This window comes from Rhinolophus sinicus, chromosome 18 (assembly GCF_057876585.1).
Source record: "Rhinolophus sinicus isolate RSI-liver-muscle chromosome 18, RSI-T2T, whole genome shotgun sequence".
Classification (NCBI taxonomy): domain Eukaryota; kingdom Metazoa; phylum Chordata; class Mammalia; order Chiroptera; family Rhinolophidae; genus Rhinolophus; species Rhinolophus sinicus.
In genome coordinates this window covers 109,236,611-109,377,558 of record NC_142518.1, presented here as the reverse complement: position 1 = coordinate 109,377,558, position 140,948 = coordinate 109,236,611, and the positions used below count along the sequence as shown (strand labels likewise).

Genomic DNA, 140,948 nt, shown 5'->3' with positions numbered 1-140,948 from the left:
AGGGCTGGCAGAAAGCAGCCTTGGCCAGGGCTGCGCTTCTCCTCTTCCTCCCCTTCCCCCACTCCCAGCGGTGCTTTCCCTTCCATCTCTGCCGCCAGTTCTCAGAGTCCTCTCCTGGCTGGCTTGCTCTTCCATGGCTGCAGGAGTATCTCTCCTTGTCCAGGACGGACCCTCTGCACGCCCCCCCCCCCATTAAAGGCAGCAGGGCCATGGCCTGTGGGGCAGGCTTCCACAGAAAGAAATGAAGATCACGTGATGATGAGCATGGTGCTCCTTGGGGTGCAAAGGACTGTATGTGTTTTAGAGGCACCTTCCGTTTAGGGGGAAGGAGCCTGGGTCATGGTTGATGGGAGCAACTGTTTGGGGCTCTTCAGGAATTTGTTTCTCGGGTCTTCTAGTCTGCCACCATGACCCCACCCTGATCTTAACAACCACCATGTTCACAGGGGACTTCACACAGCTTTCATTGTGTGAAGCAAGGGTCTACTGCTTTCACCCTCCTCCTGGCATCCCACCTAAGCTTCTGACTCCAGCACCACCAGGCTGCTAGTTCCCTGTTGGCCCAGAATGCCTTTCCTCCCACTGTCAGCCTCTGTGCACTGTATTCCTTCTTCCCCCATAGCTCAGGGGTCTTAAGGGATTCTCCACCCCCACCTGTGTTGACTGTTCCATTCTCAGCATTTCTCTGCAGAGACTATAAACGGGGCTTCTATGAATGCCAAGGGCAGGGAGGATTCAGAGCGGCACCTTTGCAGCGTGCTGCCCACTTAGAGGTACCACTGCTGAGTTCTGTGATCCTCAGCAAGTGATTTAACCTGTCTGCAGCTCCGTTTCCTCATCTGTCAAATGGGAATGATGATAATAGTACCTGCCTCAAAAGGTGGTGAGGAGGGCAAAAGGGATGGATAATCAGGTCAGATGTGCCTGGTGCTTAGTATGAGCCTAATACAGGTCGACTTTGGCCATGTCCAGCTTCGTTGTGTTGTGTTCATTTGGTTGCTCACGTGGGTTGCACACTCAACCTTCTCTATCTTGGGATCAGAGACCTTATCTCTTCGTGTAGCCCTAGCATCCAACGCAGAGCTTCAGCTCACTAGATGCTTACAGAGCTGAGGTGGGAGAGGCTGGATGAAGGTGTGGGGCTGGAGTGGGGCTCAGCCTTCAACTTACCACCAAGATGTTGCCCCCAATACTTCCAGCAGCTCTGGCCCCATGGGGAGCCCGAGTCTTTGCTTCTTCCAGATCTTGGCTTCCTCAGAAAGCTTTCTGCTTTCCTCAGCATGGCTTCAGGCACTCCCAGGGGCTATCTGGGGAGGACTTCGGCTGTTCCCCCTGGCCCCACACCTTCTGTTAGAGCTTGATCTGAACTATCCCCCCTGTGCCCTAGGACAGGAAGGGCTTGGCCACTGGCTGCTCTGCCTTGGTCAGGCACTGGGCAGTTTGGTGCACTTGATGGGCTTTATTTTTTTCAACCAAATCATAATTACGGGTACAGTTCAGATCCTCATTATCTAAATCCCGGAGAGCTGTTCTGGTGTTCCTGTGAGCCTTCACTCCCTCTTCCCCATCCCCATCATATCCATCATACACCTTTCTCTTGCTGCATTGACGATCTCAAGAAACGCACCTTGGCACACATCAAAATTACAGTGTAGGGCACCAAGGATCATGGGAGGACCCAGCTCCAAAAGAGTGTACAGTACAGTTGCTAATAATTTAAAAAGATGGCAAAATGCAGGTCACATTTCAATAAAAATTTCCAATACGGTGTGATAGGACAGACCTTCCACCCCAACCTTATTCAAACTTCTAATCTGTCTCCATTTCTGATCCAGATCCCATCTGGCAGGACCAGCTTCACAGGTGTTGGACCTATGGAGTCGGACAGTGTCCAGCACTTAGAAGGGTTCCCTATGCTTGGTTTAAGGCTCTGCTGTTGCCATCTTGGAATTCTTAATACTTTTTGAACAAAAGACCTATATTTTCATTTTGCACTGGGCTCTGCAAAGTATGTAGGCAATCTTGTGACTATCAGTGATATTCCCAATATCCTTCATCCTATCCCAGGGTCTCAACCACCCTACCACTCTTCTTACTCTTCTCAAGCTTTGCCAGTCCCGATTTCCTCACTCCTCAATGCACCAATTACTCCATCTTCCTCCACATGGCCTCTCCCTAACCCCATTCCTATGCCTCATCGTTTGTCTGAGACAAGTACCATCTTCCAGCCTCATTCGCTCCTGGTACCTCACTCTCTGCCTAACCCTCATTCACCCCAGAGTTGAACCCTTCTATGGCTGTGTTGTTCTCCAAGCCTCACCCCATCCCTGAGCCTAAACAGTAATCTTACCCCATAAGAGCCTCATTTCATCTCTGCATGCTAATTGACCAATTGATAAACTATTATGGCCTGGATGATGCCCCCCGCCCCATTCATGTGTCCACATTTGTAGATAGGGTCTTTACAGCAGTAATTAAGGTAAAATAAGGTCATTAGTATGGGCCCTATTCCAATCTGACCGGTGTCCTTATAACAAGAGGAGATTAGGACACAGACACACAGAGCGCAGACCATATGAGGACACAGGGAAAAGACAGCCATCTATAGGTCAAGGAGTGAGGCTTCTTAATAAACCAACCTGGATGACACCTTGATCTCAGACTTCTGGCCTCAAAAACTGGGAGAAAATAAATGTCTGTTGTTTAAGTCCCCCAATTTGTGGTGCTTTGTTATGGCAGCCCAAACACAGTAAGACATCAAGTATTTACTCAGTTCTACTATGTGCCAGGCACTTTTCTAGGACCCAGGATTGCAGAAGCCAACAAAATAAACAAAAACTCTTATCCTCGTGGAGATTACACAAAGAAACAAAGAAGTTGTAGATACAGGATGTTGGGTGATGATTGGTGCTATGGAGAAAAATGAAGCAGAAAAGGTCTCGGGGCATGGAGTGTTAGCATACAGTGGTCATGGAAGACCCTACTGAGAAGATGGTATTTGAGCCAAGATGCAAAGGAGATGAGGGGCCATACTGTTCCAGGTGGAGGGATCCACACGTGCAAAAGCCCTGGAATGAGGGGCATGCCTAGCATATCCTTGAGTCAGTCAGGAGGCTGGTGTGCCGACATGGAGAGCGTTAGAGAGGAAGGTAATGGAGGATGAGGCCAGAGAAGCCATAATAGGAGTGGCGTGAGATCATGCAGGGTTTCTCAGGCCATTCTAAGGACTTTGACTATTAGAGTGATGTGGAAAGACACTGAAGGGTCTGAGTTATGGCGTAACATGATCTGATTTCTATTTTCATATATATGAGCAATCTGACTGCTTTATGAGAACGCATTGAAGAGCGGCAAGGGTGGAAGCAGGGAGATTATTTAGGAATTATTGAAATAATTATCCAGGTGAGAGACAATGGTGGCTTACACTAGACGATGCAGTGGAGGTGGTGAGAGGTAGGCAGATTCTGAGTCAACTTTGATGGTGGAGTCATTAAAGTTTGATGACAGATAGGTATTGGGCTATGATAGAAAGACAGGGGTCAAGAACAGCTCTCAGGATTTTAGTCAGAGGATCGGAAAGGATGGAGGTACATTAGCTGAATTGAGGAAGATAGCAATGGAGGATGGAGTAGGTTGGATGAGGAATCTGGAATTCAGGGCAATATCAGGGCTGGAGAACAAGTAGCACCTAATCAGTATTAAAAGTCATGAGACTGGATGGGATCAACTAGGGAGAGAGTATAGAAAAAGAAAAGCAACCCAAGAACCAAGCCCTGGGAAGTCCAACATATAAAGGTTGGGTAAATGAGAAGGAACTAGCAAATGAAACTAGGAAACAGTGATCAGTGGGGATGGGGGTGGGGCAGAAGAATGTGGAGCCAACTGAAGAAAGTGTATCAAGAAGGAGGAAGTGGGGCGGCTGGTTAGCTCAGTTGGTCAGAGCACGGTGCTCTTAACAACAAGGTTGCCGGTTCGATCCCCACATGGGCCACTGTGAGCTGTGCCCTCCACAACTAGACTGAAACAACTACTTGACTTGGAGCTGATGGGTCCTGGAAAAACACACTTAAAATAAATAAAAGTTAAAGAAAAAAAGAAGGAGGGAGTGATCAATTCTTCAAATCCTATTGACTGGTCAAATAAGAGGAGGACAAATAACTGACCATTGTTTTTACCAACGGGGAGGTCACTGGTGACTTTCAAGAGCGATTTCCGGGGAGACTTGGGAGCACAAAGGCAAATCAGAGTGTTTTCAATCAAGAGTGGAAAAAAAGAAATTTGAAACAGTGAGTACTAACTGAAAATGTCTTTGAAGAGTTCTGCTGCTGTAAAAGAGAGCAGAGAAAGGGGAGAGTGGTGGTTGTGAGGCTACAAAGGGACAAAATGAAAGGTTTTTTTTGTTTTTTTTTTAATGGGAGAAATGAAAGCATGGTGACTTGTTTGTGTGCCAATGAGCCAGTAAAGAGGGAAAAACTCCTGATGCAAGAGAGAGGTGCACAGATGCAGGTAGTTGGGAGATGTGATGGTACAGCTTGGACAAGTTCTCTTCTGATAGCTTTTATTTTGTCAGAGAAATAGGAAGCAAGGTCGCCAGCTGGGAGTGAGGATGGAACAGAGGTGTTGGCAGTTTGAGGAGAGAAGGGCTTGAAATAGTCTTCTGGGAAATGGTGAGGCTGAATGCTCCACGGAAATGTAGCATGATTGTTGGTCTGCACTAAGGGCCCACTTTAGATTTAATGGCCATTAATTTAAAGTGAAATTACTCAGCATGTCTGCATGGTTTTCTCCAGCCACGATCAATCTTATGGGTGTAGACCCAGAGTAAGTGAAAAGTTGGATTTTTATCAGGTTAAGCTTTACTAGATGAAGACAAAGAAATGACAGAGAAACACAGGAGTTTCTTGTGGATTTAAGGGAGAAATTATGGTGATTGATTATAAATTTTAGGCTGGGTAAATAGGGAAGGATAGAGTCCGGGTTTGGTGAAGGATAGTGAAATAAACAGTGGGATTGTTGGTTGAAGGGTCCCAGTGGTGGCCAAAGGATGGTTGGAGTTATAGTACTGAAAGGAAAAAGCTGGCTTTCACAGGGAGGGATATAATGGAGATCATGGAGGGGGTGGTGATAATAGGTCACAGCAAGGTCATAGGATGTGACCGCAAGAGTAAGCAGCTACAGTAGGGAGGAGTGAGAGAGTGCATTGGTGGAGAGTAGGTCAAAGGATTGAAAGACCAGGGAGTTGAATTATCTATGTGGATATTTGAATCACCAAGAATGTACATGTTTAACCAACTCTTATACAAGACCCCTTGAAGCCTTATCTTCTCCCCAACCCCTCACTCCATTCCTTGGATTCATCATGAACCTGAAGGGCACCCCATTCCTGAGCTTCACATCTTCCCATAGCCTCATACCTTCCTCAGCCTCACTTGTTCTGTAGGCCACCCCACCACTGAGCCTGTGTCCTAGCAAGAGTGACACCCCATGTCCCAATCTGCCAGGGATTTCCTAAGTCTTGCCCCTCAGCATGTAATTAAGTACCTACAATGTGCTAAGCACTGTGCCTGATGTTGGTGACATAAAGGTGAATCAAACAGACCAAGTCTCTGCCCTGCTTCTCTTCTGGTTAGAGAGAGACAATAAACTAGCAAACACAGAGAATATCTAAGAAAGCAGTTGGCAGAGGTGCGATGGAGGAAACCAAAGCTGGGAAGGGGGGCAGGGAGTGCCAGGTCAGTGACTCTTACCTCATCCTGACTCTAACCCCAGCCTAGTGCCTCCCAGTCCGTGGGACTGTCACCCCAGAGCAGCTCATGGTGACAATATGGAGCTTTAATCACTCCCCCAGAGTGTTCCCACTGCAACCACAGCGCTGATCTTCACCTCCTTCGTGGGCTTCACCCCATACCAGCCCCCAGTGACATTGCTGATTCTCATCTATTTCTCTGCCCTCAACGGAGCTTCATCTTCTCACTCAGTTTTACACTGTCTAGAGGCTTACTTCCTTGAAGAAGCTCCCCCACCCTGACCCTTACTTCCAGAAAGCATGCCTCCTGACTTGGTCCCTGAGCCTCACCCCCTCCTTCACCCGGACCCCACCTGGTCCTAGGTGTGTCCCTGAGCCCCACCACAATCCCCCCCGTAATGCTGCTCAGCCTCCTCCCTCACTCCGTCCTAGCTCCTACTCTTGCTCCTGTTCTCCACCACTTCAGTCGCCCTCAGCACCTCTGCCCCTCACTTCAGCTTGCATCTTCTCACCACCCCATCCCTGATGACACACCACCTCCCTACGTTTCCTCCATCTCCTTCTGTAACACCATTCCTGGCTAGGGGCACAAGCTCTGGAATCAGACTGCCCAGGTTCAAAGTCACCCTTTCTACTTGCTCACTGTGCGCCTTGGGCAAGTGACTCTACCTCTCTAGGCCTCAGTTTTCTCATATGTAGAATGGGAATAATAAGAGATCTCACTTTCAAAAGTCATTGTGAGGACTTTATTGAGATAATGCAAGTGAAGTGTTTAGCGAAGCACCTAGTTCCGTGGGGTCTCAATCAATGCTAGCTACAAAAATATACTAGTCTTGAGCAAATGGTCTGGCACAGCAGGTGCTTCTGGGTTGATTTCTTTCATCCCAAAGGTGAAACTCAGCCTGAAAATCTGCATATCATCACGAGAGAGTTTCTACCCTCACCCTCCACCCCCACCTGGTGCCGTGGGACGCTCTCAGAAAGCTCTGATGTTCTTTAGACAAACTCCGGTAGGGGAGGTTGGACAAATAGTGAGGTAACAGAACGAGGGGTAGCAGAGCAGCTTCTACCTCCCCAGCGGGTGTTGGACTACCTCTCAGCAATCAGCTCCAGGGCTGAGAATCCTTCCCATGTAGCCCAGGGTTTCCCTTGGGGAGTCAAGGTCTGAGGGGCCAGAATCTTGGGAACTTGAAGACAGCTGAGGAACTGCCCAAGATTGGAGGCTGAGCCTTCCCTAAAGAGGAATTCAAAGTCCCCTCAGTGGTTGCAATGTCCCTGGCACCTCTGCCGTGGCAGTGGAATTTCCTCCCTTTCCCTGGGCAATCATAGTCCCTTTGGCCATCTGCCCTGACTAGGAGTAAAGGAACTTCCAGAGTAGTGTTTCTCAAAGACTGTGCTGCACAGGAATCAATTGAGTTGCCTTTTAACCATGGCAGTTCTCATGTCTTGGACGGCATCTCATACAGAAACAGTCGGTCTGAGGGGGAGCTGACCCAATATCCAGCATGCCCATCACTTGATGATGTGGATGCAGCGCCCCAGGTGGGCCAAATATTCAGAAAACACTGCTCTAATCTTGACTTTCTGCACAGGAAGTCTCTCTCTCTCTCTCTCTCTCTCTCTCTCTCTCTCTCTCTCTCTCTCTCTCTCTCTCTCTCCAGCAGAGAGCTCCCAGAAGATGGACTATAAGAGGAAGTAGCCTGACCTCACATTTAAGAGTTCAAGTGAACAAGCACACGAGGTCTTTAGAAACGCCAGGAGTCAGCAAAAGCAACTCAGGGCCCGGGACAGGGCTCCTGAGAGGTCTGAGTAGGGTTACCTGGGCCAGGCTCAGTCTGGGGCTGGGTGGCCATTATATAGCCCATCACAACCACGCATTCCTTTCGTTCCAGCATACACACACACACACACACACACACACACACACACACACACACACACACACACACACGACTTCAGGAAAAGATGCTTAAGCAACCAGCTCCCAACGACCTCAGGCCCTGTACATTTCATTCCTTACTGCCACCTCCTGGACACTGTGGGCACTGTAGCTACCACCAGGACCACTACAATCCCACTCCCTGCCCCCCAACCCCTACCAGCAACAGTGAGGACATTCCTTTCCTATGCCAGGCCCCTCTGAATGCCATTAGCACATAAGTTGCACCAACCATGCTTGAGGGCTCCGGACTTACATTCAAATACATTCCTGGCTCCTGACTCTTCTGATTACGGGTGGGGCTCCAGAATCACACCGGCTTTCAGAAGGCATTGAGCCTCAGGGAGCCAATGCTTTGACTGGAATGTTCACCAAGCATTAGAGGTAACACCACCAGCCACTGTGGCCTCCTTGCTATTCCGGGAGCACCTGAAGCATGTTCCCACGTCAGGATGCGTTGTACTTGCTGTTCACTTTGCCTGGAATTCCCTGTTCAAAGCGTGTAACAAATGTTTATTAAGCAGCCACTGTGCCCAGGTATGTTTTAGAGGCTGAGGGCACAACAGTGAACCAAGTCACCTCAAGGCCTGGCCTTCATGGACATGACAGTGAGGGAAGACAGACAACACAGTAATAAATAAGCACAATATGGATCATAGTCCATCAAATCGAAGATGACATCAATTGCATGACCCAGCAACTAAGCCGTGCTTCCAATTAAGCCATGAAACAATGCTTGCTTAGCACATGCAATTTTTATTTTTTACTTATTGAAAGAGCTCTTTTAGACTTCATAAGACATTGTTTTTTTTATCACAGTTCTCTCCGGTGCTTGCATAAAAAGGAAAATATAAACCAAATAAATTTGTTGAAGTAAACTTGCCTACATTCCGAGGCCAACTCACCTGAATCACTTTTTGACTCAGACTTGTTGCTGGCCTGTTTTTCAACCCAGCATCATCCTCTGTGCCGTCAGGACTGTTGGGGAGGCTGCCTGCAGGCCCTAAAGCAGGCTTTGCGATTCCCAGATGCTGACCCACTTTGCACTCCTGCTTGGGGAATGTACCTAATTTAGCAGATCACATTTTATTCACCACCTGGGCACCACCTCCCCACCCTGTGCCCATAGCCATTGGTTCCTAGAGTAGAGTTTAAAGGAGGGATTTCCTATTGTCTCAAGATTTATTCTCCAACACCGACACTCACCCTGCAGGTTTTGATATTGGTCCTTTTGATGTTTGTATGTTTGTATGTGTGTTGTGATTGGTGTCCAGCTGGCAGTGTTGTAAAATGAGAGTCATCCTTATTTCAGAGACTGAAATATGAATCAAATGCGAAAGTAAAAATGTATTATACTTCTTAGCATGTCAGATGGCGATAAGGCCTCCGAAAAAAAAGAAAAACAGAAAGGGGGGATGGTAAGTTCTGGGGGGGGGGTAAGGGATTGGGAACCACTCATTGAGGGGTAGTATTTGAGCAGCATTTAAAGCAGGTAATGGAGATAGCTGTGCAGACAAATGGGAGAAGAGTATTTTAGAAAACAGGAACACGTGCAAAGGCCCTGAGGCAAGAGTGTGTTTTGCATATTTGAGGTACAAGGAGTGCAAGGGAAGGTCTCTGCCATGGCACTCTAGCGACTTTGCATGTCTTCAAATAGGCCACGTACACAAGGCTCAACCGCAGGTTGACTCGTCTTGATGGAATGGCCCATGATCCTCCCGGGAGCACCGGAAGATGGGCAATCTTGTGAGGAGCTGTCGTAAGAGCCTTTCTCATGTGCCTTTCCATCTCATGCAAGACTGCCACGCGGTAGCTTCTCATCTACTTCCCTGGTTCCAGTGTGGGATGGAGCTCTCCACCATGCCCTCTCCCCACCTAAGGGTGCAGCTGCATGCTATACAACTGTTTTGCTGCTGTCTGTCACCTGACCCTTGTGGAATGAGGGACATGAGGAGGTGACAGGAGCTCAGTGTGGAAGAGTGGTAAAAGAGGAGCTCAGATGAGGCCACTTCTCCCTGTCAGTGTTACTTCCCAGATGCTGCTGCCTTTCCTTTACAGTATCTACCACTCCGCTGTTTTTCTGGTTCATTTCCGGTTTCCTCGCCAGATTGTCAGCTCCTCTCTGTAGCCTCAGCTCCTTCCTGCCTTTCCAATCTCTTTTCCCACCACATAGCCCAGGAATTGTATCTATTTGTTTGAGTTCTAATCCTAAAAATAACATCCTATCATTGTGGCAATTTTAGAAATAACCACGCACAATCCCACCAGTCAGACAAAGCCATGATTAAAATTTGAATATATAGTCTTCCTGTGTTTCACTACACAAATCCAATTTTCTATCATTTAGTTCATAAACGTAAAGGTTTTTGATTTCCTTTGTTTCTATCTGATTATAAAAACCATAACATTCACATTATAAAAATATTAAGGCAAAATATGCATACATAAAATAGAAAGTTAAAAATCACCCATAATCTCACCACCTGGTGAGAATCACTTTGGTATTTGAGATTGATCCCACCATATGTTTTCTTCCGTGTACATATTTTTCTCACAAACAGGAACTGTGAACTGTTTTTTTTCTCCTAACAAGATCTGGCAATGTCATGGGTGTCTCTGCTTGTCAAGGCAATAAAGGGTGTATCTGAACCAACTCTCTCATATTTCCTACTCTTGTTCTCATTTCTTTCTTTCCCTTTATAAGCAACGCTGTTATGACCCTGCTTTGACACATATCTTTGGTACTTGACTATGTTTTCCCTTTGCTTTCATGTTTGCAAAGGCCTTCTCCACCTCTGACATTTTTAAAAAATGTACTATTTCTACCATGCATTTTTATGTTTTCATTAGTTAACATGTACATATTTTTTAAGTTACGTGAGGGACGTTAGTTAGTTTCAGGTGTACAAAACAACATAGTGATTAGACATTCACATCCCTCACAAAGTGATAACTCCTATAAGTCTATTACCCACCTGACACTGTACATGGGTATTACAATATTATTGACTACATTCCCTTTGCTGTACTTTACATCCCCATGACTATTTTTAAATTGTAATTGACAGTCAATATTATTTTATATTAATTTCAGGTGTACAGCATAGTGGTTAGACATTTATATAGTTTATGAAATGATCCCCCCGATAAGTCTAGCACCATTATTTCTCCACCAGTGTTGGAGAGAAGGGGTGGCTTAGGTGACTTGATCCTGTCACGTGGGGTGTCATGCAGGGTCTCTGGTCCCGCTCCCCACATAAGAACACAGGATATGGTGAGGCCAAAAAGGAACACCCACAGAGACATAGATAAGGGAGTCATACCACTATATTCTCACTGGTGGCTGGGTTGGACACACAGGAAGCAGGAGCCACACGATCTGCAACCTGCTGTCCACTTCTCTGCCAACCAACCTCACTTGCCAACTGTAATCCGCCATGCTAACTACAATCCCTGCTTGCCGGCCACCATCCGCTGCTAGCGTAGCCATGGCAGTTATATTAGTGGCCAGTGGCTCACTGGTTACAGCTGATGGCCAACTAGCCACAGCTGATGGCCATCCAATCCCAGTTGATGGCCATTTACTACCTGAGCATGAGGCCGAGAGCCTGGAAACTGCATTCCTGGCTCTGTCCCCACAATCCCCTGTAATATCCATTACCGACCCATCCCCCGGCATTTCTTTGATGTGAACAATTAATACTTCCTCAGCCTTCAAGAATCCCCTCCCCTCCGTGCTGACCAGAGAACCACCCTGAAGATTCATCTTGAAAGGAACTCTGGAGCCCCAGCTATGCCACATTGATGGAAGCGCCAGTCCTACCACGTCTTTCTTACATAGCGGTTGCTCTGTTTCCAGTCTAGTCCATCTCTTCCTATGCCAGTCATACCATTAGGACCAGTGCAGGTTTAACACACCTATTAATATATAGTGGATCCAGCACCCTCAAACCCCTTGCCCCAAAATATTTCTACTTCTTTCCCTCCAAAATTTTATCATTGCTTATTTATGCTTCTATTTAAACTCTAAAATAGTTTCATAAAGCTACAAAAGAAAAGGAACACTATCGCCTTCTTGTTTGTAATTGCATTACATTTATGGAATAAATCTGGGGAAATTGGTATCTTTACAATATAAATTGTTTCAATCAACCTTTTGAAATTCCTGTTTATTTTCCTAAATCTTGTGTGATGTTTCTCAGTAAGGTTTTCTAGTTTTCTTCTTATATGTTCTGCATATTCGAATGTGCTATGTATAGTTTATATATATATAATATATAACATATTATATATGTTAGCATATATAATATTATGCAGTATAAACTATTATACGTTATGTAGTATATAACGTTATATTATACATAACATATATTACATGATTTTATATATATATATATACATACATATATATAGTGCCAAAAAATGTATACACATTCTAAGAAAAAAAAACTATTAAATTTTTAATACTCAATATATACCAAAAACAAAAGATGAATACAAGTCACGTTTGACTTCTGCAATTATAAGAGGTGCTCAAAGTGGTTACCATCAGCGTCCAGACACTTCTGATTACAGCGAACTACTGCTTGAGCAACGCTGACCAAAGTGTCCTCTTGTATACATTTTTTGGCACCCCTGGTGTGTGTGTGTGTGTGTGTATGTTTGTTGCAATTAACCAAAGTTTCGGTGAACTTCACAGTGCGTAGGAGGTAGCTAACACAGACAGAGTAGTCTCATTATGTTGTTTTAGAATTCTATTCAGTTTTTAGCCTAATTCAGCTCAATAAATAACCACTGACTGCTTCTTCTTCTTTTTTTAAAAATGCTTCTTGTAAATCAGGGATAATGTGGATTAAAGACAGAGTCTACCCAGCCTCTGCCTTTGAGGATCTTTTGGTCAGCACGTCCTCATGTGAGAATATGCATGTACTTCTTCAAAGCAGAATTATGGGTCCCTAGCAGTAAAATTCCTGGTTAAAGAACATGTACCTTTAAAGCAGGGGTGTCCAAACTGTGGCCTGTGGGCCAACTGCGGCCCGCAATCCATTGTTAATTGGCCTGCAGCAAATTCCAAAACTATATTTAGTTTGCTTAAATAAACCAGGTGAGGCAATACGCACTTCACCTCGAGTGAGTGGCCCGGCTGTTTGTGTATTTTACCGCATATGGCCCTTGGTGAAAAACGTTGAAAAAAGTTTTCCTGCTTTAAAGGGTCTGACCCTGAAGAGCTGAGTGGTTATACAACAAAGTTGTAACAAATTCCAGTGTGCAGTCAGTATTTTTTTCACCTCACGCTTGTAAGCAAGCAATATTGTAATTCAATTTTCTTTGTAAAATTTATAAAGTATTTCATTGTTTTAGTTTATGCTTTTCTCATGCTTAATTGTTCACATGTTTACTCACCATTTTCCTTTTCTGTGAATTAGCTGTGTGTTTTCATTTTTTTTTATTTTTATTTTTTTGCTGCAATCTTAGTGCTTTTCTTATTGATTCACATATGCTCTTTGCACATTAGGTACACTGATAAATAGCACATACTTACTTTCTTGTTTGTCTTTTATTGTTGCTTGTCTTCTTGGCATACAGAAGTTTATTGTTTTAATGTAGATCAATCTATTATTTTTTTCTTCCTTTGTGATTTTTTCCATTTCTTTTAAACATAGAAAGCCCCATCCATCCAGGATCGGAAAGATATTTCATAGATCCTCTTGTTAGTTTTCTTATAGCTTTATAGTTGGAGCAAAAAATAAATCCAGAGGCCCAGAAAGGGTGGAAGCTCACAGAGTGAGATGAGGTTTACAACACTTTCGTAGCTCCCAGGCCTTTCCTGTGGCTGTTTCCTCACCCCCGCCCCTTCTCTGACTGGCGAAATCCATTTGGAGCTGAGATCCAGTAGAAGCCTGCGCTGACACACCCCCTCTAGCGAGAAATGGTCTCTCTGTCATTTTTACCTTCACTCAACAAGCCACTACATGCTTCCATTAGAACATCTCCATTTCTTTCATTTTTCTTTCAATATACATCTAATGATTGTCCACCCTGTTTCCTGGACTCTGGAGAGAGTGGGGAATCAGAGGTGGGAGCAGAAGCCAAATAGTTATTTATTCAATATATTTAAGTCCATTTATACTCATGTATTCAACAAAAAGTACAAAATGAGATGATTTGTGTTGTTATGAGGGTATATGACAAGGGAGGGGATTTTAGTTAAAATTATGTAGTAAAACTAGACCAAGAAACAAGAGGCATATCTATTGGAAATGATATGTTGCAAAAATGTATCAGTGTTTGCAAATTCTGTGATTGCCTGCTTAGAAAGGTAAAGATCATTAACTAAAAAACGTTTTTAGCAAGGCAGATAACTATAAGACAATTTACAAAAACATCAACACCTTTCTTATAAATCAGCAATAACTTGCTGGAAAATATAATGGGAAAAATATCCCACTCACAACTGCACTATGCCACTAGGGAAGTGGCATTTAAACTGAGACCTAAAGGCACACAGTCATGCAAAGCTGGTGTGAGGGGGTAGGGATAAGCATTTCAGGCAGAAGGAATAGTAAGTGCAAAACCCCAAGACATAAAAGTGATTGATGTGCTAGGGCCATAAAGGAGGCCAGTGTGGCTGGGGCATGACTAACAAGAGGAGATGAGCTCAGAGAAAGGGCAGGGGCCAATCACTGCAGGGCCTTAGAGCACTTTGAAAAGGGTTCACAGTCTTTCTAAGTGCAATGACGTGCATTTGAGGATTTTAAGCAAGCAAGTGATGTGCTCAGTTTTATATTCTCTAAAGATCACCCTGAATGCTGCATAGGGAATGAACTGTAAGGAGCAAGAATGGAAGTAAGGGGACTAGTTAAAAAGTTATAGCAGTAAGACATGTGAGAGGTGATGGCTTTGGGGATGAAAAGCCGCAGATGGCTTCTAGATAGATTTTGGAGTTAGAGCCAATAAGATGTGGATATGGAGAGTTCAGGGAAAGGAAGTAATTAAGGATGATAGCAAGTGCATTCGTTTGCAAGAGTAACACAAACTGGGTGACTGTCTTAGCTTGAGCTGCCATGACAGACTGGGCAGCTTAACCAGACATTTATGTTCTCACAGTTCTGGAGGCTAAAAGTCCAAGACCAAGATGCTGCCAAATTCAGTTATTGGTGAGGGCTCTCTTCCTGGCTTGCAGACGGCTGCCTTTTCGCTGTGTCCTCACATGGCCTTTCCTCTGTGTGCTCACAATGAGAGAAGAATCTCTGGTGTTTCTTCCTCTTCTTATAAGGACACCAGTCCTATTGGATTAGGTCCCCACCCTTCTGACTTCACTGAACTTTAATTACTTCCCTAAAGGCCCTATCTCCAAATGCAGTCACATTGGGGGTTAGGGTTTCAATATATAAATAGGGGGGCACAATTAAGTCCGCAACGGTGGCTTATATAAAAGAAGTTTATTTTCTCACAGTTCTAGAAGTTAGATGTCCAAGATCAAGATGTTAGCAGGGTTGTTCCTTCTGAGGGCTCTGACAGAGAATCTTTGTTCGGCCTCTCCCCCAGCTTCTGGTGGTTCACTGAAAATCTTAGGCATTCCTTAAAATATAGAAGCATTCCTGCCCATCAATTTCTGCTCCATGTTCACATGGCATTATCTCCGGGTGTGTGCCTGTGTCCAAATTTTACCTTTCATAAGGATACCAGTCTTATTCAACTGGGGCCCCACTCCGATATGAACTCATTTTAACTAATCACATGTACAATGACCTTATTTTCAAATAAGGTCACATTCTGAAGTACTTAGGGGTTAAGGCTTCACAATATTAACGTTTGGGGGACACAACTCAACCCGTAACACCAGATTCTGGCTTAGAGAACTAGGTGAATGACGGTTTCATCTATTGAAGAGGGGAGACTATGGGACAAGCAAGCTTGTGGGGGTATCAGGTTTATGTTGGGCATATTAGGCTTGAAATACCAATTAAGTATCTGAGTTGGGGGTATAAAGTGAGCAGTTGCATATATGAGTCTGGTTCAGTAAAGAAATGTGTGTGTGTGTGTGTGTGTGTGTGTGTGTGTGTGTGTGTGAAAGAGAGAGAGAGAGAGAGAGAGAGAGAGAGAGAGAGAGAGAGAGAGAGAGAGATTTAAAGCTATGGGACTGGATGTATGTGATCACAGAGGGTGTGAAAGGAGGTAGAAAGCAATCCAAGATCCAAGTTCTGGGCCCTGCAATGTTTAGAAGTCAAGGGGAAGAACCAGCAAAGGAGAATGAGAAGGAGCATCCAGTGAAGTGGGAGATGGCAGAAATAGAAGTGAGGTGTCATAGAATCTCTACAGAGAGAAAGGGTTGTCCAGTGAATCAACACTGCTGAAAGCCAGAGTAACACTAGAGCAGAGAAGTCAAGAGTGAACTTGACAACATGGAGTTCATAGGCGACCCTGAAAAGAGGTATTTTAGTAGAGTGGTAGGAGCTGAGACTGGATTCGAGTGTGTTGATGACTGCCCTTGGAAGAGAGAGGGAGTAAAGACAGTACCTGCCGACAACTGCTTTGAAAAGGAGCAGAAAAATGTGGCAATTGCTGGGGGAAGATGTGGGAGTCAAGGGCTGATTGTTTTTAAAGATGGGAAATATTACAGCATGTTTGCATGGTGATGGAACTAGTCAAATAGAGAAGGGAAATTCAGTGATGCTGAAGAGAGGGGTATGTGGGAAGGGATGGGATCCAAGATGCAGAGAAAGTATGAGTCTTAATAGTTTAGTGGTTACCAGAGGGTAAGGGAGTGGGGGGTGGGAGATGAGGGTAAAGGGGATCAAGTATATGGTGATGGAAGGAGAACTGACTCTGGGTGATGAACACACAATGGGATTTATAGATGATGTAATACAGAATTGTACACCTGAAATCTATGTAACTTTACTAACCATTCTCACCCCAATAAAAAAAAAGAAAGTATGAGTCTTAGGAGAAGAGATCATTCCACAATTTTAGCTTGAGCAAAGAAAGAAAGGTTGAGTACAGAGGAAGGCAGATTAATAGGCTTCGTAATAAGATGATGAGGGAATTTCCATTCAATATCTTCTAATTTCTAAATTGAATATGGACAAGGCAAGCAGGAGCAAAGTGGGAAGGCATGGGCACTTTGAAGAGAGAGCAAATCACTGTTCTAAGAATCTGACTGGAAAAACACAAAACATGAAGTCCTTCTGAGCAGTGAGGTGTGCCTGGGTGGGGTTGGAGACGCTAATTCTATAGGGGTGCAAAGTCTGTCAGCTTGTGTGATTCCTTCTAGCAACACAGAGACACTTAAGTGCAGACACAAAAAGCACAAATAGTTGGGTTCATCCAAAGCTGGGGATTCGCCGGTCGATTGTGACAGAGGGAAAGAGGGGACAGAGAGTGATTGTATGATGGATCATGACTCTGAGGGCACTTGGACAGTAGAGAAGGGACATATACCAGGGAGCTGACTAAGGACTGGACTGAGATCTTGAGAATAGAATTCTGTCTGGCATAGGGTCTGGCCCAGATTAGGTGCTCAGGAAATATTAACTAGATTGGTCACAAGGGAGGCCACTGGAGAGCTGCAGTACTGCAACCACACGCCAGGGGGCAAGAGATGACAAGAAATGAGTCCGACCAAGCCCCACCTGAAGTTTGGGGGTCATGTACCCAGAGCACCGGTAGCCCTTCTGCCGGACCTAAGCTGCCCTATGGCCTGGAGGTGAATGATGCTGTCTACTCAAGCTGGAGCCTACTGTGGGTACCACCACGTGGCTGGTGGTGGGGTAGGTGGGGCAGGAACAAAAGAAACCATGAGCCCTGAGACAGGTTAGGGAACCTCCTTCATTCTACTGGTCCTGTGTTCCTGGCCCATGTCTGAGCTCTGGGCAACGCCCCAGCCCTGAGCAACCACAGGAACAGATTCTGAGTGTTCTTGGGCAACCTTAAGTATGGGAAGCTGGTACCAAGAGCCCAACTTATGGGCTGGCCCTGAGGACTGAACCATCAACCTTGGCTGGTACCATGGTAACCTCACAGGCTGTCCCAACCTAGAGCTAAGTGCCAGAGCCTGGAAAGGCATTTGGCTTAAGTAGATGCCTAGAAAGTCTCTGGTGGAGAGGAGAGAGCCCATTGTTCAACAGATCTTCCCTGATGCCTCCTGTATGCCCAGCCCATGCTGGGAACACAAGACAATGAAGACTATACAGTTATCTGTTCACTCATTTATTCCCTCAGTTATTCGCACTTCCCCTCCCCCCTACTATGTGTCCATGGAAGAAACAGACAATTATGCCCAAGAGGTTAGACTGGGGAAAGGGGGGAGTCAAGGCCAATCCAACGTCTATTAGCTTGGGTTACTGAAATGATGAAAGTACCTGTCCCTGAGAGGGGAGCTGCTTTCAGGAGATACTGAAGAGCCTGGTTTGGGCTGTGTTGATGTTGATATGTCTGGAGGACACCCCTGGGAAGTGTCCGGTATGCAATGGGATCTAAGGGTCGGGAAGCCAGTGGAGAGTGCAGGGATGGGGTACTGAGGTTTGGAAGTCATGGATCACTTACCAGGTGGGGGCTGGGAGCTGAAGAGGGAGAAAGTGAAGCAGTCAGAGGAGGTGAGTCTGAAGGGTGGCTTCCGGGGGACTACTATGCTGAGCATGCACGTCAGAGCAGAAAGGACCAGGGCAGGAGAGGAATGAGAGGTGAATGCAACAAGGAGGTGGGTGGTCTCTGTAGTATGTCGAGCTTCTCAGGGACCAGGCACCCCCTCTGTGTCTCCATTAAAGCTGTGGGGGCAGGGGTGGGGCAGGCAAAGGGGCCAGACTGGCAGGGTACAGACTGACATTTATTCGCTCATTTCTTCATTTGTTCCTTCATCTAGAGCAGACCTCTTATCTTTGCCTCTCTGTTCCAGAGAATCAGAAGAGACACGGAGAGGTCAAGTGATTTGCCCAAGGTTTCAGCCCAAGTAGGTAGCGGGTAGAAATCGAGAATAGAAGTTCAATGTCTTGCCCTCCTTGGCACCACATCCCGTATGGTAACCAGTGGGCATTGTCTGCAAGCCGGTGAGGGGAAAAGGATAAAGGAGCAGCACTAAACTGGGTGGCCTCACCTCCTGCCCAGGTCCCCTGCTGTCCACAGAAACCCCTCTTGGCAAGCAGCCAACTTTCCTAGCAGGACACGTGCTCCAAGATTCTGGGCGGAAATCTGTCCGTGAGCCGAGCTCTTACCCAGAGACCCGAGCCCAGTTCTCGGCTGAAGTCACGCCCATTGCACTGAACTTTCAGCCCCTCTCTCCCCTACCTTCTCCACCGGCTGAGGGTAGAGCTCTAAACAAATTACATAAACACTTGTGTGTGTGATTCTAAGGACTGCAATTTGTCTGTCCTGTCTGTTGACCTTTGCCTCCATGCCTTTGACATGTTTTGATTCTGCAGGGTTGTGGGTTTTGTTTCATCAACAATGTGACCATGTGGTTAATTACCCTTTGACCTTCAGGGTCAGGGCCTGCATCTGGGCAGGAAACATCCATGGTTCCCAGAGTTTGAGGACTCTTGGCATTTAGTTGTCATTGCCAATTCCCTGCCCTCGTTCCCAGTCTCCCTGCAGTGTTCCCACCTTTGGGATTTGCAGATGTTCAGTGGAGCTACCACCAGGGCCCCTGCCCGCTCACACGGGGTGCTTTGAGCTCCCTGACTTATACCCTCCTGCTCTCTTATCCACCAAGCGCCCTCCTACCCACAGTCCCATAGGAAAGTGGCAGTGCGGGGTCCAGGCCTGTACCCCCACTGCAGGGCACTTCAGCAGGCTGTGCACACCCTCATCTCTGAGTCCCTTCCTGAGGAAGAAGCCTGAAGAGGGGCCAAGTTACTGGCTAATGTCGAGAAGCTTAAGAACACATATACCTGAGCTAAATAGAGGGTGAGTGGAGGAGCAAGGCTTTCCTGGGGTCCAGGGCTGGGGGTATGGGCTACCTTTTGGCCCCAGGGCCTGCCTGGCCCATCCAAGCTGCTGGGAAGTTACCCAGTAAGACTCGAGGGCCTTGACTTCCCTCAGGATGATCCTGTCTGAAGCAGCTATTTTTCTTTTTTAATTTATTGGGGTGACAATTGTTAGTAAAGTTACATAGATTTCAGGTGTATAATTCCGTATTACGTCATCTATAAATCCCATTGTGTGTTCACCACCCAGAGTCAGTTCTCCTTCCATCACCATATGTTTGACCCCGTTTACCCTCATCTCCCACCCCCTCCCCCCTTACCCTCTGGTAACCACTAAACTATTGTCTGTGTCTATGAGTTTTTGTTTCTCATTTGTTTGTCTTGTTCTTTTGTTGTTTTTGGTTTATATACCACATATCAGTGAAATCATATGGTTCTCTGCTTTTTCTGTCTGACTTATTTCACTTAGCATCATACTCTCAAGATCCATCCATGTTGTCACAAATGATCCTATATCATCTTTTCTTACCGCTGAATAGTATTCCATTGTGTACATATACCACAACTTCTTTATCCATTCATCTATCGAAGGACATTTTGGTTCTTTCCATGTCTTGGCCACCGTAAACAAAGCTGCAATGAACATTGGAGCACATGTGTCTTTATGGATAAATGTCTTCAGATTTTTTGGGTAGATACCCAGGAGAGGGATTGCTGGGTCATATGTTAATTCTCTTCGTAATTTTTTGAGGAACCTCCAGACCGCCTTCCATAATGGCTGCACCAGTCTGCATTCCCACCAACAGTGTATGAGGGTTCCTTTTTCTCCACAGCCTCTCCAACACTTGTTACTATTTGTCTTGTTGATGATAGCCGTTCTGACTGGGGTGAGGTGATATCTCATTGTGGTTTTGATTTGCATTTCTCTGATGATTAGTGATGTTGAGCATTTTTTCATATGTCTATTTGCCATTTGTATGTCCTCTTTGGAGAAGTGTCTCTTCAGGTCCTCTGCCCATTTTTCAATTGGGTTGTTTGTTTTTTCGTTGTTGAGTTGCATGAGTTCCTTGTATATTTTGGATATTAGCCCCTTATTGGAGGCACTGTGCAAAAATCTTCTCCCATTCAGTTGGTGGCCTCTTTATTTTGTCGATGGTTTCTTTTGCTGTGCAGAAGCTTTTAAGTTTCATATAGTCCCATTTGTTTATTTCAGCTTTTACTTCCATTGCCTTTGGAGTCAAATTCATAAAATGCTCTTTGAACCCAAGGTCCATAAGTTTAGTACCTATGTTTTTTTCTATGCAGTTTATTTTGTCAGGTCCTATGCTTAAGTCTTTGATCCATTTTGAATTAATTTTGGTATATGGTGACAAATAGCAGTCCAGTTTCATTCTTTTGCACGTGGTTATCCAATTCTCCCAGCACCATTTATTGAAGAGGCTGTCTTTCCTCCATTGTATGTTTTTTGCTTCTTTGTCAAAAATTATCTGTCCATATTTATGTGGTTTTATTTCTGGGTTCTCAATTCTATTCTATTGGTCTATGTGTCTGTTTTTCTGCCAATACCATGCTGTTTTGATTATTGTAGAAGCAGTTATTTTTCTTTGTGAAAACTTTTCCAGGTGACTTCTAAGGACTTCAGTCACAAAAATGTTCACAGAACATCTGTAGAGGGAAAGCTCTGTCTACAAGGCATTGTGGTATGGGGGCCTCCAAGACCTTCCCCAGGCTTTGCCCTCGAAAATGGTGATGCCACAAGTACGGTAGGAGCTGAACAGACACATGGGTGCTCTGAGTGGGGCACGGAGAGGCGGTGTGGTGGAGAGAGGCATGGAGAAGGGGGAGCCTCCCCACGAGGCTTTGCATCATAGGCAAGGGTTGGAACTGCAGATAGAAGGACATTCCGGGTATACAGAAGTGACAAATCCAAGAGGGCAGAAAGGCCAGGGCTTGTGTCAAACCCAAAAGTCCAGTGAGGGAGAGGGCAGAGTGGATGAAAGGAAGAGGGACATGCAGCCGTGGAGGAAGGGGGAGGTCAGAGCAAGCCAGGCTAAGAACTTGGATTTTATCTGATAACCAATGGAGAACCATTCAACATCATGTTGCTTGCCCGTGAAAACAGAAACGCATCCCAATTATTTAATATCCCCTGTGGAACATTTCATTGGGTCTTAGCTATAAACCAGAGAGTTTCTTTTTTTTTTTTTAAATTTTATTTTATTAAATTTATTGGGGTGACCAGAGAGTTTCCATTGAGGTTGCTGAAGTCCATTTTGAGAGGTGGTGATGGCATCTGCTGTGGTCTCTCCTGAGGCTTGGGGACCGAATCCATCCTCTCACCTTAGTTAGAGAAGCTGCAGTCTTGAGCTCCCGAGCCCACCTTATCCCCTTCACCTTTTCTCCCTCAACCTCTCCTTCCCAGTGATTACGGCAGGGGTGAACAACATTCACACCCCAGAACATTGCAGGTCTACCTTCACTTTCAGCGTCTCCAAAATCTTTGGAACAGTTAAGATACCGCAGAGGGCATTAGCTGTGCTGTCTGCTGCGAATGGAATCGAGGAGGGACATGGGCGGGGGCTGGCAATTTTAACAACACTCCTCTTTCTTTATTATCACAGGCATCTGGGAAGAGTAACATTTATAAAATGTTGATGCCATAGAAAACACATGAATATTCAGCTGTTAAGCCTATGCATGGAATATTCTATTACATCCAAACTGAGAATTGCTCAGTGAGGAGACTGTGCTGCCTATGGGGGAATAAGCTGATGGGAGGTCACGGTGGCTGTGTCTGGAAGCTCTGCCAGCTGGCAGCCAGGACACCTCTGTTGTGTTCTTCCAACTTCCTCCGCCCACCAACCCAAAGAGAAATGCAACTCCATGCTTTTCCAGACATGCTAGAGGGGTAAACAAATCCACACCAAGCCACCATCGTCTTGCGGGGTAATGGTAAGGGGATGATGGTCTGGGCAAGGGGCACATTGCTGACAGCATTGCTGGGGGCTGCCCGCTTTGAATCTTGGGGCTGCTGGTGGCTGTGCCAAGGAAAAAAGGCCCGGACCTGCGGCTTCTGGATCTACTGTGTCTGGGCCCGTTCTTGCTGCAGGAACCCTCTGTCTACAAGACCTCCAGCCCCTGTGCCTATACCTCCCGCTCAAGGGGGAAGCTGCTGTGGGCCAGGCAGCTGGGTGAGGGGGAAGGCCACAGCTATCCCAGCAGAGGCACACAGCAAGGTCCAGAAACTCTGGCAACAGGCAGCCCTTGTGTCCCAAGCCACATGCCCCACCACTGAGTAGTGTGTGGGCCACTATGCCCAAGGACTGGGGTGGAACATGGCTACCTCTCAGGGGCTGCCCAGGAAGGAGAGCCAGGTGCCAAGGCTGGGGCACTGGGCGTGGTGTCCCGGGAGCAAGGCCAGCTCTGCCTTTGGATTCTCCCTCCCAACCTCTTCCCTGAGATCAGCTCATCTCCCTCTGTTGTATTTCCCACCCCTGAGAAGAGCCCCAAAGTAAAGAAGAGATGGCTTGCGTGTGGGGCCAGGAGGAGGGTGATGGACAGAAAACACTTATCCTGAGTAGTTCCAGGTGTGGGGTGCATTTGAAGAGCTCCCTGGTGAAACGTGCTATGGGCTGCAGTGTCCCCAGAGCCTCCTGGCAATTTTGCACAGACCACAGGGCCAGCCATAGCTATTTCCAGGTTGACCTGTGGACTTCAAATTTTGTCTTGTGCCCAGTCTTCTCAGAGCAGGGACTGGGGCCGGAACTGCCTGAGAGGCTGCAGAGAACGCGCTCACCGTGGTTTGACTTCAGTAATATACAAAGCAAACTCATAACTGGATGATCCTGTGTGTGAGCACTGCTTCTGGCCTTTGGCCCCCGTATTCCCAAATGCCCCCCATGCTAAGATGGGGTGTCCTTGCAGTTACCCCTGAGGGGATCCCTGGGAAGAAGCAGGCCTGGACAGCTGGCCCCCCTGACCCTGTGGCAACCTGGCTCTAGGGCTGAGCTGGCTGCTGAGCGGCGCATTGAGGCAGCGCCTGAGGTGACCACAGACTTCCCAGTGCAGGATCCTTGTTTGAAACCCAGGCGGTGCTGAAGCCAGCATCACTTGGACCAGATCAGACAAATTTCGGCCCAGGCTCACCCTGAATTCAAACAATAATCACAATGGAATGGCTCCAGCCTAGTCCGCTTTTATAGCACCTTTGCCAAAAGCTTTTTCGGTGCTACCAATCCAGTTAGCCTTATCTCTGAGAGCTAAGTAGAAAAGGCATTGTGTCCTCCTCCCTCCTTTATTTCCAATGGAGAAAAAGAAGCCCAGAGACCTTAAATGACCTGCCCAAAACAGAACGGGGCCTCCCTGACCATCTCTCCCTTGCCATGTAAAGAGAGAAACAGGGCAGGCTCAAATCCTTTTCCTGCTCCAACATCAGGTCCAGCTATAGGAACTACTGATGCCATCCAGTAAGCCTCTGAGCTGAGCTGCCCCCACGGTCGGAATAGCCAGAAGGAGTCTGCATGCCTTAATGCCCTGTCTCCAAGCAGCCTTTGACCCCTGAGCCTGGGCCAGGGGTCATGCCAATGGAGCAGTGCCTCTCACTCCTCTGCAATCTCTCACCACTTTCACACATATGCAGTCCTTCCTATACTGTCTGGCAGGAGGGGGTACAGTGGCCCCATGACCTCCCAAGAGGAGGTGGCAAACGCCTTCCAGCTTGGTCTCTCAAGAGAGGCTGCTGCTAGTGCAGGAGGCAACAAATTCCCTGCCCACACCCCAGAAGCCAGTCACTTCTAACTCTGCCTATCGAAAATCAGAGGGTATCAGGAATGCCCCTGATCTCTGCTCCCATCTCTGCTGGGCAGCCCCAGAGACCGGGTTGTTGGCCACATCCTACATCTGCTGAACTCAATGGGAGATGCACCTTTGAGTGCCAAGTAGTGACTCAGAAAAGTGGAGGGGCCTTCGGCTGCTCCTTCAATGGCTATGAAGAGACATGCCCGAAAGCAAACAGCCCTGTGTCTTGGTCAGCTCCAGCTGCCATAAAAAAATACCATAGATGGGGGGGCTTCAGCAACAGACCTCTATTTCTCACAGCTCTGCAGGCTGGAAGTTGGAGATCAAGGTGCCAGCAAGGTAGGTTTAATTCTGAGACCTCTTCTTTCGGCTTGTAGGTGGCCACCATCTTGCAGTGTGCTACCATGACCTCTTCTTCGTGCACACAAGGTGAGAGAGGGAGCAAGTTCTGTGTGTCTCTTCTAATAAGGGCACGAATCCCATCATGAGAATCCCATCCTCACGACCTCATCTAAACCTAGCACCTCCCAAAGGCCCCACCTCCAGATTCCATCACACTGTGGGTAGTGCTTCGACGGACATATCAATTTGGGGGGAACACATTCAGTCCATGGCACCCTGCTAGAGAGCAGGCTGGCTGAGGAATGTCAAGCTCCTCTGGTGGGTGTGAGAACTCATGTAACCCCTTTCTTTTCACTTGCTACTGGAGACTGGAAGTTTCCTTTGCCTTCTCCCAGCAATGGTTCATTACCTAAAGACTGACATTAAAAGTACACAATGACTTCTGGTAAAGTTATCCTAGCGCTCCCCACCCCCCGTGTGGAGAGCTGGGAAGATGCTCTCCTTGGTGCTTGACCAGAGAGCACATCGTTTAATCACTTTCCCTTCAGGGAGTACACCTGCCCCCCAGAAGGCCATGGCAGGAGAGAAGGAACCTGCGTGCAAAGTGGATGGGCACCTCGTTCTTTAGCATCCATGCTCACCTCTGAGGGGAGGTACGAGGCATGAGCACCGTCTACAGATTGGCTAGCGCCTAGGCCCACTGTTGTGGGCCTGGTGGGTCTGTAGCTGCCCTCTCTGCCGATGACTGAGCTTCAGCTACACCAAGGGCCTGGGCACACAGCCACCTGGGAAGGCAGGAGCCCATGGCCTCTGTAAGTGTGGCAGGGAGCTGAGGTGGGAATGAGAGGCTGAGGGGAGCAGATCACGCGCAAGGGGCACAACACCAGGAAACGAAGCCTTCACTCAGGACCCTGGCACCAGTCAGCTGGGTCAGTGCCATTTCTAGATTGCAAAAGTCAGTCATAAGTTTACAATTTTTATTTAACAGTAAAACTGGTACCTTGTAGTACCTCTATTGACCTTATTTAAGTTTCTCAGAGTTGGAATGTTGTTTCTTATGGGTTTCCCCTACAAGACTATGGGGGGGAACGCAGGGCCTAATGGTCAAGGCCAAGACCTAGGAATTCTTAAGACAGGCAGCTTCTCACTAGATTACAAACCATGCTGGAAATATTTCTTGGCAGAAAAAGGGTATCTGAACTCGAGCAGACTCTGCAGCCTGCCTGCCCATGGTAGAACAGGTGTGTATGACACTAGGCAGTGGATATGGTGACAGTGGTCTTCTGCCGTGGCTTGGCTGCTGTCACATGTTAGCACACTAGGGATCACAGGCTGCCTGTGCAGCACAATTTCTGAGAAACAGGTTGCACTCAAGTAACAATTACAAACAAGAACTTCACAAGAAAGAAAAATAAGTAAGGGCCCCTAACCCTTATACCAGGGGACGCTCTGAACCTTGGTCCCCTGGCCATACAGGCTTCATTGGCCTGTTTCCACCTCTTCTCTCAAGGCTTGGTGTGAATGAACTGCTCGTGCAGGTCAGGCTGCTCGCCAGACAAGGAATAGCTGACATTTTCTGATGAATATTCAGCGGGGTCCTGGACAGCTTGTGCACCTGACGGTTCCTCGGCTCCTGGCTCCGGAACTAGCACCTGCTAGGAAAAGGGGGAACAAGGTGGAGTCCTTCGCTAGAGTTCCTGGGCCTGTTTTACAACAGTGGGAGGACCCCTTAGTTCAAGTCAGCAAGGTATTGAAAAGCTCCTGTTTGGAACCCAAGTCTGCAAGGTGCTTGTAGAAGGTGGAGCTGGGGGAAGTGGGTTCCTCCCCACTTCTCTCTCCCAACAGCATCTTGGCTTAAAGACCAGCAGAAGCAGGCCTGGGCTCCCCCAAACTTGTCTGAATACTTAAAGCTACTAGTTTCCATGTCAGGTCCTCTCCAGCCCAGCTTGTCTGCCAGGCATGGCTAGCCAAGGCCCTGGAAGGTCCATCCCCACCCCTACCCTTGGACCTTGCCATTACTCTGCTGGGATTAAGGGACTTGAATGCTGTACCTGATTGGCGGCTACCTGGCCTACTTGAACCATGTGACAGGAGAGGTAACAACTCACTCTGTGCTGTGGAGGGGGAGGAGGGGCAAACATAAAGGCGGGGTTACAAAGAAAGTGCTGTGGGAGTCTTTTCTGTTGGAGAAAGGGGGACCCCTTTGGGTTGGATTTTGAAGGTGATGCAAGATTTCAACAAGTGGAACTCAAAAGGGTAGAGAAGGAGACAGAGGAAACAGAAGGAGCAGGGCTGGGCTATGGGCAGAGAGATGGAGGTGTCTGGGGACCTGGGGAGAGGCAGGGCCAAGAGAGCAGTGGAGATGAGCGAGGGCAGGATGTTGGGAGCTCCTGAAGCCTAGTAGATAGGGAAGCTCTCACACCATCCTGCCCATGGCTGATCCACTGTGTCCTCCCATCTGCACACCCTTCCAGCGTTCTCCCTTCTCCACTTCCCTGGCATATGTGCTCAGCTTTGTCTCAGCTCTGCCTCTCTGAGCCCATCCAGAGGGTAAGTGCCTTGAGAGCAAGCATGAGGAAGGGTCTCACCAGAGTCTGGTGTGGAAACCCAACCACAGGGTCCACTGACCATCTGATCTCTTTGAGTGGGCAGTCCGTTTAACGGATCAACTTTCTAGAGGGCTGGTGGCCCGGTTGGTCAAGATGTGCATGTGAAATAAATCACATCCTTAGCCATTTCAAATATCCAAACTCCTTCATTTTGCCTTAGCTTAGTGTTTTTTCCTTGCTGTTGTTTTTTTATTTTTATTTTTTAAAGAGGTTAGGCTCTATTAAGATTTCTAAAGCTAGAAGCAAAACACCCTTTGTAACTGCTGTTTGTCAAATTGAGAATCTGTGGTCCCCAAGGGGCTTCTGGGGCTGTACCTGGGAGCAAAGCCTGCTATGTAACTGCCATCTGGACCAGCTCCCACCACTTCCCTGGAAATATGGCCACTGCAGATGGTCCCCGAGGTGGGGTATGTCTTGCCAAATACAGGGCACCCCATGGATGTATACCAAGCATACTCAACAGAAGGACCCTTGGCTTGTTTTCAGTACGAGGGAACATACCCACACTAGGCCCTGGATTATCTAGCAGAACTAAAGATCCACAAGTTCATAAGGGGTCTGGGCTGGAGCAACGGGCTCAGCATATAGCATGACTCACTTTTCCCAAGTGATATATTTTTTAGAAGTTTCTAAGTCAGGTTGCATTTAATAGCCATGAGGATTGCTCACTCTTTCATGGAAGGCTAAAGAGAATCTTTTTACTCAGCAGTGAGTGCTACCACCATGTGAGTAACTGCCGTCAATTTTTTTGAGCTTTGAAGTCTGGATTTCATACACAGAGCATATACTTATGGTGTGCACCTTACGGGGAAGGGTCCCAGCCTCTGTGAATAACCCCTGAGCTGGGCTGGAGGGCAGAGGAGAAGGGGCTGCTATACCTGTGGCCAGGTGGCTTCGTCCTGCTCACTGCATGTGCGATTACTCACTTTAAGATAGAGGCAATTCGGTGAAGTCGATGACTGTTCCCAGATTTGGATATAATCCCGCGGGGTCTCCAGCTTGACTCCATTTGACTCAGAAGCAATAGGAGGGGGAGACAAGCTGGCAGAAGTTGTCTCCGCGTTTGGGTCATTTGCTAGTGGCAGTGGATTCATGGAGAACCCCTGCTGGTCCTCAGGACAAAAACTGGAAGAGAAGATACATGTTACAGTGCCATGGATCTAGAAACAACGGCCCAGGAAACATTGTCTGGCTCATCAGTAGGTGCTTAAGGCACATTTGTTTTTGGTGGTTAAGTCAGGATTTACTTTTTTAAACTCTCACTTTGGCCTGAATAAGACTTGATTTGCCAAAGTAAAGCGGATATAAAAATTGAGGTAAATTACAGTCATTTGTTTCAAGTGGTTTTATTCATGTTACTTGGACTGTCCTGGTTGTGCCACGATGGTGATCTGTATGGTCTGTGCAAGTCACTTCACCTACCCCAGCCAGTAACTTGCCATTTGTCACTAAAGAAGTTAGCAGCTAACAGGGGCTGCAAGGTCGATTTTCTTACTCCAAGTCCAGTGTTCTCTCTACAACCCTAAGCCTGGGGGTTGGTCATGCGATAAATTGAGACTTCTGAGCCGCATTGCAGACTCTGTACCTTCGCTTTCAACAATGTCCTCAGGTTGTTGATTAGGCCACAGGGAAACATGGCACTGACACACCTCTGATCTTACAGGAAGGCCCAGATGGAAATTCAGGGAGCTTTGTCAGGCCTGCTCAGAGAGCTGGCCTTCATTCAAAAATATTTATCAGGAAAAAAAATATATATATATTTATCAGGCACCAACTATGTGCTACGCAGCCCCTTCATTGCTGAGCAGAACCTTCTCTTTCTGGCATTTGGGACCAAAGACTTTATCACTGAGCCAAAACTGTGTTCATGTCCTGGGCTATGGGCAGAAAGCTGCCTCACAGGACTTAGCCCTTCTGTGTTCTTGGCTCTTTAGGCATCCAGTGGCAACCTAGCAACTGTTTCACGCCCACTTCCTTCATATAGATCAGTAAAGCCAGGCAGACCGTTTACCTGGTCTACTGTGATCATCAGATCCCAGCGAAGTGGCAGAAGGAAACTGAGAGGCCGGGAGTTACTTGGCTGTGGGCACTTAAGACTTCTCGTAGATACCCTGTGCCATGAGACTGAGCTTGGATGGATGAAGCCAAGCGGATTTGAGATGTGCATGTGAATTCCCTAGACGGGAGGCTTCCTTATCTAGTCCTCCTGTGTCATGGAGACTCCTCGGTCCCATCAATGTATGCTTGGCCATGCACTGTGCATGCAGAGGCGGGGGGGCCTGTGACCATAGAGCAAGATGCATGGTAGCATGCTGCTTTTGATGAGGGCACTTTGAGTGCCCTGTGGGCAAGTCGCCCATCGTTCTCAGGCATGGTGTCCAGCCACAAGGGGATAGCAGTGACCTTAGCCCTTATCACCATTCCATGCACTTCTTACCTTTCATCTTTCTGGTCATCAAGGTTTTCATCTTTACAGCAGACAGAGGGCTTGTTCTCAACGAGTAATTCGAGAGGAACGAGAGGCTGGGTCTGCGTGAAAGTAACAGAGTCATTATAGAGGGGCCCAGAGAAGCCAGCTTGGTTTGGCAAGTGTATTTGCAGTGCCTGGTTTTCCCCCAATGATGCTACACTGCAGATGCTGCTGCATCAAAAGGAAAGAGATCCAAGTACATCAGTGTTGACAAGAGCCTGCCGGAAATTGATTGAACACTCCCCATTCTCGCAAAGCAGAAGGCAGCAGTAGTCCTGCCTCTCTGGGCACAGGTGTCTGGGTGACTGTCTCCTTGTTTGGCGGAGGACTAACTACAGTCATGCTCCTGCCTGTGAGAAGCTGCAATCCAGCACGTGTGTACATGTATGTGTGCATATGTGACCACGTCTAGTTAGCCAAGATGTTTTTTATCTCCTCAGGCAAATGAATTGCATCCAACTGAGTAGTCATTCCCCCCTCAGCAGAACCAGACAAGCCCAGATTTTCATGAACATGAAATCTCCTTTCAATGACACAGTGAAAACAGACTTTCCATACCTGGGTGGAGACACTGCAAGCCTTCCCAAGCTCCTCAGGAAATTTCAAAGGTGTACATGAACATGAACTATGGAAATATCTGGTCACAGTAAGATCCGGGAGGAGCGCCTTCATTGTCATCTCCTCAGTGCGTTGTTTCTTGAACAGTGGCTCCGAAGGCCGGGACTCAAGATTGTCAGGATGGCTGACTGGGGCTACCAGCATCTGTAAAGACAAAGTATCGCAAAGGTCTTATTCCAGGGCCACACCTTTTCTTAGGGCACAAGACATGCTGCATGGAGGGAGACTGCCTACAGGCAAGCCCACAGGAAGCTCTGGCTATATATATATAAGCCTCACCTGCCACTGCCAGAGCCCTGCTGGGCCCTTCTCAGCTCCTGCAGCCTAGGGAAAAGGGGCAAAGCCTTCAGTCCCTGCTGAAGATTTCTCCAGAGGTCCTTGCTGCCCTGGGGCAGCAGTTGTCACTACTATCAGGCTCAATTGACTTAACTCCTTGAAGAGTGTCCCTTTCTCCCACTTACATGGAACTGGTCTCTAACCTGTAACTTGGAATCCTGCAGCTTCTTAAGCTGCTCCTTCATCATGTTCATGTTCTCTTGCTGGATTCTGAGACCAGCCTGCAGCATTTGAGTCTTCTTTTCCAGTTGCTTCTTAAACTTCTTTGTAAGTTGTAGCTCACGTTCCTTGATGTATGATCTAAATGGCAATGGTAGCTGTGGGGAGGAATCACTTATAGTTCATATATAGGGTTACCAGGTTCCCCAAACCCTACCATATTGTTTTATTTCTAAGTTTTGAAAGACTGAGAATGAGAACAATGCCACGCCAATCCTGATTCTACTCATTACTAGAAAGTTTAAAGAAATGGTTCGAGAATCCAGGAACTCTAGATCAGAAGTGAATCATGGGGATCATTCAGTCTGATTTTTTCCCCTCAACACAAAGCTGTAGAATTGGCCCAGAGACATGAAGCAATCTGCCCAAAGTCCTTAGTGGAAGAGTCAGAGTGTAGTGGGTCAGGTCACAAAGGAGGCATGTGGGAAACACCCATCAGATGCCCCTTAGCAACGCAGTAAGAAAAAGAATGCTCAACTGGCACTTCCTTGTTCCAGGTACTGTTTTAAGCACTGTACAGAAATTCACAGATCTGACCTTCACAACCCCCTACAAAATAGCTACTTTATAGGCATACAGTTACAGTACTCGGAGCAATACTCTCCTCTTGGCCCTGGGAATCTAATTTTAACTTGAGTTAACAGCCTCAGATCTGGGAATAAACAAATGGACAGGTTTATAAAAGTAGAGAGGGTGTTCGGTGACAAAGCAATGCTTCAGGTTGGCTGGCATAGAGGGAATGAGGCAAATCTCGTGTAGAAGGGAAAGTGGAAAAATATTTGTGCACACCATACAAGTGTAGGAGGCCAAGGAACTTGGATTTTATTCATCAGCCATCTTGTGCTGCTTCCAAAAGGAGCGTTTTAAAACACAGATCTGACTAGAGAAGTGGCATGCTCAGATCTATGTTGTAGAACAAGCCTTCTGAACTGACCAGAGAGAGCAAGCTCGGAGTTAGAGAGAAGCCAATTAGAGGGCTGTGTGGGTCATTTCTAGAGAGACATAAGAGGGGCCTGAAACAGACCAGAGGCAGGACACATAGAAAGGAAGGGACACATTTAAGAGAAATTAACAAAGTGGATAGCACTTCTCAACTGATTGGCTGAGGGGAGAGAAAAGAGGTGGGATTCTTGGAAAACAACTGTCAGAGCTATAAGTAGGACCTGGAAACAACTGTTGTTTGCTGTGATCGATGCTAGACACTGGTGTACGAACAAGATTAGCGAGCCACAGTCCCAATCCACAATCTCAATATTAATGATGAGAAAAAAGTACCATATAAATGCAACTGCTGGAGAACAAATATAAGGCAGTCTATTATATCACACAGGGGTCCTTCAAACCTTATGACTAATGGAAGCACATTGCTGAGTAATCAAAGAGAGAGAGAAAAACCATACAAGCTGCTTTTTCTCATGTGGAGTAAAATAAAATTATATATGTATTTATAATTAATCATTAATCCATTGACAATTGTCCTCTTTCACTATAGTGTGTGTGTGTGTGTGTGTGTGTGTGTGTGTGTCTTCATATAAGAAAGCAGGCATTCATTCGACTAAACAAAATCTCTACATTCAGGACTGGAATAGACAAACCTTATAGGTCATCACATCTACCCGCTCTTTTCCAGGCAGGAATTTTTTTTCTCTGCTGTCCCTGGTAGATGAGCGACCAAGCTTTTGCTCAAACCATTCCATTAAAGGGGAGGGGCGCATCCCCTGGGGAGGCAACCTAACTCATCCCAGAAGGGTTTCCTTGAAGGGAGCAGAAAGCAGCCTGCCCTGAGCTGTTCTCTCTCTGCCCTAGTTTGATCCACTGGAAACACATCTTCCACTTCAGGAGCAGGACGGCCCTACGGCTATTTGGATCAAGCTGTCCTGTCCCTCTCCAGTCTCCTTTCTCCAGTGCCTTCCATTACTGACCATATGACTTTTTCTAGTGCCTCTCCATCCTGGTCTCCATCTTTTAGATGCACTCTAGTCTATCAATCCATGGCACACTCAAATAAGCCTAATAGGCTACCACACGCAGAGACACACCACACACACTCATTGCTGGTTATTATGACTATTTTAAACAAAAATTATATTTAAACTTCAGTTATAAATTAGTTCAAAAGAGAAACCTGTTAGCAGTAAAAGGGGAACCACAACTAGACTGAAAACAACTTGACTTAGAGCTGAACTGTGCCCTCCACAACTAGATTGAAAACGACTCCACAACTAGATTGGAAAAAAAAAAAAAATGATGACTTGACTTGGTGTTGATGAGTCCTGGAAAAACACACTGTTCCACAATATTCCCCAATAAAAAAAATTAAAGAGAAAAGTCACCTTCCCTTGAGATAGTCAGGATCCTGTTACATGTGATAGGGAACATGGCTCTTAAAATCCTGCCTTTTCTTAGTGTTAAGCTCCCTATTCAGCTCAAACTTTCTCTCAAACACAGTGTCTTTGCATATTTCACATTAAGAGGAGAATGGGGATTTGGTCTTAGAGAACCTCCAACCTCCCTGTTTGCTAGGACCCCTTATAATCTCAGCTGCATCTAAAAATCCAGTACAACAGTGATGCACTTAAAAAAAAAAGCATGCTTTCTTCAAAGTGAGACTCGGCATAAGAGTGGAAACTTGGAGCTTTGCAGGGTTAGTGGTCCAGACAAATATGTGGGGTAAGACTCCAGAGGTACCTCAGCACTGCTGTCAGCAGGCATAGTGGAGGATGAGGGGGTCTCCTGCAGCGCCTCTTCCACCTGGTCCTCCTCTTCCTCTTCATCGTTTTCTTCCACTTCGTCCTCTTCCACCTCATCCACCTCTTCCATCTGGTCCTCCTCGTCCTCCTCTTCCTCTTCATATTCTATCACTTGGATCACCTCTTCCACCTCGACCTCCTCTTTCACTTTAACCACCCCATCTGCATCATCCATCTCAAAACGAAATTCAAAACTCTGAGAAGATGATGAGCCTAAGGAGAGAAGCACACTGAAATTCATGACCGAAAAAGCAAAAGTACCAATGCTATCAAAGAGATTCTATAGGTTTCTATTTGTTTATTTCCTTTTATAAGCCATAAAAACAAGAGAGTCCAGTTTTATTCCATGTTAAGGACTAGACATGCCAGGTACCAAGAGTAATTCAGAAATTACTTAAAAATCTGTTCATATCTGAAAATGAAGAAAGAGGAGGCAGTGTCTGACTTTACCTCTTATGCTCACTCAAGCATAAGCGGTGCCCAAACACATTAGTGTTAAGTGTCTTTTCATTATACAATTCTTTTGGTACCTTCCAACTGATACAAAAAAACATTCAACCTAGTCATAAATCACTTCTGAAAAACTAAGTTCCCCAGGATGTGGGATCTCAGGAATTCGTGAAGTGCTCTTGGAGGTGTTGCAACAGGATGCTCTTTCAACAGCCCCAAAAAGCAAAGTGGAGAACGTTATTTAAATAATGCCAAATGGTAGAGTCATTTTTTGAAAATAGTTTGGCAGGTTTTTTTTTTTCATACACGCTTCCCATATGACCCAGTAGTCCCACTCTCAGTAATTTCTCCAAGTGCTTTAAAAATTTATATTCACACACAAAAATCTCCATGCTGATGTTTATAGTAGCTCTATTTATAATCACTGAAAACTTGGAAACAACCCAGGTGTCCTTCTACAGACAAACGAATTTTTAAAAACTACTGTGGTACACTCATATGATCCATTACTACTCAGCAAAGAAAAAGAAATGAAACATTGATTCATGCAACATAAATGAATCTTATATGCATTTTGTTAACAAAGTCAGACCAAAAAGGCTAGATGTTGTATGATTCTATTTACATGACGTTCTGGAAAAAGATAAACAGAGATGGAATACAGATCAATGGTTGCCAGAGAATGGGGGACAGAGTTTGAGTTCAAAGAGGCAGCACAAAGGAATCTGGGGGTAATAGAAACTTTCTGCTTGGCACTGTGGTGGTAGATACATGACTCTTTGCCTTTGTCAAACCCAGAGAACTATACACTTCTCAAAGAGTGAATTCTACTGTGTGCAAATTTAAAACTAAATTGCTCTTATACATTTTAGAAATGACAATTGTGGGTCCATGGACTTTGCCTTCTCCCCTCCAAAATCAATTATTTTGAAAAGACTTTTTTAAACAAAGTTTTGAGATTGACAGCAATAATGGAAAGGTTGTTAACTAGAGTATTTAAAAAATTGAGGTATCACGTCTATATACAGAGATTCCACAATATAAGTTATCTATAATAAGCTCAGCTAATTAGAGGACATACTCTCCATTATGCATCTACCACTGCTTTAAGTTTTGTATTTTAGTACAATTATGTTTATGAAATATCTTTAATATTAAAACTTACATAATAGATATCACTTGTTTTGAGACTATCCTTTTTGCTCTGTACTAGCCATTCTTCTTATAGTACAATTTTACAAACAAGAGATTTCTTTGGAATGCAACTACTATGCCATAGCAGAAAAGGCTACATGAGTATGAAAAGATAAGATGCTATTCTTTCAAGAACTACGATCTAGCACCAATCTTTAGAAGATTAAAATTAAATGGGAGGGACTAATACCATTCCCCAAGCACTTCAACCATTGATGCGATATTCATTTTCATTGCTCTCAAATAATCATTCTCAAAAAATTTAAAGATGAAGCCGTCTGAGTTTATTTTACTGCACCCATATAAGCAGTTTGAGTACATGCAACTTAGCAACGAAAGTATGTATTAACATAACAAATGTAAATTCTTTAACTTTCACATAGTCCGCGATCGCCATCATCAAAAAAAAAAAAATTTAAAGATGAAGAAAGTTAGAATTCACTCCTTTGATTTCACACCATTATAAATGGAACATTATCTTCATTTGAAAAACTGTAACTACTATGTAAGGCCACTACTTTTCTTTCTCAATAGACCCTATCCAAATGTCCAAATGTACCTACTTGATGATCCAAGCATCTTTAGCAGGGTAGGTGTGCTGGTTTCAGAAGATGTACCAGAATGCACGTCCATTACAGGAGTAAATTCTTGTGATCCATACTGCTCAAGCTTTATAAGGGCAACTTCATCCTAGGAATTTCCAAAAGAGAAAAAGATGCCATGTTAATTTGGAGTCAAAGAGGTATATAAATAAGAGGAAACACAGGCAGAACAAACTTTGGTGCATTTCACATAACAATTTCTGACATTGCTTCAATAATTGAATACATTGACACCAAACCATCACAAAACATGTCCATGAAAAATATTGCCAGAACAACAAGCAGTGATTATGGGTGCCCCATTCTATACATTATAAAAACTGAGAAGAGAAACATAGTATAGATGTGCTAAAAGCACAAGTATAATAAAAATATGTGCCAATCAAAGACCATGGAACGAAAGAAAATACACCTTCCAGAGTGTTAGTAGGATGCTGACTGGCTGGTTCAGAGCAGTGGGAAGGCTGTGGGAGAACAGTACCACCAACAGGGCCATTTTTCCAGAGGTCCTGCACATGCAGCCTAGGTTTAGAGCAAGGAAGGGCCAATTGGGGAGCTGTTGCTCCATGTTTTTAGCAACTACTCCATGTTTTTGTTTTTTTTATTCCATGTTTTTAAAACACAGATTAAAGTTGAAAGTGTTATTAGCAGAAGTACCTTTACTATAGTAGCAAAGAGACAGAAATAGCCCTGGAGAGCTTCTAGTGCCACCTCCCCCATTTCACAGTGTCAAAGAGAAGGTTACAGCAAGTTAGGAGCAGAGCAAGGGATAGAATCCAGTGACTTCAAACCCAGTGCTCATTCCCTTAACCCTGGCTACCTCAATTTAAGCCATGTACTGCTTTAAACCATATACATTGTATTCCTATTTAGTGATCCACTTCCACATCCTTAACAACTGGATCTTTTCTGAATAGTCTGGGGCTCACTGCTTATATAAAATTGAAGTACAACACCTGATTTATCAATGAAATCTTTTACATCTCTGCCAAAAGACTGTTAGTTTGCTTGCTTGTATGTTTTGGACTAAATTAAGACATAGACCCAAGCTTATTTTTCTACAAGGAACCTGTTTTTTGGAGCACACTCATTCAGATCAAATCCCAACATTTGAACTTCAAGAAATTGTGCAACCTCACTGTTCAAATACACTGTGTTTTGTACTTCTTAAAATAAGCAGAATGTGGCAATGTTTTCATTATTTAAAAAGATATTCTGGTGGGGTGGTATTCATTGAGGTGGGATATGACCTCTCTCTGCCCTCATTCTTCTGCTCTTTATCATAGCCTCATATCGATTTATATCACTAGCTCCTTACTTCCTGGATGATTTTCAATAGAAATGTATATACTCAGACGTTGATTAAGATATCCATTTTGTGCTTTCATATGTTTTAGCCTATCAATATAAATGCAGTGAGCTTAAATAAACTTAAATGACAGAATCATGTGTAGTAATGGTAATTGGTCTGAGAAAAAACAAAGAGAAAAAAAATGACTTTGGAAGCAAAAAGATACTAGTCTAAAACACAATTAGGACTAAGGCCTGAAGACAGTCTTTCAAGAGAGGCAGCTTGACTCTGGGTGATGAACACACAATGGGATTTATAGATGATGTAATACAGAATTGTATACCTGAAATCTATGTAATGTTACTAACAATTGTCACCCCAATAAATTTAATAAAATTTAAAAAAAAAAAAGAAAGATGAAATGAAAATGCATACATGGGGACAGAAAGGCAATCAGTATGCTTTCACAAGTTGAAGAGGAGTTTTGGGTTTACTTTTATTCCACAATCATCCCCATGAACAGGATGCTAAAGGATTTGGAAAGAGAAGCATTGCCTTTGAGGTTACACAGAGTAGGCTTCAAATGCAGGCTCCAATACCTGATGATTATGTGATCTAGAAGTGGGTATACGTTGTGGGGGTGGCAATCTAGAAGTATGTCTTCCAATCTTCACAGTTTCTCTATTGTTAGCTTAATGTCAAAAGTGCTCTGCCTAATTTTAAGAGATCCTAGCATTTTCCTTTTTGAAAAAAAAAAAGTGCTATAAGTTGTCCAGTGAAGATGACACATTAAATAGACATGGGGAAAATGCTAGATAAAATAGAGTAGAATATAGTAAATAATATTGTAATGACTATGTATAGTGCTAGGTGGGTACTAGACTTATCAAGGGGATCATTTCATAAATTACATAAATGTGTAACCAATACGCTGTATATATGAAACTAATATAAAATATTGAATGCCAACTATAATTGAAAAATTTAATAACTGAAAAAAAATTGAGTAGAATTTAAAATATATACATACCCCATTAAAAGTCCTCTCTGGATCCCTCCTCTCCTCCACCTACAATCTGGTTTATGTGATTCCCTTGAGAGCAAAACTTCTCAAAAGGGAAAGTACTCAAATGTCTCCAATTCCACCAGCCTCTCTTAAATCTACTCAATCAGATGTTATCTGCCCGCCCCTGTCCATACTCCACCAAAACTTTTCTCAAGTTCAGCAGTGGCTTCCAGGTCCTAAATCTAATGGTCACTTCTGAGTTGTGAACCTACCTAATCCATCAGCAGTGTTTGACACTGTTCATCATTCCCTCCTCCCGAAAATACTTTCTTCTCTCAACTGAAAAATAATATTGACTTGGTGTTTTGTCACTAAAAAGGATTTATTTGGGGAAAAAAGAAAAAGATTGCAAACCAGTGCATGTAGATACGGTGATCCACGTGAAAACACTGCACTGTGTGCCAAGATGGAGAAGTGTAAAGAGAAGGGGAAAGGAAGTTAAGGGGAGGGACAGTTACAACCATAGAGCTTTATTGTAAGCATAGAGTTCTTCCTGTAGGGTTCTTGTGATTATGCAGAGTGTGAGAACTCCTCCCATAAGCCCTAGCTCCTCCCACAGACCCATGTTTGCTTAAAGTCTCAAGTCATAATCATTATCACTTCACTTGGCTTACCTCTTACCTAACTGGTCACTTCCTCTCAGTCTCCATTGCTGATTCCTTCTCTTCTCCCTAATCTCTTAACTCTGGGGGTACTCTAGGATTAGTCCTTGGTCTTTGCCTCTATCTGTTCTTACTCCCTTGGTGACCTCATCCAAGCTTATAGCTTTAAAACCATCCATGTTGATGATTTCCATATTCTCATCTCCAATCTTGCTCTACATTTCCAACTGGCTGCCTAATAGGCATGTCAAATGCAAACATCTTCAAAACTGAGACTCTGTTATTACAACCCCCAACAAACACCCCTAAGCTTGCAAGTTCTTCCCACAGTTTTGTCCATCTCAGTTAATGTAATACTACCCTTCCAGTTGCTCAGGTCAAGTAGCTTAAAGTCATGCCTAACTCCCCTGTTTTTCTCACACATCTCATCTAATGTCAGCAAATCCATGGGCTCTTCCTTCAAAATATATCTAGAACCCAACCACTTCTCACAATTTCCACTGTTAAGACCTTGGTCCAAGCCATCATCATCTCTCAGTTGGATTGCTGATAACCTCCTAACTGGGCTCCTAGCTTCCACTCTTGCACCTCCTCCCCACAGTCTATTAACTCCCATTGCATCTCTGACTTCATACCTACTCTCCCCTTTGTTCACTCTGCTCAAGCCCGTCTGGCCTCCCTGCTATTCTCTGTGGACAAAAAAAGGGGGTTCTATGGAAAGTAACCTCACAGGGTGATCTGATCATAAATTCCTAAGTAGGCAGGTCATGGTGGGTAGTCATGCCCGAGGGCTATAACTTCTTTACTAAAAGGCTCATCTTTGCCTTAAGCAAGGCCTGTCCATTGGTTCTGTGCATCTAGGTTAACACTCCTTTGAAATGCCCCCTTTCAGACCTCTCCTTCTTTTTTTTAAATTAAATTTATTGGGGTGACAATTGTTAGTAAAATTACATAGATTTCAGGTGTACAATTCTGTATTACATCATCTATAAATCCCATTGTGTGTTCATCACCCAGAGTCAGTTCTCCTTCCATCACCATATATTTGATCCCCTTTACCTTCATCTCCCACCCCCCACCCCCCTTACCCTCTGGTAACCACTAAACTATTGTCTGTGTCTATGAGTTTCTGTTTCTCATTTGTTTGTCTTGTTCTTTTGTTGTTTTTGGTCAGACCTCTCCTTCTAATACCTGATCACCCTTTCAGACCCCTTCTTCTGAAGTGTCAGAGCACATAATCTTAACTAGTTTGTAATCCAATCCTGGCCTTCCTTTCTCCTACCTCCATGTAATCTTCCTTATGTTTCCTTCCTTAATTTCAAATGCATAAAAAAAGCTGCAAAAACTTTTATTCTCTGGAGCATTTGAGATCTTGCTCCCCGGCATACGTCATCAGTTTGGCTCAAATAAACTCTTTTAAAAATTCTCTACAGCTTTGGACAGTTCTTATATCAACATTTACTGGGCATAGTCAGCAGAATTCCAAAGAAGCCCACAAAGGACCACCCTGCAGGCCGAGACCTGGTGCCAGCTACAAGCAAGGGTCCATTGTGTCCCACCGGCTCCCTGCTTCGCATCGGGTAAACTTGGGTGAGACTTCTCTCAGAAGCGCAGGCCTCCTTGCTTTAAAGCAGCAGGCCATGACTTTATCTGAGCTGTTCTTAAAAAATCCTCGAAGTGGATAGGGTTGAGATAACCCAGGGAAAGGAAGGGAAAAAATGGGGTGCTGCTTTTAATTTTGTCTTTTTAATTGGATTGCTTACTGAGAGTCTGAACAAAATCTTTGCTGGTTAAATGAGAGGCTGAACTCTCTTTAGCTTGGAAAAATGACACTTGCTTCTCCAACCCAAATAGCCAAAGGGGTGAGGATAGTTGTTTAAATCCCTGAAGCCAGAGTGGCAGAGATGGGAACCAAGAGTTCTTCAGTGTAGTAGCACAGCCAATCCTGGAGAAGCCAGCAGGAGACCTAGGGAGAAGGGCAGGGCAGGGTGCCATGGAATGGGTTCACCCCCAGAGAGGGGCCCATGCCTTGGTAAGCATCATGTTTCCAGTGGTGTCCTGTAAGCTCTCGCTGGCCCTTGCGTGGGTATTCTTAAGAATCTTTGTGGGGTTGCCTGAGGAAAATTTCCTTTATGGTGTAAAGCAGTCCTGTAGGGATATTTACCACATTTGGCTTGTCTGGAGACATGCGCAAAAAGGCTGGATTGCCCCAGAAGTTTGTTCAGACTCTACAGATCTCAAAATTAAGATGGAAAATCATGCCTCTGAAGCAACAACCCCACAACAGTCAGCCACCCATTAATAGTAAGATGGCTGAGATGAGGATCTTTTGATACTTCTAAATGAATTTTTGCACACGCAATTAGAAAAAGCTGGCTATAAAATTAGGTAAAGTGAATGGAAAGAAAACTATTAGAGAATGTCTCAAAACTAAAAAGGCCTTGTCCTCTCAGCTAAAAGGAAGCTACGTAAAAGGATTTAGATAAATATTTCATTTAGGTGTCAACCCAATTCTTTGAGGTATTAAAATTGGCTGTCCTGCCTCTTCAATAAATGGTGCTGGGAGAATTGGATAACCACATGCAAAAGAATGAAACTGGACTGCTGTCTGTCACCACGTACCAAAGTTAATTCAAAATGGATCAAAGACTTAAGCATAAGACCTGACACAATAAACTGCATAGAAGAAAACATAGGTACTAAACTTATGGACCTTGGGTTCAAAGAGCATTTTATGAATTTGACTCCAAAGGCAATGGAAGCAAAAGCTAAAATAAACGAATGGGACTATATGAAACTTAAAAGCTTCTGCACAGCAAAAGAAAACATCGACAAAATAAAGAGGCCACCAACTGAATGGGAGAAGATTTTTGCAAACAGTGCATCCGATAAGGGGCTAATATCCAGAATATACAAGGAACTCATGCAACTCAACAACAACAAAACAAACAACCCAATTGAAAAATGGGCAGAGGACTTGAAGAGACATTTCTCCAAAGAGGACATACAAATGGCAAATAGACATATGAAAAAATGCTCAACATCACTAATCATCAGAGAAATGCAAATCAAAACCACAATGAGATATCACCTCACCCCAGTCAGAATGGCGATCATCAACAAGACAAATAGTAACAAATGTTGGAGAGGCAGTGGAGAAAAAGGAACCCTCATACACTGTTGGTGGGAATGCAGACTGGTGCAGCCGTTATGGAAGGCAGTGTGGAGGTTCCTCAAAAAATTACGAATAGAATTGCCATATGACCCAGCAATCCCTCTCCTGGGTATCTACCCAAAAAATCTGAAAACATTTAGAGATAAAGACACGTGTGCTCCAATGTTCATTGCAGCTTTGTTTACGGTGGCCAAGACATGGAAACAACCAAAATGTCCTTCGATAGATGAATGGATAAAGAAGTTGTGGTATATATACACAATGGAATACTATTCGGCAGTAAGAAAAGATGATATAGGAACATTTGTGACAACATGGATGGATCTTGAGAGTGTAATGCTGAGCGAAATAAGTCAGACAGAAAAAGCAGAGAACCATGTGATTTCACTGATATGTGGTATATAAACCAAAAAGAACTAAAGAACAAGACAAACAAATGAGAAACAGAAACTCATAGACACAGACAATAGTTTAGTGGTTACCAGAGGGTAAGGGGGGTAGAGGGTGGGGGGTGGGAGATGAGGGTAAGGGGGATCAAATATATGGTGATGAAAGGAGAACTGACTCTGGGTGATGAACACACAATGGGATTTATAGATGATGTAATACAGAATTGTACACCTGAAATCTATGTAATTTTACTAACAATTGTCACCCCAATAAATTTAATAAAATAACAGTAAAAAAAATTGGCTGTCCTTATTTTATAAAGGAGAAGGTCATTTGGAACTTGAGTGGTCAAGGACAGATATAAGTTGAAAATACCTGCAAAACACAATTTAGATCCAACCATTCTTTTATAAACTGGTGAGTTGTTCTCCTGGCTAAAAGGTCTCTGTGTCTGTGTGTGTCTATAGACGTATGTTGTAAATGTGAGATAATTTTCTCCCTTTGGATAGTATTATTAAAATTAATTTAAAGGCAAGCACTTGTATAGATTGGGCATTCTAAGTTTTCAGAAATACAGAAACTAACATGCTTTTCAAGTTCATGTGACCTAAGCTTAATCCTTAGTAAACAAAAGCTAGCTTAAGTTTGTTGCTTTAAGTAAAACAGACATGTCTTTATTTTACCTGGGTTTTATAAAAATAAGTCCATGTCTATGAAATATGTTTCTAGAGGTTATAAATATCTTGATGATTCTGCCAAGCTAAAGAATGCTAATTGCTTATTTCTTGGTTTTCATTAGAAATTAAAGTTTTAAGGGTCAAAAATCTCAATAGATGTAGGAATAACTTGGTGGTGTTCCAGAATAACATCTCAAAATATTTGTCTTTCATGATAAACTGCATGGTAAACATTTTAAAAATAAGCGACTGAAAAAAACTTCCAAGATATATTGTATGGGTAAACAATGGTTGTAAATTAAATGAGTAAGTCAGAGCTATGGGAAACCCAAGATGGCTACTTGGTTCTTCCCTGCTCCATAGCATACCCAATTTTTCAGTTTTTACATTCCTTCATGCATCATAGAGCATTTAAGCTGTGCTTAAATTGGATGAAGAAATTTATGAGCTGACATTATTGAAAGGAGACACCTTACACTATTGCTGTGGTTTGATAAAGTCACTTCAAGAAAATGCCAAATAGGTAACCACTTCCTTTCATGATGAACTCCCAGGAGACAAAGACTTTAGATTTTGTTTATTGGAAAGAACATCAAATAAAAGACTCTCCAGCCTCACTGGTAGAGAACTTGTCAGGCACCTATTCACAAATGGACATCTACCCTTGTCTCTGACACTCGCCTCCACCTACAACAGGACATCAAAGACTAATTGAGATTGAGAAGCTGCTGACATCAGAGGTAGACAGCTATTCCAAGACATCGAAAATGCTTGTATAGCTATGAATTGATGCTGAACTCAGAATCCATTCTGCTTGATTGTCTTTACCTGTCAATGATATTAGTCATAATGATACTTATACTTGTTCTTTGGGTTTTTCTATATAGCCCAACTGTTTACAGTTATAACTGTTAATAATCTTTTCATGGCTCATGTAAACATTACACTAGATGCCAAATACAAAAACAATGAGACAGAAGGCAAAACTCAGATCATGAGAGTTCATAGGATAGAAATCCAGAGTATTTTTTGTGCAATGAAAGCACGACGACCTGGTTGCTTTCCATTTACCTCCCTTCCCTTTTGGGAAAAACAGCCTCAGCTCACATTCCATAGTTAACGGTATTGCCCCATCCCCAATGGTCGACAAGACGACGTCAATACTGAGATTTCCCACGAATGAGCCATGCTAGTGCTGTGAGACCACACTATCTGACCAAAAGGTTGTTCATCAATGCATCATTCAGATTGATTTGTGACCAAAACAGGGAACTATGGATGAAAAAATAAGGGGTCCTATGGAAAGTAACCTCACCGGGTGATCTGATCACAAATTCCTAACTGGGCAGGTCATGATTGGTAGTCCGGCCCCAGGCCTATAAATTCTTTTCAGAAAGGCTTATCTTTGCCTGAAGTAGTCCTGTCCATTGGTTCTGTGCATCTAAGTTAGGACACCTTTGAAATGCCCCCTTTTAGACCCCTCCTTTTAAAAGATAAGAACACATCATCTTAACTAGCCTGTAATCTAATCCTGCCCTTGCTTTCTCCCACTCTCATGTAATCTTCCCTATTCCCTTCCTTAATTTCAAATGCATAAAAGAAGCTGCAAAACTATTATTCTTTGGAGCGTTTGAGATCTTGCTCCCCAGCGTATGTCAGTTTGGCTCAAATGAACGCTTATAAAAATTCTCTACAGGTCTGCTCATTTCTTGGGTCAACATCTTGTTAAAAAAAAAAGAAATAACAGGCCCAACATGGAGTCATTTGCCCCCCATGTAATTGCGACTTCAACCTCTCCCAGCAATGTGACCTTTAAACAGTCAATCTGAAAATTCCTGATTAGCACTAGTGAGGTCATCTGCATGATGAAACCCCTGCCATTCCCTTCCCCCAGAAAGATGATGACCTGGCCTGAAACAATCCTTTCTTCTCTTTGGCTAATGACTTCCTTGCTCCACCCTCCTTCTGCCTATAAAACCCTTGCATTTTGTACAACTCTTCAGGAGCATCTCTCTACATGCCAGATGGGATACCGCCTGATTCACGAATCGCTCAATAAAACCAATTAGATCATCAAATTTCCCCAATTGAATTTCTGCTAACACTCTCAACACTAGGCACACTTTCACTTCTTGAATCTTCCCCCAGATGGCTTCATGGCTACCTTTCTCACTTCCTTCAATCTTTTCTCATATTTAATACTGTACTCCCTCTACCTGCTGTATTCCCAATCCTTCTCATCCTTCTCTACTTCTTTTCAATAGCTCTTCTCACCTTCTACTGTGTGATTTATTTGTTTAATGTACTTATCTGGTTTATCATCTATCTTCTCCTGCTAGAATGTAAGCTCCTCTAGAGCAGGAAATTTTCAGTGTTTTTTTTGTTTTGTTTTTTTTTTAACTGATGTATCCACTTCCTACACCTAAAACGGTATCTGGTATAAAGTAGGTGTTAAGTAAATATTTGTTCAATGAATCAATAAATTAATGAATCTGAAATGGCCTTTAAAATAAATACATTCAAAATGTTCAAAAATATAAAGAAACAGAAGTCATAACAGAATAGGACAATGTGAAAAAATAGAGCTTTGAAAGTAGATGCCTCCTTGTGTGGTAAGAGACAGCTATTGCGACCAGACAGGCCTGGGTTTGAATCCTGACTCTGCCGCTCTGTGTGACTTTGGACAAGTTATTAAATAGCAAGAACCCAAGATTTACTATCTGTAAAACTAGAATGATAATGCCTCATAGACTTGTTGTGAAGGTCAAGCACTTAGCCCAATCCTTGATACATAAGTCCTCAATAAATTTTAGTTATTAGTATTATTATCACTTTATCATGAGTACCATCTCACTCCCCACCCCTAGTCTGTGTTAGGGCTGACCTTCTTAGACCACTTTTTAGATACTTCCTAAGTACCTGTTGATTAAGTGCCTACCACATAGTAGTTGTAAAACCAACAGTAGATATCTTTGTGATCATTCCCTAAGTTAGATTTGTCCTGTCCTCCCTATTAACACATCATCAGCTTGGGCAGAGTGCTTCTGAGTCTGAGGGGTACTATGGCTCTGCTACCCCACCCAGCTCCCTGGTACATGCTCAAAGTCAACTACTTCTGAAGACTTGCCTGTGACCTCCAGACACCATGGATTTTGGTGAAAAAGCAACCTGAAAATATGCAAGTTCCAGTTCTACCAAAATGCCTGTTCAGTGCAACACGGTTCAGGAGAAACAGATCTCTAGGCTTGGATGGCAGAATGTCAGTAACTGGTAACACGAGTCACCTACATTCATCATGAAAGTATTCGGGACAGTCAATTCGGAAAAAATTGGTTTGGATTGGCATTGATGTCCAAATGGCGAGGTGGTGGTTTTGTGGAAGGAACTTTGTCCTGAATACATCACCTTATTTTCAATTCCTTGCTAATTAACAGTTGTTTTGAATAGAACATGCTTCTTTGACTACAGGCTTGTCTGTAGTAACAGATGACAGATCAAAATATGATGACCCCTGGCAGGGGGCCAGTGTGTGCATTGTGTGGTTTTCATCATGTTTCTTTTGCTTAGGTTTAGTTGAGATCCTTGGATCTTGGTATTACAGCATTCACCAAATGCGGAAAACTTCTGGCCATTATTCAGGTAATTATTTTGTGTACACCTGTCTACCCTTTGGAGATTTCATTTATACGTATACTGGGAGTGCCAAAAATGTGTACACATTTTAAGTGATGTTATCTATGCTAAAACAGTAGTTCACCGTAATCAGAAGTGTCTGGACACTGAGCACCTCAGTGTCTTTGAGCACCTCTTGTAACTGCAGAAGTCAAACATGAATTGTATTCATCTTTTGTTATAGGTACATATTGAGTATTACAATTAATACAGTTTTTTTCCTTTCTTAAAATGTGTATACATTTTTTGACACCCTCGGTATTTGGCTGCTTAAAGTTTCTAACAGCTAATTGATGTTCTTTTCATTTTTCTTTTTTTTTTTCTTTTTTTTTTCTTTTTTCTCATTCCTTTTAAAGTTTTTTCTCCTTGTGTTTAATTTCGGAGAATTTCTATTGCTTTGTGTTTAAATCTACTAATCTACTAAGTCTACAGTGTTTAATCTGCCATTGATCCCAGCCATTGTTGTCTTCATTACTCAAATTCTGACTTGAGAGTTTTTTCCCCATCTTCCATGTTTCTATTTAAGTTTTTTTAACATATGTAATACATTTGTTTTTAATATCCTTGTCCACTAATTCTAAAATCTGTGTTTGTTCTGAGTGGGTTTCTACTGATTGGTTTTTCTCTTAAATAAGGATCATATATCACTGCTTGGAATGCCTGGTAATCTTTGGCTGAATGCCAAATATTGTTCATTTTTACCTTGTAGGGTAGTGGATATTTTTGCATTCCTGTAAACATGCTTCATCTTTGTTCTAGAATGTAGTGAAACGGCTTGGAAACGTTTGATCCTTTTTGGTTTTGCCTTAATGATTTGATAGAACCAGAGCACTGGTTCCCCTAGGGCTAACTTTTCTCCACAACTAAGGCAAGACCTTTCTGTGTACCCTTACACTTCATGTCCTGTGTATTATGAGTATTTTCAGTGTGACTGATAGAAACAGGAACTATTGCCAGCCTTGGATGAATGCTGGCACTGTAGCCTCTAATCCTTCTGGATGGTTCTTTCCTCTCACTGATCCTTGGCATTCTCTCTCCATCCAGCCTTCTCTTCTCTGATGCTCTGCTAACAACCTTAGACCCCCTATACTCTCACCTCAATCTCAACTCAGAGAGTCCACTGGGATCCCTGTGTGTTGTCTCTCTTGGCCATGTGGCCTGGAAACTCATTAGGGAGCAAGCTGTGGCAATTGTAGGGCTCACCTCATTCATTTCCCATCTATTAAGAGTCCCTGTCCTTTGTTGCCTGCTGCCCATTATTTTGAAAACTATTATTTCACTTATTTTGTGTTTTATTTTTGGCTACTTTGGGCAGGAAAGTTAATATTCATTTGCACATCTAAATTTATGAGCACCTATTGCGTGTAGCAAGCCTAGTTCAAGATATTTGGGGATATGCTGATGAGCAAGACAGTCCCTGCTCTCACAAAAGCTTCATTTTATTGCAGGAATATAGACAATGTACTAATAAATAAGGTTTCTTTTGAGCATTATTACATCCATATGAGGTAGCCTAGCAGAGATTATTATTACTTCCATTTTACAGATTAAGAAACGGAGTCTCTCTGTGGTAAAATAACTATCTCCAGATCACAAAATTGGCAGAATCAGGAATCAAACCCTTATCTTCTTATGTCTAGTCCATCTTTTCCCTCTGCAGTACTGTCACCACTGCAGTGATCCAGCCTAGCCGCTGCCTTACATGCCGCTGTCTTACATACCCATGGAGTGGCGGGTAAGGTGAAAGACCATCCACCCATTGGGAAGGCTTTCTGGGACGTTTTTTCTGTTCTTCCATATCTTTTTTCTTGCAGTTTGATCTCATCTCTCAGACTAGATTCAGATCATTGAGGAGAAACCCGGGGTTCATTTTTCTATTAATGTGTATCCCTATAGCATTCTCTCTAGTAATGTCTGGTGAATGGATAAATGAATTATACATTCAATGGCTTAGGAAGAGGAAGGGGGACAATCTAGGTTAATTAGGGACTGGGCTCTGCTCATGATGGCATAATGCAGTCTCATGAGTCTATTCACAAAGCCTAATACAGCAGGAAGGTCAGTAAACTTTATCTTGAAATGCACTCACAAGTCAAAAAGATCTTGAACAATGTCTGGCATAGAATTTAGCTTAATTGTCTTTAAAGCTAGTATAGGGACCATTCCAAGCATGGCTGTTACTGGCTCCCAATAAGAAATGGCTACAAAATGGCAATTGTGTAACAATTGTGCCATGCCCATATGGGATATTTTTTGAAATTACAACCTTTCTATGTTGGTGAAGAGAAGCAGAATTTGTCAACCCAAAATATGTTTCTTTGGCATATTGATTATTTCAAGTTGGTTATTTTTAAGCAACAGTAGACACAGGTGAAACTCTGAAAACTGAGTAGAAGTTACCATTTGGTAAGAAACGTTTATATTTATAAGGGAAACCTCTATTGGTAAGGGCGTCTCCTGCTCTGTACCAGGAAGAGGAGGATGACCACATCTCTAGAGACTTATCAATGCCGAAGGCAAGGAATGAAATATTTGTAACCACCTTACCCTTGTTCACTGTATTTTCCCTGGTAACCTCCCATAGCTGGCCTCCTCCCAGTCCCCCTCCGCTCAACATCTTTTGTCTTTAGCTGAAGATGATATTTAATGTGGTGGCTTGGGCCATTTCAAGGAATTTCTCAGATTTCCTGGGTCTCTCCCATGTATACAGGAGGCATCCATGTTATTAAACTCTTGTGCATTTTTAAGCCTGTGAATCTTTTTAGTATAGGGGCACCTCAGCCAAGAACCTAGAAGTGTAGAGGAAAAATTATTTTCCTCCCCCACATTGGCAACACACATTAACTAAAGAATCAACATTATGGGGATAAAAGCTTTTAGTTTTTGGTTGTCAATGTACATACGTTTGCGACAGCAGCAGGACATTCAACAAACAGGGGTTGAGTCCTAGAATTCCTTTGGCCTTGAGCACTTCTGTAAATTGGTAAAAAGAGAGATGGTAAGCACATTTCACTTGCCATTTAAATCAAAATTTTCTATAATTACAGTAAAATAAGGTTCAAATTAGAAAAATATTTTATTTTTCTTAATACATAACATCATCAATTTTGGGGTGTTGTGTTTCCTACAGAGAAAGTTGTTCTGTACCATATCTATAAAATAAACCATCTGGACCTTCATTTGAATGAAGTTTGCTGCGGTCTCAATGTCTCTTTTGACAGTGATGAGCAAAGCAAACTTTAAAAAAAACACAAGGTGTATCAGTGAACGTTCTTAAGTTTTAAACCAACTGCAATTACAAAAAAAATGCCTTCAGGCCAAATTTAATTTTGTTTCCTGTAATTAGAGAAACTCTCCATTCTCTGGCTCATTAACAATTTATTTCTATCAAAATTAGAATTTTGATGCCCAAGGTGAGAATGCAGCTTCATGACATAAATACTAGCTTACTTTTCACCAAATAGAGAGAAAGCAAAAGAGAGAGAATATGAATGAGAACCTTGTTTTTAATACTGAAATTACTTTTCAAACCTTAAAATTTCATAACTGAGAATTATGACAATGTATTTTGTGTTCAGTTTTTTCTTTTGCAGGCCAAAGAGTGAAAAACCCCTAAAGGGGAGCAGAGTCTGCCACCTAAAACTATGCCTCTTTGGGATATTATTTTAAGCTGGCTGTTTTTTAGGAAAGAAAAGATTCAGGAAGAACCTTTGACCTTCCCTCTAATTGCCCAAAAGAATTTAGATAGAAGACCTGCTCCAGGAAGGGAGCTATTATCATAGATAACTATAGTTTTATATGGACTAGGTGTGACAGACAGAGAGGAACCTAGCAAGCCTATTTGATCAAAGTCCTCTCTGTGCCCCATTGTTAAAGACAGCCCAGTAAACATTTGTTTACCAAACATTTGCCTTTTCATCTCCGTGTGAATTGCCTTCCTCCCCTTTGAAATCCCAAACCACTACCCCCTTTCTCCTTAGCTCAAGAAGGCTTGTAAGCCTCAACTGCATGATATGTCCTCAGGCCCCGTTCTTATGAAACACCCCCATACATTTTCTCCTGTTAACTTGTCTTATGTCTTTTAAATTACTTGACTAGCCAGAATAACTAAGATGGAAAAGGGGAAATTTTCTCCTCTCCCACATCTCTATCACTCCACAAAGTGAGAAACTGGAGTCTCATAACAGATATGATAAAAAGTAAGGCATCACTGTAGCAACAGTGACAAAGTGATATTTGTGAAACCCAATTCATTCAGAAGATACAAAAATAACAATAACTGGATTCTTCTGCATGGTTTCCAAAAAGGAATACAGATCCAATGAAGAGAAATTTTCCATTCTGTATTTCACAGGACCCACTGAAAAAAATCCATTTTACTTATATCATCTTTATAATGGTAGAAAATTAAGAAGAGTTTCAAAAACTATATTTTGAATACCGAAATATACATTTAGGAAGTATTAATTTAAATAGCGTAAAACAACTAAGTAATGAGTTAATTTAGTCATTTGTGTGTGTAATGGTGCTATAAAATGGCTAATATATATTTCTTACTGGTTTGACTTTCAACACCAAGTAACTTAGACATAAGCAGTTACTTATAAATTTGCCCCATCATCATTTAAAAATAAAATTCCTAAAAGATTATCATCTATATTTTATTTTTTTCAGTCTTTGACTAAATTTATAAGCCAGTTTAGTCTAAGAGAATATTTTCTTACTTAGTGTTGATACTTCTTCAAGGTTGTTCTTCACTTTTTGTTCTTTCTTTACATTATGTCTCTTGTAGACCATTGTGAACGAAAAGGGGGTGCTGCAATAAGTCTGACAGGAACCTCACAGGGTGATCTGATCATAAATTCCTAACTGGGCAGGTCATGGTGGACAGTCACATCCCAGGCCTACAACTTCTTTACTAAAAGACTTATCTTTGCCTTAAGCAAGTCCTGTCTATTGTTTTTGTGAATCTAAGTTAACACACCTTTGAAATGCATCTTTTTCAGACCCCCTCAGAAGCCATAACCACCCTTGAGAGAGCACATAATCTTGTTAACTATCCTATAACCCAATCCCCACCTTTCTCCCACCTTCATACATCTCTAGCTCCAAATCTCTCCCTGAGCCAGACTCATATACCCAACTGCCTATAGGACATGTTGTCTGGATGTCTAACAGATACCTCAATTCAACATGGTCCAATTAACTCCTCCTCCTCTTGTTCTTCCTCTTCCTCCTCCAGTGTCTCATATATTGATGGATAGTGCCACCTTCCTCTCAGTCACTCAGGACTGAAACCTGCATGTCATCTCTGACTCTTCCCTCATTCAAGTCTCTTCTGTTCTGTATGCAAGTCTGTTACTACATTTTGTCCACCTTTTCTACCTGGTGAATTTCTTGAAGGCAGTGCACATGCTTTGAACCTCTTGGATCCCCAGCACCTCACACAATGAACACTTACTAGGTGCTTCATGAATATCTGCTGAGTGACTAAAGGAATAAACAAACTTACCAGTCAATTCAATTAAACTATTTGCACACCCCTTACCTCAGTTCTTGACTTGATACAACTGTTTTCAACGATAAGCTGAGGCTTCTATCTGTTCTTTAAAAGCCATTAAATGACCTCATGTGGGCTTCTAAATAGTAAATATCTATACCTGTGCAGCACGTGAATGAATGTCCAGTACAGTAGCCACTAACCACATGTAGCTAAATTAAAATTTAAAATTTAGTTCTTCAATTACAGCAGTCACATTTCAAGTGTTCAGTAGTTACATGTGGCTAGTGACTACTGTATTAGAGTAAATTAAAGGGCATTTATCATGTCATAGAAGTTTCTATTTGGCAGTGCTGTATCAAGAGACACAGTGAGTTGTACTGGACAAGACACAGACTGACAACAGAACACTGTGAAACAACTATGTTATGCTTTAAGTCCACTGGCTTGGTTATCAAGAATGTAAAATAAAAAGAGAAAAAAGTTTTCCAAAATCTTCTGTAAATTTGTATTTGATGCTCCTCTATATAAGTCAATATAGATGGGAGATATTTGACTTATAATCAGAATGTACAAGTAACAAATAAGTACATACATTGTTAATCAAAAGCTTAAGGAGTATTTCATACGTAACTCGTCTATGCATGTAAATAATAAATTCAGGCTCAAGATATGACGCGTAACAAAGGGTTTACAGTCGCATTCATTGCTGGCCTTTTGTCAAGAACAGATACAAACAGAACTTTCTTTTTCCAAATAGCTTCAGTTAATTTTCAAGAAAGAACATGATCAAAGAACTTTTTGCTAGTTATATTTACATGAAAAGAACACCTTCTAATTTTACAAAGAAAAGTACTTCAGTCTCTTTATGTAAAATTTCAAAGTGTTACTCTTTAATTAGGCCCTTCATGTTTCGTACTCTCTCTCCATTTTAAATCCTTCCCCAAGATTTGATATTCATTGGTAAAATACTCAACACAGCTGAATTAATTTAATGGAAGGTTGTTCTTGGATGAAAAAAACCCATGTACTTCTACTTGCTGTATAAATGAAACTGTAACTATGAAAAAGATATCCGACTAATGCTGTCCTTTCATATGCCAATGCAGTACAAATTAAGTTGTTTTCTGAAGTTGTGGCAGAGGGTCAGGAAACTGATGACAGTACAAATATAATCTTAAATGTCTCTCCTTGTTTAATTTACAGCTGGGATGATCTAATCTAAAGTGATGGAAGAAAGGAAAACCAGATTTCCCTTCTTGGTTGCAGGTTGTGACCAAAGTTTAAGGAGCTAATTTTTACGATTACACTAGCCAAAGCCAGTCTGCAGGTTCACAGAGGAAACCCACTACCACCCTGTCTGAAACATAAAATCTTGGGTCAAGTTGCAGGCATCCTCTTTTCCTGCAGGACCAACTGCATCTCAGCCATCCCTGACAACTGGATTAGTACTAGCGTCTCCAGAACCTACCTCCCCCCAAGACTCACTATGTTCTTAAGTGGTCCCCTAGGGATCACGCTTAAAACAGCCTATTCTGCCCAGCCTCCACCACTGTGTCCAGCGTTACAGAGCTGCCATGAAAGGTGGACAGAATTTGGGGCCATGCAGCTTTGGGCTCAAACCTCAACTCTGACACTTCCTAGAGCAAGTCTCTTAGCTTCCCTGAGTCCCAATTTCCCAGTGTTTAAAGTGAGACTCATAATACATACCTTGTAGGTTCTTGTCAAGAGAAAATAATGTTTGGAAAAAGTGCTTTGTAATCTGTACAGTCCAGTGTGATCATCTCAAGTGCCTTCATTAACCATTCTCCCTTTGATGGCTCCATTCCTCTAAGTATCTGCTCCACTTAAATGTATGATACTGTGATTTGCTTTTAAACGGTTCTTTTGTGATTTTAATTCCCTCTCCTATAAAATGTGTTCCTCCAAGATGAGTTCTGCATGCACTATCATTTCTCTGTTCCTTCAGAGCCAAGCAGCAGACTCTCCACTGTTAAAATAGGCAGTGTTAAAATGTGGGAGGGGTGTTGTATGGCTACAGGGTTCAGTATACAGTGCACACTTGTAAATACCTCCTGAATCTACAAACTGATCCTTCTGGTTAAAGAAAAAACACAGGCCCAAAATGGTGTCACTCATGCTAAAAGCCCATGATACAAAACCTAGATTTAATACCTGATGTAATTGCAGTTTCAACCTCTCCCAGAAACATAATCTTCATCAACCAGTATGGAAGTTTCTGTTCAAATCCCAGTAGGGTAATCTGTCACAGGCTCCTCTCCATCTCCCATAGAAAAAAGAGGCAACCTGCATAATAAAAACACTACCCATTCTCTTCCCTCAAAGAAAAGGTGTCCAGGGCCCAAAAATATTCCTTTTCTTTTGTTAATAGTTCCCTTGCTCCACCCTTTTCCTATAAAAATCCTTCCATTTTGTACAACCTCTCCCAGTACCCCTCTAGTTGCTAAATGAGATGCCGCCTGATTCATGAATTACTTAATTAAAGCCAATTAGATCTTCAAATTTACTGGGTTGAAGTTTGTTTTCTAACATGTTAAAATCAGTTTCACTCCTTTATAGTCATACCACAAGCTAACCTATGAACAGCCTACACAGAATGAACTGCAAATGAGTATGACCTATTGCCAACTCTATCAAATAGTTCGTACATATTACTATGCTCTCCATTACTGACAGAGAGAATGGAAACTTGTCCCTTTACTGACTCCTTCTTAGCTTCATTTTTGGAAAGATTCTGCTTTTTAGGATGGAAGCAGGCCAATTCACCAATTCAATTTATTAACATCAAACTTACCAAAAGCCAACTTGCCAGTAGATTATTTGACTGAATGGCCAATGAATGGACTGTAGATGAAAAACTGGTTCTATGCAAAGTAACCTCACAGTGTGATCTGATCAATAAATAAATAATGAATAAGGAAAAGCGGAGGAGAGAAGGAGGGGAGAGGAGAGGAGAAAAGAAGTGGGATGGAGGAGAGAATAATGATAAAGCAAATGGGGGGAACTGTAAACAGTTGTGAGTTTGAGAAATGAAGGCTACATGTTTTAGTTCCTGCCAATATTCAAATAAAAAGTTAAACAGTTAAAAAAAAATAATGGAGCTGTAGCAAAAGAATATCCTGGGATAAAAATGGGTAAAGCAAAAGCATTAAGTCAAAAGAGCGCTGGATCCTGTCCTACTTCTTTGGATGCCTAATACAAAGCCCGGCATTTTCATTACAGGATGACAAATGAAAACCATGAGGAAAAAAAATATTTCACTGTTAATTGTCTGAGTAGAACAAGCAGCTGCCAGCATATTTATCCAAAACTACTTTTCATAAATAGACTAATCTTCAGCTAATTCGTCCCAGATGTTTCCAAACTTTGATATTTATTAGACTTCTTTTCATTAGCGTCTAAACCCTCAGTGATTTCAGGGTTGCTTCAATGAGTTTTGAGTACAAACTCTTACTTAGAATTTTTCAAAAAATATGAACAATGAAATTGCTCTTATCAATTGTAAATCTAATAAGACAGTCTAATGATTTTATGCTTTTAGATGATCAAAATAATTTGTAATGTAACTGAAGATGGAATATGGGTTGGCTAGAGGTCATATAAACACAATGAAATATAAAACCCAAAGCGCTGAGAGTGCTATCCCTTCTTCTGTCTTCGTTTTCCTACGTCTGTCCTTTTAAAGGACCAGGCCCTGTACATACCAACAGGACCAGATAATGGAAACCAAGAGGCTGGATCCAAATCTAACAAGCACAGCTGCATGGGAATTGGCTCATGGGCTTGTTTTCTTTGATGCCAGGCTGCTGAAAAGTCCCAATTCCTTTCCTTATCTGTTAGTGCCAGGTGTTAGCATGTAAGTCTCTCTCAGATGGGTGTGAGAGCACTGAATCATCCACTAGATTTGGCTTCCAAGATGGGAATTCCTTTTTATTCAGATTTGACCACACCTCCTCTGCTCAGCAAGGAGACACAGACATTTCCTGGAACAATCTGGGTATTAATGGATATAGAACCATCTCACAAGGATGGAGGTTTAAAATGTGCTGGTTTTAAACAAAAAAAGAGAAATACTAAGAAATAATAAAAGGGGGTGGCCGGTTAGCTCAGTCGGTTAGAGCGTGGTGCTAATAACACCAAGGTTGCCGGTCGGATCCCCACATGGGCCACTGTGAGCTGTGCCCTCCTTAAAGAAAAAGAAAAAAAGAATAAGAGTACTGAAGAACTCACCAGACATCACCAGACACAGACTTCAGATCATGTGCATAAGCCACATTCACACGTAGCCCTTTGTACTCAGTATGTCTTTATAACTCAGTAAGGATTTAGTGTAGTGCTAAATTGTAATTGCTCTATATTTGGAAGTATTTCCTAATGGATAATAACTTGACTTTGTACAGTATTTTACAAAGCACATAGATCTCATTTATTTATCAAAGCAGATAGATTTCATTCCCTTATTTGATTGTCATACACATTCTGCAGTAATTATTCTCACTAGAGATAAAAAAACATGAGACTTAATGAGGATTCTCCAAGATCACACAACCTGTCAATGGCCAAGCTGAGAAATAAAACCCAAATATTGTATTATAGTTTAAAATATCCCAATCTTATGTGGGTTTTTTGCTTTGTGGATTTTTTGTTTTTTGTTGTTTTGCCATAACTATACCACAAGACCTCCACAGTATCTGCAAAAGTGACAGGAGGCAATGTGGAGTGAAAATCAGCCCAGTTATCTGCAGAAGGAGAGCAGAGAGCCTTGTCTGGGGCTTCATGTGGCAGTGGGAAGCAGGAAGAAATAATGGTGAGTGCTTCTAGCATGGCTATGTCCTGCCTATTCCACAGGGGCAGGGGCGGGCTGACATGGTCCCACAGCTGCTCACATCTTCTTGGTTGTAGTCCTCTCCAAGTTCTGTGTGTTCTGCTCCTCGGTTCCTTTCTGCCCTCCTTTCCTACTAGGTGTTCCCTGCTGACTCTGCTCCAACCATACTGGCTTCTCAAGCACACCTAATGTGTTCCTACCTCAGGGACTTTGCATCTGCTCTTCCTTTTGTCTGGAATCCTTCCTCCCAAATCCACATGGCTTGCTCCTCCACTCCTCCACTTCCTTAACTAAAAAGTCACCTTCTTTTTGAGGCCTCAGCTGGCCACTCTATCTATTACCATAAACCAATGGGAATTGCCCATATTGCACCATCTTCTAACCTATAAAAATGTCAACTGTATATGGCAAAACCTAATAAAATGTAACCTGCCCCACAACACCCCCTTGCCCTCTCCATTGCTCAATGTTTGCCCTTGGCCCTCTTCACCATCTAACCTACTCTGGTCTATTGATTTATTATCTTTCTCCTCCATTAGAAGATAAACTCCAGGAAGATAAAGAGTTTTGTTCATTGCTGTCTCCTCAGAGCCTAGAACAGAACCTCCCACAGAGTAGGTGCTAAATATCTGCTGTAGGAATAAGTTTCACTGGGATGTGGGTGGGGGTGGGGGGGTTGGTGATGAGGCTGGGAAAGTTAGATACCTAGCGGTAGAGAAACCCAACCACGTGGCATGTGATCCAATGATGTATAAGGGTCCTTCGCCTGCTCAAGATGGGGTGGACATAAGGAATTAAGTCATTGCAGTATAGGACAAAGCCTCCATACAACAAAACCTCACTAATTAGGACCATTGCACATCTTTGCAAAATTCTCCTTACACCTTTGCACAAGGTCACTCTTCACTGAAATGCATTGAAAGGGGAAGTAGGCAGCAGGCCTGTTCCTTTTGGCGCAGTTGCTTACAGGTAGAGTCTCCCCAGGACCAATTCCAGCATTGCAGGAGAGTTTTCAAAGACTGCAAGTAAAGGTAAGAGCTACTAGAACCCTTGGAAATACTTGTCATTTGATTTTCCAGTGTTCTCTTCTTTACCGTTGAAAAGATACTATCGTCATAAAAACTATTAGAGCAAATAGGTATAGGCTCCTCCCCTACTAATTCGTCTCTCCTGCTAAATTTAAGGTGAAATTAAAGAAAAAAATTTGTTTCAGTAACGTCCCCAAGCAAATACTTCCCAAAGACTTCTTGAATTTTCTTCTTGGAAGAAAATTCCATGCCATCCATAGCTCCTGAAACTGCTGTCCTGACAGGAACAAGCCCAGGAGAATGTGGGTCTCAATTCCAGCTCTACTGCTTAACCACTGTGTGAGTTTGGGCAAATCATACATCCTCTGCAACTGCACTTTCTCATCTGTAAATCTACTTTATAGATTTGTGGGGAGTAACTAGGTTAACAAGCATGAAATCACATCATGAAGGATAAAACGCAGATGGATCTATATTAAGATGGTACTACTACAGGAATGTGGGCCTCTACATACAACTAGCCAAACTAAAAGGGTAGCTAGGTGCTTCCTTCTGACTCTAGCAGTAGTAAGATAGGAGTGGGCTTTGCCTCCCCTTGCCGACTCTCAAATATCCCTTACTTCTTTCTATCTTCAATGGTCCAAGCAAGCAAGACCTTCTACCCCAGTGCATCAGTAACTTTGATGGAAAATAACCCAGTCATTGAGTCCCTTTCCTGAAATGAAAGGCTCTTTAGCTTCAAATCTGAAACATCCTACGTGGAAACAGACCCTTTCTTCTAAACATTTCAAATTCCCCTCTTTGTGTTTCTTTCATGAGCATACACAAAACTTTCAAGCCTCTTAGCAGGATGCTTCTTAGCTTTCAAAGAATATGTAGAATTACCAAGAAAAGTTCCACGAGCATTTTAGGAGCTCTAGGTCCCTATGACCCTTGTGCCTGATTAATTTTCTAACTATCCCTCGAACTATAAAATGGAAGCCAGGTTATCAATGAGTGCTCATGGTGCCTGCAAACTACCACCCTGACATGCCACAATCTCTTTTCCTTCTTTTTACTTGAAAAATATCCTGAGGACAAGGAAGAAATCTATGAAAAAATAAGGAAATACATGTTTATACTTATTTATAACAATGCTGCATTATGTTTGAGAGGTCTCATGGCATGGAATGGATTACCATTTTAATAGGATCAATCAGTCAAATGTTTGTTTCTACCTATTCAAAGTCAGGTTCTGTGCTGGACAGAGATGAGACTGACAGGTCCTCCCTTATAGACCTCAGACTAGTGGATGAACCATATCCACCAACAATCCATCATGTGAGAGCTGAAGTGGTTGGAGCCAGAGCAGTGGCTGTGGTGTTAGAAGAGAGGGGAGAGATATGGAGGACGGGGGCTGGAATGAACAGAATCGTCTCCATCAAATTCATCAGTTCTTTCCTAAGTGCCATTTTTCCATCTTACTGCCTATATGATAAACAAGCCATTGCCTAATTTTTGAAAGAACTTTAGTAATATTTTATGAAAGTATAGAATGTGTAAAACTATACTGCATTCATCTACACTGGAGTGGTAACTTCTTACAATATATGAAAGAATATGAATTTAAGCCTCAAGAAAACACTTTTTTATATTCTGTGAAAATCAGTGGCATAAATGTAGTAGTTGGCTCATTTCTGCATCAAAATATTTTTCATCTAATTAAGCGCTACTTAAAAATAAAACACAGATCTCCTCACTCTCAGAACTCTCATGATCTGAACATCTGCTATAATTATCTGCTAATATACACAAAATTCACTACCCAAACCTACTAAATAAATCTGTTTAGGTTGCATTCAAGAATATGTTTAAGTCAGAGAGAGAGAGAGAGAGAGAGAGAGAGAGAGAGAGAGAGAGAGAGAGAGAGAGAGAGAGAGAGAGAGAGAGACTGTTTAAGTCATGGGCTACTAGCCAATAGGATGTGGTTTGCTGCTATTATATCTCAGATATTCTCCTAATAGAGTTTACATCATTTAAACATGGTATGCTTGATATTTTCTTCCCCACATAATCAGGAAAAGGTCTTCTAATAAAGCAGAGAAATGAATGATGGAAATGAGCAAGCCTAAAGCCTAAAGAGGCCTAAATAAGCACATGCTCTACAAGAAAAGTTGGGAGTGATGAAGCACATTTAGAGAGTTGAATGGCTGTTAGTCTTAAGCCAGGCCATGCACGTGTCCCCAACTCCTATGAACCACAAATACAATGCTTAATATTTACAAGAAATTTGAGATTCTTGTAAAAAAAAAAAAAAAAAAAACCTTGCTGGTGCGAGTGAGTGTGATCATGGCATGAGCAGACCTGTCACACTGAAGCCATAAATGCAGTCTTCTGTTAGTGAGCGTTGTAGAACACCAAGCAAAGGGAATGCAAACAGACTGCCACTATGAGCTCTGCTTTTCATCCCATTACCCTGTGTGTAGCTTCAGACCATGGTTCACAGCCAAATACCTCTGAACTCTCCTGCCAGGAAGGGAAGATTCTCCTCTGTTCCTTAGATACATGGATGTATCTCAGACATTTCCTGTTTAACTCATTTCTTCACTAGCTCTTTCTTCCTTACCTCTTCCTGCCACCAAATAGTAACAGTGACCACAGCCTCCAGCTCCCTCTTCTCACCACCAGACCTCACACAAACACGTCTTCAATCATAAGAAACCTCTTGAGAAACTATCTCGTTTATTTTATGTTGCTCAGTATTACTGGCATGTAATTCACATCTTTAATGTATTATTTTATTACTTATTTAAATGTACCTGTACACTGTGATGTGAAAAGAAAATGTAACTCATTCTCAGTGCTATACACTGAGCAGTGGATAGTATTAAGGCTTACTACATACAAACAGACCCCTACTAATCAGTTCATCGAGTATTAAATAAGTAGATAGGATTACAAGTAATTTCTATTTTACTGAAATCCTTAGTGGCTTGTTAAACGGGTGTATAAATGGGTTTTAGTGATATTTGACAAATTGGCCTTTTCCTGTGGGTTAGGAACGCATTTTTATTTTTCCCACTTAAAATAATGGAATACTGGCTGCTGTTCCGTGAAAATTTGTGAACAAACAAATGTTAAAGAACAGATTAGATTCACAAAAGAGGGGCATCTGTATAATAGCAGTTACCACAATGCATATTTTTTCTTCTACCATTTAAAAGTGTTTCAAAAAAAAAGAAGTAATCAAGTACTGTTTTTAAATGTACTGTCTTAATTTGAAAGTCATTAAGCTTTATTTACTGCTTTTCTTTTTTAAATAAAAAGCCAAAAACTTGTATTTATATTCAGTCAGACAAATATGAATTATAGTAGCTGGGAAAGCGAATCCAGACTAGTAGATTGCTCTTCTGGATTCCATGGCTTGTTTGTTTTCATTTTGATGGAAAATATTTGAAGATGTTATTTCTCTTGTTTTAGTTTTACTTAATAAAAGTGTGTTCAAGGTCTTCATTACTTACGTCAACCCTAGCCTCTTACCTATTGTCCATAGATGGACATTCTTCATCTGAATCTTGTATCACCACAATATTTTCTTCATTGGTTTCCTTTATACCGGAAAGTTCCTGCAGAAAAACCAACATTTTAAGTACTTAAAATGTACTTACAAAGTAAAAATACCTGACACATTTGTATAGCATGTAATAAACTCAGAAGCAACCACATATCCAATGTCACAATTAATCTGCATAGCAATGTCAGAAAGGCACTGGATTTTACATATGGGAAACGGAGGGTTACAGAGAAATAATGATTTGGCCCATGACACACAGCTAGTAGTTCAGGGTCAAAGTAGATCCATTTCCAAGTTGAACTCTGAGTTCACTGCTCTTTCCACTGTGCTACTAACGGTATGAAAAAAAATATTCATCCAAAAAAGCCCTCTGTACTCACAAGATCTGTTTTCTGAAATGAACATTAATCTGGGACAAAGATCCTAGATAAACTGGAATAGATCACAAATAGAGATCCTTGTGCCATGAGGAGGACTAGGGTGAGGGTGCTCTTTCATAGAGAAGGAATTAGATGTGGGGGGTGACCCCCAAGATGGGATGTGTGCCTTCAGATGTGAGAGCTCAGATCCCAGAGAGCTGCCAGAGAGGGATAATGAATGGGGCAATCAGACCAAGCAACTTCCTTTATTTGCTTTTCCCTCTACTACTTTTCTCACCATCTTAAATTTGGACAAATACGAAAAAAAATTTCAAAAGAATTTCAAAAAAATCTATCACTGCTCTAAAATTGAATACAAACCGGTTCCTCACCATTTCTGAATTGTGGGCAGTTGAAGCTTGCATTTTAAAGCAGAGAGGAAAACTAAAGCAGGTCTTTTGCCCTCTCTGGATCCTAATGATAACAATAATTAAGATAATGATAATAATAATGATGATGATGATGACTATAATAGCTCACATTTACTGAGTGCTTACCATATATGAAGGGCTGGCTTCATTTCTCTTCACAACAACCTTAAAATGAGGTACTATCATCACCATTTATAGAAAAAGAAACTGAGGCTAAATGATGTAAGTGACTTAAAGAAGGTCCTACAGCTAGTAGGGAATGGATTTGAACAGAGCTGGTAGGGAAAAAGATTTGAAGTCGGCTGCTAGGGAAGTGATTTGAACCCAGGTAGGTGGTCTGGCAGAGGCCTCTTATAAGGTGGTTGGATGGGTTGTATGTTACAATGTCATCACAATGTTAACATGACCCAAACAGAGCTCTTGATTTAGTCCTCCCCTTACACACACACACACACACACACACACACACACACACACTGCCCAACTCACACTGTCCCAGTCTTGCTCAAGTCATTAGTGGTACTTCCATTTACTGAGCTGCTCAGGTATAAAAAATAACAGATATCCTTGAGTACCTCTCTCTTCTCCCACCCATTCAGCAAGGAATTTGGGTTTTATCTCTAAAATATAATCCAAATCTGTGTACTTCTGTTACTATAATCCAAGTCCAAGCCTTAGCATCTCTCACATGACTCCTCTGGCTTCCATTCTTGTTTCACTATACTCCATTTCCCACCAAGCAGTCAGCCTCACCTTTAAAAATAGAATCAGATCATGTCAAAGACTTCTGGTCAAGATGGTGGGGTAGGTAAACACTGTGCTTGCTTCCTCCCACAACCACATCAAAATTACAACTAAATTATACAACTACCCTTGAGAACCACCTGAAGACTAGCTGAACAGAACTCCTCTAACTAAGGATATAAAGAATAAACCTTGCAGAGACTAGGAGGGGTGGAGAAATGGGCTGGTCCCACATCCAGGTGTGGTGGTTAAGAATCGGAAGGGATAGCTCAACTGCAGAGGTGCCCACTGAGGAGTGAGGATTCCCAGCCCCACACCCAGCCCAGAGCACCAGTGCCGGGAAAAGGATTCCCCAGGGACTCAGTCCTGGTGAAGTGGAAGGCTGCTATAGACCCACATGTCCTCTTAAAGGGCCTGAACACAGACTCACTCACTCAAAAACACTCGCCCTAAGCTTCAGAGAAGAGACAGCAGCTTGAGAAGTGCCAGGGACATATGAGCAGGAACTAAATTGTCTGGCCTCAGGGAGAGGGCTGGAAGGACAGCTCTCTCAGGGACTAAAATGCCAGCAAGTAGCATTGTTCCTTTGGCGAGCCCTCCCCCCTCCCAGCTGGCAGGCACCATTATTCTTTTGTTGAGCTCTTTCCACACCCCCATAGCCTGTAAGCACCAGCAGGTGTCAAATCTGAGTCTCCATTAACCTGGCTAACACTGCTCTCCTCCCACCTTGGTTATTCTCTGAGACCCCGTTCTACCCAATTCATGGCCCCGGCCCAAACCTCTTTCAGAGTTTAATCCACACAAGGGGTCAAACTGTGCCCACTCTGTAGACTTTTCTACAATCTCTCAAAGGTCCACAAAACCCACACAAGCAGTGGCTGGCCTCACTGTGCCCTGAACCCCTTGCTAAGAAGTCCCAAGCCTGGCACTAGTGGCAGCCAGCCTCAGTTCACAGTATAGCCTTTCTCAGGCTCCTGCAAACCCGGCACAGGCAGATATCAATGACAGGTCACTTTGTATCTCCTTTGAGGTGGCCCTGGACCATGTAACAGGCAGTGGCTTACCTGGGCCTGCACCAGAGCACCTCCCAAGAAGCCCAAGAACGAACATACCTGGTGGCCAGCCTCAGACCACACCAGAGAACCACCCCATTGGTGTGCACAAATGATACATCCAAAGAGTGGACTCTGCAGGCACCAGAGCCCCAGTAAAGAAATTCTACTCCACGGGGTCAGCCAACACAACAGCTTGCCAACCGTAGTCATGGACAGTCCTCAAAGCCAGTCACAGTGAGGGTCAATACCACTCACTGAATGTCAACAGCAATCAAGGCTTAACTACAACAAGAGAGAACACACACAACCTATACAAAGGATGCTCCTGGAGCACCCAACTCAGGGGATCAGGCAGACTACACCACTCGGCCCCACAGGACACCTACTACATAAGGCCACTCTGCAGACTGGAAAATGTAGCAGACCTAATACATAGAAACAAACATGGGGAGGCAGCCAAATGAGGAGACAAAGAAACATGTCCCAAATAAAAGAACAGGACAAAATTCCAGAAAAAGAACGAAGCAGAATGGAGGCAAGCAATATCCAGCAGATGCAGAGTTCAAAATACTCATTCTAAGGATGTTCACTGAACTTAGGAGAATAGATGATCTCAGTGAGAACTTCAACAAAGAGATAGAAAACATAAAATAAAAAAAAAGGAGACAGAAAACATGAAAAAGAACTAGTCAGAAATGAAGAATATACCAAGGGAGCCAAAAAAAAAAAAATGTGTATATACATGACTTGTATTCATCTTTTGTTGTCTGTATATACCGAGTATTACAATTTTAATACAGCTTTTTTCCTTTCTTAAAATGCATACACATTGTTTTGGCACCCTCTGTATCAGATGGACTCAACAGATTAGATGAAGCAGATTGGAATCAGCAATTTGGAAGACAAGGTAGCAGAAAACACCCAATCAGAAGAGAAAAAAAATTATTAAAACAAGAATTGAGGATTGTTTAAGGGGCCTCTGGGCAACCTCAAGTTTAACAACATTCACATTATAGGGGTACCAGAAGGAAGAGAGAGCAAGGAATTGAAAACCTACCAGAAGACATAGTGACTAAAAACTTCCCTAACCTGGCAAAGGAAATAGACACACAAGCCCAGGAAGCACAGAGTCCCACACAAGATGAACCCAGGGAAGCCGACACCAAGACACATCATAATTAAAATGCCAAAGGTTAAAGACAAAGAGAGAATCTTAAAAGCAGCAAGAGAAAAGCAGTTAGTTAACTACAAGGGAATCCTCATCATATTGTCAGCTGATGTCTCAACAGAAACTTTGCAGGCCAGAAGGGAGTGGCAGGAAATGTTCAAAGTGATGAAAAGCAAGCACCTACAACCAGCAAGGCTATCATTTAGAATCGAAAGAGCAATAAAGAACTTCTGAGACAAGAAAAAGCTGAAGAAGTTCATCGCCACCAACCACTAATACCAGAAATGTTGAAGGGACTTATTTAAAAAGATGAAGAAAAATATCAAAAATATGAGTAAGAAAATACTGCAAAGAAAAAAATTCTCACTGGCAAAGGCAAACATAATAAAAGCAATGGATCAACCCACACTAAAGCTAGCATAAAGGTCAAAAGGCAAAAGTAGGATGATCACGTGTAATTACAACAGCAAAGTAAGGGATACGATACACACAAGCACACATACAAAAGAAGTTAAAACACAATGACAAAACATAAACTTGGAGTGTGTGAATAAAAATGGTAGTGATTTTAGAATGTGTTTGAACTTAAGCGACCATGAACTTAAAATAGACTGCTATAAACACAGCTTGGTATATACCAAGCACATAGTAACCACACACCAAAAATCTACAAGAAATATACAAGAAATAAAGAGAAAGGAATCCAGATACACCACTAGAGGAAATCATCAACATACAAGAGAAGAGAGCAAGAGAATAAGAAAGGAACACAGTAGAGCTACAAAAACAATCAGAAAACAATTAATAGCATGACAATAACCATATATTTATCAATTTAAGTACTTTAAATGAAAATTGATTACATGCTCCAATCAAAAGACAAATGGATAAAAAAGAGGTGGTACATATATACAATGGAATATTATTCGACCATAAGAAAGAATGAAATCTTACCATTTGAGACATGGATGGACCTAGAAGGTTTTGTGCTAAGTGAAACAAGCCTGACAGAGAACGACAAATACCGTATGATTTCACTTACATGTGGAATCTAAGAAACAAAATACATGAACAAACAAACCAGAAACAAACTCATAGTACAGAGAACAAACTGATGGTTGTCAGATGGGAGGGGGGCTGGCTGGAAAAGGTGAAGGGATGAAGAAATACAAATTGGCAGTTACAAAATAGTCATGGGGATGTAAAGTACAGCTTTTGGAATACAGTCAATAATATTGCAATAACTGTATATGGTGCTAGATGGGTACTAGACTTATCGGGGGATCACTTCATAAGTTGTACAAATGTCTAGACTGTACACCTGAAACTAATATAATATTGAACATCAACTCTCATTGAAATTCAAAAAAGAAATTTTTTTTAAATCAAATCATGCACTTGGAGTAAAACCCAAACTCATTACCTTGGTTCTCAAATGTCTATATAATCTGGCCCTTGCCTACATCTTATACCCTATTTTCTACTACTCCTTCCCTCTTTCACCTTACTGTAGTCACAGAACAGCCTTTGTTCCCTGGAACTCTCCAACTAGTTTCTACTTCAGGACTTTCACAGCTGCTGAACCCTGTACCTGGATTGCTTTCCTTTCTTCACTGGGTTGGCACCTTATCATCATTGAAGTTGGGGGGTGTTCTATTCAAAAGACAGGTTATCAGAGAGACCTTCCCTGACCACTGTGAACTTCCTACCCTCACCAGTCATTAGCATAGATTCTGTTTGATCGTCTCCATGACACTTGTCTATTGTCTAGTGCGCCTAATGTTTCTCTAGCTCCTAGCACAGTGCCTGGAACACAGTAGGTGGTTACTAAATACGTTACTTAGTGAATAAATTCATTGAACCTGAATCTATGAGATGAATTCTAAAGACTGATTTTTCTTTTTAGAGACAGAATCTGTGAGTTTTATATTAGGAGAATACTAAGTGATCAGTGTGGCGGGGGGGCTGCCTCAAAACTCACCATGTGACAGGAGCCCTCCTTTATCCACCTGCAAAAATGGTCCCTTCTCTTACTATAGCCCAGCAACCAGCCCCTGTATATCTCTTTTATATTATATCAAAACCACTTGTAAATGACTGTCCATCTCTTTCAGGTGTGTTCAGGTCTCCACTCAGGTGCTCACCTTCTGAAATGCAAGAGCTGATCTTCCCTCACTCACACATCCCAGCACAACCCTCCACACACATCGGGTGCTTTAGCAATGCTGTCCAGTGGCTGAAGGACCAAAGAGGACGTGGCCCTTCAAAGGAAGCCCACATTGCCACAATGGCTGGGAGGCACACACACAATAAACTCACCCGTAGGACCTGAGATCTGAGGATACAAACGGTCCCCACCATGTAAAAGCGATCCTCCAAAGGAAGGTATGTGGGGAATGACATGTTGTAGGATTGTCTGGGGAAGAAACTTTTCAAAAGCGCCAAAGACCCTAAGGGAGAGAGAGACAAACATGTAACAATCTAATAGAAAAGCAGGCCAGTTACACAAGAAGATAGAAAAGTTACACAACTTTCAAACTTCTGAGCCACAGATTTTTCCTGTCTTCTGTTCCAGCCACCCTCCCCATTCTGGTGTCCACTGAAATATAAAGTCATTACTGAAAAATAACTGTTGTGAGTTCAGGGTGATTTTCAGTCCTGTGTCCTAACCCTGTCGATGATGTTTTAGTCTCCAAAGGAAATTCAGTCCCCTCTCTTATACATTCCACATGTGTATCAAATGTGTGTGTGTACGGAGTCAGGTAAGATTTTTTTTTTAAAGTACCTGACTTTTAGTTTCCAAGACACATGACAAACATATCGGCAATTATTGTATGAGCTACTTTTTATTGTTTATTTACTTATTCATTCATTCATTCATTTGTTTATGTTTTTAGAAATAAAAGAGTTAATTACACTTTTTAGTTCATTGCATATTATGAATACAGAGAAAGTCTCTGCTCTTTTTATTTTCTTCCTCTCTGTTCCTTCCCCACCCACAGATACTGTCATCTGACATCTTTTACATTCCTGTAAACTATGTAATCTGATTTTATGTATATGTGTTTACAATTTACAAAAGTGGCATTGTCCTATAGATCTCATTCTGTGCCTTACTTTTTGCAATTAACAATATGGTTTCAAGATTTAACTGTTATAGTATGTATATCTAGAGTTAATTGCTTTTAACTATTACAAAGCTTTCCATGTTGTGTATTTCCCAAATTTTACTTGTCCATTTCCCTAATGATGCACTCCAAGCCTAGTTCCAAGCCCCTCCTACCACAAACAACACTATGGCATGTAGAGTACATGTCCCCTTAGACACAGATCTCTCTGCATATTTGTCTCTGGGATATTTACACCCAATGATGGGATTGCTGAGCCACAGGATAATCAACCTAACTTAAATTCACTGGCTTATGAGTTAACATTTCTCTCAACAATGTTAGTTTTTTCATTTCTCAGATCCTCATCAATATTTGGTATTATTCACACTTCTAATTGTTGCCATTCTGATGGGTGTACAATGCTTTCTCATTGGTTTTAAAATTTTTCATTCTTTGCTTACTAGTGAGTCTGAGTATCTTTTCACATATTTGTTGGGCTATTTACCTCTGAGTGAAGCCCTACATGTTTCAATGGACTCAAATCAGTGTTTATGTTAATTTCTCATCTTGCAGTTCCTGAAACCTTAAAAACTGTAAAGTTGGACCCATATTCACAGGACACAGATTCAGGTTTTGATTTCCTGTAAATGACACATTTTTTCCATTCAAATTTCAAGAGAGATGGCAACCTTATTCTTCCACTAGGCCAGTGGAATGAATTTAACTGATCATTTTAAGTCTCTAGGTTTTATGTGTTGGCCTTGAATGAGTGTTAGAACTCCTGACTCCAGCCAATGGAACCTATGTATGATTTAAAACCCACCCAGGCCACCAAAAAAACAGTTTCCTCTTATCAGTGTGGTTCTCTACTTTGTCCTTTAATTTCTGGCACCCATGAACTTCCCTTTCTTTTAAGCTTAGCTGGGCATTAAACTTCCTTTGTTATGTTTTTTGTTAAGTGTTTTTTTCCAGGACCCATCAGCTCCAAGTCAAGTAGTTGTCTCAATCTAGTTGTGGAGGGCGCTGCTCACGGTAGCCTATGTGGGGATAGAACCAGCAACCTTGTTGTTAAGAGCACCGTTCTCTAAGCAACTGAGCTAATCAGCAGCCCCTCCTTTGCTATGTCTTAACAATCATTTCCTTGTTTTTATAGAAGAACCATCCTTAACAGCTCAGTCCACCATGTTATCATATGACCCCACATTAAAAATTTCACTGTTAATGTTTTTTTTTAATTTTATTTTATTAAATTTATTGGGGTGACAATTGTTAGTAAAATTACATAGATTTTGTTAATGTTTTTAAAGTCTAATTAATGTCTATAACCAAACCCTGTGGTCATAAGAATATCAGAGAGTTTGAGAGTACCGAAAGTGGAAGGACATTTATATTAGCAGCGAAGGGCTGCATAACTCATGAACTTTATCTAGATCAAATTAAAAACGAAATTGCTTACCATCATTAAAATCTTTTATACTCATGATAAATTTTGCATATTCATAAGTAGGGCTGTCACCATGTTTAAGACAACCTCTTCTTAAATGACAGCAAAACTCATTTTGCTTCCCCACTAAAAGAAAACAGATACAAAACAAGTTTACATTTGTACCTTACCATATTCTTTGGGATTATTTCATAATTATTGTCTTAGTTAGACTAGATTTTCCAAAAATATTACTTTCTTTCCATGAACATTAGTATTTGCATAGCTATGTTTATCTGTAGAGTGGGTTACCAGCTAAAACATTATTTATATAACACTAATGCAATTATACAAAAGCTGAAGCAATCAGTGCTCATAATAAAGAAAAAGATTTAATGGAGATTTTTAACACTAGAAATGTAATTTGTGAAATTGTACTAAGTCAAATTAATATATAATCAGCAGCTATATTGGTTCTAATGTCTTTATTTTTACTACTCCTCTGAGTGATTTTTACTGTCTCTTAAAATCTAAGAACTTACTATTTGAAAAAAAAAATCTATACCTAAGCTTGACACAGGAAGTACGAGAGTAATCTTTCTGTAGATTTCTCTTTTCTCTTCTTCAGGCAGGAGGGTTAGTAATTTTTTACCCACGATCTCATCCTTGAGAAGGAAAGAGAGAGAGAATAAATTTTGTTATATGTGCTATTACTGTTCACTTTTTCTATCTCCTTACCTCCATCCAATAAGCTTATTATCTGCCTGTTTCAGTCATCTTTTGATGATACCTGTTGTACCTCTTAAAGTCCCAATTCATATTACCCCATTCTATAACTATCACCTCCTACCTATCTAGTGCACTCAAGTACTGCACCTCTCCAATATTTGTGTGACCCAGTGAGACCTCCAGTCCATTCCTATCGCATTTTCACTGGGCATCATCTCCTTCAAATTGTCTTACCCTCCTTACCCAGCTCAGGTTCCAAAGTCAATCATTATAATCACTCCCATGTGTTTTTTTTCTTTCTGACATAGTTGCCTGGAAAAACCCCAACTCTGTTAATTCCAACTCTTCATCTACCCTCTATCTTCACCCAAGCCACTGAATGTGTATGGAGAAATACCCACAACCATGCTGTGCATTATTTAAAATGGGCATTCAGCTCTGCCTAGAAATCATTCTATATTTACCTAGACAATTCACTCTTCTACTCTTCAATGTAACTATTTCTTGCTATTTCATTTTTCTTCAAACCTCCAATGCTCCGTTCCTCTTAAGCCCATGGCCTTGCCCCATTCTGCAGCCTTTCATAAAATCTCTCAAAGGCTCACAAACCCTAAACAAGCAGCAGCTGGCCTCGGCATGCCCTGTACCTCTTGCTAGGCCCCTGGCACTGGTGGTACTCATCCTAGGTTCACAGCATAGTTTCTCCCAGGCACCTTCGAGTCCAGCAAGGCAGCAGCTACCAATTTCAGATCATTTTGTGGCTCCTACCAAGTGGCCCTGGGCCAAGCACAGGCAGGGGTGACCTAGGCCTGCACCAGAGTCGCTGCCAAGAGGCCCCAGAACCAACACAACTGGTGGCCAGCATCAGACCACACCAGAGCTCCACCTAATTAGCTCCACAAATGATACACCCAAAGGGTGGTCTCAGAAGGCACCAGAACCTCGCTACAGGGAATCTTACTCTGTGGGGTCAGCTCCTGAACTATAGTTCATCTGTTATAGTCATGGCCAGTCCTTACAGTCATTTAGCTTGAGGGTCAATACCACCCATTGACATATCAACAACAATCAAGGCTCAACTACAACAGGAGAGCACACACAACCCACACAAGGGACACCCCTGGAGCATGGCCTCAGGTGACCAGGGAGTCTACACCACTGGGCCCCACAGGACACCTATTATATAAGGACACTGCCAAGACTGGAAGACAGAGCAGATTTACCCAATACATAGAAACAGAGTGTGGCGGCCAAAATGAGACAAATAAACATGTCCCAAATGGAATATCAGAACGCAGCTCCAGAAAAAGAACTAAACAAAATGAAGGTAAGCCATCTACCAGATACAGAGTTAAAAACACTGGTTATAAGGATGTTCAATGAACTTAGGGGAAGAGTAGATGAAATTAGTAAGATCTTACACAAAGAGATAGAAACTATAAACAATAACCAGTCAGAAATGAAGATTACAATAACTACAAAACACTACAAAAAGGTGAAGAGATTTAAAAGTACAAAGTATATTAGAGGGACTCAACAGTATATTAAATGAAGCAGAAAACTGAATCAATGATTTGGAAGACAAGGTAGCAGAAAATACCCAATCAAAACAGCAAAAAGAATCATAAAAATGCAGATAGTTTAAGGGGCCTGTAGGACAACTTCAAATGTAACAACATTCACATCATAGGGGTACCAGAAGGAGAAGAGAGACAGCAAAGGATTAAAAATCTATCTGAAGCAATAATGACAGAAAACTTCCCTAACCTGATGAAGGAAACAGATATACAAGTCCAAGAAGCACAGAGGGTTCCAAGCAAGATGAACTCAAAGCGCCCACACCAAGTCACATCATAATTAAAATGCCTAAGTTTCAAGACAAAAAGAGAATCTTAAAAGCAGCAAGAGAAAAACAGTTAACTAGAAGGGAACCCCCATAAGACTGTCAGCTGATTTCTCAACAGAAACTTCGCAGGCCAGAAGGGATTGGTACGAAATACTCAAAGTGATAAAAAGCAAGAACCTGCAACAAGATTACCTACCCAACAAGGCTATCATTTAGAATCGAAGGAGAAATAAAGAGTTTTCCAGACAAGAAAAAGCTAACGGAGTTCATCACCACCAAACCAGTATTACTGGAAATGTTAAAGGGACTTCTTCAAGAAGAAAAAAAAGATAAAAATATGACTAATAAAATGGCAATAACTATATACCTATCAATAATTAATTTAAATGTAAATGGGTTAAATGCTCCAATCAAAAGACATAGGGTGGCTGAATGGATAAGAAAATAAGACCCTTACGTATGCTGCTTACAAGAGACCTACTTTAGATGGAAAGACATACACAAACGGAAAGTAAAGGGATGGAAAAAGATATTGCATGCAAATGAAAAAAGAAAAAAAAAAGCTGGGATAGCAATAGTTATATCAGACCAAATAGACTTTAAAACAAAGGCTATAACAACAGACAAAGAAGGACATTTCATATACAACATCAAAGATATGGACGCAACCTAAGTGTCCATTGATAAGATGACTGGATAAAGAAGATGTGGTACATATTCTTATATGCAATGGAATATTACTCGGCCACAAAAAGGAATGAAATGTTACCATTTGTAACAACACAGCTGGAGCTAGAGAGTATTATGTTAAGTGAAATAAGTCAGACAGAGAAAGACAAATACTATATGATTTTCCTTACATGTGGAATCTAAAAAACAAACAATCAGAACAGAAACAAAGTCATAGATATAGAGAACAAACTGATGGTTGCCCGATGGGAGGAGGGTTGAGGGGCTGGGTGAAAAAGGTGAAGTGATTAAAAAGTACAAATTGGTAGTTACAAAACAGTCATGGAGATACAATGTACAACATAGGGAATATAGTCAATAATACTGCAATAACTGAATGGTGCAAGGGGGGTACTAGACTTATTGGGGGATTATTTTGTAAGTTACAATATAAATGTCTAACCATTATACTGTACACCTGAAACTAATATAATATTGAATGTCAACCATAATTGAGAAATTTAAATAAATAAATAAAAAATGAAACATGTCAGATGAAGTTATTCCTCTGCTCAACATTTTCCACTGGCTACTGAACTCATTCAGAATAAAAGCCAAAGTACTTACAATGGCCATTACAGCTGTATGTTGTGGTTCCTTGCTGCCTATTGACCTTAGCCCCGCCCACTCTCCCTCTTGCTCACTGCATTCCAGGTACACTGAACCCCTTGCTCATATCCAAATACACCAAGCAGACAGTCATCTTGGAGCCCCTGAATTTGCTCTTTATTCAACATGCAGTACTCTTTCCCAGATGTTTGCAATGACTTTATCCCTTAATTCATCGACGTCTCTACTCAAAAGTATTTTAAATAGCACCAATTCCCTCACATTCTCTCTGCCTTTTTTTCATAGCACTAATCACTACCTGACATTATAGTCACATGTACAGTATATGTTTATCTGTTTATTACCTGTCTCCCTCAGTAAAATGTAAATTGCATTAGAACAGAGACCTTGGCTGTCTTGTTCACTACTACATCCTCAACACCTAGAACACAGCTTGGCACAAGTGAGCACCCAATAAATATTAGTTGAATGAATTAATAATGCTGTATTATGTAGCTAAAATATGGTGACACATGGATAAATAGAATATCAGACATTAAGTTATGAGTTTTTAATGTGACAGGAACAAAGCAATAAACAAAGTATTCTTTGTAGCCGAATAATGGCCTTGGGTGATGAACCACAAATTCTAATGATTTTTAACTGATTAATATTAATAATCTACAGTCAAAATTCAAAAAATATATTTTTATGGTTCATTTGTAGAAGCCACCCTATGAGTTGGCCAATGTTCAAATTAGCAGATGGATCCTGTCTCAATTTTTTTTAAAAAAAGCTTGGCTTGATTCAGGGCGGAAATATTACCTTAATTTAGCAAACAGAACATTATGAAATTAACAGGCAATAAATTTTAACAACGAAAGTCACACAGTAAGAAATTGACTTTCCAAAAGAAATATAGATATTTTTCATTAAACAATTTCTTCAATAAAAATGCTTTTATTGGTTTAGTTATAAAATAAACTTTAGGTACCAAACTAAGTTATCTCTGATCAGTAGAAACCACTCATTCATCCATCTAACACACGATTAACAACTGTTCCATGCCAGACATGTGCTAGGTACGTTCACACAAACTAGCTCACTTAATACCTTGTGAGAGGAACAATTATCCCCTATTTCATTCACAAGGAAATTAAGACTTGTCCAATTGTTGAGAGGTCACAAGCTCAGAGATGAGATTCACACCCAGCTTCATCCAACTTCATGTCCATGATGTTCCTTTCACCACACCATAGCTGCTTTGAGTCCAATTTGCACCAGGAGCAGCCAATTTGCTACTGGGCCAGTTTCTGCATTTGGACATTCTACTTACAGTAATTCATTAATTTCTTTTACTGAGTATTTATGAAGGTTCAAAAAGATGAATCTGATATGAATTTGAATTTCAATGAACACATAGTTTGGTACGGCAGGTGAGATATACACCAACAGTTATGTGATGCAAAGTATAAAATAATACCATAATAAGAGGCACAAAGTGCTGTGGCTCACCAGTTCTCTCAGTAGAAGAATGTGATAGCATTGTCACTTAAAATTTAAAGTGAGCAGTTTTCTGCTAGCGTACATTCCCTTAGATGGAAATAGTGGCAATTGGTTTCTCATTAATTAACTACATTTTTTAAAAAATTTATTTTTAAAGGAAAGTAACAGTGACAATGAATGACTTATAATTGACCACCAACTAAAAACAGTGGACGTAAGGATCACTCCAGTGACCCTGCTCCATAGTTAGATAAAGGGTAGAGACCTAAAGGCATTATCATTCTGGTCTTCACTATAACAAAATTTAATCTGTAACATAGCATATTCATACACTCTTTCTTTAATATAAATTTAATAAGACCATTCCCTTTCCATGATATGACTACTCTAAAGTCCAATTCAACGAATATCTCTATTATTTGTATTTTATTCAGCTGTTTTGGTACCCTACAAATATAAGTTGAATTTGAAAAATGTAAACTGTTTTCTAAAAGAAAGGAAGAGAATGAGAAATAAAGAGATGGATCACAGTATCTGTAAATAAAGAGAAAAGAGTGGGAAAGCTCTCTGAGTTCCTAAATGGGCCATGCAACATGCCGGCCAGAACAGCGTGACTAGTGGAATAAGCTTCTAATCCTCTTCTAACTTAACTAAAGGATAATTTAACAAAACTTTTATTAATGTACATCTTCCAGACTTGAGTGCTATCGGTCTCTAGGTCAGGGCTTGACAAGTTCTTGAAACCACTTTGTGCAGTGAGGAATATAGAAGGCAACAATCCAGGTATGACAGAGATTTCAGTAGTGATTGCAGTGGTAGATGTATTCTACACAGCCCCTCCACACACATGCATGAGTGGAATATGAAGGTATGTAGTACTTTTATATTTAGGTGATAAAGTTGTTAGGTGTGCAGCCTAAAGATCCAGAAAATCTTTTAGGAAATCATATATTCTAAGTGAATGATGCCATAAAGATAGAGAAAGCTTTTGTGAGAAAGGCACAGTAACACCAAAGGGCTCGGGATGTGTGACCATTTTGGACACCAGAGACCCTGACTACCACTCACTCACGTGTAAGTGACTCCAGCAGTACTTACAATCTGCTAAACAAACTGCTAAGCTATGCAATCATTTCTGTATGCTTTCCTAGACGATATCATAATTTGTTCTTCAATATAAAGAAACGAAAAGCAAATCAGACCTGGAAATGGATGCCATGAGTCAGCATAAACAAATCATGACATTTATTATTTAATCAGTATGTGATGGACTCTAAAGAAATGGACAAAGTCAAATCCAGTGAAAGCTGCCTTGAAAAGCAGTCACCTTGGGGACCCACCCACTGATTCTGAGGAGACTGCCATTTCAAAAAGCACATTTTTATTTGGAGATTGCCTCAGGGGCAGTTTACAAACCACACACACACACACACACACACACACACACACACACACATACACAGTGTTTCATTATCTCGCATCAGAGTTTGTTTTTATAGATTTAAAACTGAAATCAATGAAGATGATAAGAGAACAGGTGCACATTGTGACAACACCGAGAGTGTCTTGATGTGTTATATGTTCCTGAAAACAAATAACGAACCCTTAAACAACAAACTGAATGATACTTTCCCAAAAATCTGGAAGAACTTACAGGTGAATAGCCAAGAAGAGATGTGATGTTTTCAGCCACAAAAATTATCACTCCATCTGTGCTCAGTATTATCATAAAGCCGTCTAATGACTAATGAAGAAAGAACAATAATGTAATTAAATAGTGAAATAATAATAAAATGATAACTTTATTTCTAAATGTATAAATAATTATAATAGCACACTGAAAATGTATTGTGGTCCTTAAATATCAAAAAAGCAGGTACAGACTTAATTAAAATTCCATTATTCTGCCTCCTACACAGAATCTACTTAACCTTAAGCATGAGATGTTTATCAAATGATGTGCCACTTAGACAAACAAATTTCAATGTACACCCAATTAACAAACTCTCCAACACAAGCTAGGGAGATTCATTTCCATATCTAGGTTGTTTCACATTTCATTCAAAGTTAATTTCAAAACATTAAGAATATTTTGGAGGGCATTTTCATTTATGCTTAGTTTAGTCATCTACTTATAAATATAAGAAGAAGTGATATTGCCATCCCTTTCCTGCTATATAATGGACAAATTGCCAGACAAATGCCTCCTGGTAGAAAACACCTAACATGATGACTAAAATATATAAAAACTTCTATTTCAAAACAGGCCTGAGCTTATGGCAAAGTAAGGGAAGCAATTTGATGTCAGAAATGACTAGAACATGGGAATGAAGAGGTAAGAGGATGCCGGAGCCTGCATTTGCCTTGGGAATACTGCACCATACTGACAGCAGACAGCTTGTGGGATAGAAAGCAAAGCCAGGGTCTGCACAAGGTGGGAGGTGAAATCAGAGACTCCTGCATAAAGCCAGGCCTCCCAAAGGGTAACACTCCCAGCAGGCAAAAAAGAAAGATCTTATCCAGCAAAGGGAGACCGGGAATGTGCATGACTGCCTCAGGCTCCACTCTGGCTAAAGGAGGAAAAGAAAAACTAGTCTCATCTGGTAATCGCTAAAAAGAAGCCCACACTCACACAGATTTGGAGCTGGAATCGACAAACTACCTGTGTAGCCCTGAACACCTCAAGCCTATTATTTTGTTTCAAGTGACCCTGACTGCAGATATCTAGTCAAAAGAAATTGAAATCAGCTCTACAGAATGACTTTAAAACCAAGGCTGAAAGAACTCATGCAGATCAAGTTCCAAAAACATGACCTTAGAATCAAATAGTAATAAACAGAAAAAAATGAAACTGTGAGCGAGAGGCAGTGTAAGTACTAAAATGCAGAATCAGACTTTTAAAAAGCAGATACTGGAATTATCCAAGATAAAATATAAAATAAGTGTGCTTAATATGCTTAAATAAATAACAAAGGGTATTGAAAATATGATGAAGGAACAAGACTCAAACTAACAAGGCATATGTAAATATAATCAAACAAAATCTAGAAATGATAACATCAAAAATAAAAACTCAAGGTACAGGTTAAGTAAATAGCTTGTCAGAATTTAGCTGGAAAGACAATTTCTGAACTGGAAGATAGAACTCAAGACATGCTCAGACTGCAACACAAAGAGACATAGGAATGGAAAATAAGAGAAATTAAGTGACATGGAGAAGAGAGTGAGAAAGTGCACTAGATATTTTATACCTGTTCACTTTATTTATTCTTCCAATGAGTTAGTGAAATAAAGATTTTTTTTACCCACTTTACAGAGAAAGAAATCAAGGCTCAGAGAAAGGTAACTCTCTCAAAGACACATAGCAAGTAAATGACAAAGGCACAATTCATATCTTTATCTCTCTGGCTCAAAAGACCATGGTCATTCAGGCTTTAGTTTGTGGCCTTTGAACTTAGTGAAACTAACCAGCTCCCTTGGAGAGAGAAATCATAAACATCTCATGTCCTTAAGGGAAAAAATAAGACGTGAAGGTTTATTCTTTAGAGTCTAACAGCCTATGTTGAATGACTCGACCAGATAATTACTTAACTTGCTACCAACGTATGTACAGATTTGTTCATATTTGTTGTCAGTCAAGATCAGTAGTTTTCAAAACTCAATTAGCATAAGAAACATCTGGGAAGCCTAGTAGAAATGAAGGCTCCAGGCCCTACCAGGATTAGGAGCCTGATTCAGTTTAAGGTGGGTCTCAGGAATCTATTTCTACCAAGCTCCCTAGGTAATTCTGATATGCACGGTCTCCTAGCCACACTTTGAAAAACACTATTCTTTATCTTCTACTGCACATATTCTACATATGAAGTAATCAAAGAACAAATCCACTCTTACTTGCAGTGCCGCACGCTGGAAGTCTTCATAGCTTTGAAATGATGCAATCAAACCAGATTTCTCTCTAGGCATTTCTTGATTGACTGCGTTTTTAGAAAAAGGAAGAAAGGATAGAAAACTGTCACATTAAAATGATTAGCTATAGGTATTAGATTTTTCAAGTTTTTTTTCAAAGTTTTAATTAATTTTATAGAAAAGACTCTCATGAGAAAATGCTGAGTACTAATGAAGGGTCTGCTGTAGACTAACTGTTTAGAAATTACCATCAACAGAGGTGTTTGGAATTGAAAAAGACCTTGAAGATCATCCAACTCAATTTCTACTATACACAGTATGACCTCTCCAACAATATATTGATTTTTTAACCCACAATTCATTCCTTTTCTTTACTTCTTTAAGTCTTCTAAATTCTACCAAATGCAGTACTCATAATATTCTAGATAAGATACAGACTGTGTCAAGGGCTCTAGGTGTATCCAGATACCTAAAATCTCCTCTACCACTGCTAACAATAGGAATCCCATGATTTAGTTTCATCTAATAGTTAAGCTTTTAGCAAGGGCCCTTCACTAGAAAATCTCTAAGCCTCATCTTGTATCTCTTCAAAGCTGTTGACACTGTTCTGTCTCCCCTTCATCCTTCTCCGTTCTTCAAGGTTTTCTGGTTTTCCCAATGAGCAGTGTTTCTGCTCCTGTGCTTACTCAGAGCCTTTGCTATCAATGTCCGGCCCCTCTCCCATCGTACTTACTCCATTAACCTCACTAACTCAGGGACTTCATTAAAACAGCCCTCTACTCTCCAGTTATTATAATACATGTCAATAAACGCTCGTTTCTTCTCACAGAAAAGTTAGAGACCCGTGGCATACAATTTTGATCCCTATTAAAAATGTTAAATCGCCAGACAAGGGTAATTCTGATAGCAGCACTTGCTTCCTTAGTGGGTATGAGTCTCAGATCCTTTCCTATGAGTACATTTGGATAAGAAGGAGGCCAAGCATGAGCAGAAGAGTCCCAGAACCCTCGCAAAAGAGGGAATGAAAAGACGATATGTAACTGCATGAGAAGTAGGAATAATATGAAAAATAATCCTCGCCAATTGCACAACTGCCTCAAGATCAGTGTTCCTGACCACTATCCCAGCCTGGAAATTCAGTTCTGGTCATAGTTCCTCAAATGCAGGAAACAACCCATGACACTCTCGCATAGCTGATTTCTGGAGTTATTTCCCCACTGACTTTCAGCTCTATCCAGTGACTTTCATCTCCTGTACTCCTTCTTAATAAAAAAGACAGAAGAGAGTCCACATATTTAGAAGGAAAGAAAATCAATGTATTTTATCAATCGATCATAAAGGGCTTTTCTACCTTACTATTACCCAAGAACTTGTTTTGTTTCTAGGATGGGTATCATAGCCAATTCTTCACTAAAACTCCAGTGTCCAGCATAGTACTTAATTCACAATAGAGACCCAATAAGTCCTGTTAAACTGAATCTTATTTGTTCATTTATTTAACTAATATTTACTGAGCTCCTACTATGTATCTTACTCTCTTAGAGGCTCAGGATACAGTGTGAACAAGATAAATAAGGTGACTGTCTTTTGTATCTTATAGACTGGTCAGGGGGCGGGGAAGACAGATAATCAACACATAGGCGATGGAACCGATAATTTCACACATCTTTAAGTGCAATAATGACTGAGTCATCCGGAAAGCCTTACTGAGAAGGTAACATCTGAGCCAGGGTCTGAATGACAGGAAGACAGCCATGTGAAGGCCTGGAATCAAAGCATTTCAGGCAGAGGAAACAGTAAGTACAAAGTGAACCAGGAAAGAATTTGGCCTATTTAAATAACAGACAAGAGGTCAAAAGGGCTACAGTAAGGTGAGCAAGGAATAGAGTGTAGGAAATGAAGTCTGAGAGATAGGCAGGGCCAGATCACATAGGGTATATGATAAGGAGAATTCTTTTAAGCAGGAAAGTGACAATATGCTTTTAAAACCTCACTATGGCTGTTTGTGGAAAATACATCAAATTGAAGAGCAAGGGTGGAAGCAGAGAGTCTAGCTAGTAAGCATCCTCAAAAGTTAACAGGTGATGGTGGACTGGATTAGGTCGGTACATCAAGGCTACGGAAATGGAGAGAAGTGAATGGATTTGAGATATAGTTTAGAGGTAAAGCCAAAATGATTTGCTGATGCCCCTGGCCAGTTAGCTCAGTTGGTTAGAGTGCAGTACTCTTAACAACAAGGTCACCGGTTCAATAACTACATGGGCCACTGTGAGCTGCGCCCTCCACAACTAGATTGGAACAACTATGTGACTTGGAGCTGATGGGTCCTGGAGAAACACACTTAAATAAATAAAAGGTTTCTAAAAAATTTAAAAAGGAATTGCTGATGGATTGGGTGATGGGGTGAGAGAAATGGAGGACACAAGAATGACTTCTAGATTTTTAGCTCCAAGCAGATAGAAGAATGATTAGTAGTATCAGTTACAGAAATAGGGAGACTGGGGTAGGGGTGTGACAGCCAATGGCATGCAGAGGAATCAAGGGTTCCTTTTGGCCATGTTAACTTTCCTATTAGATATCCAAGTGAAGAAGTTACATAAGAAATTCTCTCACTAGATGAATCATGAGTATGATTCTCAACTATGGAACTCAGGTAGAAGGCCAGGGCTAGAGATAGATTTAGAAAGAGAGGGTCACTGACATCCAGGTAGCACTTCAAATTAAGGGACTGGATGAGATTGCCTGGGAAATTAGGTTAGATACAGAAGACAAAAGGTCCAAGGACTGAGCCCTGGGGCACACCCATGTTTAGAAACTGAAAGGGAAAGTAGGGGATGCAGAGAGAGAATGGGAAAGAGAGAGAAATGAGCTAGGAGGGAAACCAGGTGAGTGTGCTATTCTGGAGGCCAAAGAGAAAAGTGCTTCAAAAAGCAGGGAGTGGTCACCTGTCCAATATTTTTCAAAAGTCAAGAAAGATGAGGACGTGTAAGGGACCAAAGAATTCAGCAACGTGGAGGTCACTGTTATTCCTGATGAGAGTAGTTGTACTGGAGTGGTAGTTTGTTCCAGCCTCAGGGAAGTGGGTTGAGGAATGAATGGGGCATGAGACAGTGGAGACATGGTCTATATAATCATTGCAAAAACATTTGCTGTAAAGGGGATACAGAAATAGGGCACAGAAGTATCATGGGGTCAAGGAAATAATTTTTTAAGATAAGAGATTTTTGCAGCATGATCATAGGCTTATGGGCATAACCTACTCAGGTGTTTTGAGTTAAACATACTTAAATATTGTAAGTACTATTTTACACCCTCGGCACCATGTTTCCCTTAGCAACATTCACCATACGCCTTCAAGTGCCTAAGATATAGAAATTTGCATTATTATTGCCCAGTATACTTCTATTAATTTTCATTTCTTTGTCCCACTTTTGCATGAACCTCAATAATATTTTCAGCATCAACCATAAACTTATGGATGGAGAGAAACTAAATATATGTGTGTATTAGAAGGTGCTTCAGGAGATCCTTTAGTCATTAATCCCTCCCAAAAATGTCTGAAGTAAAGGGAGAGACCCAGCTGTCCCATCGACAGCTAATTTTCAATATGGCTAATCAAAACACTGTAAGGGTAAGTTGCGATGGTCAGATCAAACCTTTCTCCTCCTGTGCAAGAGCATAAGTGCTCTGCAATTTGTCAGCTTTCTCTTCTGTTAGAGCATAACCATGAGCTTGCAGCAAAGCATGCAGTTCAGTGAAGAAGACGTCAACTGAGTCTTCCTTTTTAGTTTCATTCATGTAAGGTACATTCCTAATTGACAAAAATAAACAAGGTTATTAATGGTAAGGGTAGGGCTGGAAATTCAGATAGTAGAACAATGGCTAGGGATACATAAGGAAAGAGAGAGGGAGATGTTAAAGTCAACATTTGAACAAAAGTCCTGTCCCTTGATCACTCATAGGATAACAATAACTGTCAATATTAAAACAAGGAAATGAAAGCCAATCTCATCTACCTTGAGGGTAGAGACTAGATCTATCTTTATGTCTCCCACTGCAAAGCCCAGCACAGTGGCTAGCACACTGGCCTAAGAATTATACAAAATAAATTAAGTCTAGATTAATTTCCATTTAATAGTGGGTCTTTGTTCTACCATATGGTCTTACCTGCTTTTACAAGAGTACTTCTGATTAAAGAAAATTCTTTCTAAATGATCTATAATTACTCAAGAGGTTCTCACAAAGTCATTGCTCTTCAGAGAGAAGGCTGAGCAATAAAATGCTAATTGAGATCTTTTTCTTTTACCTTTGAAAAAACATAGATCATAGAAAAGAATAAAGGGGTCAAATATACGGTGATGGAAGGAGAACTGACTGGGTGGAGAGCACACAATGCAATATACAGATGACATATTATAGAACTATACACTTGAAACATGTAATTTACCAATGTCACCCCAATAAATTTAATAAAATTTTTAAAAACATAGATCATATTGAAAATGTTTGACAAAAACATTTTGATTAGTGCACTGGGATTTACTTCTGGTGCTTGAACTGAAAAAATAAGGTAATTTATCTTCTCAAACATAAATGAATTTAAGCCCAAGGCAAGCCAAAGCCTCAAAACAGGCCATTGTGCAAGGCATGGAGGACACAGTTTGATGAGGGAGATTTCAGGTACATAAGTAATGCACTGAGTATTATAATAGGGTTGGGGGTAGGGGTTATGGAAAACTCACTGGAGAAACCCAATTTCCCTGAGTGAGTCAGGCCTCCCCAAGGAAGCAGGATTTTGCTAGGTGTGAAATGGGAACAGAGGACGGGGCAAGAGGGCTTTGACAGAAATATCAGTCAGTTATGAATTCATACCTCTCGTCCTTTTCTTTGTTATCTTCGTCCATTTTTCAGTGAGGTAACAAAGATTTCTGAAATCAAAGTAGAGCAACATTTTACTAAGAAATCAGTCTATGATGTATCACAGTAAAGCAATAAGACTAACCAAAATTTGCAATTGCATAGCACCTTTCCCTCAAGGATTGTCTATTTCTTTTAGAGAGAGAATTTCATTAAGTACCAATAACCCTCTCAGACGTTATGTAGATGTTGAAGACTTATTTATTGTGTGATTCCCAAATGAATATCTGTCATAACACTGCAAATGAATTTATTTGAAAAAGGCACAACATTCTGTGAAGTTACAAAACTTAATCCAAAAGTCAAGTATTATGTTAGTGCAAAAGTAATTGCGGTTTTTGCAATTATTCTTAACCTCTTAAACCGCAATTACTGATGCACCAACCTAATATTTGTAGGTTTAATACCATACTTTTAAATTCTTTTAACTTCCACTAACTTCAAGAGCACTTAATGAAACACAGATGTGGGTTGAAAGCTTCATATATACCACGACACAATACACAAAGTCTGCATTTATTGTCAATATCATAGAAATCCTGGGCATACAAAAAATGGCCCTGAAATCACCAGAGTCCCCGGCTTTGAACTGTATAATTAGACTCACATATCACCTCAAGGTAGAAATCAATGACATTCAAATACATATGTGTTAAACAAGAAAAAACAGTTAAAATATAGCAAACGTCCTTTAAATGCTCTCAAGAAAGTAAAGGGGAAGCTCAGAGGTCAAACACAGGGAAGACATTGGGAACCAAAGCCAGTTAGTATACCAGCCCGTGCAGTTGTGGGGAACGGGATGCATAGCTATGGAACAAAGGAGCTTGGGGATTAAGGCCTTCTTGAGTGAAGGAGGATCCAAGCAAGGAAATGAAACTGAAATCTCCTCCCTATGTATAGCCAAGACTTTCAGAGGCTACAATTTCATTTAAAAATCATCCCACCAACAAAGAAATAAAAAGAAGTTTCTGTGTCTCAGCATACGGGAAAAAAAGGACGCTATTAGACTGAATCAACCTTAGGGTTCCAGGAAAAACAAAGAAAAATCCATTCTGGAGACATTCTCTCTCAAGCCAGGTTCCACAGAATTTCCACAGAGAAGGCACCACTGAAGACGAGTCCACATCCAAAATTAGAAAGAAACAATCCACCATATGCCAGAATTGGGACACACACACACACACACACACACACACACACACACACAGCAGTATGAGACCCCCAAGAACGTCCAATAACTAAAATATCTGAGAACTATTATAAAACAATTGTGTTTAAAAATAATAAAGACAAAATAGATGAAACTGAAAACAAGAGAAATTGTGTAAATAAAGACATAGTCAATGAATTTAATTTGAGGGCTTAATTAATCCCTCAAAAAGAGGGAATAAGCATTGTATTAAGACACACCAGATAAGAAAATTAGTAAATGGAATACAATATGAGGAAATTTACCATATTACTTTTACAGAGAGATAATGAAATGAAAAATATGAAATAAGAGGTTATGAAACATGAAGAATGAGAAGACCTAATATGTACCTAATAGGAGTTTCAGATGAAGAGAATACCAAGAACAGAAGACAAGCAGTAAAGAGCTAATAACTGAAATTTGTTTTCCATTGGGTCACATGGAAAATGTGACCCAATCTGAATAAATGAAAATACAACCACATCTAGAAATATCAGAGTGAAATTTCAGAACACGAAAAACAGCGAGGCCATTGTAGGCAGTAAAACAGATCAACACATACCAAATAATAGCATCATACAGACCGTATGCTCTGGCCCTAATACAATTGAACTAGAAATCAAGAGCAAAAAGATCATATAAAACCCTTTAGACTTTTGAGTTGCTAATTAATATCAGACAAGGTAGACTCCAGGTAAGGAACAGTACCAGGAAAAAAGAGGAAGCTTTCATAATAATAAAGGAGTCAATCAAGAAGACACAACAAACCTAAACAGGTATACATCTAATTATAAAGCTTCAAAATGAAGTTAAGAACTGAAAGAAGAAATCCACAAACCCACGATTATAGTTGGTGAGTTCAACACTCCTCTATCAGTAATCAATAGAGCAAGTAAGCAAGAAAATACCTAAGCAGACTGAGGACTTACTACACCGCCAACACAAATAGTCTCGTTCGTTTACAGCGTACTGTGCCCAGCAACCCTACGATACACACGGCTCATTCTATATGATGTCATTCTGAATATAACTGCCATAAGGATTCAAAATTGCTGGGCCATAAAACCAGTTTCAGTGAATTTAAACAATTAAAATCATACAGATTATGTTCTCTAATCAAAACAGCATTAAATTATAAATCAATAACAAATAAATAAATAGCTGGAAAAATCCCCAAATGTTTGGAAATTCAATAACATACTTCTAAATATTCTGGGGGTCAAAGAATCAACCTTTGAAAAAGGTTTAAATAAAGGAAACGACAATATTTCTAACTGAATGATTATGAAAAATAAATTTTAATTCTAAAAACTTCAATAATATAATACAATTTATTCAAATTGCATTATATATTTATGGCGTTATATATTTCCATCAAGAAAAGTTATATCAAATTATTTAAATCACCTGTTATATTCTTAAATAACATTTATAGGCTTCTTCATAGAGAAAAGCAAATATACAGTGCTTACTAGTTAATTTAACAAAAATGTACCAAAAACATTACACAAAATAATGTCTTTCTTGAAGCATATAAAAGGAAAGACTGTGTTTCCCCCAAAATAAGACCTAGCCAGACCATCAGCTCTAATGCATCTTTGGGAGCAAAAATTAATGTAAGACCCAGTCTTATTTTACTATAAGACCTGGTCTTTATGATATGATATATGCTATGCTGTGCTGTGCTGTGCTGTGCTGTGCTGTGCTATGCTATGCTATGCTACCGTGTCTTATACTAATTTTTGCTCCTAAAGACACATTAAAGCTGACTGTCTGGCTAGGTCTTATTTTCGAGGAAACATGATGTAGGTTGTGTTTATCCCAAAGCATAGGTATATTGGAACAGAGGAAACCCACTAAGGAACAGATCCTGTGGCAGCCAGCGAGTGACAGCCAGCCCCAGTGCTCTAGAGATCCCACCAGAAAAGGGTCGCTGTGAGCCTTCAGTTCAGCAGGGGATGCTATCTCCACTCGGCCTTTAGCTCAGGTTTCCTGGGTGGGTGCTTGCGCTCAGTGCTGAGATTGTCTAAAGCCACAGGGAAAATAGTGGAAAATTCACCATCACCATTGCCAGAAAGAGCAATTTATGGCTTTGTTCTTTTCTTAAGCTCTCAATTTAGCTTCATACTGTATCTTGTGTGGGCTTTTATTCCTGAGTCTTGGCGAAACTCCTTAGGCTTAAGCTCCTATCGGCCTCAAAAGTGTTGGGCCGCTGCATTGCTTACCTGCTCATTACTGTAGTAATTGGTTATGTACTCTTATTTGGAATAAACATGATGAGTACCTCTGCACTCAACTCTGTTAATACAATCACAGATAACTATGCTAAAAGTCAATATCAGAAAAAATACCAAGAAGAGGCCATCCCAGCATTAAGAGATATTTCTATTAGTGAAGTAAACCAAATGTTCTTTCTTACAGCCAAAGAACTTTACACCAAAAACTGAATTGTATGTAGACTAACATGAAACATTTATTATAAGTTTTTGACATAATAATTTTGATCATAATTATCTCTCATTATGAATACCTGGTATTAAAACACTTTTAAAAATGTAAGCTGAACTTCTTTTAGATTAAGTTCCATTAGTACTGTAAATGCTCTCAAATATTAGTTGTTAATGGACAGAATAAATAAAATACTGCATTAAAAAGGAACAGATCTGCGCATAAGTTGAAATTTGATTTATGACAAAAGCCGCATTATAATTTTGAAGTTTCTACCAGAAAGAGAGAGAGGGGGAGAGAGAAATGTTGGTGTTTTTTAATAATATAGCTCTTTCTGTGTATTGAGGCAACACAGCTGGTTTGCAAGCTCTTTAATTACAGGAGCCATGCTTTATATGTCTTTGATATTTCTAACAACATCTATGGTAGCTCTGCTATATATCTGACCACTCTCCTTAGACAAGAAATGCACAGACATATAACTGTTAATACACTTTGAGTCTTTTCCATTCAATAATCCATTCTAAATCAAAGACTTGTAAACTTATACCAGTGAAAGAACATGCAAAGACTAAAAACAAAATAAGGCTAATTAAAAGTTCTCAGGCTGGGGCAGCCAGTTAGCTCAGTTGGTTAGAGCGTGGTGCTGTTAACAACAAGGTTGCCGGTTCAATCCCCACATGGGCCCCTGCAAGCTGCGCCCTCCACAACTAGATTGAAACAACTACTTGACTTGGAGCTGATGGGTCCTGGAAAAACACACTTAAAGTAAATAAAAAGCTTTTTTTTTTTTCCAAAAGCAAGATTTATTTTAAAAATAAGTTCTCAGGCCAAGAGTGGCCAGCCTTCCTATTCAAAGTAATAATTAATCTGTTCAGAAGAGCACAGTTATGCACTGAGTGCCTTTTACCCAAATCGATGGGAAAAATCTTAGATCTCATCAAATTTTATTACTGAAATATAACATGAAGCTCAAGAAGGTCATGCTTGCAAAGCTTTCTTCTTTGGGGGAGGCAAAGGGGGGTTGTTGTTCCCATTCACTTTCAATTTTCTGGTGTGTGGACATGTATATGTATATATTTAGTTCACAAGATAGATTATGAGACTATAACATGAACTGATTTGTGTAATTAATCACTGTCTCTCTGCTTGAGAGTCGCTCATGCAGATACTTTCTAGTGTGGTAATTACGACAACATAAGTCATCAGTGTTCAGTTGAGATTAGATCCACAGTTAAAGGAAACTTCACTCTGAATCTCTCAGTCTCAAAACTACCAGAACCAAATTAGTTTTCTGTTCAGGCTCCATGGAGATATCAATCTTCTATGAAGACAAGTGACTTGCAGATCAAATCTGGGTTTCTGCTGCTAATGTTCTTAAAACATTTTCAGGAGCCATATCTGGGGCCTACATGACACACATAACATGTGCCATCAGCTCCCAGTACAAATAGTTCAGAACTAAATTATACTAAAGGTTTAATCCTGATTTAGAATCAAGTGAACACTGTTGAGGACTATTCCTGAGGACTACTCCAGGACTCAGGCCCCAGTTGTTCAATCTGCCATCATCCCTCGACTGCATTAAATAATCTGAGTCATTACACTCTGCAGCTAGGGAAGAGGAGAATATAGGCAGAGCAGGAACAGAGAAGAAAGATTATGACTTTCTCTGGTTGCAGACCTGGGGTTGTAGAAGTCTTAGAATAAAGACTACCACATTGTAATTTAAGGAATTCACTTATATATCTGGGGGCGGATGACCTTTCTAACAAATTCTCTACAAATTCAGATAAATACTTGGACTTATCAACTTCTGCCTTTTCTGCATGAGGATTTACAAAGTTGAAGTTCCATGTGAAATGTCTATACTTACTGCATTCTTCAGTTTGAAAAAGAGTACCATTTGGCCAGGACTAGGGGTCCAAGCTTCCCTTATCCTCTCTCTGGAGATTACATTTCTTATTTCATGGAAAGTCTCAGGGTTTGTAACACTCCCCAGTGGATCTTTCACGTTTTTTTGTGTGTGTTTTTTTTTGGTCTGTTTTGTTTTTTAATCAATAGAGGCCTCTGAAAAGCATGTCTGTAAAGGATCTGTATTATAAAGAAATACTTGTTATAATATTAGCTTAAAAAGAAGATTACAATATTGTATATGCTGTTTCAGCCCAATCATGTAAAACATGATACACAAATGAATAAATAAAATACTATGTAGAAAACAGGACTAGGGGAAAAAAACACATTCAGATATGTCTTTGGGTGATAGGACTATGGGTGATTAAAAATATTGTTTTGCATTTTTAAAGTTTACTATAATCAGTATGTGTGACAGAATGTCACCTCTCAAAAGTAATATAGGAGCCAGTGTCGAACAGTGAAGAATCTGGGCTTCGGAATCAACTGGACCTGGGTTCAAATCCCAACTCTACCTCTTTATAATTGCGTGACCTTTGGTGAGTTCCTTCGCCTTTATGAGTCTCAAGGGCCCCAACTGTAAAATCTGGGTTTTAATACTCACATGTCGAGGTTTTTGTGAGACTTAAGTTACTGTACACAAAGTGGATAGCATGGTGTCTGGCGCAGAGTAGCCACAGAATAAATTGTAGCTTTAATTAGAGACATTAATATTAACTGCAGCACAAAATGTAAAGGACTGGAGGAAGATGGATTCTTCTCAGAGAGAAAAGCAATGGCCAAAAAATGGCACTACAGAGTGGTTTCTTTTTTTCTTTTCATTAGTTTCAGGTGTACAAAACAATGTAATAGTTAGAGGTTTCTTGATGCCACTTGTCGTGGCAAGAATGAGAGAACCCTGAGGAGATCAGTCTCCATGCAGTGGGCCAGCTGGGTAAACCTAACATGTCATGAGAAAGGAGTATCTCAGGTCTGCATCCAGACATCTAATGCATGTCCCTTGTCATCGGCAACATGCGGTAGAACAGCCTGACCCTGCAGCAGTACTGAGCTGCACAGAAGCGACATTTATCGCCAGCAGCACTCAGCAGCCCACGTGTAGGAATGGAGGAGGGAGGAGATCAGACTGCCCTTGCACAAAGCAGGGCAAGACGCACTAAGGATATTGGCCAGAAAAAGTAGTTGAAGTTTTGAACTATCATGTAAAGATGAACTAAGTCAAGAAGTTGTGGGCAGGGATGGGAGAGGTTCACTAAGAAAAAAAGTACAGCAGTCAAGGGGCTGGAATACATTTGAGGAGGGGAAAGAGCAAGGGTATTAAAAGGACCACAGGAAGAGCCACGGAAGAAGAGGAGGGCCTGCCATAACTGGAGACAATTCAGTTGCAAATGTCACTGGCAGTTTCTGGTGATACCGAATGCAGTCATGAAAAATACTCTGGTTCAGAGACAGTAAGAAAGAGCACATCTTCACCCTTCCACATCTGAAGACGCTGAAGTAAACTAGTTAGTGCTTTGCAACCAGGAACAACTGCCCTCTCTGTGGGGCTGCCTGAATTCCAGGAAGTCACTGGGAGGCCTAAAGAGCTATTGGGCAGATTTAGTGCTATTTCAGCAGCAGCCAGAAAGGTGTTCTGCAGATCAGAGTGTCCTTCCTATTCAGCCAGACTGACAGAGAAGGAAAGCCCTGTGGCCTCCACAGTGCAATAATGTCCAGAAAGTGTTTGGCTCATGTAAGCAACATTTAAAATGTTTATATAGCATTTTAAAGAAAACCAGAAAGGATCTGAAAAAAAAAGCAGAATGTAGAGGTGAATACATCTTTGGCTATTACTCTGGTTATGATATTTGTTTACATTAAAGCAAAACCTCAAAGTATTTTAAATGCCATTGTAGAAGATAGTCATGCCATATATTTGTAGTTACAAAAGTTGCTGTGCATTATCAGGGATCAACACGTTTTTTATACAGACACACACACACACACACAATTTTTGATAAACAAGTGATCCAGGAAAGTGGTCTTTCAAATCTCAATATGATTCTGGAAATATTTTTTAGGTTTATAGGGGGAAATGCATGACAGCATGCTTCATCAATTTGAATGAAGCCACCTTCTCTTACTCATATCAGGTTTATTAAAGATATTTAATCAGTGAGAAAGAATGAAATACTTAAAGTTCTTATCTAAACAATAAAATGATGTTAAATGTGCATGGCACAAATATATCAACCAAGTCAGTAGAATTTTCCAATTTATTTTCCATCAAAACTTTCTTCAAAAAAGTATAACTCATAAGACTGTATTTCATCTGTTACTCATCCATCTTAAGGAAACATAAGTTCCCAAGGGATAAAATCAAGAATAGAAATTAACCTCAGCTGGACTCTGTAACATGTATACCATGTATCATATCAAATGAGCCAGGAAGGGCAAGTGGCAAAGTCATGCTCCAAAAGAGATTCAGAAGCAGGACCAGGCTTCCTGATTCCTTTGAAGTATCCCTAGTGAGTGGCCTTTCTTTTCTCGAACATGAGTTCTTTGAGCAAGCTCTCACTTCACAGGCATAGGCCCTGGCCTGGGTGAGGTAGTGGGGAATCCAGGCAATGAAGGAAATGAGTCCATTTGCACAGGAGTACACACGCCTACACAGGTACATGTCCACTCTTTCCTAGACCAAAGCTGAGGCTCATTCTGTGCCCATTCTGTGGTCCCTTCTGAAGACAGAGTCAGGTCACTTGTGTCCATTGTTGTATTGTCAGCACCCAAACCTATTCCTGGCAGAAAATGCATGCTGAATAAATGTTTGGTGAGTGGATAAATGAAGAAACACTGAATTCTACCTGGAAAAATGCTGATGAGCAGGCAAAGGTTGCTGAACACTTCTCACCCACCTAATCCTGTTCTGAAAAAGACAGACAGGCCATAAAAGGGGGGGGGGGCAAAGGCAAACCCAGATCTGCAGAAAAACAAAGTCAGATCTAAAAGTGTTATCTCTTATTGGTTTCACATTTTGGGGAATTCTGCATGGCATGTTCTCTTAGCCTGAGGCAATAAGGAATACTAAGAAGCAAAAGGTTTCTTACAACCTTCAATATTATGGCCAAATATTTCCAGTTTCTACAGGGCACAGTAAAAACTGAATCTGGCCCTGAAAGAGGTCAGCAATCCATTAATCTATTAGGATTAAATTAAACCCTAATCCTAGTCTTATTCCAATTAAGTCTCTCGATCTTCTATAAAACCCTTCCATAGTCTTGCCAGTTCTGAAATTTCAGCAGTTTATTCAATGCCTGTCCCCTCTACACCTTGGCAGCACACAGGCTCCCTGGGAACAATGACACTTACATAAATCCACTGATTCAAGGCAAGGGATCGTCACTACTAGACTAGAAACTTCACAGCAGGTGGCATCTCAGATAACCGCGTAATGGATTCAGAAGTCCTCAACTGGTGAGTGGAGGCAAGGACATAGCAGGCAGAAAACAGCCTGAGCAAGTGGAACATAACGGTATGGTGACATCAAACTGTCCTGACTTCTTCCTAGTGTGTGAACTCAGGCAAGTTGTTTGACCTTTCTGGGCCCCAGTTTCCTCATCTATAAAATGAGAATATTCAGAGCACCATTACACAGGGCTGTTAGGAAGATTCACTGAAATAATAAATAGCCAAGTGCCCAGCCTACTGTCAGATATGAAGTAAGGCCTCAATAAATATTTTTAAACCATGTATGATAACAGACAGAAAGAGAAATAGTAACCAGGGGCATGAGGGAGGGGGAATTGGGGAGATGTTATTTAACGGAGACAGTTTCAGTTTGGGATGATGAAAAAGTTTGGAGATGGAGAGGGGTGATGGTTGCACAGCACTGTGACACTTACCGCCGCTCAATTGTATGTTTAAAAATGGTCAAAATTACATGGTTCTCTGCTTTTTCTGTCTGACTTATTTCGCTCAGCATTACACTCTCAAGATCCATCCATGTTGTCACAAATGTTCCTATATCATCTTTTCTTACCGCCGAATAGTATTCCATGGTGTATATATACCACAACTTCTTTATCGGTGGGAGATGAGGGTAAGGGGGATTGAATATATGGTGATGGAAGGAGAACTGACTCTGGGTGGTGAACACACAATGGGATTTATAGATGATGTAATACAGAATTGTACACCTGAAATCTATGTAATTTTACTAACCATTGTCACCCCAATAAATTTAATAAAATAAAATTTAAAAAAAAAAAGGCCAAAATTGTAAATTTTATGTCATGTATACTTTACCATGGCAATTAAAAAATGCAAAACAAAAACAAAAACAAAGTGGATGGCCTGCCCAGCAAGCAGCACAGTGTGCCTGAAACCAAGAACACGTAGGAAGGTAGGTTGGGGTTAGAAGCAAAGAGCTTCGAATGTCAGGTTGAGGAGAAGTGAGAACTTGATCTCCCCTAGTGCCCCACGGGGACACTTGGAAGTGCTATGACCTGAATTGGTATTTCACAAAGATATCATTGATACTGCTTTTTATAAAGATCACCTTGGGGTGGATTACATGGTTAGAAAGAAGTTGAGGCTGTAAGAAGGGATATCAATTAGACTTCTGCTATTTAAAGTGTGGTCCCCAGCCCAGCAGGATTGGTCTTACCCAGAAGCAAATTCTCGGCCTGCCCAGACCTGCTGAATCACAACTGTCACAGTACAAGAGCCCTAGGTAATACCTATGCATGCAAACATTTGAGAAGCACTGGGTTCGAAGACCCAAGGAGTCCAGCTGGGAGAGGTTGAGGAGAGATAGAGCCATAATCATCCACATGTATGGAACTTACTACATACAAGCGAGGTCCTGTGTATTTCAAATACCACCATTTAATTCTCACAACAGCCCTGTGTGATAGGTGCTGTTTACTCCCATTTCCCGCCCGCATGGAATGCTATTCAGCCATGAAAAAGAAGAAAATCCTGTCACTGGAAATCACATGGATGGACCTGGAGGGCATTGTGCTAGGTGAAATAAGTCAGACGGAGAAAGGCAAGTATTGTCTGTGTGTAAGTCAAATCCATTTGACATTTGAGAGTCATTTTCTAAATGTGGACTCACGGGGATAAAGACACGGAGTTAATATGGACTGCCCTTTGAGAGTTCAGACTTGTAAAGAGGTTGGTGCAAAAGTAATTGCAGTTTAAAAGGTTAAAAACAATTGCAAAAACTGTGATTACTTTTGCACCAACCTTATAGATAACTAACTAGAATACAAGATCAAAATTGGTAAAACTTAATTCACATAAAGTGCTCTGAAAGCTGAGAGGAAAGAATAGAGGAGCACAGAGGGAACTCACGAACAAAGGCACAGAAGCCGGAATCTCATGTTATACGTTGCAGGCAAGAACCCAGGCTAAGGAAATCATATTTTTTCTTAAATGCAACCCCCTGAACTCTGCCACAGTGAAGCTCAGTGTTCCTGGCTAGTGGAAAGCTCAGGCTGTCATTCTTAGGACCACAGAAAAATTAGACCTGAAACTGCTACAGAGGAAAGGAGGGGAGAGGAGACAAAACTATTATCAAAGAAAAACTTTTTTGATCCATTATATTTCAACAGAACTTCAATTTCAATGCACTGAGGTAAACCAACATGTGTAATCTTGTCTACCAATAAAACTAATGTAAAGCACTAAAGTATAGCCTCCAAAATTCCAGAAGAGAAGGTCTTTCTTTCTTTTTTTTTTTTCTTTCTTCCCTTTTTTCTGTGCAAGGAACCACCAGCCCGAGGAAAATGTCCTGCTGGTGGTGGGGAGCCCCTGTCCACACAGGCCTAGATGCCCTGGATGCACTTGCAAACTGCGCATGAACAGGCTGTGACAGTGGAGTATAAGGATAGGCCAAGGACACAGGTGGGGACTTGCGGGGGACACTCCAGGCTGCCAGATCCATCCTGCTTTTAAACTGAGTGGCTAATCAAGAACCTCTTTCTTGCCTGCACATCTTCCCTGGACCTCCCATCGTCACTTTTGCCCCCAAATTGCTATTCAACGAGTAAGTGAATAAATGAAGTAGCCATGCTTTCATATTGGTTAAAACATTGGAATTTGCAAATGGTTACGTAAAAAATTCGAGGTGAATCAAGATTATCCCCATGCTACTCTCCTGTCTATTTCAGTATGCCCCTCCCTAAAACACCTATAGCTTTTAGGCTCCTTACAGAGTTATTCCTTCACTCCTTAGTAATAATTTATCCTCGACAGGGATGCTACGGAACTGCATAAATTTTACAAACTCCTCCATTATTACTCATGTGGTGGTAAAACTTTATTGCACAGTATATTAAAATTTATAGAAACTAAAGGTTATTCTAGTCACTCACCCAATTCAAACATTTTATAAAAATGACCAAGATATACCACAACTAAGAGGCTTATTTTAAACTTGGAAGTTCTTTACTTGTGAGCCTTTACTGGCTCATAAGATAAACAGTTGGTATGACACTGTCCACATTAGATTGACCTTATACACAATATAAACAGATGCTGAGTTTTAAAAATTATTTTGTATGGATATGGAAGCAACCTAGATGTCCATCGATAGATGAATAGATAAAGAACATCATATATATATATATATATATATACATATATATATACACACACACACACACACACACACACACATGCACACACACATACACACAATGGAACATTGTGCAAAAATAAAAAAAGAAGGCAACCTTGCGATTTTTGACAACATGGATGGATCTACAAGGTAGAGTGCTATATTAGAGTGACCAAACAGAATCTCTTAAGGTAAAATATAATTTACATTTTGAATCTGTAACTGGTGAAAATCAAGGAAATCTGTAAACAGATATTTTTATTATTTGTGCTACACAATTCCACATGTATTTAATTCACAAGTGTTAAGAGTAGAGTGTGACTATTTGAATGATGTTACATCTTGACCCATGCTTTAAACCTGAGTATGTCTTGATTGTATGAACTGTTGACTAAATCAGGTGTTATTATTATTATTTTAAAATGCAGCTTATTACTTAGATTTCCCCCAATAACGTACAACTTACCGATCAGTTTCAAAACCCAGTGGATTCTTACCTCCATTAGATTATAAATACACAGTAAAATATAAATGTATAAAAGAAAAGTCTAAAAGATAAAAAATGTTCTTACCCAAGAAGGAAAATGAAGAAAATGATGAGTGTTGTCCGTGGACAATGTAATAGTAAGTATATCCAGATGACCTATAAAGAAACAGATGTTTCTAGATCACACTAGCCCTTCTAGAAACATAAGTTAATGATCATGTAACTGCACATTTAAAATGAAGATAAGAGAACCCTTTATAACTACCAAGACTTTGCAGGTTAGAACTGACTTTTCCATATAGCGCTGATTCTCATAGCAATGCTAGGAGGCGGAGAAACTAGGATTGCTCCTCACTCGAGAATGTTCTCAAGGTGCTTCTAGCTTCTGCATGAGGTCAAATTTCCATAAACTCCTAATTCTAGCCCCTTTCAATCACCGAGGCAGCCTACTTGACCAAAGGGGCTGAGCTTTCTGATGCTATCTTGTCCAGCGGCCTTGATACAAGTCCTAGAGATGATATTAAGGTCTGCCTCTACACGAACTCTCCTTTTTGTGCAATTAAAACAAAGAACAACAACAAACCTTTCACGTGTAATCCTTAATTTGATTTATAGATAGAGAAGTGAATCTTGATGTTCATGAATTTCTTCTAACAGGTGCTATGAACTTGCTTCGCATTAGGCAGGGAGTGTTCGGACTTTCTCTGAGTGGCACACAATCCTCGTACAATATATCTGGGTGGTACCAAGGCTGAAGCCAAATAGCATGGTCCCCAAATAGAAATCTGTTTCTGATGCTTGACAAACATTTGTCATAGTATCTATGAGACCTGAAAGTATCTGGGGATCTGGATATATGGGTTTGGTCCCCCCAAAATATCATTTTTCCAAGATTTTCCAGAATCATGTAGAAGGCTCTCTCGTGCATGTTTCCTCAGATTCCTCCTCCATGAGCCCTCTAGAGCTCATTGTCTACCACTCTCTCAGGGCACTTGTCAATTTCTAGGATGCCTGATCACTATCAAGCCCTTGTCTGTCTCCCCGACTGGAGCATCAGCACAAGGCCTAAATCTGGTCTCATTATTCCCTGTCCCCAGCACCTGGCACAGTGTAAAAGCTCAAAAGCATCCACTGAGGGAATCAGGGCCATTCCTCAACAGATGACCTCAGTTCACTTTAGCCCAAGAGCATCTGAAAGAACCCAGCTGGGTGCCTGTGGTGGCATTCATGCGTGATGCTTATTCCGCCGGTGACCGGCATCCAGAACTACTTTTTTGGTACAGTTCTAACCTCAAGAAAGATCCTTTGACAGGAATTGTCACTTGTTACCGTTACGAAGCAAGCAAGAGTGGTGATGTGGACTTTGGAGTCCATCTATTTAGATAAGTTTGGGTTTCATTTAGTTTACCAAGCTGATTCTATCTCACCTCATTGCAGATAAGATCATGTTAGTAAAGAGAGAATATAGAGGTTCAATTTGTAATTACTCAACAAATATTTGTTGACTGTGTTCTCATATCATGGTCACATGTTCTCCTCTTTGCAGCTTTTAAGCATCACTCATACTAAAACTGTTTCAGTCTGTCAGCCAAGGCCCTCTACAGTATGACACAACTCACCTTTTCAGCTGCACCACTGCCCCTGTCTTCTGAATTCCAGGAAGCACTCACCATTACCCAGACACACATTCTTCATTCCCCCTATCCAGCCTTTGCTTGTGATAGGCTTCCTGCCTAGAATGCCATTCCCCATATCTTTACTGATTGAAGCCATATCTATCATTCAAGGCAAATTTCCCAAAGCACCTTCTCCATGAAGCCTTTTCTGATCCTTTTTCTTATACCCTTGATGGCACCTGCCCTACTTGGCATTATATGAAAGTCATATGTTATCAGTCTTTCCCCTAAGTTCATGGAACAGGGTTAATTCCTTTCTACAACACATGGCTGTATGAATTTAGCCTGTAAAAGTGTAAGGAATAAATCACATTCATCTGGTTGAGGACTGTGACAAGGCTTGCTCTTTATCCAGAGACCTTAGGATTTATTTAAAAAAAAAAAAAAGATCTAAGACATAGAAAAAGATGTAAAAAAAATGTAGAAGACTTAATATGTAGATAGCCATCTCTTTTTACATAAAGGTATATTTTAAGTGAGCCATTTAAAGAGATCTTAGTGAATCATTTATTCAAGAATCTGATAGGTAAGTTTTCTGTCTTCAGTTCATTTTCAGTTTAAAATATTGAGAACCACTTTGTGAAACAAATCAAAGAAAATAATACTGGATGATTCACATCGATAAACAGAAAAATACTGAATTTGAGTAAAGAACCTGAACATATTACAGATTATATTGGAGTATTTTTAGGCCATTCTTAGTCTACATTTATTAAGGTTTACTCTACAGCAGGTCCTCGAATAACATCATTTTGTTCAGCGTCGTTTCATAGGAACTTAACTCTTGTTTTACCAATAGTCTATGGCAAAATTGGTTTTGTTATACATCGTTTCACTTCAAGTTACACAACCTATCGATAACATTAACTGAGGAATTACTGTACTTGACTCCATAGGAAGTTACCAAAGAAACAAGAATTCTGTTTTCGGGATATCAAGTCCTACACTTCTGGTTGCTAGGCAAATTAAGGTGTCTACGGTGATTTCAAGTGTTTCCATTTATTTATTCAGTTATTCACATCCCAAGTAGTTATCTACTATGGGCTAGGGAGTGTGCCAGCTGTTGAATGGCTGCTGTGGTTGCTGTTGTCACCATCATTAGGCCTTAAAGCTAAAGGACCTACAGAGAAATAATCTTTATTATTATTTCAAAGAAGAGTTACATAACTGTCATAAGAATTATCTAAAAATTGAGTAGCTGGAATGTTGAGAAGTATAAGAATCAAATGGGAAAATCAATGTGGTCAGGCAGGCTGGGTTCTCTAACTGAAGCTATTAACATTTTTATTTCATTCGTAAGATAGCTGGGCACTATTGAGAATTTCTGACAAGGGACTAACAAGATCAGACCAACTATGAGAAAGATGATGCAGGAAGCTCAAGCAGACAGGCTAAGGCTTGAGCTTCGAATGTAGTTGTTGCAGAAGGAAGAAAAGAAAGTTGCAAGAGAAGATGGATTTCGAGATGCTATGAAGGAAGCCAACTGATATGAGAAGGGACAACTAGTAAGTTAAGAAACAGATGTGATACTACCATTATGGGCCTAGGGGCAGCAGTGGCTGAAATGGCTGAAGGTCAACAGGCCAGAGGTGTTCTTTACTAAAGGGAAACCCGGTTATGGAGGAGTCTGAAGAGAAAGTTCACCAGCTTTGGGTTCTCTTGCATGTTCATACATCAGTGAAACATGCAGGAAAGCCCACCCTGTACAGTAGTACCTTGGTTTCGAACGTCTCTGTTGACGAACATTTCGGTTTACGAATGCCATAAGCCCGGAAGTAGATGCTTTGGTTTTCAAACACACCTCAGAAGTTGAACATGTCACATGGCTTCCACTGAGTGCAAGATCCTGAGGCCTAGCTGTCGGCTGTTTTCAAACATTTCAGAACTCAAACGGTCTTCCAGAATGGATTACGTTAGAAAACTGAGGTACCACTGTATTTGACAAGAATTGCCAACTTGACCACATGGACATGACAGAGTTGGACAAATGACTTAGAGATCTCTTCCAGCTTGGAGAGCCGATGATTCTATCAGACATGTGCACAAAGAATATATAAAATTCAACTAATCCCTAGAGTGCCCTATGGGAGTGACTGAGGAGGAGGAGAAGATAAAACCTTGGAAATATTCAATTAGAAGGTTGGAGGGAGTAAACCACAGCAAGGAGATAGAAGAGAGCCAAAGCAAGTGAGGAAGTGAGCTCGGACGGAGCAGCTTCTCCACTCCGGACAAAAACAAAGAGGCCCAACATCAGAAAGGAAACTGGGAGCTATGGGGAAACAACAGATAAAGATGTAATATATTTTGCATATGTCAAGGAACAACAATGTCAGCACTCCTTAACTCCGTCACTTCAATTTATTCCATTTGAGGAATAATTTGTTCTTCTTCAATAATACCATAAGCTCAAGAAGGTTTTGCCCATGTTCAATTTATTAGCAATGGCATTAACAAAACCATTTTAATTCGCTTTTCCTCCTAGAAACACCTAACCTGGGCGATCTCCCTCCCAGCCCTGTACAAAGCCTATCTGCCCAGAAAGGCTTAGCTGGCTTCTGTCACAGAGGGGTCCTCTGGACAAAGAGGAGGGATTTGCATAAAGGTGGTCGGCTGAGTACAGGCCCTATTTGAGGCTGTACAGCGTTGAAAGGGCCATTCTCCAACCTGGCAGTGTAATCCTAATGGAGAGCTTTTGTCCCCCAGGCTGTGGTGGGCCGCTTTATTCAGCTGACAATCCACAGTAAAAGAATGAATGAACCGCCTCCTTTTGGTAAAGCTAAGGCAGCTGGCAGCCCACAGGCCTGACAGCTTACCGAATTAGAGTCAGGACAATTGTCAGCCTCAGACCCAAAAGGTGTTCCGTAAGGAAGTGCCCACTGCTAGTGCTGCTGGCTGCATGCTGGGCGTTCACCACTCAAGACAAAGGTCCTGGAGCCCAACCTCCACACAGGAAAGGGGCTGTGGGAGCTGGGAGCTCCCACAAAGGCTTTCCCTACAATACTTCCCAAAGAGATCAAAAACCTTTCATCACTATGTAGTCCCTTCAACAGTTCTGTAGAACTCTACAATCATTTCCCATTAGAATGCTGGAAAAGAGCCAGGTTTCATGTTTCTTTTGCAATTTCATTTTTTAAAAACAAATTTATTTTACTTTTCCTGTTTCTGAAAGTGTTAAATTTACAAAATAGAATGAAAAATAATTCTACCACTTAGAGGCAAATATTACCATTTCAGATTAATTCTTTCCAGTCTTTTTAATGTAACTGTGAAAACTGTAAACACAGTTTGTTCACAGGGCAAGTCTAACTGATCCCTATTTTTCTACTAAGAACAAGCCCTTTAGAAATGAGGTGGTTTCTCCTAACGTATTTTAGCTCCCTTGCCTTCAGGTAATTCCCCAGCCTATCTCCCAGTTCTCCTGAATCCTATTCCACTCTTCTGTGTACCCTCATCTGCCTTATCCAAAAAAGCAGGGAAATTCTCTCCCAGAATCTGTTGAATATTTGTATAAAAAGGGGCCATGTCCATTAATAAAAACCCACATGCAACAAAAACAATTTAAGATTGATACATGAATTATGTACCAAAAAATGTACTTTGGTTCAGTAAAAAGATTCTCAATTTATTAGCCACATAGTTCTCAAATTAGAAATAGGGGCCAAAGAAACCTTTCATTTCCTCAATGAAGGACTGTGGACCTCCTCACTTAAAACGATCTCCTTAATTGTTGCTGACTCTTGGCCATGCCAGACCTGCTCCTCCCGACCCCATCCCAGGCCCCATTCCCACACAATTCTTTTTCCCAATGCTTATGGCTAAGATACAGCCACATTAAGGTGAGACTGCAAATGCTCTCACTGACAGTTACAACATCCTCTCTGCTAAGTACACTTCAGATACCTTCTGTGATCACATATGTTGGCATTTTACACAAAAGATTCCAACTTGTTCCTTGTGCAATGCATAGAAAAATGGAACAGCTTTCACTGAAAGTTTCCAGATTCTTCATGGTGATTGACTTTGTGAATTTCACCTCAAAGTACAATTATTTTGTGCAGATAGGCCTTTCAATTTCCTGGTTAAACTCCTCGCTGATACTTTATTTTTTATGTTTGTGTATTTTTTTTAAAGGAAGGCGCAGCTCACAGCGGCCCATGCGGGGATCGAACCGGCAACCTTGGTGCCATCAGCACCATGCTCCAACCAACTGAGCTAACAGGCCACCCAACTAAGCTTTATCATTTCAAAATGCTGTGTGGTCTGAGCCACACAGCACAGCTCACACTTACATTTCTTGAGAAGGTCAGCAAACAGAGCTGATACTAGAGAAGGCAAAGAGTAAACAGCCTTTACTAAGTCCTGTCTGCAGAGTACCCCAAAATATTTTAAATTTGGCTTGACCCAGCTGGGAGAAGAGAGTGAAGCTCCCACAACTTATTGCCTACACTATGGGGGTATACTTACTGTTTTCTATGAGGAAACAACTGACTTAAAAGTTCATTCTCCCAAATAGGAGACCTGAAATTAGAGGCTAGCAAACACACACACACACACACACACACACACACACACACACACACGGGGGGGGGTTTGCCAAAAAAATGTATACAACTGAACACTTTGGTCAGCGTTGCTCAAGCAGTAGTTCACGGTAATCAGAAGTGTCTGGACACTGATGGTAACCACTTTGAGCACCTCTTGTAATTGCAGAAGTCAAACGTGACTCATAGTCATCTTTTGTTATTGGTATATATTGAGTATTATAACTTTAATACAGTTTTCCTTTCTTAAAATGTGTACACATTTTTGGCTCTCTCTCTCTCTCTCTCTCTCTCTCTCATGTGCACGTGCATGCGTGCGTGCGCACCAAAAAAATGTGAAGTTTCTTTGCAGAGTGTAAAACTGGGAGGCTTACTTTAAGGCACTTTATGTGCTCTATTAAAAAAAAACTGACAATTGTTTGGCTCTTGTCTTTCAAGAGACTAATGTTCTAGGATAATCACCTTAAAAACCCAGTGGGGGCCTTTGTCACATACATCTTGCACCTATCAACATTCAGACATAGCATAAGTAACATGGGTATGACAAGAGATAGAGAAGCTTTTTATGACTGCAGCAGGTAGGCATGACTCAGTTTCCCCACAGCAGAGCCGTAAAGAGGTACCAAGAGTCCACAGAAGCGTCTGCCACAGGGAACTCCACAACTCTGGGTCTTTATTTCCAGCGCAGACAGCTCCCTTGAGCTCTGGTCCTGGCTACATAGCCAGTGGTTTCTTTCCTAGATGTCCCACAAGCACCTCATACTCAAGTTCAAAATGACACTGGCCCAATCTGCTTGTGCTTCGTTTGGTGCCCCCCATCTCAGTGAGTGGAACTAGTCATACAAGTCAGAAAACTGCGGGGCATTCTTAACAGCTCCGTCTCCTTCATCGTCCCCCAAATCCAATCTATCCCAGCAAGTCCTGATGAGTCCACCTCCCATCAGATGTGGGATCTGGAGTCACGCTCTTTCTTAAAACCCTGCCATTGCTCCCCATTGTCCAAAAAATGAAAGGCAACTCCTCAGACTGCCCCACCCACCAAATGCTGGCTCCCCAGCCCTCCTCCTCCAATGGCTTCAGGACTAGCCACCCTCACGGGATCACCTCCTGCTTTGGAAAACACCATGCTTCTTCACGCCTCCTTGCTTTTGTTCATCTATGTCCTTTCCTCTGCCTTCTTCTAGGGATACGGAAGTCATCCTTCAAAGCCCAATCTAAATTCTCCTCTTTGAGGGAGATGTGCTGAGGCCCACCCCCTCACGGTAAGTCAGTCTCTCACTCCTCCGCACTACCAAGGATACTGAGTCACATATTCAAGCACAATGTAAGCCTGTGTGCTCCCTGAAAGCAGTACCAGTCTTATTTCTACTTGGCTTCTCCCCAACCCCTAGCTCCCAGAGTGCTGTAACAATGGGAATGTGTGTTGAATGAAATTTGAGTAAAGGCTAAACCCAGAAGAATTAAACTATACTTTTATCATAATTTTTTTGTTTTACCACCATTAACTAGCTGCTTTACCCACAACCATAATTACAACATCGACCAAAACAGCTTTCAGTTAATTTAAAAGGAGTGGGAGGATTTTAGACCCTCTCATCCTTATCACTTAAGAATCTGGGTACCTGTGAATTGCTTTTGAAGCCAATTTGTACACCACGGTCCTAGTTTGGTGGGGATGGACAGTCCCTACACCTGCTCTTGGCAGATGGAAAAAGGGTCCAGTTTCTTTCTCTCCCCCCAAGTGCCAGGTCTGTCAGAGCTGGCCATGCTCAGAGGCAGAAATCTCCCCGTGTAATGACTAATGGAGGTTGGGGTTTCTCGTCACTAAGCCTGAAGGCCTCTCCAAGTACTTGGCCCAAGTGCTTTCAAAGTCATGAGTCAGATACTTTCCACCCATTCCCTGGAGTTTAATAGAAATGATCCTCTTCTGCTGCCTTGGTGTGGCCACACCTCAATGTTCCCTTTTCTTCTCGAACAGGCAGAAAAATAAGCATAGCAAAACTATGTACTTTGGACACAACTGGACTATTTTCTAGAGCAAGCACTTCGTTTGGTAGTATTTATTTCTGAATGTGATCATTGTTAAAGCCTTCTGGGGTAATTAAAATAAACTGGCTACCTATTTGATGGAAGAATTGCTTCATTTTACAAAAGTAGGAGGAATTTATGACTACTGTGGAAGTTACATTTTCTCCTTTGTACAGCTGTAGCCCTGGGTGAAAGAAGGACCCAGCTAAGAGGTTCCTGCCATTATCTGGGATGGACTTTCAGCCTGAAAATCTCGCTCTGCCATGATGTTCAGAGTCAAGCGACTAACTTCAAAACAAGGGAGAATAAGTGGATCAAAGTGCGAGTTCATTCCATTACGAGCAACAAGGAGAAATGTATTACCATGCTATTTTATTTATCTATGAAGATATACCATACATGCAAACCTTTCTCAGAACTGTTTAAAAATGGATTTTCCTATTAGAAATAGCAACATTCACAAGGCAAGGACCCAAAAGAGAATCATTTAGTAGTAAAATAATCAGCCAAGATGAGAAAAGCCAAGTGTCCCTCCCTGAGTCATCACAACCCTAGTGGCCTCATCCACCATCAAAGGTCGCCTGTCAGAGTGAACCACACCTCCAGTTACTGAGCTCTACTAGCAAAGGGCCATCCTCATTGCAATTCAGTTATACACGTAATAACCCAGTTGCCTAAACCAGAATCTTGGATGATTCACCAGCCTGCTTGCTCACACCGCTCTCCCACTGTCAAGCCATTAGAATTGTAGGTCTCCTCATCTTCCATCTTAAATTAAAAAAAAATAAAAAATGTACTCTTTTGAAGGGTGAATCACTCTATAAAAAGTCGATCTTCTTATTTTTGGTTTGTTTAAAGAAATAAGTTGAAAAATAATAATGTACAATTTCCTTAATTAGCATAATGAAAAGTATTCTTGCTTTCAGATTCCTTCTTCACATGGGGGGTCAGAGAAATGAGTGATCTGCTGCTGAATAAGCCCAGAAAAAATGGCAGAGAAACTACCCAGGCCTTGCCCTCTCCTTTTTCTCTCTCCTCTTTTTCTCTCTAGGCCTTGCCAGGTTTCAGAGCTATCTATTCTCTTCTCTTTCAGGTTTTGCTTCCAATGGAGAAAGCGCAAAATTCCTTTAAATCTTAAAAACCTCCTAGTTGGCTCACAAGCTTCGAGTCACTTGGTGCGTTTAATTGTGCTCCCCTAGTTTGCTAGCCACTAAGCTCACCACCACCACAGGCCACAGTGACATCTAGGCATTAGTGTCCTCAAACATTTAAGAAGTGACCACATCTCATGGCCACGTTTTTATTTGTTTTTCTTTTGGCCATTTCCACTTTCAAATCCCTGGCACGTGGCTTCATGATAGTTTGATATTCAGTTACAAACTAGGTTACTATTTTCAGGCAAAAATTGAATTTATAGAATGAAGCCAGTTCATGTTTGCCAGTAACAAAGTTAAATTAGGAACTACTGGCTAACTAATTCATTACGTTTCTCTAGCTATACATTGAGTTTATCTGGTCCAATTATTAAATAAAAACTCAACTTCATAGGACAGTTAGAAGCCCCCGCTGCTGTGCCCCAACCAGGTCCAGAAAATGTCATTCTTTCTTTTATTGACAGAACAAGAATTTAAAATGTTGTGAGTTCCTTCCCTCTCTCACCCAACTTGGCTATAGTCCTCAAAGAATGAACAGTTTCAGAAATACCAATTTAAACACAATAAAACCATTTAACATAAATTGTTCTACAAATCATAAAAGTTTTTCCTCAAACTCTCAGACACATACCACCAATGCCTTATCATTGGAAAAGCAAAAAAACAACAACCCCCCCCCAGCAACCCCCCCCAAAAAAAACACACACCTCTTTTTGAATGATAAGGCATTGGTGATATATAGCTGAGAGTTTGAGGAAAAACATTTATGATTTGTAGAACAATTTATGTTAAATGGTTTCATTGTGTTTAAATTGGTATTTCTGAAACTATTCATTCTTTGAGGACTATAGCCAAGTTGGGTGAGAGAGGGAAGGAACTCACGACATTTTAAATTCTTGTTCTGTCAATAATAGAAAGAATGACAAATTCTGGACCTCGTTGGGGCACAGCAGCGGGGGCTTTTAACTGTCTGATGAAGTTAAGTTGAGTTTTTATTTAATAATTGGACAGGAATATCTATGGGCGGCTGGTTAGCTCAGTTGGTTAGAGCGCGGTGCTCTTGACAACAATGTTGCTGGTTGATCCCCACAGGGGCCACTGTGAGTGGCGCCCTCGACAGTTACATTAAAATAACTACTTGACTTGGAGCTGATGGGTTCTGGAAAAACACACTTCAAATAAAATTAAACAAAAAAAACTGGGAAATCGGTGATTTCATAGTGCCAACCGCTCGGTCTACTAACGCCAGGTAAATCTCTGCTTTTCCATCCCTCCTCAACTGTCCTAACGGCTGCCCAACCGCCCGCGCTGCGTAGCCTCCGCCTCTGCTCCTCACTCACTTCCCTCAAAAATCTGTTTCTGAGGGTTAGGCTGACGCTGAGAACTTTCTCAAAATTTCAGAAGAGCCAAAGGGTGCCTCCCAGAGCGCCACCCGCAAAGGCAGTGCCGTGGAGGCCTCGAAACACCAGGCTTCTAGCCGGAGCACCTCACCGTCCTCCCAAACATGTCTCCCTCTGCGGCGCTTGGGAAGATAAAAGTCCCCGGAGACAACTCTCCCTCAGAGACAACTCCCCCGGGAACGTCTCTCTGAGGGGGTACCACTGGCACCTCACCTTCAGTAAGCGGCAAAATGGCTCCGCACCACCCGAAGAGCCGAAGGGTGCCTTCCGGAGCGCCACCCGCAAAGGCAGTGCCGTGGAGGCCTCAAAAAGCCAGACTTCTAGCCGGAGCACCTCGCGATCCTCCCAAACATGTCTCCCTCTGAAGCGCTCAGGAAGATGAAAGTCCCCGGAGACAACTCTCCCTCAGAGACAACTCCCCCGGGGACATCTGGCTCCGCACCACCCACCACATTTTACCTCAGAACAACCGTCATCTGCCATAACCAGCCCAAGTGCACTCACCTTCTCCGGAGGTCCAACGAACGCAGGGGCCCAACGGCCGAGCGCGTCGAGGGGCTCGTGCGGCAGCGGGGTGAGGGCCTAGAAGCTCTTCCTTGGCCCTCAGTCCTCGCGGAAAGCCCTGAGCCTTCCGACGAGGACTTGCTTCTGACAGACTCCTCACACAATGAAACAAACCCCTGGGGGCGGGAGACCCCTAGCAGGCGCAAGGAGTACTTCCCATAAGCCCTCAGGTGTTAGGGTCCTCCAGGACTACTTCCGGTACTGGAGTGGGGGGAAGCTCCTTCCTCCCAGCTGTTACTAGCCACGTCACAACGTTCCACTTCATTGCTCCTAGAACCTCCAAGCACTAGCTGAGCAGCATCTGGTAAGGAGTGTGCAACCAGAAGGTGATGGTCTTTTGAATCCCATCTGGGCTCCATTGTGGAACTAAAGAAGCTCAGATCTCATCCTATTCAAAAGGGTCACCACAGCCTGAAAGGAACCAAAATTTTCTCCGTGTATCAAGCTGAGTACCAAGTCCTGCCAGATGGGCTCAGCAAGGCAGACTCAGTGGTGCCTGGAACCCCAGAGATCAAAGAGAAGGCAACTACAAGGTGTTCCCTTTGACCCGCCATTACATTAAGCATGGCGAGCCAAAGTGCGAGGCCAGCTTTCTTTTACACTTTCCAATCTGTCCTCCCTCCTGCCTTTTCCTGGAGAGACATCCACTAGAGCTTTGTAGGGTTGCCCTATATTAAACCATTTGACTTCTCTAGTCTGTTCCTAAACACTCTTTAGGGGAAAATAGTTCCACAACCTCCCTCAGCCACTTACTTCAGAATTGAATAATCCTTACTGCAGAATAGATTTAACCCTACATGTTGTTTTCTCAAGCCAATTTTGTAACAAGTTAAAAAGACCTTCAATGAGCTGAAAGATATAAAATCAGCTTTAATGCTGATCCAACACTCAGTGAGGGATGAATAAAGTAAATATTAATTTAACAACATCATTAATATTAAACTTTATTCATAATAGTGACAACCCTTGCCCCTCAGACAAGGAGGACATATACATAAAGGGTTCCAGAAATTTCTATCTCCTACACAGTCCTGATTTCAAAACTAGACCACTCAGTCATTTCACAACATATACATACATCAAAATAGTACATTGTACACCTTAAATATATATACTTTTTATTTGTCAATCATACCGCAATAAAGCTGGGGGGGGCAAGTGGACCACTCTGAGGGGTAGTCATTGGATCTATTCTTTTCTCCATACTAAAATTAAAGGTACAATTGTAAACTTTTATGGAGTTTAGAAAGAAGCTAAACTCAGCTTCAGGAGGGACTTATTTTAAAACACCATGATTCTTCCCAAAGTACATTTTAAATAGTCCATTCGGATTTGTAGCTGTATTACAGCCTTCAGGCACCACAAACTCTAATTATTATGTTTAAAAGCTTCAGAATGGCATGACATCTAAAATAACCAGGAAATGATAAAGCAAAAAATTGTTTAGTGAGGCAGGGACTTATGCAACATATTCAAAATCCTAAAGCACAATGTTACATAAGGGGCAGAAAAGGTCCCATCTTCCACGTTCTTCTTGTCCTTAAACAAATCGGTTCTTTCAGTGCCAGATTACCTGTATGGGGGTAGTGATGGCACGCATATACCAGGGGTACCCAAAAAATGTATACAAGTGAACACTTTGGTCAGCGTTGCTCAAACAGCAGTTCGCCATAATCAGAAGTGTGTGCACGCTGATTGAGCACTCCTTGTAATTGCAGAAGTCAAATGTAACTTGTATTCATCTTTTGTTATTGGTATATATTGTTACAATTTTAATACAGTTTTCCTTTCTTAAAATGTATATACATTTTTTTGGCACCCTCTGCATGTAATGCTTGTCATTTGTAGAGCATATCATCAGCATTAATTAACTTTAATTATGTAATTAGCACTGAGCTGTCAGAGACAACATTCAAGAGAGAGGGATTATTAAATGCATTAATCCTAATAACGATCAGCCAAGCTTCTTCAGAAAAAGACATGACTCACCCCTGAAAGCAGAGAGACTAGGAGCAGCGAAGCAAGGCAGAAAGAGCTTGGACTTAAGTATAAATCCTGGCTGGTCTTGGAGAATGTAATCAACATCTTGGAAGCCATGCTGTCGTAGGGACAATGGACCCAGTAATAAACAGTACCTGCCTCCTAGGGTTGGGAAGGTTCAATGGGATGATGCCTGCAAAGTGCATAGGACCTGGCAGGAAGGAAGCCCTGGTCAGTGAGGCTGTAATTACCATCAGGATCCACAATGGAAAAGTCACCAAAGGCAGAAAGGGTTTCCAGATGTCCATCCTTCCTGACCATAGCATGCAGGTGTCAAGCGATTTCCACCTGAGACTCTTCTGGCCTTGCTTGGAGGTACCACCTTACTTCTGGTCTTTCTCACCGGGGACCAGCCAATATCAGACACTAGGGCACTCCTCAGTGAAGAAAGGATAGTCACAAGTAACCTTCTCAGCAAACTCCCAAATTCCATGGAAATCTCCAAAGGAATTCCCTGCAAGGCAAAAAGTCAAGTGATGTACGGTTTTACCTGTTTGTGGTCATCAAACTTCCAGTTATTTGATTAGACCCCAAAGAAGATTAGTATCTCCTTTTCACATTTCTTGAGGGAAAAGGCAACACACTTGTACAAAATCAACATCAAGTCACTAATGGCTTGTAAAGAAACCCATACACTTGTCTACCTCCAGTCCATTCAGTTGCCAATCTGAGGAGCTATAGTATTTCTACAACAATTGAAATATCAATGTGTGATTTTTGTTTCCATTAAAAGTTCCTCATTTATTATTAATTCTTATTAAATTTATTGGGTGACATTGGTTAGTAAAATTACATAGGTTTCAAGTGTACACTTCTATAATACATCATCTATATATCACATTGTGTGTTCACCACCCAGGGTCAATTCTCCTTCCATCACCATATATTTGACCCCCTTTTCCCTCTTCTACCACACCCCAACTCCCTTACCCTCTGGTAATCATTAAACTGATTTTGTTTGTTTGTTTGTCTTGTTACTTTGTTGCTTTCAGTTTTATATCCCACATATGAGTGAAGTCATGTAGTTCTCACCTTTTCCTGTCTAACTTATTTCGCTCAGCATGATAATCTCAAGATCTGTCCATGTTGTTGCAAATCTTTCTTACAGCCGAGTAATATTCCATTGTATATATGTACCACATCTTCTTCATCTAATCACCTATTGAAGGACACTTTGATTGTTTCCATGTCTTGGCCACCATAAATAAAGCTGCAGTGAACATTGGAGCACATATATCTTTATGGATACATTTTTTCCAATTTTTTGGGTAGATACCCAAGAGAAGGATTGCTGAGTCATATGGTAATTCTATTCTGAATTTTTTGAGGAACCTCCACACTGCCTTCCATAACGGCTGCACCAGTCTGCATTCCCACCAACAGTGTATGAGGGGGGTTCCTTTTTCTTCACAGCCTTTCCAATACTTGGTATTATTTGTCTTATTGATGATAGCCATTCTGACTGGGGTGAGGTGATATCTCATTGTAGTTTTTATTTGCATTTCTTGGATGATTAGTAATGTTGAGCATTTTTTCATGTCTATTGGCCATTTGTGTGTCCTCTTTGAAGAAATGTCTCTTCAGGTCCTCTGCCCATTTTTTTAAATTTGATTGTTTTTGTTGTTGTTGAGTTGTACAAATTCCTTATATATTTTGGATATTAGCCCCTTATCGGAGGCATTGTTTGCAAAAACTTCTCCCACTTGGTTGGTTGTCTCTTTATTTTGTTGATGGTTTCTTTTGCTATGCAGCAGCTTTTTAGTTTGATATAGTCCCATTCATTTATTTTAGCTTTTACTTCCCTTGCCTTTGAGGTCAAATTCATAAAATCCTCTTTGAACCCAAGGCCCTTAAGTTTAGTACCTATGCTTTCTTCTATGAAATTTATTTTTTCAGGTCATCTGTTTAGGTCTTTGGTCCATTTTGAGTTAATTTTGGTACATGGTGACAAATGGCAGTCTAGTTTCATTCTTTTCACATAACTTTCCAATTTTCCCAGCACCGTTTATTGAAGAAGCTTTCTTTTCTCCATTGTATGTGTTTGGCTCCTTTGCCAAAAATTATCTGTCCATATTTATGTGGGTTTATTTCTGGGTTCTCAATTCTATTCCATTGGTCTATGTGTCTGTTTTTCTGCCAATACCATGCTGTTTTGATTATTGTTGCTCTGTAGTACAAGCTGAAGTCAGGGAGTGTGATACGTCCAGTCTTATTCTTTTTTCTTAGAAGTGCTTTGGCGATTCAGGATCTTTTGTGATTCCACACAAATCTGATGATTTTTTTGTTCTAGTTCTTTTAAAAATGCCATTGGGATTTTGATGGGGATTGCATTAAATTTATATATTGCTTTGGGTAATATGGCCATTTAACTATGTTGATTCTCCCAATCCATGAACACGGAATGTCTTTGTATCTTCTTCAATTTCTTTTAATAATGTTTTATAGTTTTCAGTGTATAGGTCTTTCACATCCTTTGTTAAGTTTATTCCTAGGTATTTTATTCTTTTTGTTGCTATTGCAAAAGGAATTGGTTTTTTCCCCCATTTCTTTTCCTGAAATTTTATTGTTAGTATACAGGAATGCAATGGATTTTTGTACAGTGAATCCTGCAACTTTATTGCATTTGTTTATTGTTTCTAATAGTTTTTTGGTGGAGTCCTTTGGGTTTTCTATATAATCATGTCATCTGCAAAAAAGTGACAATTTAACTTTTTCATTCTCAATTTGGGTGCCTTTTATTTCTTTCTCTTGCCTGATTGGTCTGGCTAGGACACCCAATACTACCATGTTTCCCCAAAAATAAGACCTAGCCAGATCATCAGCTCTAACACATCTTTTGGAGCAAAAATTAATATAAGACCTGGTATTGTATTGTATTATATTATATTATATTATATTATATTATATTATATTATATTACCTGATATTATATTATGTTATGTTATGTTATGTTATATTATATTATATTATATTATATTATATTATATTATATTATATTATATTATATTATATTATATTATATTATATTCCCGGTCTTATATTATTTTAAAATAACACCAGTTCTTATATTAATTTTTGCTCCAAAAGACGCATTAGAGCTGATGGTCCAGTTAGGTCTTATTTTCGGGGAAACACGGTATATTGAATAACAGTGGTGAGAGGGAGCATCACTGTCTTGTTCCTGATCGTAGAGGAAAAGCCTTCAGTTTTTCACCATTAATCATGATATTAGCTGAGGGTTTGTCATATGTGGACTTTCTTATGTTGAGGTACTTTCTTTCTATACCCATTTTATTAAGTGTTTTAATCATAAATGGATGTTGTATCTTGTCAAATGCCTTCTTTGCATCTATTGATATGATAAAATTATTTTTATCCTTTATTTTGTGTATGTGGTGTATCACATTGATGGATTTGCATATATTGAACCATCCTTGTGCCCCTGAGATGAACCCCTCTTGGTCATGATGTATAATCTTTTTAATGCATTGTTGCATTCGATTTGCTAGTGTTTTGTTTAGGATTTTTGCATCTGTATTCATCAGAGATATTGGTCTGTAATTTTCTTTTTTTTGTGGTATCCTTACCAGGTTTTGGTAGCAGGGTAATGTTGGCCTCATAAAATGAATTAGGAAGTATTGTCTCTTCTTCAATTTTTTAGAAGAGTTTGAGGAAGAGAGGTGTTAGATTCTCTTTGCATGTTTGGTAGAATTCACTAGTGAAGCCATGTGGTCCTGTACTTTTGCTTTTCGGAAGGTTTCAGATGACTGATTCAATTTTCTTACTGTTGATTGGTCTATTTAGATTTTCCAGTTCTTCGTGATTCAGTCTAGGAAGGCTATATGTTTCTAAGAACATGTCCATTTCTTGTAGGTTATTGAGTTTGGTGGCATATAGTTCTTCTTGTATTCTTGTATGATCCTTTGTATTTCTGTGGCATCCGTTGTAACTTCTTCTCTTTCATGTCTGATTTTGTTTGTGTCTTTTCTCTTTTTATCTTAGTGAGTCTAGTCAAGAGTTTGTCAATTTTATTAACCTTTTCAAAGAACCAGCTCTTTATTGCATTAATTTTTTCTATTGTCTTCTTGTTCTCTATTTCATTTAGTTCTACTCTGATTTTTATTATTTCCTTCCTTCTGCTGACTTTGGCTTTCACTTGTTTTTCTTTTTCTAGTTCTTTAAGGTGTATTGTTATGTTGTTTATCTGGGATTTTTCTTCTTTCTTGAGGTAGGCCTGTAATGATATAAATTTCCCTCCTATTACTGCTTTTACTGCATCCCGATAATTTTGATAGGATGTATTTTCATTCTCATTTGTTTCTATGTATCTTTTGGTCTCTCCTTTTATTTCTTCTTTGACCCAGTCGATCTTCAAAAGCATGTTGTTTAATCTCCACACATTTGTGGTTATTCCTGCTTTCCTTTTGCAGTTGATATCCAATTTCAAAGCCTTGTGATCAGAGAATATGCTTGGTATGATTTCAATCTTCTTAAACTCGCTGAGGCTAGTTTTATGTCCCAACATATGGTCTATCCTTGAGAATGTTCCATGCATGCTAGAAAAGAATGTATAGTCTGATCTTCTAGGATGAAGTGCTTCTATAAATGTCAATTATGTCCATTTGGTCTAATGTATCATTTAGGGCTGATATTTCCCTATTTATTTTCTGCTTGGATGAACTGTCTATAGCTGTCAATGATGTATTTGGTCCCCTACTATAATTGTGTTTTGGTCAGTTTCTCCCTTTAGGTCTGTTAGTAGTTGCTTTGTATATTTTGGTGCTCTCTGACTGGGGCAATATACATTGATAAGTGTTATGTCTTCTTGTTGTATTGTCCCCTTTATCATTATGAAATGTCCGTTTTGTCCCTTGTTATGTATTTTACTCTGAAGTCTGTTTCGTCAGATATAAGTATGGATACACACTTTTATCAGGATGCCATTTGCTTGGAGTATTGTTTTCCACCAATTCACTTTGAGTCTATATTTGTCCTTATAGCTGAGATGTGTCTCTTGGAGGCATTATATGGTTGGTTTTGGTTTTTTATCCAATCTGCTACTCTGTGCCTTTTTATTGGTGAGTTCAGTCATTGTATTCTTTATTTCTGACTGGTTCTTTTTTATGTTTCCTATCTCCATTTGTATGTTTTCTATCTTTCTTGAAGTTCTCCCTGAGATCATTGAGCATCCTTATAACCAGTGGTTTGACTCTGCATCTGGTAGATTGCTTGTCTCCATTTTGTTTAGTTCTTTTTCTGGAGTTGCATCCTGTTCTTTCATTTGGGACATGTTTTCTTGGCTCCCCATTTTGGCTGCCTCCCTGTGTTTGCATCTGTGCATTAAGTAGAATTGCTACATCTCCCAGTCTTGGTAGAATAGCCTTATATAGTAGGTGTCCTGTGGGCCACAGTGGTGCAATCTCCCTCTTCACCTGAGCCGGGTGTTCCAGGGGCATCCCTTGTATAGGTTGTGTGTGTTCTCTCTTATTGTAGTTGAGCCTTGGTTGCTGTTGACACTGAGTGGTATTGACACTCACTGTGAGTGGCTGTGAGGACTGGCCATGACTACAACAGACAAGCCGTTGTGTGGGGACTGACCTTAGGATTTTCTTTAGTGGGGCTCTTGTGGCTGCAGAGTCCACCCTTTGGGTGTGTCATTTTTGGCACTAATTGGGTGGTACTCTGGTGTGGTCTGAAGCCAGCCACCAGGTGTGTTGGTTGTGGGGCTTCTTGGTAGGGGCTCTGGTACGAGCCAAGGTCAGCTGCTACCTGTGCATGGCTCAGAACCACCTGGTAGGAGCTACGAAGTGATCTGCAGTTGGTAGCTATCTGTGCTGGGCTTGGAGGTGCCTGGGAGTGGCTATGCTGTGAACAGATGCTGCTTGCCACTAGTGCTGGGCTTGAGGCCAGCCTTATCAAGAAGAACAGGGTACACTGAGGCAAGTTACTGCTTATTTGGGGTTTGTGGACCTTAGGAAATTCTGCACTGCAGGCCCAGGTTGGCCACTCGTATGGATTAGCCTCTGAAAGAGGTTGGGGCTGCGCACGTGAATTTGGTGGGACAGGGTCTCAGAGAATCACCAGTGATGTGAGGGCAGTGTTAGCCAGGTTTACATAACCCTTCACTTTCTAACTGAGAACACTGATGCTCATTCAATCCGATGGGAAGGATTGTCCAGGATCTGAGGGCTAGCACACTGTTGTGTTCAAGTGAGAAGCTCTGGCTGCTCCCACTTTATCATGTCCACATGCATTTTGCCCCCAGAAAAAGGTTGCTTTGAAAGAGACAATGAACATGTTCCTAAAGCTCTTCCTAAATCTCCACCATTTGAAAAATAGACTTAAACTGAAGCATACTAATAATTACATTAAATGAAAATAGTCTAAAAGCCTCAATTAAAAGATAAGAATTGTCAGACTGAAGAAACAAAGCAAGGCTGAACTCTACTCTTGTCTACAGGAAATACATTTAAATATAAAGATGAAAAGAGGTTAAAAGTAAAAGGATGAAAAACTAGATATCATGCAGATTCTAATTATAGGAAAGAGGAGTGGCTATTTTAATATTAGACAAAGTAGATAGCCGAGTTAGGAATATTACCAAAGATAAGGAATAACATTTCATGGAGACAACCAAGATGACGCAGTAGGTAAACACTGGGTTTACCTTCTCTCACAACCACATCAAAATTACAACTAATCTACAAAACAACCATTATTGAGAATCGCCTAAAATCAAGCTTAACTGAAGCCTTTCAACTAAAGACGTGCAGAAGAAGCCACCTCCAGACTGGTAGGAAGGTCAGAGATGCTGGATGGGCTGGTCCCACACCTGCATGTGACCATTAAAGATCAGGAGGGCTATTTCAGTGGTGGGGGTCCCCCCATCCCCTAAAGGAGTGAGAGATCCCAGCCCCACCCCAGCACAGGGTTCAAGTGCCAGGGAGAGAAGTCCCCATAATTTTTGGTTGTGAAAACCAGCGGAGATTGTGACTGAGTAAGACAATGCAGCTGCACTCACAGGTGCTCCTCTTAAAGGGACTGTGCGCGGACTTACCCACCAGTGGAATCACTCGCTCTGAGCTCCAGCACTGGGGCAGCAGCTGGAAAGGCAGCAGGGACATATGGTGGGGAACTGAGTTGTCTGGCTTGGGGCAGGACAGGAGAAAAAGCTTTTTCCTGGACGGGGAAGCTGGCGGAGGCCATTGTTTCTTTGTTGAGCCCTCCCCTTTCCAAGCGTGTGAACACAGGAAACCGCCATTTCTGAGTTTCCGCCGTTCGTTTGTCCCGCCCAACTTTCGGGCACACCCAGTCCACTTCCGGCAGATTTTTCATGCAGACCACCTGTCTTGGCTCAAGCTGCATTTTCCTAGGGTCTTTAAAGGTTTGCAGAACCCAGACAAGCAGCATCTGGCTTGAACATGTCCTGTACCTCTGGCTGAACAGCCCTAAGCCGGCATTAGTGGCAGCCGACCTTGGATTTCTGACTTGTCCTCTCAAGGTGCTTCCAAGCACAACACAAGCGGCAGACATCTGTGGATTTCTTTCTGGTTCCTGCTAGGTGGCCCCGGGGGCGGGGTGGGGAGTGGGCTTGGGCTGTGGCTGAAGTAGACCTACAGCAGATCCCCTCCAAGGTTGTCCTGGGGCTGGCACCCCCAGCGGCCATCTACAAAATGAGCTGTAGCATCACCCAGCCACCTCCAAGTACAACACACTCAGGGCAGGCACCAGAGTCCTGCTGAGGCAGATCCTGCTCCATAGGATCAGCCCCTGCACAACTTTTCCACTGTACTCAAAGCCAGTCCTCACAACCAGTGAGCCCAAAGGTCAGTCCCTCACATTGATGTGCAATTATCAAAGAAGGCTTACCTATAAGAGGATGGCACACACAATCTACACAAAGGACACACCTGGAGCACCTGGCTCAGGTGACCAGAAAGACTGCGCCACTGAACCCCACAGCACACCTACTACATAAGGCCACTCTACTAAGACCGGAAGACATAGCAGCCCTACCTAATACGTAGAAAAAAAAACACAGGGAGGCAGCCCAAATGGGGAGACAAAGAAACAGGTCCCAAATGAAAGAACAGAACAAAGCTCCAGAAAAAGAACTAAGCGAAATGGAGATAAGCAATCTATCAGATTCAGAGTTCCAAACACTGGTTATAAGAATGCTCAATTACATCATAAAAATGGAGATGAAAAAGGACCAGTCAGAAATAAAGGATACCGGGGCTGGCCCGGTTGCTCAGATGGTTGGAGCGCTGTGCTCCTAACACTGAGGTCACTGGTTCAATTCCCACATGGGCCAGTGAGCTGCGCCTTCTACAGCTAAGATTGTGAACAACAGCTCTCCCTGGAGCAGGGCTGCTATGAGCAGCCAGAGGATGGCCTAAGCTGCCGTGGGCTGCCAAATGCTGCTGCGGGCTACCGTGTACCACCATGAGCAGCCAGCAGCCAATGTCAGTGGCCGGTGGCCTGCAGCTGGCGTGAGTGGCCTGAAGCTCGTGAGAGCTACTGTGAGCGGCCGACCGACAACTGGCGACTGACTGCCTCAGCTAGGGGGAGCGCAAGGCTCATAACACCAGCATGGGCCAGGGAGCTGTGACCTACACAACTAGACTGAGAAACAACGGCTTGAACTGGAGTGGGGGGTGGGGAGGCAGAAGAAGGGGAGAAAATAAAGGATACAATAATGGAAACGAAGACTATATTACAGAGGAGGGAGGATGGGGATGAGGGAGAAAGTGAGGGGATTAGAAAGCACAATCGGTAACCACAATATTGCCACAGGGATACAAAAGACAGTTTGGGGAATATAATCAATAATGTAAATATTTTGTAGGTTATCCGATAGACACTCGTCTTATTAAGGAGACCACTTCAGGGACGGTGCAGGGACGGTGTAGATGCCTGATCACTGCACTGTACACCTGAAGCTGAAGCTGAATAATAATGAATGTCAACTATAATTATATATATATATATATATATATATGATCAGCCCCTGCATATATATATATAGTCACAAAAAGTGGAGTACAGCATAAGGAATAGAGACAGTGGAAATGTAACGGCTGTGTGTGATGTCAGAGGGGTAATAGATTGGGAGAGGGGGGATATCACTTTGTGAGGGGTATAAATGTCTAACTATTACATTGTTTTGTACACCTGAAACTAAAAATAATAATAATAATAATAAAAGAATATATTACAGGGAATCAACAGTAGATTAGCTGAAGCAGAGGATCCAACCAGCTATGTAGAAGATAAAGTAGCAGAAAACACCAAACCAGAACAGCAAAGAGAAAAAAGGAATCCAAAAACTGAGGAGAGTTTAAGGGGCCTCCAGGACAATATCAAATGTACCAACATTCGCATTATAGGGGGACCATAATGGTCCCATAAAGGAGAAGAGAGAGCAAGGAATTGAAAACCTATTTGAAGAAATAACCTATTTGAAGGAATTGAATACCTATTTGAAGAAAACTTCCCTAACCTGGTGAAGGAAATGGACATACAAGCCCAGAAAGCACAGAGAGTCCCAAACAAGATGAACCCAAAGAGGCCCACACCAAGACACATCATAATTAAAATGCCAAAGCTTAAAGACAAAGAAAGAATCTTAAAAGCAGCAAGAGAAAAGCAGTTAGTTACCTACAAGGGAGCCCCCATAAGACTGTCAGCTGATTTCTCAACAGAAACTTTGCAGGCAAGAAGGGAGTGGCAGGAAACTTTCCAAGTGATGAAAAGCAATGACATACAACCAAGATTGCTCTACCCAGCAAGGCTGTCATTTAGAATTGAAGGACAGATAAGGAGCTCCCCAGGCAAGAAAAGGCTGAAGGATTTCATCACCACCAAACCAGTATTACAAGGACTCTTAGAGGGACTTCTTTAAGATGGGAGGGGGGTTAAGGACGGGTGAAAGGGGAAGGGATTAAGAAGAACAAATTGGGTGTTATACAGTAGTCATGGGGATGTAGGTTATACATAAGGAATGTAGTGAACAATATTGTAATAACTAGGTAAGGTGCAAGATAGGTCTATCAGGGTAATAGATGGGAATGGGGTTGGGGTCGGGGTGAAAAAGGTGACGGCATTAAGCAATACAAATTGGTAGTTAATACAGTATGGGGAATATTATCAACAATGTTGTAAAGGTCATGTAAGGTGCCAGATGGGCACCGGACTTATCAGGGGGATCATGTCATAGACTGTGTAGATGTCTGACCAATATACTATACACCTGAAGCTGAAGTAGAATGACATTGACTGTCAACTATAACTAAATATACAGGTATATACAGTCATAGGATGTGGAATACAACATAGGGAAGATAGTCGATGGTATTATAACAGCTATATAAGATATCAGAGGGGTAGTAGCTTGGGGGGTGGGTTATCACTTTATGAGGGGTTTAAATGTCTAACTATTATGTTGCTTTGTACATCTGAAACTAATAAAAGAAGAAAAAATATATATAATATCATACACAGAAAAAAATAAATATATTTTTTAAATAGAATAACCTTTCATCATAATAAAATAATTCAAGAAGACATAACAGAAAACAACTCCATTTATAATAGTATCAAAAAGAATAAAATACTTAGATATAAACATAACCAAGGAGGTTCCCTTTCTGCATACTTTGCTCTATACATCTCTTTCATATGGCTGTTTCTGAGTTATATCCTTTTATAATAAACCAATAACTAGTTTAGGAAAGAAGGAAGGAAGGAAGGAAGGAAGGAAGGAAGGAAGGAAGGAAGGAAGGAAGGAAGGAAGGAAGGAAGGAAAGAAAGAAAAGGCATGCTCCTTGAGCATCTGCAACAGAGAACACCCTGGTTCAAGTTGCCCATAGACTCCCCAGTCTGTGCCTTTAAAGCCATCTTTTCCTCTTGTTGGGATCTAAACAGTCTCTCCCATGGTACATGGTGTGTGAATGTCCGTGCATAGCCAGATGGTTATGGTTTCTGCCTCCCAAACTATAAGCAGTTTATATGTAAGTTGTTAGGTAAGGAAATAACTATACGAGGCATAAGAATCCTCCCATATGAACAGTGCATTCCAGTCAGTTTCAGGTGGAAATCTCAGTCCTTGACCTGGACCCCTAGTGGAGGCCTCCGGGCTGGACTGTGGCAATTGTTCTTTAACTGTCCTGGTTTTCTCTGGCCTCTTCAGCCATCAAAACTGGTGTGTGTGTGTGTGTGTGTGTGTGTGTGTGTGTGTGTGTGTGTGTGTAGGGTGGTTTCCCTTTGCTTGGCAAATAGTGGACTTGATAGATGTTAGTTCCTCTTTGCCTCCCCAATCTAACCCAAGGCCTCCTTTCCAGCTTCGTGTCTCCTGCATCCTTCAGTGGTACCATCTCTGTGCTAGCCACGCCACATTTCTGACCTGCCTAAGGTTTCTTGATTCTGACCCTCTTCCATGCCTCTCCTGGCTGGGTGCGTAGTGATACCCACAACTGTCTGGCACATCACAGAGGACAGGGACCATATGGGGTTTTTCAGCATTGGGCCCAATTGCAGTAGGGAATCAGGACAGGGCGGGGTGTGGGAGTCAATTTAATTTTGTGGTTTGATGCTATAGTAGTTCAGATAAATTTCTCCTCTAAGCTGCCTCCGCATCCCACCTTTTATATTTCCAAACAATCCATGTAGTACTGCATAGCCCTGAGAGTGAGGGTGTTCTTAAATTGTGTGCCCTAGGCACCTCACTTGCCTCACCCTAGTTCCAGCCTCGTTTGTCAATTCTCTTTCTATGTGAGATCTCAGGCAAGTTGGGCCATCCCTGATCTTTTCCATCTTTTTAATCTGGTTGGTACAAGACCCTAGAGTTGACTTCACCACTCCAAGGAAAGAGTCCTGGGACTCTACTCCTTTCCATTCTGAAACAGTTACTACTGTCCAAGCAATCCTGGGGTGGCTGAAACCAAAAGCACAGAGAACTTTAAGATGCTTTTATAGGAGAAAACATCTTTACCTAAATACTGTGAGCAAGTCATGTTTTTGCCCTCTGGTCATTATTTTTTCATCATTTGTATAATTTGTGGCTTCAGTTGCTATGGAAAGAAAACACCAGTAACCATGACAACTGTAACAGTTTAAGGTGCTCAGCTGTCTCAGACTGTGAAGTTTCAAAAACACTGAAGTGTGTAGGGCTTTAATATCCCCTCTTTAAAAAAATATCAACCAAATGTTCTTCCCAGAAAAGCCACCTATGTATTCTCCACCTTCTCTGTGTCATCTTTCATAAAAAGTCAGCAGACCTCAATAAGGAATACCTGAGGACTGAAATCAAAGGAAATTTTAGTAACAATTTGATTTTTAAAAAAATGGTTGGTAAGAATCAAAGAACAATAAATGGAAATGCACTGTCTACCTATTCTGCACCGGATGTGTGTAGTTCTTTTATATACATTTCATTTGATTGTGATTATACCTCATTTTATAGACGAGAGAAACAGACCCAGGAAAGTTACATAACTAGTCCAAACAAACAGAAATGGGATTCAAACCCAGGGTGGACTGGATCCACCCAGCCTACCACAACATTGTTTATTCAAGCAGTCCAGTCACCTGATTATTGTAATCAGTCAAAAACTGAGGGTTCAGAATGACCCTTTAAAAAAATAGAAAATTAACAGTTCTTTAAAAAAAAAAAAAAGATTCAGTTTTTGGCCTTCTTGTCAGTGTACCTTGAAAATAGCTATAGTTCCCTCTGGTCTGGCTTACTCTGCCCTGGGTCAGATCAGAAATTATGAGGATGGGCAGTGGTAGAGAATCCCTGCTGCAACCCCCTAAGATGACCATCAAAATGACAGATAAGAAGAAGTATTGTCGAGGATGTGGTGTAAATGGAACCTTCATACAATGCTGGTGGGAAATTGAAGTGGTGCAGCCACATTGGAAAACAGTCTGGCAGTCTGGCGGTTCCTCAAAAGGTTAAACATAATTACCATAAGACTCAGCAGTTCCACTCCTAGGTATATGTCCAAAAGAATTTAAAATATATGTCCACACAAAAGATGGTACAGGAATGCTCATACAGCATTATTCATAAAAGCCAAAAAATGGAAACAACCCAAATGTTAATCAACTGACGAATAAACAAAATATGGCATAGCCATACAATGGAATGTTATTCAGTCATAAAAATGAGCAAAGTACTGATTGATGTGGATTGGATGAAGCTTGAAACATTATGCTAAGTGAAATAAGCTGGTCACAAAAAGATACATATTGTATGGTTCCACTCATACGAGGTACCTAGAGTAGTCAAATTCATATAGGCAGAAAGTAAAATGGTGGGCTAGTTGTCAAGGGCTAAAAGAAATGGAACATTGTCATTTATGGGGACAGAGTTTCAGTTTTGCAAGATGAAAGGAGTTCTGGAGATCAGTTGTACAACAATGTGAATGTACTTAACATGACTGAACTGTACATTTAAAAAGTTAAGACAGTACATTTTATGTTATGTGTATTTAATCTCAAGAAAAAAGATTTTGTTTATAATGAATGTCCAAAATAGGCAAATCCAAAGAGACAAAAAGTAGATTAGTGTTTGCTAGAGGCTGGGGGAAGGGAGAATGGGTAATAATTGCTAATGCGTACAGGGTTTCTTTTGGGGGTGATAAAAGTGTTCTAGAATTACATAATGGTGATGTTTGCACAGCCCTGGGAACAGACTGAAAAAACACTGAATTGTATTCTTCTAAGGCGTAAATGTTATGACATGCAAATTATATAGCAATTAAAATTTTGATATGAGAAAATAAGAGTGGGTGCTGGTGTGTATGGCAGAAATGAAATTAAGAGGAAGGAGAGGAAGTTGGTAATTCTGAGAAATCATGCAAAGGCAGTGCAGTGACCTGCCCAGCCACAAACATCTCCCTGCATTGTAGATGCAGACAATCACGTGCCACATTTGGCTCAAACCAAGGGTAGGCTTCATGGCTGGAGATCAAATACAGAGAGTGCCAAAAAAATGTATACACATTTTAAGAAAGGAAAAAAACTATCAAAATTGTAATACTCAATATATACCAATAACAAAAGATGAATACAAGTCATGTGTACATATTTTTTTGGCACCTGCGGTATTTGAACAAAATATATGTATACATCCTTATGATTATTTTAATGTGACACTAAATTAGTGTAAAAAGCACAGTTGATAACTAGTCATAATGGCTAACTAGAGAATACAGAGAAATAATTATAATAAGAATATATGCTAAAACTCTATTTGAATTCAACTTGAAGGTAATTATGTAGCCTAACCCCATGTCTTTTGAATAACCCACCTCATTCTCACAATCGATGTTGGATAATAGAAATCTCTGTAGAAAATTAATGGGATGCTAGGGTAAATTAACAGTAATCATCAATTAATGAAGCTATTTGAGAAAGTCTGGTTACTACTACATTTATTAGAAGTGCATCAAAGCTCTTGATTTAGAGCAATTTATGGCACAAATTCCTGGCTGCTCATTGCCACAAATCTTTTAGCAAAAAAAATGAGGAAATTCTTAGCACCTGAACTGAGGTGAGCCTTCAACTCTGCAAAGAACCCCTGGTGCCCATGGCCTGCTGAACCTGACGCTCTTCACTGTAGTTTTTTATTACCAAAAAATGCCGCCTACAGTGAGGCCAGCAGGTGAACCACTTCTCAGATTTGTCTTGGCTTTTCCTCTTTGTCTTTTTTTTTAAGGAAAGTTATTATTTTCCTAGCACTGAAGAAAATGACCAAGGTGAATGTATTTACAGCCAAGCTAAAGTCATGTTAGTGATACTATCAGATTTAAGTAGACCATGGAACAGAACAGACAGTTCACAGGGAGACCCAAGCGTATATGGGATCAGAGGATACAATAAAAGTGGCACCACAGGTGATGGGAAAGGATAGATTATTTAGTAGATAGTGTTGGGAAAATTGTCTCATTATGGGCAGAAAAATCAAACTAGGTTCCCATCTAGCAACCTTTATGAAGATGGTTTCCAGATGGTTTCAAGAGTAGTTATGAAAGGAAAAAAATAATAACACTAAAAAAAATTGTAAAAATACTTTCTTGGGTGAGGGGTGGGAGATGAGGGTAAGGGGGATCAAATATATGGTGATGGAAGGCGAACTGACTCTGGGTGGTGAACACACAATGTGATATATAGATGAAGTAATACAGAATTGTACACCTGAAATCTACGTAGTTTTACTAACAATTGTCACCCCAATAATTAAAAAAAAATACTTTCTTGTCTTGGAATAGGGAAGGATTACTTAAATAAGACTCTGAAATCAAAGATATGAGGTGAAAGTTAATTAATTTGATTACATTAAAATGAAGGATTTCTGTTTAATGAAAGACACTATATGGACAGGTGGTAGAATGGGAGGAAATATTTGCAATATCTAAAACCAACAAAGATTAATCTTTTAAAGGCATCACAAAAAAGATAGGAAGTCTAATAGAAAAGTGAGCAAAGGATACCGGAACAGGACATTTATAAAAAATGAATACAAGATCTGACAATTAAGTTCGCGAACTTGTTGCAACAATGTTGCTAACTTTACTGATATCACAGGGACTATTCATTATGAATTTTTACCAACTGGACAGACAGTTAACCAAGTTTACCATTTGGAAGTGCTGAAAAGGCTGCATGAAAAAAGTTAGACAACCTGAACTTTTCGCCAACAATTCATGGCTGTTGCATCACAACAATGCATCAGCTCACACGGCACTGTCTGTGAGGGAGTTTTTAGCCAGTAAACAAATAACTGTATCAGAACACCCTCCCTACTCACCTGATCTGGCCTCCAGGGACTTCTTTCTTTACCCAAAGATAAAGAAAATATTGAAAGGAAGACAGTTTGATGACATTCAGGACATCAAGGGGAATACGAAGACAGCTCTGATGGCCATTCCAGAAAACGAGTTCCAAAATTGCTTTGAAGGGTGGACTAGGCACTGGCATCGGTGCATAGCTTCCCAAGGGGAGTACTTCGAAGGTGACTGTAGTGATATCCAGCAATGAGGCATGTAGCACTTTTTCTAGGATGTGTCCTTGAACTTAATTGTCTGACCTTGTGTAAGAAAGTGCCCCAACTTGTTAATTAATGCAAATTAAAACATCTATGTGGTATCACCTTACACCTGTTGTCCTGGAAAAATTGAAAAGCTAAAGATTACCAAGTGTTGACAGAGCTGAGGTATTATAGGAATCGTCATGCTTTGCTCTGGATCATAGACAGGGACAGCCATTTGGAGAACAGTCAATCACTACATAGTTAAATTAGGTATACACAATGGCCCAGCAAATTTGCTTTTGTATGTATGTGTATGCGTATGTATATATGTGTGTGCATACATATATATAATCTTAACTTGTACACACATGTTCATAGCACCATTATGCATACTAGCCTAAAGGTAGAAACAATTTAAATGTCCATCAACTGATGAATAGATACTAAATAAAATATGGTATACCCATACAATGTATTATAATATTATTTAGCCATAAAATGAAGTACTGATTTATGCTGCAATATGGATGAACCTTGAAAACATTACACTAAATGAAATAAGCCAGATACCAAAGGGCAAAAATTGTATGATTCTGTTTATATGAGATATCTAGAATAGACCAATCCACAGAAACAGAAGGCAAATTAATTATTGCCAAGTGTTAGTGGTGGGGGGAGATGGAATTTGACTAATAATGGATATAGAATTTCTTTTTTTGGGTGATGAAAATGTTTGGAACTTAGATTGTAGTGATGGTTACACAACTCTGAGTATACTGAAATCATTGAATTGTATATTAAATGGGTGAATTTGTAGCATGTGAATTATATTACAATAAATATGTTATTATATAAGGAATGAATAATGAATGCATGAATACTTGACATACATACATACATACACACATACATACATACATACATACAGCAAGGCTTTGCATGGACTTATGATGAAAATGTGCCCAGAAGAGTGTGATTAATTCAATTCTGCTTTAATGGTTACTGCCAATTTTTTTCTAACTGCTGCTCTTCTTGGACATTGTAGATCTTTTGAACATATTATAATTCTCATTTGACTTTTTCTAGCTCACTCTGTCCCAGCTCCCATTCACATGCTGGGCCTGGGTTTGGCCTTGGTCTGAAACACACTGCAGGGTCTGTAAGCCAATCAGAGCCTCTTGTAGATAGAGGATATGGTAGACAACTCCGATGTGACTCTCAATGATCCTCACTTCCTGATATTCATGACTTCGTATAATCCTCTCCCCACTAAGTGTGGGCTGGACCTAGTAACTTGCTTCTGTGATGGGATGCACTTCCTTGATTAGATTACCAAAGACTGTGACTGGTGACTTTCATCTCTTTGTCTCTGTCTTTGTCTCTCTGTCTCTCTCTCTTTCTCATTCTTATTACCACTGTCTCTTGCCCTCTCACTTGCTTGCTGCCATGTTGTGAGATGCCCTATGGAAAAGTACACATGACAAGAAACCAAGAAATATCTCCAGTAAACAGGTCATAAGGAACTCAGGCCTCATTCCAACAACCTACATGGAACTGGATTTTGCTACCTACCATGTGAGTGATCTTGGAAGTAGGTGCTTCCTTGGTTGAGCCTTCTGATGAGGCCAAAGACCCAGCTAACATCTTGATTGTAGACCTTTGGCAGAGAATGCATCTAAGCCATGCCTGGACATCTGACCCATGGAAACTGTGAGATAATAAATGTGTTAAGCCACTAAGTTTTCAGGTAATTTGTTATGCCACAGTAGCACAGTTGATAACTAACCCAGAAAATAAGGGATGTTACATATACTCTTTCCTTCTCGCTAGAACTTTGGAATTAAGCCTCCCTTGCAGTTGGGTGGGGTCACGTGTCTGGTCCCATAAAAACTTTTCAATTTAGTGATTTGTTTATAGAGTTCAATACTCTCCCTTGACTTCCCAGAACCCTCCAGGTAAAATTCAAAATAAGTTGTTACTGTAGCCTACAAGACCCTCCATGATCTGATGGTCCCTCCTGTCCTCCTAGATTCATCCTACTTTCCCTCTCCCCCTCTCTGCTCCAACCACACTGGTGTCCTTACTGGTCACTGACCCAAACATGTTTTCACTCTGGGGGTTTCACGCTTTGCTTTCTACATTTAGAAAGCTTTCCCCCCAAGATATCTGCATGACTCACTACCTCACTTCTTTCAGATCTCTTTCAAATATCACTTCTTTTAAAGGGGCCTTTCCCAACAATCATGAAAATAGGCCTTAATTCTCAATCTGTCTTCCATTCTCCTACTTTACTTTTTGTCATAGAAATTATCACCACCTAAAATTATATGCATTTACTTGTGTATTTGTTGTTTCTCCTCCCTCTAGAAAGTCAGCTCCATTAGGGGAGGGACTTTGTTTTGTTCACTGCTGTCTCTCCACAGCCTAGAACAGTGCCTGGCATTTACAGCCAGGTTGGGAAAGGGGGTATTGGAAGAGATGACAAGTCACTTCCCAGAGACTTCTGTAATTTGAAGCAGAAAGGGGAAGTTTTCACCAGTCAGAGAGAAACAGATGGGCATTCAGAGCCCCAAACCTGTCCTGGGTCCCTCGGAATTCCTAGGATGGAGGGGGGAGTGGGGGAGCCAAGGCATGCAGCACAGGGTGTAAGAGTTGTCAGTAAATCTCTCACCTTAACTGCAAAACTAGTTCCTTATAAAGGCATTTCAGATGGCTACTCAATAGGTTCATCTTCCCATGTGGCTAGAAAATATATTCTTCATGAGTGTTACTTTTTTCTAAGTTTTCTCTATTTGCACTTTGTTCTTTCATACCCAATTATCATGTGTAAATTAACTGCATGATTTAATTATTTGCCAAAATGCAAAAGTGCAAACTTTTATGTATAAATAATTAGTGACACAGGAAAACTTGTTACTTTAGAACCAACAGCCAATAACTAATTGTGCTCATAATTACCTAATTGTAAATTTAGCAACTTCTGGACTTGCTTTATATTCAAAATAGATTACATACTTTTTAATTAAAAAATTGTTCTAAATTTAAAAGAGGAATACATATAAGTGAAAGGTTATAATATGATTTTGTAAAACATGCAGAGGAATACTTTGGGGACTAAAATCTAATTAGAACACTAATTAATGTACCATCTAAAGTAGATGAAATGGGGTTTAGGACCGTGTTTATTGTCACAGTTAACAGGTTCTGTAAGACTGACAAAACCCAATGGGAGATGATATTCATGGAAAGTAAAAAACAAACAAACAAAAGAAAGTGAAGTAAATGAACACATGCCCAATGGGGGCACAAATGAGGAAGGAAAACAAAAACAGGAGACGTCATCAAAATGTCAGCGTGAGGTGAGCCTCTGTAAAGCTCCCCTGGAATTTACAACTAATTGAACAAGAATAACTCCACAAAGGACTCCCTGCACAGCACACAGACAAGTCGAAGAGGCCCACTACCGACTGAATTCACCTAAAGGTGGGGGACTCGCGCGAGCGGGGGAGGAAGGAAGGGAGAAGTGCGGAGACGGAGCCACGCAGGCGCAGGACGCAGACCTAGCTCAGTGCTCCGAGCTCGCTACATCCCGGAACTACCGCAGCTGCGGAAGAGGGAAGAACGCGGACTGCTAGGCTCCGCTTATGGCCCATAGGGCTGAGGGGGCAGCATATAACACGGCTGAACCCAACGCTCACGGCAGAGACCTCGGAGAAAAGACTGAGGGAAGAAGGCTGAAAACGGTGGTTTAAGCCCTCACCGCGGAGCAGAGAATGGAAGCCTTAGGCACTGAGACTGGCCTCCCCCTCCCTACCCTCCCAGAGCTCGCCCCGCCCCCACCTGCCCAGTGCTAGAAGCAAAACAGTAGCAGTGTCAGATCAAAAGAACAGAATATTTGCTGTTCTGAGAACTGTGGACTGCAGACACAGATTCGCAGCCCAACTAGTTCCAGCAAAGAGGAGGAAGCTGAGGAAGCAGAACTGGCTGTGGTGGTGGTCGCCACCATTGCTCTGGGCCACCTCTCACAACTCACCTGCCCCTGAACCCACCTCTCTGGGCGGTTCCTGCAGGAGTAAACAGAACTGCGGAAACAGACGGGCTCTGAATCTGGTGAAGGAAGAGCTTTGGAACTTCAAAAGCTCTCCTCATACCCACACAGACACTGCGCCCTGTGATCCAGGCAAACTATTAACAGAGGAGAAGCCTGTTTCCCAGGGAATCCCCCATTGTATGAGAAGCTGGAATAATGCAGAGAAAACACAGCACTACCGTGTGAGAAAGAAAAAAAAGGCTGCAGTCGAAGAGAAAATAAAACATTCTACCAACAAGTACTGGAAAACAAAAGAAAGACCTCTTCCTATCAACCTGTTGCAGAAGCCACTCCTGTAGATGTCTAGGAAGAGAAATAATAAATCAGTAATTGCCATGAATAACCAAGGCAACAAGACAGCTCAGAAAGAAAGTGAAAAGTCTCCAGAAAAGGAACTTAAAGATATGGAAATATGTGACTTAAATGACAGAGAATTCAAGATTGCAGTTCTGAAAAAACTCAACGAGATGCAAGAAAACACATAAAGGCAGTTTAATGAACTCAGAAACACAATCAAAGAACAACATGAACATTTTACGAAAGAGATTGAAATTTTAAAAAAGAACCAAATAGAATTTCTGGAGATCAAGAACTCAATAGAAGAAATTAAGAATGAAATAGCCAGCTTAGGTAGTAGAGTTGACCAGATGGAGGAAAGAATCAGTGACATCGAAGATAGAAACCTGGTAATGACACAGATGGAAGAAGAAAGAGACTTGAGACTTAAAATAAATGAAAGAACTCTACAAGAACTTTTTGACTCCATCAGAAAGAGCAAAATAAGAATAATGGGCATACCAGAAAGAGAAGAAATAGAGAATGGAACAGAGAATATATTCAAACAAATTGTTGATGAGAACTTCCCAAACTTGTGGACAGAACTGGATCCTCGAATCCAAGAAGCAAATAGAACACCTAATTACCTCAATCCCAACAGGCCTTCTCCAAGGCACATTGTATTGAAGCTGTCTAAAATCAACGACAAAGAAAGAATCCTCAAGGCAGCCAGCGAAAAGAAGACGGTAACCTATAAAGGAAATCCCATTAGATTATCATCAGATTTTTCATCAGAAACTCTACAAGCCAGGAGGGAGTGGAACCAAATATTCAAACCATTGAAAGAGAGAAATTATGAGCCAAGAATAATATATCCTGCAAAGATATCCTTTAGATATGAAGGAGGAATAAAGACCTTTCCAGGTGGAGGGGAATTAAGGCAGAGACCATAACAAAGCCAGAGGAAGTAACTTTAGTGGCTGAATAATAGATTCAGGATGCTGGACTCGCAAGTATAAACCAGAGTAATCGGCTCAGGTGTGTGGAGGTGGGGGAAGGGAATCCGGCTTGTAACAAAGCCGAGTTTAAAGGCCCGCCCAAAGCCCAGGTGTAGGGGGAAGGGCATCCATCTGGCTTATAATAAAGGCAATCAACTTGCCCAGCCCGTCAAGATTAACTGCCCGGGTATAGAAGACCAATCAGCTTTGACTCAGAGCTATTGTAGTTCCCAGCACAGCACAGCCCATGGGGCATTTCGCTGGAATCCCCCTCTCCGCAGATCTCCCCGGAGAGCTGCTTTTCTCCTGTGCTTTTGGTCTTACGCTTTTACAATAAAAACTGCTTCTGCTTAAACCTCACTTGCCTCTCTGGAATCTCTGTTTCCATTCTTCAGTAACGGTGGGATCCTGTTCCTGGAAAAATACATCAAGATCCTAACTCATTACAATACCATTGACGATATTCCCTATGCTATACCTTACATCATATATATATATATATATATATATATATATATATATATATATATATATTTGATATTCAATATTATTGAACTTCAGCTTCAGGTGTATAGCGCAGTGGTCTGGCATCTACACAGTCTATGAAGTGATTCCCCTAATAAGTCCAGTACCCATCTGACAGCCTACATAATCTTTACAACAATATTAATTATATTCCCCATACTGTATTTCATATTCTTGTGACTATACTGTGATTACTAATTTGTACTTTTAAACCCCTTAACCTTCTCCCCCATCCCCACCCACTCCCATCCAGTAACGTTCACTTTGTTCTCTATCTCTGAGTGTTTCTCTTTTGTTTGCTCATTCATTCTGTTCTGCAGATTCCACAAATACGTGAGACCATTGGTATCTCTTTCTCCATGAAGCTTCACAGAGAGTACAATCTTCGACACAGCCATCTCCTTCATAATCTCCAAAGGGGGAAAAATCCTGGCATTAAGCTACTCATTAGAGTTTTACACATTATGTGAATAATTCCAGGAATGAATAAAGCATAGTAAAATGAGTATTGCAAAATACATAGATGAAGTTATGAAGATTTTAATAAAGAAGGAAAAGAAAAAGGCTGCCTCATTCAATGTCATGTTCAGGATGTTTAAAAGTTGATGTCATTTCTCATACTGAATCTTCTACCTACTTTGATGTAAGAGAAACAAGAGTTAATGAACATCTTGGTTGGAGACAAGACATATGTTTGGAAACTTTTTTGTTATGGTGACTTTATTGTTTATGGTCAATAAATGTCCTAATCAGCATTAATTCAATGATGAAGTTTCCAATATTTTGAATGAAATTGAACCAAAATACTTGTAAGTGTTTGGTTTTTAAGACTAGTATGCAGATGATTCTTTTAAATCCTGCTATGTTTAGACAAATCATATATTTGGGCACAACTTACCTGCCAAAGGAGTCCAAATTTTAAAAAAATGTATATATACATTACCTGTATTTATATCTATTAGCAACTGAAAAGCAAAAGCTTTACCCCATCCTACCCTCAGTCATGCTCTCATATCATTTACTGACTAGTTGTAAAGCTAAGTCCCTTTCTTCTCCACTAATTTATTCATCACTATACAAATTAAGCTAGTGGCTTTCTCAATTCAGTTTGATTCTATAAACACATATTGACTTTCTACTATAAACAAAGCAACATATTTCATCAGGAATATTTTAGTAGAAATATTTCAGCAGCAATATTTCAGAGCTATTTCCTTAGAGAAATGCATAGCTTGTTAACATTAGAATTGCTACTTTGCATACAATGATATTTAGGTTACACAAGTTTATCTTTAGATATTTGCATATGAATCAAATGAAACGCACCATTCTTCAACAACTGCCCCCAGTTCTGGTTTCTAGTCAAAAGAAACTTTTTAAATTGGAGGGAGCATCATTTTTCCAGATGCTTGATATAACTGTTCTTTTTGTATCTATATTCTCAACTTCCTTCTAATTCACTCATTTTACCTCCTTAATTAAACCCTGCATCCATTTTGTCCAGCACTGGTTTTGCTCTTCTCTGACTACTTTTAATATTGACCCTCTGTCATATATATGTTTTTGTACTGAATTATCTATTCATGATTATAAACCTTCTCTAAGGCTTACTTCTCCAGCCACATGGTAGTTTTGCAAGAAAGTGAACCAGGCCTGCTATTTCAATGCATTTTTACTATTGGGCGTGCTGTGAGAACATAAAAAAGTAAATGTGGATTGATTGCTTTATAACCCTGCAGTATCGTCTGCGAATAAACTGTAAGGAACTGGTACACATATTAACACCTTAAAATTCAGGAAAAACTACAATCAGTCATTCAAAAATGCAGTCAAGTCTCAGAAATCCTATCAGAGGCAAGGAGTTGTCCTAAAACATTAAAAAAATTGAGCTTAAAGAAGGTTTTAAAAGCCAGGCAGTTTCCTTGTTTCCATGTTTACCAGCAACACACAAGAATGTGGGAAAATTATTATGAGGAGCCTACACCAAGAAAGAGATAGGAATGATATGCAAACAGGACACTACACACTTGGAAATGGATGGCTTTAAGTTGACTTTAGGACTGGTACGCTTTCACTATGTTCACCTATGTCCCTTTCCTATGTCCTCCCTCAAATTCATACATATACATTACTTAGTATAGCTCAGCCCAAGAACTACCAAATATGAAACTTCAGTCCTTCTTGGCCCAATTTATCATAAACTCTGAATGTCTAAATTAGGAATTTGTAATGTTTAACTGTGGAGGAAAGTAATGGCTAGTCAAGTTAAAAAAATATATATCCTGGGCAGCTTAACTTAGTATTTCTCCAATGAAGGAAAATGACCAAGCCCTGCCTAATGTCAGCTCCAGGGAAAGACTTCAGAACCAGGAAGAAGGATTTGCAAATTCTTAAAATTGCCTTATGTTTATACTTTAATTTTGGAGACTCAATTCCTTTAAATTCTGCTCAATGCCTTACCCAGAGTGCTTCCATATTGAAAGCATTAAGTGGAATAGCTTCTGGTCGGAAAATACAAACAAGTTTCAGTTATCTCAATCACTAAGAACCAGAGAACAAGGCCCACCCTGCCTGACAAACAAGGAATTAGCCTCTTGGATTTGTGCAGTAGTTGAAAACAGTTAATGAACTTGCTAATATTCACTGCCTGTTGAGGAATTAGCTGATTTCCCAGCCTCACATATACATTATGAGGGGTGGAGACTCTCAGTCAGGTTGTTTCAGGATCCCACAAGTGAAAATAAAATCACTTCATGATCTACCAGACAGAGAGAACATTTAATATTAACAAGCATCTCAAAAGCCATAAGCTGCGCAGCGCATACAAACAATAGGACCCTTCAAAACAGTGTCTTAAAAATGTTCAAATCTCCTTTGGGGGCTGATTTCCTAAAACCCCATGGCTTTACATTCCATGGGATGCAATCAGCTTCACTTCATAGGACACTGAGTTTTGTCCTTCGTTTACATGAATTCACTACCACCTAATACTGCAAAATTGGTTAATCTGCGACATTGGACTGGGGGACTGGATAATGTTTGGTGTCAGGCAAAAGAGTGGAAAACGATTCTCTTTGAATTTTTTCAAATTGTATACTTCCTTACCGACGTGGTAAAATAAGTTCTCATTCTTCTTCTGGATAATGTTTCATGTTAGTTTGTTGTTGAACATCCACATATTTCTTTTCAACTCTAATTATTTGTTTATTTGAATAGTCTCGGCTATGGTCAGTGGTGAAATGTGAAGAGCTAATTTCAGCAGATGTTTGAAGCCAGCTTTGCGGAGAGCTCAGCAGGGAGTCTCTACACGGGACCCCCATGTAGGATGAGGGGAAAGAGGCTGGAGGTCAGGGTCATAGGTAAATTGGCATCAGCTTCCAAGGAGTGAAAGCAGAATCAAACCAGACATGGGCTAGGGTCTGATCCTGGCAATTGAGAAAGAAAGACATCACACAGGGAGTTAGAACACAGACAGAGGAAATGATACAGGGAGGTAAGGACTGAGCAGCTGAGGCCAGGAACAAGGAAACGCTAAATCAACTAAGTGTATGGATGGGCTGAGAAGAGGGTCAGACCAAGCTCGATGGTTAGTTGTTACCTTCTGTGAGAATGAGGTATAGGAAGTAGAATGTGTGTACTATTTCCTTGCTAATTATTGCTACCCAGACACTCTCAACTTACGTTTTGGAAATGCATCTCCTTGATCACAAAAACAAGTTAAGAAGAGAATGGGCAAGGCTGAATGTACCTCCATCTACCCACACAGCTGGACAAACAGCACCTACTGCCAATGAGTCGCAGCACCTTGGTGCATGAAGGGCCCTTAGAGCATTCATTTCCATGCTCATCTCCTATGGAACAGCTCAAAAAGGACCCTTGCCCTTTTGTTCATTTCAAAATAGATTGATCTGCATCTGAGAGATGTATGTATCAAATGGGCAAAGATGATCCGTCAGCTGATTCATGAGCTATTAAAGCAGCTAGGACCACGTAAATTCAAAGAGTATTCAAATGAAGGTAACCTTTCTGTGCAAAAAGGTACCTGCCAATTAAAACTTGTGAATATTGCCTTTGTCCCTCCGTGGAATAGTGTGGTTGTTAAATAAGTGTCAGTCCATTATGTTGAACTTCAAATTGCATTTTCAAAACATTTACATAATACCTCTTCAAATAAATTGAAAATTTCAAATATATATATATATATATATATATATATATATATATATATACACACACACACACATAAAATTACACTCTCATTGCATGAAATTAGAGGACATGGACAAAATATTATTTTTGCTGGAGAATAAATGGCCTTCTCGTGTAGTAATTTCAAAGGGTCACTTAATCAACAGAGAGTTCTCTGGGGTTATCATTTGTGCTTTTTATCAGTGTTCCCCTGGCATTATATTGGCAACTGCATGAAGAGTATGCATGGTGGTTTTTGAAAATAGGGACTAGTAGGAATTATTTTCACTATATGCATTACAAAGAAAACACAGCCCTTTTCTTTATTATTTGTCAAGTACTTTCCAACAATTGAACATCATCTTTGTCTCTTTTTATGATTATAAAAGCAATGTGTATCTTTGTAGAAAAATTAAAAGGTAGAAGAACAAGTGTAAAAAAACATAATCTCATCAGACTGAAGCAACCATGATGCTATCTTGGTACATTTCCTTGCACTTATATTTTTTTATATAATTAAGTCCACATTGTGCATATAGTTTTATATTCTGCTATTAGAAATTAACATTATAATAAGTTTCTTATTCATTCTACAACCTGTTTTTAATGGTGGCATAATAACATATTATATGGAATACCATCATTTATTTAAGCATTACCCCATACTATTGGATATCTCGGTTGATTGTACTTTTTCTTATTATAATATGATAATCATCTTTGTGCACAAAACTATTGTTTTAGAATAACGGCAAAGAAATGGTATAAATAAAATTATTTCCTTAGAGTCCAAAAAACTGAATTAATTGCAAGGTCAAGAAAAGTTTCATGGCCCTTGATACACATTCCAAATTGTAAGAAAAGATGATATAGGAACATTTGTGACAACATGGATGGACCTTGAGAGTGTAATGCTGAGAGAAATAAGTCAGAAAGAAAAAGCAGAGAACCATGTGATTTCACTGATATGTGGTATATAAACCAAAAACAACAAAAGAACAAGACAAACAAATGAGAAACAGAAACTCATAGACACAGACAATAGTTTAGTGGTTACCAGAGGGTAAGGGGGGTGGGGGGTGGGGGGTGGGAGATGAAGGTAAGGGGGATCAAATATATGGTGATGGAAGGAGAACTGACTCTGGGTGATGAACACACAATGGGATTTATAGATGATGTAATACAGAATTGTACACCTGAAATCTATGTAATTTTACTAACAATTGTCACCCCAATAAATTTAATAAAATAAAAAAATTTTTTTAAAATCATATATTATATAGAAGCAAGAAATTTCCAACTCAACAAATCAGGTATGGTACAAAAAGTATTGTCTCATCTGCATGCATGGAAAACTGTCTATATATTCACTGGAAAATAAAATATTACATTTTATATTTTAATCAAGAAATAATTGCACCCACACGAAAATTGAAGGAGTAAGAAGGTATCACAACAATTAGATTGAAGAGGCAATAAATGAGAAATTATAAACTATAAAATAATGAAATCAGTACTGTTAATATTAAATCTATGAAATGTATCCAAAGAAATATTCAGAGGTAAATAAGTGCCTTTTAATATTTTTATCATTTAAAAGTGAAAATAAAGTAAAATTGTCAATATATTGGGGGAAAAAACATTAAATCTGGAGGACAATTGTTGGGAATGGTGGGGTAACAATTGCACTCTCAGCTAATGAGGCAGTATGATCTGTGTTATAACCATAGACCCTGGTATCAGGTGGCTTGCATCCAAATCTCAAGTGTATCGCATTAATGGTGGTATGAAGTAGGGCAGGTTATTGAACTTCTTAGAAATTTAATTTTCTGATCTGGAAAATATCAGCTTGGCAAATATTTTCTGTAAAGGGCTAGATAGTAAATATTTTAGGCTTTGTGGGCTACATATACAGTAGTCCCCCCTTATCTGCAGTTTCAGTTATCTGCCGTTTCAGTTACCCATGGTCAACCATGATCCAAAAATATCTAATGGAAAATTCCAGAAATAAACAATTCATAAGTTTTAAATTGCACACCATTCGGAACAGCATGATGAAAGCTCGTGTCATCCCACTCCATCCCACCCGGGATATGAAGCATTGCTTTGTCCAGTGTCTCCATGTTGTATACCCTCCCCGCCCATTGGTCACTTTGTAGCCATGTTGGTTATCAGATGGACTGTCATATCACAGGGCTTGTGTTCAATTCACCCTTATTTACTTAATAATGGCCCCAAAGTGCATGAGTAGATGCTGGCAATTCAGATATGCCAAATAGAAGCTGTAAAGTGTTTCCTTTAACTGAAAAGGTGAAAGTTCCGTACTATCCGAGGTTCCAGAAAACTACCAGGGGTCTTTGAACATATCCGCCGTGGATAAGTGGGAACTACTGTTGTCTCTGCCTTAATCACTCTACTCTGACATTGTAGCACAAAAGAAGAACAGGCAATATGTAAAAAATGAGTGTAGCCATGTTCCATGTGTCTCACTAAAACTTAATTTACAAAAACAGGCAAGTGGAGGCTGGATTTGCTCCCATTGGGCCATGGTTTGCTGACCTTTAAATCACAGTGTTGCATGACAATTTAATTAAATATAATAAAGTCTGTGAAATACTCTACAGAGAAAATTAGGGTAGTGTAGAAAATACACACACAGAGAGATAGATATACCAACATTGCATTCCTGGGCTAAATCCCACTTGGTCATGGTATATAATCCTTTTTACATGTTTCTGGATTCAATTTCCTATAATTTTGGTGAGGTTTTTTTGCATCAATATTCATTAAGAATATGGACTATAGTTTTCTTTTCTTGCAATGTATTTGTCTGATTTCGGTATCAGGGTAGTACTGGCCTCAAAGAATGTGTTAGGAAGTATTCTGTTCTTTTCTATTTTTTAAAAGTTTGAGGAAGATTGGTGTTAATTCTTTTTTAAACATTTGGTAGAATTCAGCCATGAAGCCATGCGGGCCTAGTCTATTTATTGTGGGACGTTATTTGAATTATTAAATTGAATCTCTACTTTTTTACAGGTCTATTTAGATTTCTTATTTCTTCTTGAAGTTTTGATATTTTGTGCCTTTCTAAGAATTTTTCATCTCATCTTGCCTATCTAATTTGTTGGTATACAATCGTTCATAGTATTCCTTTATAATCCTTTTTATTTCTGCCAGGTCAGTAGTGATGTTCCCTCTTTCAAATTTTAGGAATTGAGTCTTTTCACATTTTTCTTGGTCTACCTAGCTAAAGGTATGTCAATTTTACTAATCTTTTCAAAGAACCACATTCTTTGAGTAGTTTTTCCCCATCCCTCCCCCATGTGAGCTCCAAATCTCTGCAACATGGAGCTGGGGACTGGCTGAGAAATGCTGGCAGCCTGCTTCTCCCATGGGGGAGGAGGGGTTCTTAGCCCTAGCCTGGAAGCTGGGGGCATTGGGACCCTGCGGTCCTGGGCTGTAACTGGGAGAGGTTGAGCTTCCAACATGCTGAGCTGGAGGATAGGTAAGGGAGCAGGTCACAGTGCTTGCTGAGACTTAGACTTAAAAAAAAATTAATGTTTCCCCATTTGCTGAATATTCTCTGAATTTCCAGAGACTTTAAATGGTTGTGTTCATCAGTAACATTCACCATTTGTGGTTGTCTCCCTGGAAAGAGGGAACATGGAACTCTTCGTGTCACCATTCTGTAAAATGCCTTTCCCATCATGCCTGCCTTTTGATACCAAGAGGAATCCCTTCCATTTAAATGAGCCCTCTTTCTTGTGCTAGGTCCTTTCCGGACTTGTCTAGCACTCTGTACTATTTTCGCTGGTGCATGCCACGGAGGCATGTGCCAGGAGAGCCCCACACTTATTCCTGTCAACTCGATTCCTGTTCCAAGTTGGTTCCCTTTCCTTCTGTCTTTGTCTAGGCTCTCTGTCCTTCACTTCCATTCTTCTTGCTGCTGCTGCCCATGTACTTAATAAGGTAGCATCTGCCACACTGTAGAAGGCACCCACTGGGCATAACAAACCAGTTGGGAAGGGAGTGATGTAAGGTGTAACTTCTTGCTAACTAAGAACATACAAAAGAAGTACAGTATCTACTTAATCAAAAAAGTATCTACTTTCAAAAAAGGATGGGCATTTATTATCAGGAAAGTAGGAAGAATTCAAAAGCTTAGAATAAAATATTTTGAATACATGTGACTTATGTAAAAAACTCTCCACGTTGTCCTGTGGTCCATTCACACAGCAAGCACTGCTCTGTGGAGGGCAATTCGGAAGCGCTTACCTAAAGAACACATCGGACTGCACCCTCAACCCCTGTCCCCACCCCCACCTCAGCCACTGCACCATGACTCTCCTAACATCCCCTCCTCCCTGCTCTCTGGTACATTCTTATCCTCAGATGTCTACTGATGCATTGGACTACCTTGCAAGACAGAAAACATATCTTGAAAGCAGGGGTCCCATTGTCCTTATCTCTGCAAACCTAGCCAGGAGCAGGTGCAGGGCCTGGCAGAAAGTAGTCT

The 140,948-nt window shown here is 41.0% G+C and overlaps 1 protein-coding gene and 1 pseudogene across 3 annotated transcripts; one reads left to right on the top strand and one right to left on the bottom strand.

Moving 5' to 3' along the window:
- Positions 1 to 25,739: 25,739 nt before the first annotated feature.
- PASD1 (PAS domain containing repressor 1) lies at positions 25,740 to 128,059 on the bottom strand. Of its 3 annotated transcripts, none has more exons than XM_074323419.2 (18): positions 127,928 to 128,059; positions 110,269 to 110,773; positions 84,224 to 84,279; positions 83,008 to 83,162; positions 79,337 to 79,419; positions 77,100 to 77,189; positions 70,652 to 70,751; positions 70,120 to 70,233; positions 67,873 to 68,003; positions 61,763 to 61,848; positions 49,773 to 49,842; positions 35,958 to 36,084; positions 33,689 to 33,963; positions 30,925 to 31,098; positions 30,386 to 30,589; positions 29,795 to 29,886; positions 28,284 to 28,482; positions 25,740 to 26,403 (listed from the first exon to the last, which is right to left on the bottom strand). In XM_074323419.2, the coding sequence occupies exons 3-18, from the start codon at positions 84,253 to 84,255 to the stop codon at positions 26,254 to 26,256; spliced, it is 2,082 nt and encodes a 693-aa protein (XP_074179520.1). In that variant the 5' UTR covers positions 84,256 to 84,279; positions 110,269 to 110,773; positions 127,928 to 128,059; the 3' UTR covers positions 25,740 to 26,253. The 3 variants fall into 3 exon arrangements, with proteins under 3 accessions (XP_074179520.1, XP_088651059.1, XP_088651058.1); XM_088794933.1 differs by having other exon boundaries at positions 25,740 to 26,400; XM_088794932.1 differs by lacking the exons at positions 110,269 to 110,773; positions 127,928 to 128,059 and adding an exon at positions 97,002 to 97,095.
- On the top strand, positions 87,261 to 87,907 carry LOC109434370 (phosphatidylinositol N-acetylglucosaminyltransferase subunit P pseudogene; annotated as a pseudogene).
- Positions 128,060 to 140,948: the final 12,889 nt, after the last annotated feature.

Coding starts and splice junctions, on each gene's coding strand:
- PASD1 (XM_074323419.2), bottom strand. CDS start 84,255: ATGGACGAAGATAACAAAGAAAAGGACGAGAG. Junction 31,099..33,688: donor CTGCTGACAGCAGTGCTGAG/GTACCTCTGGAG, acceptor TCCTCCCCACAG/CTACCATTGCCATTTAGATC. Junction 26,404..28,283: donor CGAATTGCCTCTATCTTAAA/GTGAGTAATCGC, acceptor CCCTTTTCCTAG/CAGGTGCTAGTTCCGGAGCC.